The 109,158-nt window shown below is 52.2% G+C and overlaps 3 protein-coding genes across 9 annotated transcripts in view; 2 read left to right on the top strand and 1 right to left on the bottom strand.

Annotated features, from left to right (window-relative positions):
• GGT7 (gamma-glutamyltransferase 7) overlaps positions 1–8,077 on the top strand; it is a 21,627-nt gene extending 13,550 nt beyond the window's left edge. For 2 of the 3 annotated variants that reach the window (XM_082065824.1, XM_082065825.1), the window contains 6 exons: positions 259–347; positions 1,108–1,260; positions 1,764–1,881; positions 2,604–2,741; positions 3,704–3,803; positions 5,274–8,077. In XM_082065824.1, coding sequence (XP_081921950.1) covers positions 259–347; positions 1,108–1,260; positions 1,764–1,881; positions 2,604–2,741; positions 3,704–3,803; positions 5,274–5,437 — 762 coding nt within the window. In that variant the 3' untranslated portion in view covers positions 5,438–8,077. The remainder of the gene's footprint in view (positions 1–258; positions 348–1,107; positions 1,261–1,763; positions 1,882–2,603; positions 2,742–3,703; positions 3,804–5,273) is intronic. The other variant, XR_014185434.1, reaches the window with a different exon arrangement.
• Positions 8,078–13,723: 5,646 nt separating this feature from the next.
• NCOA6 (nuclear receptor coactivator 6) lies at positions 13,724–61,716 on the top strand. Of its 4 annotated transcripts, XM_082065606.1 has the most exons (17): positions 13,724–13,806; positions 20,773–20,875; positions 22,063–22,159; positions 25,567–25,719; positions 25,824–26,098; positions 30,466–30,621; positions 31,200–31,322; positions 32,726–32,854; positions 34,684–35,499; positions 38,819–38,965; positions 39,870–40,989; positions 47,986–48,107; positions 48,990–51,992; positions 53,567–53,635; positions 55,330–55,366; positions 57,837–57,985; positions 61,116–61,716. In XM_082065606.1, the coding sequence occupies exons 5-17, from the start codon at positions 25,864–25,866 to the stop codon at positions 61,160–61,162; spliced, it is 6,153 nt and encodes a 2,050-aa protein (XP_081921732.1). In that variant the 5' UTR covers positions 13,724–13,806; positions 20,773–20,875; positions 22,063–22,159; positions 25,567–25,719; positions 25,824–25,863; the 3' UTR covers positions 61,163–61,716. The 4 variants fall into 4 exon arrangements, with proteins under 4 accessions (XP_081921732.1, XP_081921731.1, XP_081921734.1 ...); XM_082065605.1 differs by lacking the exon at positions 22,063–22,159; XM_082065608.1 differs by lacking the exons at positions 22,063–22,159; positions 34,684–35,499.
• A 4,227-nt stretch (positions 61,717–65,943) lies between these two features.
• TP53INP2 (tumor protein p53 inducible nuclear protein 2) lies at positions 65,944–87,429 on the bottom strand. Of its 2 annotated transcripts, none has more exons than XM_082065822.1 (4): positions 87,300–87,429; positions 78,108–78,446; positions 74,388–74,697; positions 65,944–72,975 (listed from the first exon to the last, which is right to left on the bottom strand). In XM_082065822.1, exons 2-4 carry the CDS (start codon positions 78,229–78,231, stop codon positions 72,723–72,725), a joined length of 687 nt encoding a protein of 228 aa, XP_081921948.1. In that variant the 5' UTR covers positions 78,232–78,446; positions 87,300–87,429; the 3' UTR covers positions 65,944–72,722. The 2 variants fall into 2 exon arrangements, with proteins under 2 accessions (XP_081921948.1, XP_081921949.1); XM_082065823.1 differs by having other exon boundaries at positions 74,388–74,517.
• Between the last annotated feature and the right edge of the window lie 21,729 nt (positions 87,430–109,158).

The following is a 109,158-nucleotide window of genomic DNA, read 5'->3' as shown; positions in this document are numbered from 1 at the left end:
TTTCTCTCTCTCTTTCTCTCTCTCTTTCTCTCTCTCTTTCTCTCTCTCTTTCTCTCTCTCTTTCTCTCTCTCTTTCTCTCTCTCTTTCTCTCTCTCTTTTTCTCTCTCTTTTTCTCTCTCTCTTTCTCTCTTTCTCTCTTTCTCTCTTTTCTCCCTTTCTCCCTTTCTCCCTTTCTGTCTTTCTCTTTCTGTCTTTCTGTCTTTCTCTTTCTGTCTTTCTGTCTTTCTCTTTCTTTTTTTCTTTTGTGTTCAATGTAGACATTAAAAATAGCCCTGAGTCTGGCTAGCAACCTGGGAGACCCATCTGGTGACGTGTCCATCACTCACGCTGCAGAAGACATGGTGAGGTAGGTCTGAGGCTGACGGGTAAGGTGACAGTTGCAAGGTGTGTGGTTTGGATGTCATTCCTGGATTTGCTCTTTTCAGTGCCCAGGGAAACCTGAGGTTTTCCTGTCTCTGTCCTACTGAGGACACTTCAGTGTCCTCCCAGGGCTCACTTGTCCACAGGGATCACAGCTGATTCCAGGGGGCTCTGGGTGGGGGTCGTGGGATGTCCTCACGTGGAGGCTTCCTGGAACCAGCTTCATCTTCAGGATTCCTCCTGCTTTTTCACCCTTCTAAATGCTCCTCCTCAGCAGGTCATATAAGCAGCCATCCACATGGTCATGACCGTTCATGCACATTTCTGGCTCTCCCTTCCCCACCCTGGGGCTCAGTGCCCCTGCAGGACACCCAGCCGTGCGGGAGAGGCCAGGCGGGGGTTTCAGCCCAGCCAGGTTCATCTGTGGCTGGTGGCCCCAGGCTGCCCCTGACTTGCCCTCCTGCCGGAGGACGGGCCCTCAGCCGGGGGTGCCAGCCCTTCCCCATGCGGCTGAGATCGCCACAGCACACAGAGCCCAGAGCTCGGCGGCATTGCCACTCCGCACGGGCTGAGCCAGCTTGTCTCCTTCCATCGGGAACCGGAGCAGCTCCCTGTCCTCAGCTCCAGCCCCATTTCAGGGGCATGCCGCCAGTAGCCAGTAGCTGTGCTCCCAACAAGAGACCAAGAGCTGTTTGGCTTCCTAGGCTCATGGCTTGCTTTCCTCTTTCCCTCCCTCATTGCTGAAGCAAATCAGAAGCTAATTCCCTGCGCCAGCTGATTAATGACTCCCAGTCCTTCTCGTCTGATCTCCATGTGCCTCACTTCTCGGTGGAGAGCGGCCCCGCTGCTAGCCAGGTCCTTGTCATGGGACCCGATGACTTCATTGTGGCGGCTGTAAGGTAAAGGATTCGCTTTGTCCCTCCGTGATGGACTCGGAGGGTGGGAGCAGGAGAGAAGGTGGGTTCACCAGGACGGGATGGGGACCAGAGCTGGAGCAGCTGGGCTGCTCTGTCTCAGTCCCGCAAGAGGAGGGGTGGGGGAATGGAGGAATGCTCTGCTCTGTGCGATCCTACACCTCTCACAGCGAAACATGTCTGGACTGGCCTGAACCTGCTCCCTGGAGAAGAGGTCATGGCCAAATTTGAGGACTGATGGGGGCATGGAGACAGATCTGTCATGTAGAGGGGAATCCTTAAACACAGGGAGGGACAGAGCTGCTGTCGCCCATGTGGTTGCTGCTCCTAAGTACATGGAGGCTTTCCTCACATCTAACCAGCCCTGAAGAGCTACTGAGGAGTCTCTATCAAGCCAAGATGGGACAAAAAATTGGAGCTGTGAAAGCCTCAAGGTGTACAAGAACCTCTGGGAGGATTTTAATGAGATTTCTTTGTGCTTCTTTCAGTTCTTTGAACCGTCCGTTTGGCAGTGGAATAATGACACCCTCCGGAGTGCTCCTGAACAGCCAGATGTTGGACTTCTCCTGGCAAAACAAAACAACGAACCACTCCATTCCCAGACCGGTAATGAATGACATGAGATGACATTGAGCTGTCTGCACCATATTTTTTCAATTTTATTCTCATCTCCACAACAGGGAGGCTGTTTAATACCTTATTAATTACTGAGATGCAACAGTCTGTAGAAAGCTCCTATTTTTTTATTATATGAGCCACTGAAACAGAGTGAACAGAAGGCTTCATGTGTATCAGTTATTATTATAATGCAGTTTTATCAAACAATACTGCACATTTTAGCTGGCTATTTTCCCTGCAGTCCAGATGCACTTTAGAGCAACCATCCTTTTCTCTCGACTTGAATTAAGGACTCTCTTTATTAATTGATGCTCTGCAGGTTTAAAATTAAAAGATAGCATGAAAAAAATCTCCAGGTTTTTGGATGAAACAATTACAGACCAGTACTGGTGGCTTCCAGTGCTGCTGTGTTGCTGCTTCTTGCCTGGTGTTGTAAAACCATCCACTCTGCTGGGCTCATACTTTAGCAGTGGGCAAATGGCTCTATATACCTTCTCTATATATAAGAGAGCCACGGTGTGAAATGGGACAATCCTGTTAACATCAGAGCGCGTTATCGCGGCAGTGAGGGTGTCAGCCTTGTAAAACTACACGAATGCCATTGCTGGCTGAAGCATAAAGAGTAAGAAGTTAACCTGCACAACCTGAGCACCAGCAAAGCTTTAGGCACCTTGTTGAAATTCTTTGGTGTGTCTGTTCTTCAACTGCAGCAAAACCTCATCCAGCCTCGGAAACGGCCCCTGTCTTTCCTGTTGCCCACCATCGTGAGACCGTCCAAGGGGATGTGCGGGACGTACCTTTGTCTGGGAGCAAACAACGGGGACAAAGCCTTGAGCAGCATCGTTCAGGTGGGTGCTGCCCTCGGAGCCGCGCTGGGCTCCGCGCTGAGCAGGGTCCCCCCGTAGCACAGACTTTGCCCTCCCGGCATCCCCGGCTGCGCTGGAACCGGTGGCCGCAGGATCACTAGTTCAGTCTTTTATGTCACCAGCTCCACACATTTGGGTTTTCAAATTTCTCAGAGCTACCGATTTACTTCTCTTGTACCTTTCCTGGTTGCACCACTCACAATTATAGAGGAAAAGCACATTGGCAAAATGTGTGATGGTTTTGTGTCATTCTAATACCTGTTCAAAGCTCTTCATAAGGATCATCAGGGAAACAGGAGCATTTTGTGTTCAGAGACTGGCAGCCCTTTAGTGCTTTTCCCTATGAAATGCTCCTTTTAGCACATTCCCAAATGAACTCCTCCCTCCTCAGCATGTGCTAGAAATTGGGCAGCTCCTCCTAATTTATGATTTATGATAATGAGAAGTACTTGCATATAGCGTGATTATACGCTCAACATCAATGGACTGCTAAAAAGAAAGGCACAAGCGAAGCTGGCTCCCATTTTCCTTACCTTTTGGAAGGCATTATTCAGAGCAAAACTAAAGCCAACCATTGCTTCCTAATGCTTTGTTTGGAGAAGTCTTGTCCTGAGCTTTTGGCTGTAACAAACACGTATTTAGAGATCACATCACGTTCCGACACACCAATCTCCTAAGTTAGCGGGAGCTATGTGAGAAGCAGTCCAGGCAGCCCTGAGAAGGCACCGCTTTTCCAGCAGCAGCGTACAGGCTGTATTTCAGGGGTCTCTGTGTGTGTGTGAAACCCTGCGTTAGTTCATGCTGTTTGGTGAACGGTTCAGAATCTTCTTCGCCTGCCGCGTCTGCAAATGTTGAAGCCGCCAACAAGAGGGATGCCCGAGAAGCTGGCTTCCCCTATTCTCTTTACTTCTTAAAATTACTGAAGATCTTTTATTCTCTTGCAGGTTTTGGTAAATGTGTTAACATTTAACAAGAATCTGAGTGAAAGTTTGTCACTTGGTCGACTTCACCCACAGCTTCAGTCTGACACCCTGCAGGTCGACAGTGAGTATGGACACTGGGAGTTGTGCAGCCAACAACTCCAGGGTGTTTAGAAAAGGAGCCGGGTGTCCTGGCGCGCTGCTGGGGGGACACCGTGGTCTGGGGTCCCCAGGGGGCGCGGGGGGTTTTGGGGAAGACACGAAGCAGCAGCCTGGTGTCCGCAGAGCTTGCAGCCCTCGCCGAGCCCTCTCCCTCGTGTCTTGGGAACATTCCCTGACCCCTCCAACACTGCCTGTCCAAACTCCGTAGGGCGCTTCTCCCCATCCCTCCCTCTGTCCCCGCTCACCTCCTGGCAGCACTCCGGCTGTCCTTAAAACCTTTTGGCAATCTGATATGACACCATTGAGGACATCCAAATAAACAAGAGTGCAACCACAGCTTCACCCAGACAGTTCCTGAAAGCTGCCAGCTCTGCATACACTTTATTACCACTGCCGTGAATGATATTCTTTCACCTTCCAGTCCATGTCCCTCAACGCCACCAGCCGGGGAGAAGACAAGGCTTGCAGCAAGGCTTGTAGCTTGACAGTGCTGGAAATGCAGCATCCGTGCTGACCCTCTGGAGACGGCACTGCCGGCTCTTGTCCTTGTTCTTGCAAGTCTTGGTCTGGCTGGTGTTTTTACAAAGCCCCATACCTTACCAGAGTGAACCATAAGTGAAATTCGGTTTAAATTTGACACAAAATAGCCAAAGTTTCTAGGATTTCACATTTTGGAGGAAAATCTAAGAATGCCTGTGGAGTGTGACCCACAGGCTTGGAAACTAGAATGTAATTCAAACAAATCTGAAACTTCAAAAGGTCATAATTTTGGGGGTTGGACATTTGGCTTCAACAAGATCTATGCAATATATCTGCACTGTATAGAGCTTAAATAACTGTGGGATTTCTGTGTGCCTGCTGGGTTTGTCCAGCTGCATCCCCAGCTCGTGTCCTCAGGCACTTCATACAGAAATGACAAACCACCAAATACACAAAATGAAGGCAGAGGAGCAAACAGCCTCAGGTGGATGGCTGGGAGATTGAGAAATGCATGAAGGGGAAGCTGGAAGGCTTATCACGAAGTTTGTCATTTGACAACTTGTTTTACTACTGTTACTTCTGAGTTGCCTTGCATCTTATTCTCCCTCGTAACTGTTAATACTGTCATTTGTCCCTAAGCTCCTAAGAGCAGCAACAGCCTGGTGTTCTGTAAGCCGAATGACTACAATAGGTGCCAACAAATTATTTTCCCCATTTTTGCAAAGAGGAGGATCTTCTCCATCTGTAAATGGTCTCCTGGATCCCCTTGTTTCCCTCTGCCCGGCTCTGAGCGGCGGCAGCGCTGGTCCTGGCGCTGGGCTCGGCCCAGCTGGGACCCCGGGGGCCGCAGGCGCTTCCATGGCACCGTCCACCCCAGCAGGGCTAGCACAGAGCTTGGCGTGAGCGGCAGCAGTGGTTTCAGTTACAAACTCCTCTTTTAAAACCCCTACAGGTGAGTTTTCTGAAGAAGACATTGAATTTCTTGTAGCCAGGGGCCACCAAGTGGACAAAGTCGAAGTGCTCTCCCTGGTTCACGGGGCCAGGAGAACCAACAGTTTCATCATTGGCCTGAAGGACCCCAGGAGCGCGGATGCTGCCGGAGCCACCGTGTCGTAGCAGCTCGGCGGCGGCGTGTGCGCTGAGCGGGGCTGGGGCGCCGGCGGGGCCCGTGCGTGCTGTGACACGGCCCTCCCGCCGGGGCCCTGCACACCCGCCCATGGACCTTCCGCCCTCCCCACCAGGACGACACCAGAGGGGTTCGCAGCCCAACACGGCACTCTGATCTTTTTTATCTTTTAATGATTCGAATGGCGAGCAGCCCGGTCCTTGTTAGAGGAGCGCGGGGAGCACACTTGTTTCTTTCGGCAGAGTCTTGCTAATATTTTTAGTCTTTTCAAAAGCCCAGTTCTAGCCAGCAGGAACATTAGCAAAGGAAAAAGCTGCTGCTGCTGCTACCATCATCTTCATCTCCTTGTCTGTCCCAAGTTCATTCTTTGCCTCCTGTGCAAGCCAATAATTAATACAGCCTAATGTAGTGTGTGTAGCTGCCTGTATCTGGAGTATCGGGGGGTCCTTTCATGCGCCGTATGGACCAGCTGATTTTAAGCAGCGTGCAGCCTCCTGCGTTCGTTCCTTTTCTCACATCACCACACACCTGACCGGCTGTCAGCCTGACTTTGTAACCAGAGCAGTGGGTTTCAACCTCTAACTACTTGTGGACCCCCCGATAGTTTTCTTACAGAGGTTCAGCCTCCTCCATGGTAAGTTTAAGCTTCATTTTCTGAGATACTTTTTGGAGATATCATAGCAGTACTCTCCAGATTTATAAAAACCCACAGACTGAAAATCAATGGTTTGGGTGGGTTCAGGTTTCCTTACACTGCCGTGTCTCTGCCCGCTCTGAAAGCCCAAATCGCCTGATCCCCACAGAGAGGTTTGGGATTGGCTGCCTGCTAAATCCACACCTGTGCTTTCGCTCCCTGTTTTGATACTGGTGGCTCTGTTGGAAAAGCTGAAGAGAGTGAGAGAAAAGGTACAAACCAAACCGAACACTACTGCGATAATTTTCTGTCCAGAGCACATAGTGCAAAATAGAAGCATACTTCTGCATTTCTTGTCTGAAACAGAGTGAAGAAATAATACCACATCTGACAGCTGCATCACTTCACTCAGCCCACATTTGAACATTTCCTTCTCTTTTTACCGGCAAGTTTTACAGACACCTGGCACTAAAAAACTCTGGAATCTGATAATTTTCTGCAGCTTAAACTGTTATTATTTCCTTCATAGAGCAAATGCATCTATGGCCACTGTACATATCATGTATGTATGTCTGCTGATGGTTGTCTTGGTCTTTCATCTGATGATCACACCTGTCACCCCAACCTTCCTGCCGAGGGCCCCGCTGACACCCCCGGTTTGTACCGCGCCCTCGAGCGCCGCTGCCGTGTGACACGGGGAGCGCACGGACGTTTTGCGGCAGCCGGGGCGCTACGGCGGATCATCGGGCTGATCGTTCCTGCCAGCTGAGGATCTCAAAGCACCTGATGCGAGGCCTTGCAGGTTGTGCCCAGGAAGGACAGAGACAGAGCCCGGCAGACGGGAGCATGGACGGTATTTCTGTTGCAATGTGTCAGTGGCCTCAGCTGAGAGCGGGGGGAAGTACGACGTTGTCTTTGGGACGTTGTCTTCTGTGCCACCGTGCTGCCTGCAGGGCAAGAAGAGACTTTATTCACCCTAGGAACATCAAGTTATTGACTTTCCTGTCATCAGCACTAGTTAGTCACTGCGTCCCTAAATCTTGTCGTGTCTTGGAGCAGAGCCCCAGGTTTCCCAGGGAGGGGAGGCTGTGGTTCTGTGTGTTCAATCCCACCGCTGGAAACTTGGGGTTTTCGGGTGCAGTTCAGCAGGGATCCGTCCCTCAGGCACGGGGGTTTACTGAGCACAGCCGCAAAATAAGGGGCCAAGTCGTTGTTCCTTCAGTACTCTGCATGGAATGTCACAGAACACTCTGAAAGGTAAAATTCCTCCTTATTAAATGAGTTTGCCAACTTACTTCTGATGCTGGGAACTGTGTATTCATTTGGGAGTCCAGGACTCTGGTCCTGATTCATAAGGGCACTTGCACACCTCAAGGTGCAATTTCACAGCAGTTATTCAGAATTTTAAGATAAAGCGTGTTCCTGACGGCTCTGCTGGAAAACGGCCCGTGTCACCAAAAAATAAAATAAAATAAAATAAAATAAAATAAAATAAAATAAAATAAAATAAAAATAAAATAAAATAGGAAGATGTGACTGAGGCCCCTAAGGTCATGGCTGAAAGAAGTAAAACCAATTTGAATTATTTCCCTTTTTTTCTGTTTAAAAGCGGCATCAAGTACAGCACAGATGTATTCGATATGGGAACCATTAATCTGCCAATTGGCCCAGTGTCTCCGATACTTTGAGTCCATCTGTTGTGATGAGATCTGGTTAATTTAATGTGCAGTACCAGGAAATACCCGATGTTTCCTTCTGTGCAGGTGAGACGGACATTGTGAAATACAGGGCTGTATCCTGGAGACGTGTGTGTGCAGAGTAACTGCATTGATTCCAACCCGGCTATTGCAGACGTCTAACAGCTCTGAAGCGAATTTGTCCTGAAACTTGCACATGACAGTATTGGTGAGGAGCTCAGAACACGGAGTGCAAAATATAAAGTGACTGATAAAACAATAAGGAAATTTTAAAGGCACAAACAAAAACATAAATAAATAAATAAGCGACGCCTTTGTCAAATGTGACTGTTATGATCTAGAACGTGATCGGCGTGTCTCTGCCCGTGTTTCCGCGCTGGGTTTTGCGTGGGGATGAGCTGGAGACGGGCTCTGCGGCTCAGTGTTGGCTCAGCTGGTCGACGTCTCTCACAAAGGCTGTTGCCGTTCATGACGCAGTTAACAAGCCGTGCTCGGTAGCTGTAGATACCGCTGTGTGCACCGAGCACCGATCAGTGTGTCAAACCCTGCAGGAGAGATGAGGCAGAATTGAGCACCGCTGCCCCCCATCCGGGGACGAGGACGCTCCATCGCAGTCCTGATCAGTGCCCGGACAGCGAGAGGGGCTGGAGCCGGCGCTGCTCCCGCTGCTGCGTCTGGGGCAGCTGCTGCGGGGTTGTGGTCCCACTGCCGGTGTGGGGTGTGCGGTGTGGGGCACAGCGCCCGACACGGGCACGGGAAGCGCCGCGATCCCCGCTGCCCCCGGCACAGGTGTGAGTGTGGCAACCGCAGGACATGCGGTTCCACCTAAAGGGCCTTGGACAGATCGTACACAAGTACGTTTTTTATGAGTGTAAGGAGTGGTAGCCCAGGCCAGTGAGAACAGTATCTCAGGTCAGAAAACTGGCCCTGTATGTATAATGTGTGAATGTTGGGCCCGGTTGTGGGAATGAGTGGGTCAGAACACCACCCACAAGATATGCACGGGAACGTGACTGAAAACAGACACAACACGAGAGTGGTGTGTTTGGAATAACATTTTCGAAAAAACATCCTGTCTAACCTCTTGGTCCAGCCCCGTATCTGTAAACCTATACATTGAGAACTGTTATTAAAACTCAGCTCAGCTCCGCCTGGTCCTGCTCTCGCTGCTGCTGAGAACTCTGTGCGTCTCTGTCTGTGTCTGTATGAATCGTTCCCCGTCGCCACACGTGAGAGCAGCCCGGGAGCAGCCCTGGGCACCGGGTGTCCCTGCGCTCCGGTCAGCAGCTCCTGCAGCTCCAGCACCAGCCCCGTTCTGTGCCTGGGGCAGAGCAGCCGCTGCCGCCAGCGCCGGGGCTGCAGGGTCACCCCCGCTCTGCTGGGATGGTGACCCGTGTCCTGCAGCTCTGCTGCAGCTCTGCCAGGGTCAGTCTGAGGGGTCCCTCGGCTGGTGTGGCAAATCCCAAAGGGCCTGTTCAGCATCGGGTGGCTGCCGTGGGGGAGCTGGACCCTCCGGGTGTCTGGCTGGACCATCTCAGAGCCTCCTTCCACCCGCTCACACGCTCAGCCGGCTCCCACGGCCTGATCGGGACACTGATTTGTTGGAGAGAAAGGGGAGTCAGGCCTTGGTAAACACCGTGAGCTGGAACCTGCATCTCTGTCACGAACACACCAAAACCACTGAATATTTTGTAAGGTTTCATAAAGAATCGCGTGGCATGGGAATTGCTCCTGTAGCACCCAGGTGCCTTCATCACAGTGGGTTTGGAAAGATCTGCTGCACTTTGGTGGTGGGTATCTGCACGCTGGGCAGGGCGAGGAGCGCTCCGAGAGCAGAGCTGGTTTTCGGAGCAGCACCTGAAACACTGTGTGGGGGGCAGGAGGGTGGGTGGACGAGGAGCAGATGATGGAGCAGGAGCAGATGGAGCAGGAGCACTGGAGCAGCGAAACGCTGCCCAGGACACGCCCTCCAGTGACCACAGCACTTTCAGCTGCACATCGTCCTGGCAGAGCTGACGCTGCTGCCGGGGGGAAAATCCTGTTTGCCAACAGCCCCTTGGCAGCCGGGACCTTCAGCCACCAGAACCGTCCCCAGCGTGGCCGGGCTGCCCCCCGGCGGCTCTCAGCTCCGCGCCTGCTCGGAGCCCAGAACGGGAGGATGACTCCTGCGTGCTGCCGCCCCATCTATCACGCTGGAGCCAATTGCCCACCCGTCCCACCACGCTCCCAGATCAAAAACTGGTTGTGACTGCAATGCTTTGTTCTCTCTAAGTGAGCATCGTACCAGTTATTAGAGGAGAAATTACTTTGTTCTGGTCATTGTATAGTATCTAAGTTTGGAAAATGTGAAGCTGCTCATGAGTTCACTTACTTTTTCTGTATCAGATATTTCCTTTGAAAATACTGTTGTATGAAAATGTGTGCAAATATAACCACAATCTTGATTGTCGTGATCTCAAACACATTTCCCTGATCTATTTGTGGACACTGAAGCAGCTCAATCATTGAAGCCGTCTCTGTGCTGTATGTAGCTCTCCTTCCTCACAGTGGTGGCTGCTCTGCAGGTGATATTGTATTAGTTTGTGTCTTATTTTGCAGCAAAGCTTTGGAATACAAACCAAAATGAGGATCTGCTCATGGAGGGGCTCCACAAACACAGAATGATGGGCCAGATCTAGCTCAAAACAATCTGCTGTCTTGGTTACGGTGTGCAGAGGCCAGGGAGGTCTGGGAATGCTTCAGTTACACAGCGCGGCTCCGTGCTGTGCAACACCCTCCCCCTGCAGCACCGTCCCCACGGTACGCGCAGCGGCGGGAGCACCGGGCTGTCCCGTGTTTCCCCACGTCACGTTATTCCCGTCTCCGCGCCGCCAGCCGCCGGTCGGTCTCCTGCCACGTGCGGCGGCCAGCGAGCCGCCTGCCTTCCACCAGCTGCAATACGCAGGATGGCAAACCCCCGTCGGGCTCCTCCAGCTGCCGCTCCTGTCACCCTGGTGTCCCTTCAGCTCCACATTCCCTTCACATCCTTACGCTGGTGGCAAAGCTATTTTGAGAGAATGAGGATTAGTTTTAATCAAGTGGCATTTGTGCCAGCTCTGGTCTTTCCCACCGGTGAGCAGAAGCCTGTGGAAGAGCACGGGAAGCAGCGCGTTAGAGGTGCTGAGCGCACGTACGGGGCACCGAGCTGCTGATGAAGGAAGTTTGCAACCTCCAGGTGTGATTAGACACAGGAAGGTTATCCCTGTGGTACCTCTCAAGACTAGATCAGAAAGTCGCAGCCTTTGGATGGCCCGAGCAGATCTTAGTGAGACACCTCGATATTGCACTTCCAGAAAACTCATGTATTGAAAATAGTGTTCTGCTCGTTCTGGTTTGCTATGGTATATGAGATGTGCCCAGTTTTAATGTAGATCATACACACAAAAACAAGCACACAAAAAACCTGAAGGGCAGAAGACAAGGACAGCAGCACCACGGGGATTTTCTGGAAGCGGCACTGATCTGACTGCACCGCAGTGGGACGGGCATGAGCCTTTGGGGGAAGATCAGCCTGGAGGAGGAAGAAGTTAAATGCAGCCGTGTTAAGAAGTGTCTCCTAAAATAGACCATGATGTTCGCTTGGGTTGGGTTTGTATTTTTGTTGTTTTTTGTTTGGTTTTGATGGATTTATGTCAATTTAATTTTATTTTTCTGTGTTCTGAGGTGTAGTAACAAATGAGATGTGAGGTTATTGTATTTAAAGGGTTTTGCAAAATAAAAAAGCAAACCGAAACATTTTCCTCTTTTCATGGCATTTATCCTGCAGTGATGTGCGTGAAGGCGCTGTCAGGCTGTGCAGCACCCCGGGCGCGCTGCGCCCTCCTGCAGCCAGCGCAACCTGCTCGAGTTAGGAACGTTAGTAACGTTAACCACACGTATTTCTGCAGGACCAAAGTCTTTCACGCAGTAGATGCGGGAAAGGCTGTGGGTGTTGTTTACTTAGACTTCAGTAAAGCCTTTGACACCGTATCCCACAGCATCTCCTGGAGAAGCTGCAGCTCGTGGTCTGGATGGTGTGTCTGCGATGGATAAAGAACTGGCTGGAGGGCCAACCAAGGAGTTGTGTGAACGGAGCCAGATCCAGTTGGTGGCCGGTCACGAGTGGTGTCCCCAGGGCTCAGTATTGGGGCCAGTTCTGTTTAATCTCTTTATCAATGATCTGGAGGAGGGGATCGAGTGCACCCTCAGTAAGTTTGCAGATGACACCCAGTTGGGTGCAGTGTTGATGTGCTGGAGGGTGGGAAGGCTCTGCAGAGGGACCTGAACCGGCTGGATTGATGGGCTGAGGCCAATTGCCTGAGGTTCAACAAGGGCAAGTGCCGGGTCCTGCACTTGGGTCACAACAACCCCATGAACGCTGCAGGCTGGGGAGGAGCAGCTGGAAAAGGACCTGGGGGTGTTGGTGACAGCGGCTGAGCATGAGCCAGCGTGTGCCCAGGTGGCCAAAAAGGCCACCAGCATCCTGGCTTGTATCAGGAATAGTGTGGCCAGCAGGTCCAGGGCAGTGACCATCCCTGTGCTGGGACCTGGGGAGGCCAAACCTTGAATCCTGGGGGCAGTTTTAGGCCCTTCACCATAAGAAGGACATTGAGGTGCTGGAGCGAGTTGAGAGAAGGGAACGGAGCTGGTGAGGGGCTGGAGCACAAGTGTGATGGAGCGGCTGAGGGACCTGGGGGGTTCAGCTGGAGAACAGGAGCTGAGGGGAGACCTTCTGATCTCTGAACTGCCTGAAAGGAGCTTGGAGCCAGGGGGGTCGGGCTCTGCTCCCCAGGAACAAGCGCCAGGAGCAGAGGAAACGGCCTCAAGTTGCGCCAGGGGAGGTTGAGGTTGGATGTGGGGAACAATTTCTTCCCCAAAGGGCTGTGGGGCATTGAACAGGCTGCCCAGGGCAGTGCTGGAGTCACCGTCCCTGGAGGGGTTTAAGAGGCATTTGGATGGTGTTCTTAGGGACGTGGTTTAGTGCTAGAGGTTGGTTGTGGTTGGACTCGATGATCCTGAATCTCTTCCAACTGAAATGATTCTGTGATTTTTCTAATACTTTTTATTTTTTTACTAGCTTGAAATAGTAATTGCCACATTTTGTTTCTTTACCACTGCCAGATAACAGCTTCCTGCTTAAAGCAATGACTGGCAGGAAGAATATCGGCACCCCTGTGCTGCGGTGCTGTTCAGGGGCAGCATCGCCGGGGGCTGCGGGGCTGGTCAGGACCCAGATAACCGGGCTGTCAATGGCAGCCCAGCAGCGCGGCCCCGCTGGGTGCGTGCGGGCTCACCCTCCGCTGCCTCCCCGCCCCCCAGCGCTCAGACTGAACAAAGTGTAACTCATCGGTATTATAAAGCCCGAAAGCTTCAGACAAGAAGTTCCTCTAAATTTAAACTCCTTCGAACCAGAAACCTTGTTTCCCGCTTTTCTTCTATAAAGGCCTTAATTATGTTTTTTTCTCACACTCCATTCAGGAAATACTTTTCACTCGGTGTCGGCAGCGGGTGCGGCCCCGCAGCTCCGCGCAGGCCGTGCCTGGGCTCCCCCTGCCCGGGCTCCCCCTGCCCGGGCTCCCCGTGCCCGGGCTCCCCCTGCCCGGGCTCCCCCTGCCCGACCCCCCGGCCGCCCCCGGACCCGCCGGTCCCTCCCGCGGGTTCCCCGGAGGAGCCGGGATGACTCCTCGGGGCGGGGCTGGTCCCGGTCCCCCGGCCGCGCGCTCTGACCGGCTCCGCTCCCGCTCCGCCCCCCGCCCAGCCGCACGCGCGGGGACGCCGCTCCCCCCGCCCCGGCTCCGCGCGCTCGGACGCAGGCGCGCGCGGGGCGGGCGGTCACGTGGCGCGGCGGGAGGCGGAGCGCGCGGCCTGCGCTGCCGTCCCGGGCGTCCCCGCGCCGCGCGCGACCCCCGCCCCGCGCCCCGGCCCCGCGCGCGCCCCGGCCCGCCGAGCCGGACCCGCCCTCCTGCGCGCGCTCGCGGCGCGGGCGCGGCGGCGGCGGCGGCGGCGGCAGGTGAGGGCGGGGCGGGCCCGGCGGGGCCTCTCCGCGGGGACCGGGCGGCGGGCGTGACAGAGGCGGCGGGGCGGAAGCGCGGCCGCGGCGGTGTCAGGGCCGGGAGCAGGCCGGGGGCGCGGGCGGCGCGGCGGGAGGGGGCAGCGGGGCCTGGCGGGGCGCGAAGCGGTGCCTGGGCCCGGGCCGCCGCTAGCGGAGAGCCCCGCGGGGCCGGGCCGGGGTGCGCGGGTTGGGGGTGCCGGGCGATGCCGAATCCCGCGGGGCTCCGCGGCGGGAGCCTGTCAGCGGGCTGCGGCGCCGCGGCCTGGGCTCCCGGCAGCGGGAGAGCCCGCTCGGCGCGGCCTGCAGCGTGTCCCGCCGGGCCCGAGCTGCCCTGCCCGGGGTGGCAGCTGCACCGGCCCCGTTTCTCCCGCAGCTCAAATCGGAGCCCTGAAACCAGCCCCCGGTCCCGGCCGAGCCTCCCGCGGGGCAGGCGGCCGCTCGGCCCCCGGGGCCCCCGGGGCGCGGGTCCGGGCGCTCGGTGCTGTCAGCCCGGGAGCTTCTCTGACTTGGGACGTTGTTTCTCGTTCTAGTTTCTCAGCCCTGACCTCATGCGGGCGCTGACATCTTTGTAAGATGTCAGCAAGGACGCGTTGACGTTTCTTTGAACCCAAGCTTTTGTTTGAATTGCTTGGTAACTGTTTAAAATAGTCAGAGAAAGGCTTCTTAACTTATTCCCTCGGTTTGATTTCTGTGGTTCCCTAAATTTCATCTACCTTTAGAATGTCTCAGGAAACTCAGGGTTTCTGATCCCCTCACAGTTCTTTGGTGAATGGGAAGCAGCTTTTCCGTCGCTCACCTCGCAGGGTTCTGAAATCTGCCTGCGAATCGCAGCTTTATGAGCTTTGTCTCTTCATAGCCCCTCGGCTTCCAGACGCACGCTTGTGTTTGTTCCCCTGACGCTATAGTGAAACCTTTCTCATTTCAGTTTTACTAGAGGACAGACTCACTGATATTTATAATTATTGTGCATTGTAGTCTTTCTGGCTGGTTCTTCAGCTAAAGCATCTTTCAGTATTTCCCATATGAGAAAACAACCACAGAGAGCTAATTTGGCTTTTTCAAAAAAGATCCCCAGGTGCAATAACCACAACGTTTGGATTTAGCAGCTCTTTTCCAGTTATAGCAAGCGTTCCCAGCTTTTCTGTGCATCTTGTGGAGAGAGAAACAAAGGACTCGAGGCACACATCCAAAAATGCCAGGTCTGTGAGCCTCTGGACTAAAGGCACTACCTACAGTGAGACGTTGGATAGAAATTCGTCTGAGCCACGTGGCTTCGTTTGAGCATTAACCAGCTTTACCAGGAGTTTTTTCACAGTCATACTGTATCCTGACTGTCCTGTGTGAAAAAATAGAATCAAAATGGGGGGAGGCTGCACACAGACCTGATCTTCTCTTGAGAAATGACATTTCTTGATATTTGAAACCTTTGAAGTGTATTCTGTTAGGCTTTGGATTTGGGCTGGACAGACCCCCAGCAGCGCTCCCTGGAAAGCCTGTTCTTCTATGGCACTTGGAGGGAGGAGTTGTTCGCAACAAGCTTCCAACTGATACAGTTATTTTACGCTATTCTAGTAAAAACATAGGTGCTTCCTTAAAATGAAAAACAACTGTGTGTGGGGAAACCTGAGAAATCCAGCCCATCGTGCATCTCTAAACTAAGTGTTTTCATTTTGCAGTGGCTTAAATACTTGAAAATGTGAGGATGTAAAGGTAGATTCTGCTGAAGAATCGTAATGTCTCTCTTGGTTGTTTAAGTATGATACTGATACAGATTGCATGCCTTTGTAGTAGATGATAAATATTTCTAACTGATAACCGTTGAACAGATTTCTATTATATTCTTATTTTCTAATACCATATTCATTGCTTTTGGGTGGAAGCTGGAGTTATACAACTGAGTTAGGCAGACATGCCAGATTTAGGGGTTTGCAGCAGCACGGTGTTTGCTGCTGAAGCTGTCAAGGAGTTAACGTGGCTCTAACCCGTTGATGGCGTTGGGAATAGGGAAATTGTATCGCTCACTCACGTACCTCGGCAGGGCAGAAGGCGCGATGGCGGGGTCTGTTTCAAAATCGTGTGCTCTGTCTTGAGAAATACAGATGCTGTGGCATGGAGGGGAGTGAGCAGGACGCCTGTTGGTGTGTGTGCCATCGAGCGGCAAGACTTAACCCTCTGTATTACAAAAACTGTCTTCAAGCATAAGCTTGTTGCTTAATGCTGGGCTGGAGCAGAAGCAGTGGGAGAGAATGCGGAGGGCTGGGAAAGGTTAAGGGGCAGAAGGGGAAGGAGAACTAATCCTAGGAGACACAGACCTGAGGCAGGGAAGATGCAGCATCGAACTCCAGGTGAGATATTTTCCATCTGTTAACAAGTGACCAACTCACCCGTGCCTTACTGAGGCTGTGGATATTTTGTGTTTTGTCTTACACTGTTAGGAGCTCTGCTGTCCCCTCTAGAGCGGATCACTGGTGTTTCTCAGCAGATAACTGTGTGTTTCAGCCACGTAGTCAGCCTGTTCCTCAGTGTGTACGACTGGAGAGCTGGAGGTTTGGCTCAAGATGGTGCATGAAACTCAGCTTGTCTAGTGTCCTGGCTAATTAAAAGGAAGGAAAAAGTCTTTTCAGTGGTGCTGCTGGAGCTGAAAGCTCATCTAAGCTTTGGATTACACAGAAGGATAGGAGTGGAAGTTTTCCAGAGGTTCAGGAACCTGGGATTTTTCTCAGCCCGTGGGGCATCAGGGGTCATTTTTCATCCAGCATGTCCTCTGCCATTAGTTGATGCTGTTACCAGCATCCCGCCTGCGCTCTGAATGCACACCAAAACCTGCTCTCGTTGCAGTTAAAAAGTAGAAGTGAATTCTGTCACGTATATATTGCGACCTTGAGGTTGTGTCACAGTAAATAACCCTTCTTTATGTATTTGGGAGCAAAGAAGGGCGAGCAGTGCGTGTGGCAGCGTCGCTGTGTGGGAGCGGGGCGAGGGGGAGGCTCCTGAGAGCCACCGGCTGCTGGAACCAAGGACAGTTGCCCACTTCTCCGGCTTGTGTGAGTAGTCTTGACACACAGCCCCACGCAGGGGTTTGGATCACATTTGTGTGGAAATTGAGAAGTACAGGAGATGAACAATGCCTTGTCTAAATTCATTTGTCTTCATGTAAACTGATTATTTGGGACAGGGAGTTGTGGACGCTGCTTTGCGTACGTAGGAGCCTGAGCAGGAGATGTGATGTGTGAAAGGGAGTGACCTAGGTATTCCCACTAAAAGATGCATACTGTTAAATTCTCCAAGTCCTATGCATATAATTTTAATTTTGTAATTTTTATTCTTTTAAAAATCAAATGACCTAGCAAGACTGCGCTGCTGGTATGAGATTGTGTTTCCTGTCGTGGTTTCTGGGTAGTACTTGCAGAGACTGAATTTAGATGTGAGCCCCTGTGTTCTGCATACATGTGCACACGTAGACTCTGATGAGGCTGCTGCCTCTCTGGATGGTACAAAAGCAATGTGAGGAGTTGTTTCTGCCTTGCTTCCTGATAAACTGGAAGTTTTGGTGTCTGTAATAACATCGCTTTTCCCAGCAGTGAGAGGAGAGCCTGTGACAGGTGAGATACAGGGCTCATATTGGCAGTTCTGGTGCATCTTTTTCCCAGAACAGTCTTGGGGCCACGGCTGCAGGAGCTGAACCTCCCAAGGAAAAGCCACAATGAGCTTTTTTTGAGTGAGTCTCAATTAAGGATAATACTGGAGAAGAGCTAGTGCCTCCTCTCTTGGTTGCAGCGCAGGAAGGCTCCTGCTCATGGGCGTCTTCCCGTCCCAAGGCCGCTTTGTTCCCCAGTTCTGCTGCACCCTCATTTTCCCGGAAGGTGCGGGGGTGAGCAGTGATGGTGTGGGTCTTAATAGCAGTGGTGACAATAAATGACACTAGTGAAATTTGATTATTCCAAGAGTCCAGAACAGCACAAAAGAAGCTGCAAGTTCTTATGCAATCAGGAAACTCTCAGAATGGCTGTACTTACCTGGATTAAGATTTTTTTCTCTTTATTGCTCAGGGACAATGGTTGCCTGATTGAGCGCCTCATATCAAAGGAATTACTTTTAAGCTGTTTGTTTTATCTTAAATCTTTTCTTCGTACTTTATAACATTTCAGTCTTTTAAAAACTTTAATGGAATTTCCTAGACTTACGTATAAGAAGGAAGGATATTGCAATAAGCAGGAGATGCAGTTTTCAGTCAAACCTCAGTTCAGGACTGGTGATCACAAGAATACCTGGACTGGCTGTGTCCGCGTTGATGGAGCCTAGTGGGAATTTGGTGATAACGGCGAACCTGTGGAGCATGTCAGCCCAGAAGGGCTTGGTAGTGGTTAAATCCAACTTTAAATAAAAAGCTTGTTGCAACACAAACAATGAATAGGTTGCTACTTGAAAAGGAGTTTTCTCATAGCCTTTGGAAGGTAAAATTAAGTATAGATTCTTGTTAAGGTGCATCTTATTTTAAAGAGCATCTCATTGTACTTGTTTGCTGATGCACTTGTGGATCTTTGTAAGTTGTATTTCTTTCAAATGGAAATATCCTTAACCTGTGAAATTAATAATTCAGCTAATGAGAATTGATTGATCAAATGTTACATTGTGTAGACTACAGCTTCCAACAGAATTGCCAATCCTGAGTTACCCTGTGACTCGGGAGGAGGCCTGGCAGCCTCCTTGTGTGGTATCTCAGCTGCCAAAAGTGGGAATTTCTTCGTTATTTGCCATTGAAACTTGTTCTGGAGTTATCAACTTACTTTTTAAAGTAACCCTGATGATCTCATCAGTCAAATTCTGTTGAAATAAATATTAACGGCTCAGTTGAGATATGTCCATTGCAGCTTGGCATGAGCTGTGGCGTTTCAACAAACTTGATGAAACTTAAACAAACCAGTGTCCCACTAAACCTTCTGTCAAAATGCATCAAGGTATCACTGCAAAGGGTCATATGCGTATAACAAACTGTAGTTCCGTCCTTGCTAGAAACACTTGGCTTTGGGTGTTTTGTGCTTGAGGGCTACAGGAGTGCAGCAGAACAGCGTGGAGAGCGGTCTGGGTCAGGATGGTGCATCAATCCTGCCCGGGGCATGTTTGTGTTCCTGCTGTTTGGGAAAGCATAAGCTCTTTCTGTAGATGGAACACTTTGTAGGGCTGATTCTGTGGTGTCTGCTAAGGCATACATTCTGTCTCTAGGGATTTCCACAGTCTCTGTCAGGTAACTTACTGTAATGAAGGTTGGAATTAATGAACCGATGTTGATTAGTTATTTTCCTTAACCAATTTTGGTATTGTCTCATGTACAGCAGGAATGGAGACAGCAGCAGTTAATGATCCTTCTTCCCATAGGCGGGCTGGCCATGTTCACTGTGGTGCGGGGTCCATCCATCCCAGCCGGGTGTCCCAGCCACCCCCCAGGGACGGTCACTCTGCCCCTCGGGAGGGACAGTGGGGGAACTAAAAGCCCCTCGCTTCCTTGTATTGATTTTCCCTCCAGTTCATCATCCTTCAGCCAAATGTCACCGCTGAGCCCTGCCAGGGCATGGACAGTGTGAACAGGGCTGGGAGGCCTTAAAACCAGCTTTTACTGGGCAAGTAAGGCCTGTTCTTTCATCAGAACTCTTAGCACGGAGAACCAGCCTGGTTGTTACCTGACTCAATTTTAGTCCATCTAAAACAGTCAGTGAAACATCCTTTTATAAAAAGCATGAAAAAACACAACTAATGCAGTATGTGCTATAGAACGTGGAAAGCTATCTTAGTTTTGGCTTACACTTAATAATAATTTTAAAATATCATATTTCAGATTTTGCTTTGGCCTTGGTGTCCAGTCATGGTATTTATAAGGTTTGCCTATAGCTGGAAACAGCAAAGTTACTGCTTATGATTTAGCTACTGAGACCTTCTACTTGGTACTATATTGCTCACTGAATTACAGTACTTATGTAGAAAAAGAGAAGATACCAGAGTTGAAAAGCGTTAGATGACTATTTAATGTGCTACAAAGCATGTAGGGTCTGATTTAATGTGAATAATCTTTCCTTCCTTTCCAGCTGCGGGGCTGGCAGAAGTGCAAAGGCTGGCACAACACTAAGGTGTTAAAGCGATTTGACTTTGTTGTCTGGATGGAAGACAGCAGATTTCTGCTTTGTCTCTCTGAGTCTTCTTCCCCCTTCTGCTTCCCCAGCTTGTTTTTGGGTAGTCCCCTTCCCCACTGAGAAGCAGGCTGGCATGTAAGGAGAAGATCTGCTTGAAAGGTAGCACTGGGATGTTATTATAATATAAATCATCTTGATTTGAGGGGCGGTGTTTTATTCTCGCTGAAGCCATTAGCGTTACTGCCGTGTTTTCATTACCCGGAGAGGTTTGAATGCAACTTGCTGAGAGTGTGAACAGGCGCAGGTTGTGGGGCCGGATCCACCCGGCCTGGTTGGGCACCTGCAACAAGAGCGGCCACCTGAGGCCTCGTGGGGCTTGTAAACGTGCTTCTGGACCAGGCTTAACTTGAGCCGGGTTAGACACCTGCTTACCATGAGCCAAGAGCATCCTACTTGTGCCAGTCTCTCTTTTCAGAGGATGAATTTCATCTAGAAGAGTTTATCTTAAGACTTAGATACATTATTCTAAATTAAACTTGCTCCTGTTTAGTAAAATATGTTATATCCAGCCAAAGGGAGTATTCAGGTTTTTCACCTGTAATGGAAGGTTGATTTTTCCAGATACTCAGTTTTTGCTGTTAATATTTGAATATAGTAACACGTGCTTTTTACATTACTAAGGGGAGACTTGAATTTGGTGTGAAACTGCACATCAAAAAAATCAAGGTATTCACTGTTATATTCAGTATTTTTGTTATTTTGCATTCTTGCCTTTTGAAACGTTATGGTTTTCTTTCAGGATTGCATTTCTGGGAGTTGCTGTTTAACCATGTTTGCCAGTCTGGAGTTACCTGAAGACCTGTTGCATGCCACAAAATACTGACGTTGTGGACTTTGTTTTGGTAGGTGAAATAAGCCTGTGATGCATTTGAATGTCTCCTGCTGGTGCACATCCTGCTCCGCGGTGCCCAGCTCGCGGGTCCGTGCCGCTGGCGCTGGTGTGTGTGAGGGGCTGACTCTCCGCTCTGCACAGGGGCTTTCGGGCACCCTCCCCCCCAGAGCAGCTGAGACGTTACCCCCCTTCAGTTTGAAATTCCAGATTACTCCAACTACCTCTAGCTAAGTTGTTTCAGAGGAAATTTTACTGCATGTTTAAGTATTATTTCGTATTGTGACAGTGATTCTCAGCCTTATTTAATCTCCTTGTGTAACAATATGACACTTGTCTAGGATTTTTTCAAATGTTTTTTTTGCCAAAACCCATTATGCCATTTTAGTCTTTGTATCATAGAATGGTTGTGTGCTTATAAATGTATTCATTGGTCAGATTTCACAAGCTCCAAGATCACCACATTAGGCAACAAAATGGTTGAAACAGTTGTAGGAGGAGAACACACTGTTAACAAATGAGCAGTAGAAGCAGTGTGAGGATCAGAGTGGTTCTGGGTTTCATAGGTGGTGCACTTTAGAAGTTTGCCTGTGTGGGTGCACCTGTGTATATGTTGTACATTAAATGAAAGCCATCTTCTCAAAGCTGAACCTCCTTTGCCCTCATCCTCAAAAACTTAATAAATACCTTAACATATTTTAGTGCTTTTTATTTAATTGGGCTCCATGCATATTTGTTTTTAGAGGGTGCATGCTCTGGTGTGACATCTGTTGTGAAAGTGTTTATTCTGAGTTGGCCAAAGAAACAGCTTGTAAGTTGGTAGACCCTGTGACAGAAAACCCGGGAGAGGTTATTAGACAAAGCCTTGGCTTGGTTTACTCGCTCTGTGTAGCGCAGGGGTTAGAGGAAAGGAATACAGAGGGTTTCAAGTTCTGTTTAAGAAACAAATTGACATACCCTCAAGTTGGGATCAGTTAAGCGGATCTTGGGATGAGGATACCGGTTGGTTGTTTTTTTGGGTTTCTGTTTGTGTGTGTTTCTGGCCCCAGAGCCCAGCAGTCCCATCTGCGGTGCTGTCCCCCCACCCTGCCGGCTTCCCCGTGTTCAGCTGCTCCAGGTTGTGCTCTAATCCTGCCCCTCCAGGGACCAGACGGGATTTTCTGGCTCTTGGCCCATACACGGTGCTGCTTTGTCACGCAGGTTTCCTTTGGCCATCGGGGCTGTTGGTTGGTACGATCCGTGGTGTGACCCAGCTGTCCATCAGCCCAGATCTAGACTGCAGCATCATTTATCCGACGTGAGTTTTTCCTCTGGATAGTGTCTGTCTGGCCCATTTGACTCGGTTGGTTGTTTGACCCGCGTGCCCAGGACCTCCAGCGCCTTGCTGTGGACACTCGGGTCCTGTCCCCTGCCACCCCCGCCCTCAGTCGATACTGCAGGTGCATTTTGGTTATCAGTGTGTTATCTGGCTGTTGATCCCCACCTCACTTCAGTTACATATTTTTAATAATTAGACTATACTGAATAAACCCAGCTTTCTAATAAGCAGGCTTTTCGTGCTGCTGTGGCGTGTCCCAGGCCAGGTTCATGGGGAGCTGGTTGCCATGTGGTAGCACCGGACTTGCTCTGAGTTTGTAGAAACAATTGTGTAATGGGAAATATGAAATTATAAACTCTAAAAGACGGGGCAGGGGCGGGAAGGAGGCCCTGAGTGTTCTTTGGATGATATGCGGAGACCTGTTAGTGCTGCCATGTGAGCAGGAACGCTCAGGTGCGTGAAATGCGCTGTGGTGCCGCAGGTTCAGGTGTGGTGATGCAGGTTCAGGTGTGGTGATGCAGGTTCAGGTGTGGTGATGCAGGTTCAGGTGTGGTGATGCAGGTTCAGGTGTGGTGCTTGCTCACCAGAGATGCTCGAGTCTGCTGGGACTTCATCTAGTTTACGGGAATTATTGAATGACCAGAGTTTTACCTGTGCGTAAAGGCTCTTTGTGCTTATGTGGAAGAGTGTTGAGCGAAGGTACAGGCTCATTGTGGTCAAGTGCTGGCTCGTGATTTATGGACGTCAAACCTCTAACCAGGAGATTACAGAATTTGTTAGGACGAGGGGTGCAGCTGGGATTCATTTGGTTGAGATGGATGGCGTGCTGTGCTCTGCCCAAAGAGGAAGGTTTTGCAGATCATTGCTTCCTCCTGTCAGACTTAAGATAAATTATACGTGAATGTAGGAACGGACTGAGCTCTGTGTGTGTGAGAGGGAGAGAGGGAAGGTGGATGTAACAGAGATGCTTGAGGAGCAGAATGTGGAAAATAAAATGCAAAGGGAGCTGTAGCCACGTGTTCTTATCAAGAGAGTAAAATTAAAAGTTCGGTCCTATTTTGGTTTTGTTTTCCTTAACTCAAGCTTTCCCTGCTGTCCTATGATTTTCAGAGTCAGATGAAACAAAGCCTGTGGTCCTTCAGGGTTTAGCAAACTGTATTTTAATAGTGTTCACGAAGGGCCATCATTTCAAGAAGCGTCAGATGTTGGCACGTTGAGGCAAGGCTGGTGGAATCTGGTCGAAGCTGAAGTCTTTAACCCCCGTTGAAGCAGCCTGGAGCTCTGCTGTTTCACAGGGAGAACAGAGGCTTCAGAAAAAGATTTGAAATATTGGTGTTCTTATAAAAACCCTTTTATTTCTTTGGTGTCAGGGATTGTCAGAAATACTCATGTTTCGTGCTGCAGGTGTGACACCCCATCCCCTCTAAGTAATTGTGCTTTTTCAACACATAAGATCCTGTATGTTGAGCTGAGATCTTTCTCCCTGAAAAACTTACTCAAGATTTTCAGATAAATAATATGCTGTGCAATTTTCTTCAAAATATAGTGCTTCCATTTTGCAGGTTACTTGCCTCATTCAGTGCTCAGAATGACTGCTCGGTTGGTAAATGATGGTTTGTGTTGGACGCCCAGCTCCGTCCTGCCCGCGCCGGGTCTGTGGTGAACAGTGTAGGGGGCAGGAGGAGCAGTTCTCCCCGGGTTCGGTAGAGCCAGCTCTGGGGAGGAAGTTCCCTGTCCAAGAAATTGTGTGCGAAAATCAATTAAAACAGCTTTTCACAGAAGGTTATTAATTGTCATTCTCGTTTTCTCGGCACCTGATCTGAAACTGAGTAGTTTGACTTAATGGATGTGCTGAGCACTCAGGCCTGTAATTCAGATACAGAGCTGAGCAGCCAGGAGCCTGGGGAGAAAACAATTTAATTGTCTCTGTGTTCACCTGGTAATGAATTAAAAAAAATAATCTCTAATCCCAGTCTTCAGAATTTCCATGGTAATAATAAGTAACTTATGAAAGCACTACGGAAATAGATGTGTGAGACACTTTTCCTTACTTTCTGTTGCAAGACTGCAGAAGAGCTTGTGCGACAAAACTGGTTTGAATCTGCTGCTTGAGCCACGTTTGCCAAGGGAGGGCTGGTCCTGCAGGGCGAGGGAGCCGTGTGTCAAATAGGTGCTTACTCGTTAATGCCATTGAGCTGCCCAGTGTGGGTAGGGTTGCCAGGGAGACAAAAACCAATATAATATTTTGTAAGATCACAGTGAGTGTGTTTGTAGAGACCTGATCAAAAGCGGTGGGTATTTTGTGACTTCTGAGTCCTCGTTTTTTCACTTGTAATATTGTCCCTTCAGCAACGTTATGCAAGTGTGCAAACAGTGTGAAGCTGAATCTCAGCTTGTCTAACATAATTATCCTTTCCTTAAAAAGGGCTGTTTCCTGGCCAGTATTTGCACCTCACTGTTAATCTCAGAGTTGTGGTTTTAATTTGTGTTGGGAGCTTGAACCTCTGCCAGCAGCATGGTCTGTATCCTATTCGAGGTATGTTGTCCCAAAAGAAATGTTTTTGGGGGGTTGTGCTGAGCACCGACAGCTTTGGAGTTGTGAGGTCCTGAGGAGCATGTCCCTCCTTGGGTTTTGCCATCAGCTTTGGCTGGTGTAGATGGTTTTAATCTTTTTAGTGATACTTGCAAAATGTTGAGTGTGATCCCAGGGGCCTCCCTGGAGGAGTTAGTGCTGGGACCCGTGTAATGGCTCGTGTTGGAGTGGAAAAATGTGTGTGTTAACATGAGTATTGTTCATAGATGTAGGGATAACTTTCATAGTAGATCGTACTTCTGTACAGATAACATCTTAGATTACCAGCAGAATGTCAAGGAGAATTTATTGCAAAGTCTAGCCATTTTACAAAGTAAAAAACACCAGGTGTGTGACTTGATTTACTGGATTCGTTCTTGTTCAAGCTCAACAGGGCCATGGGGGGAGTTGTGGGCCAGCAAGAGGGAGTGAATTTCAGGTGGTGATGTGCACAAGCAGCTGAAAACACCTAAACCTTTAGAAAGCAGGCATAGTATGCTTGAGGTTTCTCTGGGTGGGAGTGAAATATTTGTCAAATGCTACATTTCTCCTGGTAACAATGTGCTCTGGCTGCTTTGTTTCCTGCGGCTTTGCTGGCCGGAGGAGTTGCCTGTTGCATCTGCAGTGCCCCCAGCTGCATCTGCTGGCTGTTCTGTCTCTCTGGTGAAGTGTTGCTGTCAGTGGCTCTGTTTCCCGGCAGTCGGGTGCTGCAGGATTGGTGCTGGGTGCTTGTCTGCTCTACAATATGGAGATGAATGTAACTGATTTATTTTTTTTTCCCCACTACCTTCCTTTGTACCTGACTGTCATTTAGGTCAACTGGAATACTTCTCAAGTCACGTGCAGCAGGGTCCTGTCAGGAAACCACTTCTGTTTGTTCCAGTGGACGAACAGCTCGGGTGCTGCCATGGCCACGGTTTTCCAAGTCACACAGTTTGTCTTGCAGACACTAGCACTGGGTCACCCGGTAGGTTTTCCTGTCAATGATCTTATATGCCATTGAAAGTAGCTGTTAATGTCTTTACACACTTATTATTATACGTATTATAATTACTTTTTTTCCCTCCCAAGCATCATCGTAACGTCTGACAGGCCCCCATTGTTGGAAACAATGGTTTTGGATGATCTACCTAACTTAAAAGATACATATGCCTCCTTGTACTCCTCAGCTATGGAAGACTTAGAGGTGGATTTTGATTCAGGACTGGAGGAGGATGAGCTGAAGGAAGATGCTGCTCCTGAGGATTCCACGATCTTTGTAGCTTTTAAAGGAAATATAGGTGACAGAGACTTTGAGCAGAAACTAGATATCATATTGGAGAATGTGCCCGGCCTTTTACACATGGGTAATGTACCTTCTTGTCATTTCTCAGCTGTCCTTTAAGTATTCATTTACTTAGGGTGCTTGTGTAGACAAATAGATTATGTTGTTTTCGAGTTCCTTAGTTTGTAATAAGATTTGTCTGGGTTATTTGTGGTGGATTTGGGAACTGTTCTTGGAGACACAGAGTGCAAGTTTCTGCAGTTGTTTTATTTTTCAAAACTGATTTCATTAGTGAATTCATTTATTCCTCTTCAGTTTCCATGTTTTACTTGTTTTTTTTTCTTCTTTCATTTCCCTCCATTACACGTCTCTCTGTTATATGAAAGTGGGACCAGTCTTGTCCACAGAGGTGTTGTTTACTGCCCAAACCATCCAATTTAAACTGCTGCAGTGTGTCTGAGAATAGGTTCACTGTCAAGTAACTGTGTTACTCCAGGATGTTACTGCCCCTTTGCTGCTACATTGGCCTACCCTACCTGATTCTTTTTGTTTGGTTGGTTTGGTTTTTGGTTTTCTGGTGGAGGACGTGGAGTGTTCTCATGTACCCCCACACACCCACTGAGGTTTGGGAACACCTGTGTATCTAGTGAATGATAACAGCCTTTTGGAAGAATCTTTTACCAGCACATCTAGATCTGGAAAAAGACATCTGTCCACTGAGCATCTTTGCAAAAGGTCTTATGGTCATAGAATGCTGAGTTGGAAGAGACCCACAAGGATCATCCAGTCCAACTCCTGACTCGGCACTGGACAACCTGAAAGTTAAACCCTGTATATGAGAGCATTGTCCAAATGCTTCTTGAGCACCAGCCGGCCCGGGGCCCTGACCTGTTCCCTGGGGAGCGTGGTGGTTGTTGACAGCTGGTTACGTGGTTGTGCTTGTACAAGTACAACCTTCCTGACTCGACAGCCCCTCGGCGAGGTTGTGCTCAGCGTGCTCGGGTCAGTGACGCGCTCCGTCCCCACCGCCAGCTCCCCAGCACTGCCCCTCGGCTGGTACCCCTTGGACATCAGGTTAACGGCTTCATCCCTTGCCATTGGCCTGGTTTGCAATAGAAAGAGCTAAAGCTGGGCAGTGCGATGGCAGGAACACGTAACCAGAGAGTGTTGGAGAGTAGGAGCACGGCAGCGCTGCTCTGAGCTGGCACAGTGTCACCAGCTCCAGTGCCAGAGCCACAGAACAGCTCAGACTCCTGTCCCTGTCCTGCTGTTGTGGCCCAAGCTTTGCCCCCGAGCTCCGCGTCACCATCCCAGCGTGCTGCTCCTCTCTTGGGTGCTCTGAAATCACACTGGACAGCGCAGAATTCACCTTTCTTCAGGCAGGCAGTCTTGGTGTTTAAACAAAACAAAGTTTCTGGATTAGGTTTCAAAATGTTCATTGCAGTCCTTGTTTTTTCAGTAATTGTCGTGGTTTAGCCTGAGGTAACAATACAACCACAATAGCTGCTCGCTCACCTCCTCTCCCACCCCCCCAACAGGGGAGAGAGTCAAAAGGGAAGGGAGAAACTTGGATTGAGATAAACACAGTTTAATAAAATAACTAAATACTAATGCACTGCTAGAAAATATATATATAAAATAGAAATAGAAGATACTCAAGGCAATTCCCCACGAGCTCTGTCCACAACTGAGCAGACGGTCCCAGCAAACCATGCCTGGTCCTGAAGTCAATCCCAGAGAGAGAAACGAGAGGAAAAAGGCAGAAAACCCCAGAGCAAAATGGCAAAAGGCCAGGCTGAATGTCCCGACTGAACTCCCACAGCTTGACAGCAAGAGCAAGACAGAGAAGGGAAGCAACCTGGAAGAGCAGCTCTCCTAAAATCTGAAGCCTGATGCTAATGGGCTGGAACACTCTGATTGCTCAGTATGGCTGTCAGTCCAGCTCTGTCCATCCATCCATCCCCTCCCTCGCTGCCTCACACCTGTGGGCAGAGCTCAGAGTGTCCTTGGCTCTCACACCAGAGCAATTAAAAGCATTAACTCTGTGCTGGGCGTTATCTGCTTGTTCTCAAACTTAGTGCATATAATGAGTGCGCAAGCTATGGAAAAGAAAGGTTCTAACTGCATGAAGAAAATTAACCCATTTTCAGTCAAAGCAGCATAGTAACGTAAAGTACCTTTCAGAGAAATAACCTATGACTTCTGAATAACCAAACTGAACCTCTTTGTCCCTTTGTTCTTTCCAGTTTGTCCAGTTGTGGTCAGTTGGGCCTGGTGTCAGTTCTTGGGCTGTAATCTTACTGTAATCTCCTTAGGTACCACTTCACATAATCCATCCATCGTGGCTGCCCTGCCGCTTTGATACTTCCCGCCTGCTACTTTTCAAACAACTGATCCGCATAGAAATACTCATATGTAGAATATGTTTTCAGAAAAAAGCTGGCTGAGGTCATTGCTGGACCGCTCTCCATCATCTTTGCCAAGTCTTGGGAAACGGGAGAGGTGCCTGAGGACTGGAGGAAAGCAAATGTCACTCCAGTCTTCCAAAAGGACAAGAAGGAGGACCCGGGTAACTATAGACCAGTCAGCCTCACCTCCATCCCTGGGAAAGTAATGGAACGACTTATCCTTGGTGCCATCTCAAGGCATATGAGGGATAAGAGGCTTATTAGGGGCAGTCAACGTGGCTTCACCAAGGGGAAGTCTTGCTTGACCAACCTCATTGACTTTTATGAGGACATAACGACATGGATAGATGATGGCAGAGAGGTGGACGTGATCTACCTTGACTTGAGTGAGGCATTTGACACAGTCTCCCACAGCACCCTCACAGCTGAACTGAGGGAGTGCGGGCTGGATGAGCGGGTAGTGAGGTGACTGTGAACTGGCTGAAGGGAAGAAGCCAGAGAGTCGTGGTCAATGGAGCAAAGTCCAGTTGAGGCCTGGATCTAGTGCAGTGCCTCAGGGGGCAGTGCTGGGGCTGGTATTATTCAATAGATTCATCAACGATTTGGATGAGGGAATAGAGTGACTGTCAGCCAGTTTGCTGGTGACACCAAGCTGGGAGGAGTGGCTGACACTGGAAGCTGTGCTGCCATCAGAGACCTGGACAGGCTGGAGAGCTGGGTGGGGAAAAATTTAATGAAATATAACAAGGGCAAGTGTAGAGTCTTGAATCTGGGCAGGAACAACCCCAGGCTCCAGTATAAGTTGAGGAATGACCTATTAGAGAGCAGCGTAGGGGAAAGGGAGCTGGGGGTCCTGGGGACAGCAGGGTGACCATGAGCCAGCACTGGGCCCTTGTGGCCAGGAAGCCAATGGTACCTGGGGTGGGTTAGAAGGGGGTGGTCAGTAGGTCAGAGAGGTTCTCCTGCCCCTCTGCTCTGCTCTGGGGAGACCACATCTGGAATCTTGTGTCCAGTTGTGGCCCCTCAGTTCCAGCAGGACAGGGAACTGCTGGAGAGAGTCCAGCGCAGCCACCAAGATGCTGGAGGGAGTGGAGCATCTCCCGTGTGAGGAAAGGCTGAGGGAGCTGGGGCTCTGGAGCTGGACAAGAGGACACTGAGGGGTGACTCATTCATGGGGATCAATATGGAAAGGGGGAGTGTCAGGAGGATGGAGCCAGGCTCTTCTTGGTGACAACCAATGATAGAACAAGGGGCAGTGGATTCAAACTGGAACACAGGAGGTTCCACTTAAATATGAGCAGAAACTTGTTCCTGGTGAGGGTGTCAGAGCCTGGCCCAGGCTGCCCAGGGAGGTTGTGGAGTCTCCTCTGCAGACATTCCAACCCGCCTGGACACCTTCCTGTGTAACCTCATCTGGGTGTTCCTGCTCCATGGGGGGATTGCACTGGATGAGCTTTCCAGGGCCCTTCAACCCCTGACACTCTGGGATTCTGTGAAAATCTGCAACTAAATATTTTGCATAACATTAACATGCTTTTTGCAGTGGATTGAACATACCTATTCAGAAAAACTAAATAATATGGTAGAAATTACTGAACCACTGCTAGGACTGTTGGCACTGGTCTTCTGAAAAAAATAAAGATGGTTTCAAAAGCACTTGTAGAGCAAGTATTTCAAGAATGAGGATTTAATTCTTGTAGTGAGTTTTTTCACACATCCCTCTGGTTCTCTAAGCAGATTTACTGTATCTTTTACTAGATATTTTAATCTTTCCCAAGTATTTTGTCCACAGACTATTTCACTTTTTGACTAATAGTATGAAGTGATTGTGTTGGCTGTTGCATTGATTATCAGTTGGGCAGTTTTTATATCACAAATTTTTGGAAAATACCCAGAGCGTTTTGGCAGCATCGGGCACTGGGGAAATCTCCCGTACTGAGACCAACCGCTCATCATTTTCAAAGCCAAATAATTCTTACCAAGTTATTTGCTCGTGCTTGTTTGAAAACTGCCTTTGCACTGAGTCTGTTTTCCTTTGAAGAATCCAACAAGCTAAAGCTGCAGAAGATAGAGCCGTGGAACAGCGTGCGCGTCACCTTCAACATTCCCCGGGAAGCCGCCGAGCGGCTGCGCATTCTGGCTCAGAACAACAACCAACAGCTTCGGGACCTGGGGATTCTCTCAGTTCAGATTGAAGGTACCTCATGCCTAATTTGTTTCCAAAGGCATTCAGCTAAATTTCAAGTATTCTCAACAGGCGGTTTTGTGTGTACCTGGTTAATGTTGCAGTTTAGTAATCTGGAGAATGACTTCAGTGGAAAGGTAGCTTGAGATTTTTATCCTTTCAAGAGTAGGTTTGAAAATAAATATAGTAGCCAAAAACCCTCTGAACATCAGGAAACCTCCTCATAGGCGTTTTTTGACTGTTAGCTGGCAAAATGTGCCCTCAGGTTTATTTCCCTAGTTATTTCACATGAGATTTTTCCAAGAACAAGTTTTAAGTGGATTTCACGATTAAGATGTCCATTCTGGACAATTGTTCAAGAGCACACTCAAGGTGAAACCAAGGGCTTTTCATGCTTGTCATGGTGCTTGTTTTTCTTAAAATTGAAATCCAGGAGATAGAGGCAGTGTGATGCATAGCTGTCCTTCTAGAGTTCGCGCTACAGGTAAAGTTTGTCCCTCTTTCCGTGACATCTTTTAGATGTTGCTTGGAAATTGTCTGTGTCTGCTCTGTGTGTGTGACCCAGCTCAGCCCATGTCCGTCTCTTGCAGGGGAAGGTGCCATCAACTTGGCGTTGGCTCAGAACCGCAGCCAGGACGTGCGGATCAACGGGCCCCTGGGGGCCGGCAGCGCCGTGCGCGTGGAAACGGCGTTTCCCATGCAAGGGGGACAAGGTAAAGTCCTTCGAGGCTTTAAACACTTGGAAATCCGTTGCTAAGCTAATAGTAAAATTCCACTGATGACAGCAGTGATTGTTTGCCATTTCCATCAGTGTGTGGTGGTGTTCCTGTGCTGTCAAGCCGTGTCCCACATTATGTAAAACAAACAGCCGGCTGCATTTTTTCCCCCAGACGTTGAAATGATGCAGGTGGGGCAGATTGGGTTGTTTAGGGGGTTTTTTGAGGGTTTGGTGGTTCAAGTTTTTGTTTCAGCTTTGGTGGTTTGGTTTGGCTTTCGCTACAGAAATACTGTAAAAGCAGATGAGTCTAGTGTGATGAGTTCACAAATTACCCGTTTTATGTGTGGCACCTCGATGGAAGCGAGCGAAAGCCTTTGTTCAATGTACAGTAACAAACAGGTTTAGATTAAATGCATTACAATTGTGGGAAGGACAGGACACTGTCATTGTTAGTCTCTCTTTTTATTTCCTGGTAAACTTTTGAGATCTGATGATCTGATCGTGGAGTATTCATTTTCCCAGAGAGGTGTAGTTTCATTAAACTCTACATTTTAGAGCATTATATATACACGATAAGTAATTTTTAACTAAAAAGTCTGATTTCTATGAAGAGTTAAAAAAAAGTTACCGTGTTATTTTTTAATAGCTGAATCATAAGCAAAATAAACTGATTAGTATCTTAGTAAATAGGATCTAAAGCAATTTAAAAAAACTTGGAATGTTTTTAGTCAGAGTTAATATAAGTTGCACGTGTGGCTGTCAATGAACATTTCACTTCTGTAGAAACCGGATTAAACGGTAGTTAAATAACTGTGCTTAACAAGGAACCTAAAACATTTAAGGAAGTGTGATTGAAAGTATCTGCTTGATCTTCAGTGTGAGCGTCAGGAGCTTCATTTCTTGCCTGCAGGTCAACAAAACAAATGTAACCAGTATAAATACAACAACAATGTAACCAGCAGGTCAGCTATATAAACCATTTCATAAAATAGCACCCTGTGGGAGCGAAACATTGAAATCCTGCTCTTACAGTGCCTCAGTTACTTTTTAGTATCAGCTTTTGCAAAAACCTTGATAGACGTGTAACTGATACAACCTCATCACTCGGTGACTGTGGTGGCAAGTGGGGCTCAAACAGTGGCTCCGGGTGGTTCCTTCTGTGGCCTTTTAAAAGGTTTTGTGCTAAAGGAAAAAATTCAGCATGACCTTAATTTGTTTGTTTCATACCAGGGAGTCTTTGAGAGACACGTGTCCTCAGGTTATATTGGACAAACAATTCTTAAAGTCGAAATAAATGTTTTCTTAATGAATATAATTTTTTCATGTAAAGAAACAATCTAAAATGTTTCTGTATGTTAAAACCACAAGACTTGATCATTTCTATTGTTATTTTTGAAGGTTTAATAAGAATGAGCAACGCTGCAGCTGTGATGATGTCCCAGGGTGGGAACGTGCCCTCCTCCATGGTGGCCGCTGGTGCTGGTGCTGAGCTGCAGACAAGAACTCCTCGGCCTTCCTCACAGCCAGGTGCTAACACGTAGTCACAGTACTGACCTGAAAATGGTCTTGGATTTTTATTCTTGCGAGGGTACTCACAAGAGTACTCCAGAATTCTCCTGGAGTATTTGCCCTGTCCTCTCTGGAGTTACTCTTTCTGTGGAACCCTCCCTGTCCCCAGGGATAATGTGGGTGCCTGATAAGCTCAGTGTTCTGGTCAAATGCGTTGAGCAGCAGCAGAGGTATTTTTGCAGTAGAACTGCTGTGACTGCGCTTTATGCTTAGAGAAAGGTAAGAGGGTTGGTCAGTGAGGCAGATGTCTCTGGTAGGAAGCAAATGCACCAGACTGAGCAAAGTGCTTTTCAGGAGGCGCAGGCAGAGCGGGAGGTTGAGGGCTGGGAATCTGAGGGGTGCAAACGGTCGGAGTTTATTCTTCGCAGTTCTGCCAGTACAAGTTACCTGCACTTGTAGGACTACAGAAAAAGAGAGGGGGTTTTCATTGTCTCTCCATGTGTGGTGGCAGTACTTGCCAGCTTCTGTAGATCTGTACATCTCTGCAGTTTTTATTCTAACCGACAGCATTTTTCATAAATGTTTTAAACGTTCTGGGAATATTAGTTTATGATACTACCTTAATTCCTTGCTATGCTACTTTTGTAAACTGGTAGGGATAAATGCCCCAACAAGTGGGTTGTACATACAGACTGGAGGATGAGAGGCTGGAGAGCAGCTCCATGGAGAGATCTGGGGTTTGGGTTGATGGCAAGTTGAACAGGAGTCACCCCTGTGCCCTGGCAGCCCAAAGGGCCAGGCGTGTCCTGGGCTGCGGCCAGCACAGTGTCCCCTCTGCACTGCCCTGCTGCGGCCTCACCCCGAGCACTGGGGACAGGTCTGGGGCCTCAGGAGCAGGAGGACATCAAACAACTGGCGTGTGTCCAGAGGAGGGTGACCAAGATGGTGAAAGGTCTTGAGGGCAAGACTAACGAGGAACAGCTGAGATCACTTGGTCTGTTCAGCTTGGAGAAGGCTGAGGGGTGACCTCAACACTGAGGGGTGACCTCAACACTGAGGGGTGACCCCACCACTGAGGGGTGACCCCACCACTGAGGGGTGACCCCACCACTGAGGGGTGACCTCAACACTGAGGGGTGACCTTATCACTGAGAGGTGACCTCAACACTGAGGGGTGACCTCAACACTGAGAGGTGCTCTCATCGCAGTCTACACCTTCCCTGGGGGGGCAGTGGAGGGGAGGTGCTGATCTCTTCTCTCTGGGCTCCAGCGACAGGACACGAGGGAATGGAATGAAGCTGCATCAGGGGAAGTTCAGAGTGGACATTAGGAACAGGTTCTTCACAGGGAGGGTGGTCGGTCCCTGGAACAAGGTCCCTGGGGAAGTGGTCACAGCACCAAGCCTGTCCTGGTTCAAGGAGCTTCTGGTTGATGCTCTTAGTCATTTAGTTTATTTTTGAGTAGTCCCGCGGGCAGCAGGGAGTTGGCTTAATGATCCTTGTGGGTACTTTCCAACTTGGGATATTCTGTTGTTCTACGATTCTAAGTGTGTTGAGGGTTTACATTAGTTTGTAGCAACAAGCACTGTGGAGCTGTTGTGCTTCACTGTAGAGGTTATAAATTGGTAAGACCTGGCTTCTCAGGATTCCCGAACAACTTACAGATTTTTAGAGCATTGCCTGCTCTGTCTGTTGGAGAAATTAGAACGTGAATTTTTGTGCAGAGTAAGCAAATGCAAGCAACCAATTTATCCTTTCTTGGTTTTGTCTTTGTGTGGGTTTTGTCTTCGTGTGGGTTTTGTCTTCAGTAGGTTATTTTTTTTTTACTTTTCTTTGCTATTTTAATAGATGCAATGGACCCACTCTTATCTGGGCTAAATATCCAGCAGCAAAGTCATCCATCTGGATCTTTAGCTCCCCAGCTCCATTCAATGCAGTCAGTTCCTCTAAACAGGCAGATGAACTCAGCCAACTTCCAGCAACTACAGCAGCAGACGCAGCTGCAGACACGTCCTCCCCAGCCACATCAGCAGCCACAGCAGGGTATTCGACCTTCCTTTACTTCACCAGCACAGGTTCCAGTTCCCCCTGGCTGGAACCAGCTTCCTTCTGGAGCACTTCAGCCTCCTCCGACCCAGGGAGCATTGGGTACATTGACAGTAAACCAGGGCTGGAAAAAGGCCCCATTGCCTGGACAAATGCAGCAGCAACTTCAAGCAAGACCATCTCTAGCAACAGTACAAACTCCTACTCATCCTCCACCTCCATATCCTTTTGGAAGCCAGCAAGCTTCCCAGGCTCACTCAAACTTTCCCCAGATGAGCAATGCTGGCCAGTTTACTGCTCCTCAAATGAAAAGCCTTCAGGGAGGGCCCTCGCGGGTTCCTACGCCACTACAACAGCCCCACCTGACCAACAAGTCTCCTGCTTCCTCTCCCTCCTCCTTCCAGCAGGGATCTCCTGCATCATCTCCAACAGTTAACCAGCCGCAGCAGCAGATGGGACCAAGGCCTCCCCAGAGTAGCACGCTGCCCCAGGGATTCCAGCAGCCTGTCAGTTCTCCCAGTCGTAATCCTATGGTGCAACAGGGGAATGTACCCCCCAACTTCATGGTGATGCAGCAGCAGAACCAAGGTGCGCAAGGTTTACACCCTGGTTTAGGAGGTAAGAAGTGCTGAGACCTTCTTTTATTTTAAAAAGAAAAGAAACGTAAAATGACTAGAACTAATATGGCTGTGAGTTTTGACAAGATCCTTTGAAAGACGGAATAGAGGTATAGATGGAGTATAAAGGGGGTGGGAGTGAATTAGCATCAGCATCACTTGGTTTCTCCGTCTCTGCGCTGCAGTGTCAGCGGTGATGAGCGCAGACCCTGCGCGGCTGCAGGAGGAAATCGCTGGGTGCAGGTGCTGCTTGTGGCTGCCACTCGTCCTCTTGGCAGTTCTTCTGTTGTCTTTAAGCAAGTTCAGCATATTCAGAGGTGCTGTGGGGTTTTTCGTTTTGGTTTGGGGTTGCTCTTGGGGAGAGGGGGCATTTTTGTTTGAGCAAGAGTGTAATAAGATCAAGTGAACATTTTCTTTCTCTCTTCAATTTCCTTTGTCACCATTTACATTTTCAGCTAGAGAAGTAAGGCATTATTTTGCATCTTCCTTTCCAAGTTGTGGATGTCTCTTCGTGAACCTGTCTTTGTTTGTCGTTAGTTTCTTCCCACACAGAAGAGGAAAGAGCTATTATTGCCATGCTGTTGTACTCCCTATTCTGAACTTAAGAGGTCAATGGATGTTTTAACTTCAGTTGCAGCTGTATTGTCTTCACTTTTCTCGTCAGACCTCCACACTCAAATCTGTTACTTACTACTCCTTGGATTCTTCTCTAACAGTGAAGGAATTTCATTTGTCAATCCCAAGATCCCGTTTGTGTCCTTGGTGTTTTTTCCATTTGAGCATTTTGTGGTTCGGTGCCAGACTTGCAGCACTTCTCTCTGCTCACTCATTTCTTCATCGTTCCCTTGAACGGCCGCTCTCAGACACCCATACACAAGCTCTTGCTTAAGCCTTTGAAATATTTTATTTCTGTACTTATCAAGCGTGAGCCATATTCTTTGTCCACCTACACACACACATATACATCCTAGTTTCTTGCATGCTCGCGCTGTATGTCTGAAATCTGCCCAGGAGGCTGTAAGGAATCCCCATTGCTTGGTCTGCTGATCTGGACAAGCTTCTTGTTTTCAGTCTTTGTACCAGGGGGCTCATTTGAGTTCAGATTAATTTGATTCAGATGATTTGTCTCATTTTCAAGGTTTTCCTCTTGTAGACCATTCTTAGCATCTGCCAGTGCCCTGTACTTAGTACATCTTATCATGTCTCCGTCTAGAAGCAGTTATTATTATTTATTATAGTCACATTTCCCTACAGTTTTGCCTCACCAGCTGCACGTCCCCATCAGGAATCGTTTCCTCTAGGCAGCACAGCGTGACCTCTAGGTAGTAAAACCTCTGTATTTTCCCTCCTTTCTACTAAACTACCCGGTATGTAATTTGGTTTCCCCACGGGCTGTGCTGCTACAACGAGCTGTGCTGCTACAACGAGCAGTCCTGCTGTGCAGGGTTCCGCTGCTTCCAGCACAGCTCTATTGCTTCCACTTGCTGAGATTTTTGCCGGCCTTCTGAGCGTGCCAATTCCTTGATGCAATTCGTCTGTTAATTAAGTTGTAATTACAGATTGTTCAGTTTTCAAGCCATCTTGCTTTGAAAGGTTTGGTGTAAATGAATACATTAAAACACTTTCCATTCACCTAGTTAATTTGGCAAATCAAGGTTTACATTAGATTTGGAATCGGCCAAGTTAACGCTTGTTCTTTCTCAGTTCAAGCATTCCCACGTGCAAAACTTTCCTAAAGGTTTAGCAGAACTGAAACTATCGTCTGGTGATGTGATGTTTCAAGTAGTATGTGTTCCATATTTGCAGATGTGTCTTGTTGTTTGACCTGTAAACTTGATTATCTTGAAATAATAATTACAAACCTAACACAAGATTAATTAACACAAGCAATACAATTAAGTGTGCCAGAAAGCTGTAACTGTAGAAGGAACCAAAGTCAAATTCTGCCTGCATATTGTGGGTCAGAAAAATAAGGAAGGACAGGGTTGCTTCTAGGTCTGTGGCAACATTTCTTTGACAGCAAAGTAAAGAAGTAGGTTCTGTTAAACCCATTTATGCTGTGCTCACATTGGTAGGTAGAAGGAGAGTTTTTCTCTCTGTCCAGCAGCGGTGATGTTTTGGTGTGTCACAGCGTGGGGGTTGCGCCAGACAGGGACCTGCACAGCTGCTTGCTCTGGCGGCAGGACCTGCAGAGCATCGTTAACCTGCAGGAGCATTGTTACCTGCAGGAGCATTGTTACCTGCAGGAGCATTGTTACCTGCAGGAGCATCGTTACCTGCAGAGTATCGTATCGTTTACCTGCAGGAGCACCGTTAACCTGCAGGAGCACCGTTAACCTGCAGGAGCACCGTTAACCTGCAGAGCATCGTTACCTGCAGGAGCATTGTTACCTGCAGGAGCATTGTTACCTGCAGAAGTATCGTTACCTGCAGAGAATCATTAACCTGCAGAGCATCGTTACCTGCAGAGTATCGTATAGTTTACCTGCAGGAGCATCGTTAACCTGCAGAAGCATTGTTACCTGCAGGAGCATTGTTACCTGCAGGAGCATTGTTAACCTGCAGGAGCATTGTTAACCTGCAGAGCATTGTTAACCTGCAGAGTATCGTATCGTTAACCTGCAGAGCATCGTTAACCTGCAGAGTATCATTATCTGCAGGAGCATTGTTAACCTGCAGAGCATTGTTAACCTGCAGAGTATCATTACCTGCAGAGCATCGTTAACCTGCAGAGTATCATTATCTGCAGAGCATCGTTACCTGCAGAGCATCGTTGTGCGCTCTGGCGGTGCCACTCACGCGGTTCCCAGCCCAGCCGGGTTGTTTGGGGTGCACACACGCAGCAGCCGTGCAGGAGCGCTCAGGGGTGCGCACCTGGTGTGTTACAGGGAGAGCTGCTGAGAGGAGCACATCGCTGTGACAGAAATGCAGGATACCAGTGTTTGCGTACGTGGAGTAAGTTAAAGGCCTGATTAGAGTCAAGGTGCAGTAGAGAGGAAAACAGCAATGCATCTTACTTTAATTCCTAGTTTCTAAAAAGTCAGACATGGACTTTTCACCTTTTATGTGGGATAAGTTTTGTGCTTAAATTACAATTTGAACCGAGTCACGGCAACTTGTTAGGCAGAATTATTGCACAGATAAGAGCTATAAATGTCCTCAGTGGGTTTCTTATATTGGCGAAAACCACTTTCTGCCTGAATGTGTAATGTGACAGTACGGATTCACAGGTGTTCTTCCTCTCATACTCCGACTATAGATGTTATCTTTTTCCTTCTCCCCGTTTTCCACGTTACTAACCAGACGATTCCTGTTCTCAGGAATGCCCAAGCGCCTCCCGCCGGCGTTCCCCGCGGGCCAGCCCGGCCAGAGCTTCCTGCAGGGCCAGGTCCCCTCCACGGCCCCCGGGACGCCGGTGAACAGCGTGGCCCCGCAGCTGCAAACCAGCCAAAACGTGCCGCACACAGGTCTCTTCTTGTAGAAAATTGTGCCTTTACTTGTGTAACGCAGACACCAAAGCAGTAAACTCTTGTCGTTAATGGGGAGTCAGCTCGCTGGGGCTGCACAGGCCTTCACTGGGTGTTGCTAAATGAGGAAGGGAAAGCAGGAGGCTGCTCGTGTTTTTCAAACCACCCAACTATTATTGATTAGGACTGTGGTACTCACATCCAGAAGAATCTGTTAAGGAATTGAATGGAAGTAACATTTAAATTTGGAGGCTGGGGTAATACAGAACACAAAGGTAACTTCTTGTCCAGGAGAAAAAAAAACCAAGAGTGTCATTATCCTGGAAGCAGAACAACAAAATAATCTTGTTTTGCTTTGAAAATACGATTTATTAGTTCCTTTGAAAGCTTTGGAACTGTACTACAGTCTTGTAAAATTAAATCTTTAGTTCACAAATGTCTCCATTTAACAATCCGATTATTAGTCTTTTAGATTATGAATACCCTGATAATGACATTTCAGCAGTACTCCATGTGTATTTCTTTTTTAACTCATTATAAAATAACATTAAGACTTGAAGCTTATTTTATTTTGGAATTATTCTGTTGAGTTAGGTGATATTATGGAAGATTTTCAAACTTACATACCAATAACAAGTGAAATTAAATTTCTGTCATGTGCTCTGTAGCGGGGTACAAGGGAAGTACCAGTCTAAGGGTTTATTCTGAGAAGCATGAGGTTTTGTTCTAACAACTCACATGTACCTGTGGCATCAAGTGTTGCATCACAGGGCTGCAAATACGCCAGATATTCCAGTTTATTGGGAAAAGGAAGAAAACCGTTTTGGAGTACTTAACATCAAAAGGTGTGAAAACTTTTTTACTAGTCCAATCAGTTTCTTACTGGCTTTTTTGTTTTTTTAAGGTGGCCAAGGATCTGGACCTCCTCAAAATCAGCTGCAAGCAGCACATGGCCCACCCAATATGATGCAGACCAATCTAATGGGACTTCATGGCAATATGAACAACCAGCAGGCTGGTGCCGGCGGGGTGTCCCAGGTGAACATGGGCAACATCCAGGGCCAGCCGCAGCAAGGACCACAGTCTCAGCTCATGGGCATGCACCAGCAAATTGTGTCTTCTCAAGGACAGATGGTGAACATTCAGGCTCAGGGATCGCTGAACCCTCAAAACCAGATGATACTTTCTCGAACTCAGCTCATGCCACAAGGCCAAATGATGGTGACGCCACAAAACCAAAATCTTGGCCCTTCTCCCCAAAGGATGACCCCACCCAAACAGATGATTCCCCAGCAGGGACAACAGATGATGTCTACACACAATCAGATGATGGGACCTCAGGGCCAGGTCTTGTTACAGCAAAACTCGATGATGGAACAGATGATGACCACTCAGATGCAAGGAAACAAACAGCCTTTTAGCACGCAAAACCAGTCCAATGTTATGACGGGGCCAGCTCAACTGATGAGAGGACCAACCCCAAACATGCAAGGAAACATGGTGCAGTTCACTGGGCAGATGATGGCGCAGCAAGGCCCCGTGAATGGTAATCCTTCTCAGGTTATGGGAATCCAAGGGCAGGTTTTAAGACCCACCGGACCTGGTCCTCACATATCTCAGCAACTTGGGGACACTACGACTACGACAAATAACGACGTGAACTTGGCACAGATGTTACCTGACGTTCCTGTGCAGCAGCCAAACATGGTGCCTTCTCATATGCAAGCAATGCAAGGAAACAACAATGCTTCAGGGAGTCATTTCTCTGGCCATGGGCTGCCTTTCAATACCGGGTTTAGTGGAACGCCAAATGGGAATCAGATTTCCTGTGGGCAGAATCCTGTTTTTCCTGTCAATAAAGATGTTACGCTCACCAGCCCGCTCTTGGTTAACCTTCTACAAAGCGATATATCGGCGGGACACTTTGGTGTGAACAACAAGCAAAATAATCAGAATGCCAACAAGCCGAAGAAGAAGAAGCCTCCAAGGAAGAAGAAAAATAATCAACAACTAGAACAAACAACGTAGGTTTAATATTACATCGTTTTTATAAGGGGCATGGGGAAGCTCCACAGGGAACTTGTCAATATTTTTCAGCAAGTATGGGGTGAGAAAGGACCTGTATTATTTCATATTCTAACAATTTCTCTCCAGAGTTAAATGATAACCCACTGGCAAGTCTGCCGCTGCAAGCTTCATTCAAGATTAAAAAAATCCCATTCAGACATCCGAGCTTGGTTATAAACCCAATTATAACATCACCATTCCTTACATTTACAGGGTAGAGGAAGTGCAGAAGTTGTTTCTATATCAGTGGCACGTGGTGCCGCAGCCCTTGGGAGAGGAGTCGCCTCTTCTGAGCAGTCACTCAGCCCCAAAGGCTGGGAGGTACTTTCGGAAGAATTAGAAGCCTCCGTATAATATGTGCAGTAGAGATTTTGGGGGACTTGTTTCCTGAATGATATGTATATCATGCCATGGTTCTGGCATTGAGCGAGACTTCCCTCTTAGTTGGATCTGCTGCTAGGATTTGGAGGGAGGAATCTGGTACTTTCTGTATCTAATTCTTCTGAAGCTGCAAGTGAGCCCCAGGAACATTGACAGGAATCCACCTGGTAGAACTTCTGGGCATCGTTCCCAGTTTGCTTTAGAAAACAATGGAAAAACTGCACAGAAAAGTATAAACCAGGAATATCCAAATTTCAAAGTTAAATTCTTAAACAAACATAAGTGCAGCAGTGGCATGTTGAGTACTGGTGTGGCTCCGCTTCCGCCAGTCCCTGTCCTTTGAATAATTATTATTAGTCTTAACATGAGGTTCATGCCACCGTTTCCAGAGACAGATGCAAAGAGTGGATGGTGTTTGAGTACTAAGTGACTTCTCAGTATTTAGTTTTTTCCTTTGGTTATTCAGTGTGTAGCCCCAACCTTCATTTTCTGCACAACGGCAAGATTCCTTTGTGAAAATTGAATTTTCTCAGGGGCGTTTTGGTTCTGCACTGAAATGACTCGCATCGTCTATAGCAAGTGATCTTTTGTGGCAGTCGTTAGTTGGCTTTACTAGTACTAAAGTAAAATACAGGAGCTGTTACGTGCATTTTACAGGTGCAAAAATGCTGCATAGCGAAGGTGAAGCAAAGCATGCTAATCTAATTGGCCTTGAAAAAAGTCTTTCAGATACGTGCTATATAATTGCGTATGGGGGTGGTATGGCCTGTCAGCTCAATGCTGCTGAAAACAGGCCGTGTGATTTCAGGTGAAACCAGGAGACACAACCTGTGGCCGCTGTGAGAACCTGCTCAGAGTGACGGTGCGGGAGCCGAGCGCCCCGCGTGTGGGTGGGCTCCGCGTGGCGGGGACTTGGAAACCGCGACCGGCATCCCAGCTCAGCCCTTGCCCAACTCGTTCTGGCTCGTCAGCGTCTGCCGCGCGTTGCCCGTGGCTGCCCCAGGCTGGCGGGCGGTGGGACGGCCACGGTGGGACGGCCACGGTCCGTCTGTCCTGCAGGGAGCGGCCAGGCCCGCGGGGGAGGCCACAGGGGAGCTCTCCAGCTTTGGTTGTGTTTGGCTGTGTCAAAGGGAGGTGTGTGAGGGGTGTAGGTGTCTTTAGTTTGCCATTCCAGCAATTTTAAGTCCAAGTGCTGGTGAGACCGCATCTGGAATATTGTGTCCAGTTGTGGCCCCTCAGTTCCAGCAGGACAGGGAACTGCTGCAGAGAGTCCAGCGCAGCCACCAAGATGCTGGAGGGAGTGGAGCATCTCCCGTGTGAGGAAAGGCTGAGGGAGCTGGGGCTCTGGAGCTGGACAAGAGGACACTGAGGGGGGACTCATTCATGGGGATCCATATGGAAAGGGGGAGTGTCAGGAGGATGGAGCCAGGCTCTTCTGGTGACAACCAGTGATAGGACAAGGGGCAATGGGTGCAAACTGGAACACAGGAGGTTCCACTTAAATTTGAGAAGAAACTTCTTCCTGGTGAGGGTGGCAGAGCCTGGCCCAGGCTGCCCAGGGGGGTTGTGGAGTCTCCTTCTGTGCAGACATTCCAACCCGCCTGGACACCTTCCTGTGTAACCTCATCTGGGTGTTCCTGCTCCATGGGGGGATTGCACTGGATGAGCTTTCCAGGGCCCTTCCAACCCCTGACACTGTGATTCCGTGAGGCCGTTTGGCAGCTGGGGCCTGTCCCGCTGTGCTGCCCAGGGCTGTGTGCGCGGTTGGGCAGAGCAGCAGCACCACGGCAGGACCTGCATCTTCCTGCCTGTGGTACATCGTGTGCTGCAGAGGGTCTCAAATAAATAACAAGCAGATATTTACTGTTTCTTCACCTGACATTCAAAGCTATCTAGTTGTCTTTCCAACAATAATGACGTCGTCTTCTCTTTGTATCAAAAACATTCGTGTTGCAGAGCCGCTATCCAGCAGCAATCTGTACAGTACCAGTAGACACTGCCCATAGTCTGCAACAAAGTAAAATATGCAAACAATTAACTATCTACATCTTTCCTGGAAAGCTGTTGTTTATTTGTTTGATGGCCCAAAATCAAAGACAAAAAATGGCCTTGTATTTCTAGGTAGAAAAGATTCGGTGCTATGTGTTTAGAAAAAAAAACTTCAATTCCAAATAGATTCTAAGAAAATCATCATAACCACAAGTGCAGTGAGCTGTCCTGCCGTGGAAATGAGAAAGGGTTCAGAGGGGCAGGCAGGTCGACACTCTCTTCTGAAAAGTAAATCTGTTAATCATTAAAGAAAAGCCTCGTTAGCATCTTTGTTTTCATTCATGTTACTGATGATCACCCAGCTTGTCTGTGGCCGGGGATTACTGATACACACATGTATAAAGCTCTTCTCTGAGCTCACAGAGCCCCACAAGACTACCTGTTGTTAACAAGTTTGCACAATGAAGTCAGCCTAAATTTTAGCTTTTCTATTGAGCTGTGACAATACAATACAATTCCTAGCTCTTCAATAAGGCTTTTAATCAGATTTTGGTGCATTCACAAAGGAAATACCACTTTATAATAATTCTATCACTTTTCAGTGAATGTTTCTCCTCATTGCTGCCTGCAGAACGCTGGTTTGGCACCGGCTGTGGATTAGCAGTTTGTATCGTAATAGGCTATGTATTAATCACTTTATCCTTGCAGGGGCATTAAGAAGGGAGCTGTCCTTACCAGTGTGGGTGAGGTTGTTCTCCAGCAGAAGGAAGGCGACTGCAGAGCCCAGCACCCTTAGGCGAGCTCAGTGCTTTCCTGACTTGGAATTGCTGACACTTCAAAATCCGATTTGGATCCCCTTCCTTTGCATCAGAAGCAAACAGGATGCTTTTCATCTTGGCTTCTTCTCCGTCATTCTTTCTCAGAAATTTTAGGGTTCAGAGCAGCGAACCTTGTGTGGAAACGCAGTTAATTTGATAAACGTGCTTTTTGTTCCTTAGAAATAATCTCGGAAGATGTAATAATATAGTAACAAAAGTACCGTTAGTAGTACGGTTTGTAGACTGAGCCATATTGGAGGGTAAATAGGATAAGTGAGCTGTTGACAAGAGGTCATTCCGCTGAGTTTAAAACAGTTTTAAGGGTTTGCTTAATTGAGCAACTCAGCATTGGAATGAAAACCAAGACATTTTGGAAAAGCAGGTTGTTTAAAAGAGATTGTGTCTTTTTTCTGAACCTGAAGACTGTAGGTAATGGGATATAAAAGATGCAGTGCGGTTGCAGGTAAAACGTCTTAGTTAATTCTGTTAAACACGTGCACAAACGCGCGGTTGTTCAGCGCTCTCCCGCACACAGACCGTGCCGTGGTGTGCGCTGGGTGCAGTCCCTGCGTGTCCAGGCTGGGGGTGACGCGCGGGTGACACGCGGCAGCACAGGGACGTTCTTCTCAGATTCAGAGCATTCGAGCGCAGGCCTGGAGGTGACAGTCCTGCGCACGTGGGAGGTGAAACTCATTCAGCATCAGGGGACAAGGGCCTTTCTATAAAAGCAAAAGTAGTTACAGAACATCATACCATGTCACAGGGCTGGTTCTGCTTGCACTTGTACTGTAATGTTATTTTTGCACGCCTTACTTCGCCATCTGCAGCACTTTTTGGTGTAGGTTTGTTAGTTGGGTGGTTTTGTTTGGTTGGTTGGTTTAGTCTCCTGGAGTTCTTTCCACTCCAACGAGGGATTTTGTATCGGAAGGTTGTGCTTGAGAATGCAGCTGGTGGAGCAAAGGGTCCCCTTATGACGATCGTACTGTACCTCACGTGCTTTTATTACATCCAAAGCAATAGGAAAGAAGAACAAATACAGTTTCTCCACCCAGAGGTGCTGGACACTGAACAGGCTCCCCAGGGAGGTGTCACGGCCCCAGCCTGACAGTGTTCAAGAGACTGGACAGCGTCCTCAGACACACGGGGTGACCTGTGGGGTGTCCTGTGCAGGGACAGGAGTTGGACTCCATGAGCCTTGGGGGTCCCTTCCCGCTCAGGACACTCTGTGATTTTAATATTTGTCCCTCTCACACCAGTTTCTCATCTTGCTTGTTATTTATATTCAGAATTTGTTGTTTGTTTGTTTGATGACTGATGGTTGTTAAATATGCCCAGTGAATTTCAGCTACGTTCAAAATTCCAGTTACGTTTGAATTTTCCAGCAATTCCAGTAGCAGTCTGCTGCAGTGACTGCTCCTCTTTGCTGGCAAACAAAGCTCGTGCCTGTTTTGCAAGGTGTGTGGAGCTTGCTCGGTCAGACCCATCTGGCAGGAGATGTTTTCCAAGAATCGATTTTGCGTGATTGTTTTCTAGGTTAAACCTGTTTGCGCAGTGATGCTCTAAACTGGCGTTTTATCTGATCTTTAACTGTAGCATTTTGAATCTCCCACCATTATAAATGAATCACAAAGGGCAAAATTACAAACTCAAGATTGTATTTGCAGTTTTAGGCAGTTGTTCCATGTTGTTGGCACCTACATCAAAGGCTGCAGCTCCTCTGGGTGATTTTCCTGCCAGGATTTTTGTTCATTTGTGGCTGCTAATATGTATTTTGCCAGTTTTCATCAACTTTATCGGTGGAGGTGTGTGAGTGTACAACAAGTGCATCACAAAAGTCGGTGATGTGCTGCATTAGACAGAAGGTTTAACTCAAATACTTTCCTTGGTGAGCGGTTCTGTGTTTGCCCCATGTCTTGCCTTTCTTCTCTCTTGGTTTATGTTCTTCCCAGTGTTGACCTGTGATAGTTCAGGGATTCTGAAGGCACACGCTGCTTTTTGACCATTGGTTAAGTAGTTAATAGGACGTTAGGACACGTCTGCGTCTCCTTGTCAGCTGTACAGGTGCCAGAAGCTGTTACTCTCAAGCAAAAAGAAATAAGATCGATCTCTCTGCCTTTATATACTTCACATTCTTTTGCTGAAAATGTCTTTTGCTCTTGGCATTTCTGCATGATTCCGCCTCACTTTGGTGGCAGTGGTCTTATTTTGATGTCTGTAATTTTAACTCAGGACTTATATTCTGTAGATCTCCCTACACCCTTCATATATTCATGAAGCTGATAAGCGGTTACTCTTCATCCCTCTATATCCTACATCCTCTGACCATATATATTGATAACTATAGAAACTTGTTTTTATCTAAGTCTGCAAAAGCTGTCTTGGTTCAGTGGAAGTTTTGGGCATTGAAACCAAACAATTTAAGAGTCTTAAGAGAGTCTCCTGGAGCATCAGGTGACCCTGGAGAAGGGCTTGGGGACACCGGTGGGTGAAAATCTGGACATGAGCTGGCAATGTGTGTTTGCAGCCCAGAAATGCAACTGTATCCTGGGCAGCATCCCCAGCCCCATGGGCAGCAGGTTTGGGGGGATCCTGCCCCTCTGCCCCGCTCTGTGAGACCCCCCTGCAGTGCTGGTCCAGCTCTGGGTCCTCAGCACAGGACACACATGGACCTGCTGCAGAGGGGCCAGAGGAGCCACAGGAATGATCCGAGGCTGGAACAGCTCTGCTAGGGACAGGCTGGGAGAGCTGGGGGGTTCAGCTGGAGAAGAGAAGCTCCGGGGGACCTTAGTGTGGACCTTCTGTACCTGAAGGGGACCTGCAGTAATGCTGGGGGGGCGCTTACCAGGGAGTCCAGTATCGGGTGGTATCTTGAGGCGCATGAGGGCTCTCTGTTGTCCTCAGGAGTGCCAGTCGCAGCCGGTACAGAAATTGCAGGATTCTGATGAGGGGTAACAGTTCTAAACCAAAAGAGGGTAGATTTAGACTAGATGATAGGAAGAAACTCACCCTGTGAGGTGTGAGCCCTGGCACAGGCTGCCCAGAGCGGCTCTGGATCCCCAGCCCTGAGTATCTGAGCAACCTGTGCTGCTGGAAGGTGGCCCTGCACGTGGAGGACGGTGGAACTAGATGAGCTTTAAGGTCCTTTCCAACCTAAACCATTCGGTGATTCTGTGGTCACATCCGCAGCTGTGCTGTCCCCCAAGGGTCTGTGCTCTGGCAAGTGACTGTACATGTCTGATACATCAGTGCTGTGGTGTTACCAGCCGTCTCTGATCCCCTGGGCTGGTCACCTCTGGGTACGATACTGGAAGAAATGGTGCTGCCATTAAAATAAATTTTTGTGTATCTACCCATGGTACTTACTTACCTATACAGATGTCACAGCGCTATGAGAGGGAAAGCTATTTAATTTTTTAAAAATACATACATATATATATATATATATAATTTGAAATATCCATTGGCATTCTTTTAGTTATAAAACTCACATTCAAGGCAGAAACAGAAGAAATGTTTACAATCAGTAGAACACCAGGCAACTCGTTTCCTTTTCAGTAATGTTTAAGGCACAGGGGTGGGTGTCAGCAGACCGGGCTCTGTGTTCGAGTGTGTCCTGTTACACCAGAAGCAGCGGTTTGTGTCAGTGAGTTACGTGCAGGTCTGTGAAAAGTGCTAACGATGATCTACTTGAGTCCTCAGTTACGGAAGCAGAAGTCAAATGCTGATGTGAGGGCTGGATCTTAACTGCAATTCTTTTTCTTTCAGCTCTTCAGAACTGCGTCCAGCTGGGCTGGAGGAGAGTGATCAGTCGTCCATGTCTGGAGAGCAAGGAATGAACTTAGATAATTCAGGCCCTAAACTTCCAGATTTTGCAAGTAGGCCACCAGGTATTAGGACTTTTTGTGTGGTTTATATGAGTGTAATAACTATAGGAGAGCTTTTACTGGGCGTTCTGACAGTTCAATTTAATTTGTGCTATCGTATGTTCAAGTTGAAAATGTTTTTTTTCCTGCTAATAACTAATAGGTACCATTGTTTAAGTGTTTTGTTTGAATTAGTTTGAATATGGTCACGTTCTCCTGTATCATCCTGCAGGTGTCGTATTGAATAGTGTAGAGTTATTCAGCAATAACATAATTGATAAAAAAATCTGTATTTCTAACTGCAGCATGGACTGATGCCATAAAAATTCAGCATTAACCACTAGATGATTTTTCAGAGTTATAACAAGAGGGTTGCAGCTGGAATTATCCTTTGCATGTAGTTAGGATTAAATCCAAAGTCCGTGAAGTAATTTATATTAAAAGCCACACAGGTGGTTCTTAGCACTGTGTTTGGCCAAGGAATACATGACAGATTCTGTTTTGTACACTAGGAGAATGCTGGATGTGTAGCAGGTATGTCTGTGTCCCGCTGTCAAAGTCTTGTTTGCATTAAACAGTATTAGTTAGCGAAAGTCCAAGTCTCTGTTTGCAAGTGAAAACAAGCCCACGGACAGTTGCAGAGGCTTTTCAGGTACAGTGAATCTGGAATAATAGCTGGTAGATGACAGGATACACTCAGCGGTCTTCTCCAATTAAATGTCACGCAAGTCATTTGTATATTAAGTAAAAATATTTTTAAGAATTAACTAAAATCTTCGTCCTTATTTGTGAAGCCTCGCGTAAGATAAATGGGCCATACTTTCCATCTGGTCCTGTTTGTTACAGAAATCTTGCTTTCTCTGATTTTTCTTTGGTTTCAATGGACGTGTCCTCTCGTCGTTGTAGGTTATCCATCGCAGCCAGTGGAGCAAAGGCCACTTCAGCAGATGCCACCTCAACTCTTGCCACACACGCAGCAGCCGCAGCAGCCGCAGCCACAGCAGGGCCAGGCCCCGCCACAGACACCGCAGCAGCAGCAGCAGATGATGATGATGCTCATGATGCAGCAGGATCCCAAGTCAGTCAGGCTGCCCGTTCCGCAGGGAGTTCACCCCCCCAGAGGGCCCGTGAACACAGACGCTCAGCGAATGCCGATGCAGCAGAGCGGCAGCATGCCGGTCATGGTGAACCTCCAAGGTCCGGGGTCGGTGCCTCCGTCTCCTGATAAGCAACGAATTTCCTTGCCGGGCAATCCTCCTCTGGGAAATAATGCAAGGAAAATGGTTTATCAAGATAATGTACAGAATCCTTCCAGCTCACCCCTTGGAGAGGTGTCATCGGTATCCTCCCTTCCAGAAGGAGGTGGAGCCGAAGGCCCCCCAGCATCAGGAGCTCAGAATAATTTGACGTCTCATTTAGTAGTTTCACAGAACCAATTAATGATGACAGGACCCAAACCGGGACCATCCTCCCTTGCAGCTGCCCAAGGTGCAAGTCCCCAGCAGCAGTCCAGTTCTCTGCCTACTGCTCTTACACACCATTTTCCAAATGTTGCCGCCCCATCACAAACTTCAAGGCCTAAAACGCCAAACAGAGCAAGCCCAAGGCCATACTATCCTCAGACTCCTAATAACCGTCCACCTAGCACAGAACCATCAGAAATCAGTTTGTCTCCAGAGAGACTCAATGCTTCTATAGCTGGTCTGTTCCCTCCCCAGATTAATATTCCTTTACCTCCCAGGCCTAATCTCAATAGAGGATTTGATCAGCAGGGTCTTAATCCCACTACTTTGAAGGCCATTGGACAAGCCCCATCAAACCTCACAATTAACAATCAGTCTAGTTTTGCTGCTCCGCAGTCACACAAATTGGAAGGTGTTGTCATCAATTCAGGCAAACAAACCAACAGTGGAGGAACAAAGAGAGCGAGTCCAAGCAATAGTCGAAGGTCCAGTCCTGGATCCAGTAGGAAAACTACACCCAGCCCTGGCAGACAAAATTCAAAAGCAGCTAAATTATCATTGACACCTCAGCAGAATCCATCTCTCTTGCAGAACATGGAATTACAAAGAAACATGATGGCTGGTCCCTCTTCTTTGCCAACACCTGTGACTACAAGTTTTCAAAATAATAACATGCTAAGTAACCAGAATCCTGCAGTTTCTGTACCTGCTGTCACAGGGGTTCCTGAAGACAATAAGGAGAGCCTTAGTGTGCCGCAAGATAATGAGTGTCCAAGCGCACAAGGTGTCCAAGGTAACAAAGACCAGCCCAGTATTGAACTAAAAGGTGTCCCTGCTCCAGAAATGAAAATGTTGGTTCCAGAAGAACAGTCAAAAAAAGACGGGCAGACCGTAGACACCAGTAAACTTCCAGTCTTGGAGGAAAGTAAAACCATGGTATCTCCAGCCCTGAGGGAGGCACCAACTTCTTTAAGTCAACTTCTTGATAATTCTGGAGCTCCTAATGTAACCATTAAGCCCCCTGGGCTGACTGGTCTTGAAATGGCACCGATAGTCACCACTGGTGAGGAGCTAAAGAAGATAGCTGTCATTCCTCCGCTGCAAGATGCATCCTCGAGCAAAGAGGCATCTAGTTCACTTAGCTTGCCTCAAAACAATGAGGCCTCTTCAAATTCAGGGCAGCAGGAACTGGGAGAAATAAACTCAAACGTTGCTCAGAGTGTTCCTCCAGTAATGCAAAGACCTGTCAGCTCTTCTTCTATATCAGGTCCTTTACCCCCCAACCAGATAACAGTTTTTGTAACTTCAAACGCTATTACATCTTCTGCTAATACATCAGCACCATTGCCGTCTCACTTGCAACCTGCATTAGTGTCGACTGTTGTCACAATGCCCAACGTAGGGAACAAAGTGATGGTTTCTGAGGGACAGTCGGCAGTTCAGTCGAACGCCCGGCCACAGTTTATTACACCCGTTTTTATAAACTCATCGTCAATAATTCAGGTTATGAAGGGCTCTCAATCCAGTACGATTCCAGCAGCCCCGATGACTTCTAGCTCCAGTCTAATGCCTCAGTCAGTGGCGGTTGTTGGTCCTTTGCATATACCGCAGAATATCAAGTTCTCCTCCGGGCCCGCTGCTCCCAGCACGTCGTCCAGCAGCCCTGCTCCCAGCGTTCCCACCAGCAGGCCGCTGGTTCTTAACCCCTTGGCACCTCCTGTCCAGCTGCCTTCTCCCACTACGACTTCTGCCAATGTTCCCTCACATCTCCCTGCTCAGCAAGGCAAAGACTTCAGCCCAGAGGAGGCTCCTCAGGCGGGCGGGCCGAGCGAGCCGTGCTCTGCCGCACCAGCGCAGCCGGGGCCCGGAGTTCCGCCTCTGCTGACCAGCAGTCCGGGCTCTGGGAACAGGCGCAGTCCTGTTTCATCGAGCAAGGGAAAGGGAAAAGTAGACAAGATTGGCCAACTCTTGCTGACTAAAGCGTGCAAGAAAGTCACCGGCTCCCTTGAGAAAGGGGATGAGCAGTGTGCTTTGGATGGAGAAACAGAAGGTCAGGGACTAGAAGCGTCAGTCCCGAGTAGTTTGGGAACAGAGCAATCACCAGCAGAACTGGATAATAAAACTGTGACACCTGCATCACCCAGTCTTACAAAACAGAGCACTTCTGGGCCTGGCAACGCGAGTGTCGGCGTCAGCCCTGCGGCTGCTGCTCCTGCCGCGTCCCCCGGTGTCTCCACAAGCACTCCTCCTCCTGCTCCTGCTCCTGCTCCTGCTCCCGCTCCCGCTCCCAGCGCCCCGGCCGTTCCCGCTCCCACAGCTCCCGACCCGGCGCCCGCGGCCCCCAGCGCTAACGGCAGCGACCACGGCGGCGTCCCGGCCGAGCAAACCAGCGCTGGCACGGCCGAGGAAAAAGCAGGAGCGCATCAGGAGCTGCTGCAGAGCGCAGGTAAGTCCAGCGCTACCCCACGGACGTGGAACAACTAAGATTGCTTTTGTAAACTTCCCATGGATTTTTATTCACGAATGTAATAACATTTTGACGCTGTAGCCAAGGCTGACAGCTGCTTTTGTTTCTAATGTCTGAGTGACGCACAGGGTTTTATTTCACCAAGATTCATGTTTCAGATGTTTTATTTCAGTTTCTGTTTACTGCTTAAGTGGGGCATTTGTCAAGAACATATGATGCAATAACAGAAGTGATTTCACTTAACTGTTAGAAACTGGGAGAAAAAGTGAGTGTATCAGTAATCACAAAAGCAACACTTAAGGTGCTTTTTATACCAGTAGATGTACTGGTGTTCTGCTTCAGCCTCGGCAGAGACTTTTTATTTTTGTTACTGATTTCAGTTTGTTGACTTAACTACAATATTTTGAATTAATCCTAATTATATTGGTTCCATCTCTGAACAACCTGGACCCCGTAGGGAAATAGCTGAATAACCTCCGGAAGAAAAGGAAAACTGGAAGCCCTTATGTCCAGGGAAAAATTAAAATGCTCATTTCAGAGAAATACCTGAAAAAGTGATTATAAGTTAATTATACCCAATTCAAAACCATGAAATACCTTCACATCTGAACTGGTTTATCCTTTACTATTTTAATTTGAGCATCTGACAGACTTTATTTATGGCATTGCTGCTATTTCTTGATGCCATTTTTAATCTGTTGAAAATAGTGTGGAAATAAACCATGACCCTCGAGGGAAGGTGTCTGAAAACCCACCGCGTTTACATCATTAGTTTAGACACAAGATAAAGCCCACAGAAGTCAGTGGGACTGAGAACTTCACCTTGAATGTGACGGTCCCTGTGGCCACTGACGTGTTGTGGCCACTGACGTGTTGTGGCCATTGACGTGTCGTGGCCACGTGCCATCAGAAGATGGGCATGTTTACTGCGAGCTTCGCAGAAGGAATTCTGCGTGTTTGGGAAAAATGGAAGTGGATATTCTTTATTTAAACATGAATGTTTAACTTCTTACCTTCGTGTTATTTTTAAGTTCATTCTCACATATAAAAGAAGACTACTTAAGCGTTAGCCCAGCAGAATTGGGTTTCCATCTTGGTAACATTAAGAAATGTTAAGTCACGTCATCTTATTGCCAGAGGACTTCAAGGGAGCACATTTTGCTCTCTTGCAATTTAATTGGAAGAGTGAGGGCATTGATTCATTAATAAAGATGCTATTTTCCCCCAGAACTTCTGTTGAAATTAGCATTGGACTAAACTCTTTCATTTCTAGGACTTTAATTTCTCAGTCGGGTAAAAACCTGTTACTTTTAAAAATGTGGTTTACGATACTTAATTTCATCACTTATTCTAGTTGGAGAAAACTTGTTTGGGATAGTTTTCCCAAGGTTTAAACTTGGGGTGGGGGTGGATAGAGGGGTGGGTTTCAACATTGCATCTGTAAATGGACAATTGCAGTGAGCTGGAAGAGTCGGCGTTTGTGCCTGACCGCACAGCAGGAAATCCTGGGGCTGCTTTGACAATAATGCTGTTTCCCTGCGCTTCTGTTCCAGCGTCCTCTCAACAGTTAACACAGAAAAAAAGTTCAGTTGCAACACCAGAAAGTACTGTTCAAAGAACAGGTAAATCTCCTTTGGAAAACAGAATACAGGCGAACTAAACTTTCTCTGTTTGTAGCTGAAGATGCATTTATTTTAATTTTTATTTATTTATTTATTTATTTAATGGTCACTAATATGTTTGGTAGTTTGGGGGTTGTTTTTTTATTTTAATTATTTGTGCTTTTGGGATGGTTTTCGTTTGTTAGATACATTGTGCTTTAGAAGCCTTGTTGGAGATTCACTATGGGATCAACAAATGAAAAAACAAATGAGAAATCCCCGAGGCAGTTTGCGGATGCTCAGTCAGGAGCCGCAGGGCCTGGAGCCGCAGTGACGCGCTGTGTCTGCCTTCTCACGTTTTACCAAGAGCAAATGGGGGTTTTTCTTTTATATGAGACACTTCTGGAAATACTTTCCAAAGCCGAGCTGGGCAGGTCAGTTTGAGAGCTGTAATCTCGTCTTTTCTGTTCAGTTTCTAATGACCCCTCCGCAGGGTCCCGAGGGGCAGCCCTGGCAGATGGCTCCTGGTTGTTGCCATCTGTTCTCATGGTGTTTCACCATCAATTCTGCGGGGTTTTAAAAGGCGGCGTTTCTGAGATGAGTAGGGAAGATGGATAGACGTGGACCTGCACATGGGAGTGCCGCTCTCCATCCATTTGCCATCTCTAATATGAGTGGCAGTAGAGCTGTCAGAAAGGAGAAATTGTGCCAGCTTATTCTTTAAGCTCCCACCAGAAGGTGTTCGTGCCACCTGTGACGTTACATCCCACCCGCGGCCCCGGTGCCGACGTGCCCATACTGGGGATAACTCACATTATCAACTTCCACGGTTGAACATTCTCCCTGTTCAAATTTTAGGTAGGAAGGAAAGTAATTCTTATTTAGCTTAGTCTGTTTTTCCTTTGTTACACTGAAGAGTCTGATGTTCCAATACAAATTTTAAGGGCTATTTACCAGAAGGGGACAAATATTATCTATTTTCTTCCTTTTTTTTTACACCTTTATTCCTTGCGCACACTGACAAACTTTGGCTCCTAATTGATCTGGAAGGCAAAGCCGCGGTGCTGAGCGCTGTCCCGGGGCTGAGCTGGGGCGCGCGGTGGGAGGTGCAGACAGGCCCTCTCAGCACAGCCCCGGCGTTCTGGGGACAGTTCAAAGATGGGCAGCAAAAAGATGAGAGGTGTTACCTGGTGAAAAGGAGAGCTGCTTATTGTCGTGAAGACTCACAGGGAAACCTGCTCTGCATGTGCAAAATCACTGTGAGAGAGGGAGAGGAAGGAGGCAGGTCAGACTTTGTATCAACTCCTGAGAGGCTTTTGCAATTCAGTAGAAGTATAATTTAGCTTCAGAAAATTGTCTTCCTTTGCATTAGAAGATATCGCTGTGAGTTGGGTTGGGTTAAAGCAAAATTTTACATAGATAATAGATACAGATGAGTATTTTTAAGGTTTAAAATTAGTAAAACCAAGAAGTTTTAGAAGTAATAAACAGCCTAAAATGCAAGTGTAAAAAGGGAACAGACTCGTTTTCTCTCGTCCCTGCGCCCGTGGGCAGGAGCAGCGCATCCTGCAGCAGTTCAGGGTTTAAATGTCCCCTTGCTTTGCCTTGATAGAAACGATCGATAAGTTTATTCTTCGAACGTAATACATAATGACAAAAATGTGAGATGGCCGTGCCTTGTCAGCAGACTTAAAAATTATCTCTTTCTCTTGTAGAACTTGAAACAAATGCTCCAGTAGTTGCTGGTCAAAGGTAAGGAGATGGTTTGTGTAGACTCGGAGTAGATGTAGCTTCCCTGGGAGGAAATCCCTTTCTCTTTGCTTCATTTGCACAACTTCTGCTACTGCTTTTCATTTTCTCTCTGTCCTGCTGAGGATTCGGGCTGAATGCTTCAGAACACTGCTCAAGTGCAGAACGTGGGGTAACCTTTTCCCCAATCTGTCCTCATGCTTTGGACACTGTTTCCTCTTATCCGTTCAGGCCTGAGTGTTTCACATCAGGGTCTTGATGTTTCCACTGTTCTGAACACAAATCAAAACTAAATCTTCTGTGTTTGCTTGTTGACACTTTGCAGAAACCTGATAGGAAAGCCAGGCAGAAACTTCATCTTGTCCCAGTTAAGACATTAAGTAATTAAGAGATCAGTTTCAAATGGTTGGGTTCTGTCAGAAGAAAATATGGTTTCCAAGATCCTTTTCTGTTAGATTCTAACCCCCCCAGGCATTAAGCTCAGTCTAGGCAGCTGTAGGGACAGACCTTGGCAGGGTTTTTGGTAAGTGTGCTGGCGCGACGGGCCGGTTTTTGATGCCGCCCTCGTCAGTGGGTGATGGGGGTGCAATTAGTCCAGCTGGTTCATCAGGAAACGAGGCAGCGTCGTCTTTTGTAAGGGAAGCAACGCAACACACTTTATCAGATCAGGAGCAGCTCTGAATTGAATCTTTAGCTACATTTACCTTCACACAGATTGGGATCTTTCTGGTTAATATCAAAGATGAACTGAAATGTCCCAAGCTTTTTTTAGGGTAGAATTTTTCTAAAAAGCTGAAGGTTTGACACGTGGCAGACGAGCAGATTCTGCAAATGCAGAGTCCTTGCATGACCCATCTCCAGACGCCTTCAGCACATCAAATTACCATTTCTGTTAGGATTTTTCTGCCCTGATGCGTTTCAGACAAGACTGGAAAGGGTGTGGTGGTGGCTGATACTCGCAGTGTCGGCCCGGAGCTCCCGGAGTTAACGCCACACGCTGCAAACTGGAGAGCAGCCTCGTAACTGCAGAGCACTGCAAGTGTTTGCACTTGGGCCAACTTGATTTCCTCCTGTGGAAGGAGAGAAGTGATGCGTTGGTTCCTTTGAGACAATCCAAACGATGGATTAGTCATTACAATCTGTAAAAATTCCCGGTAAGAACTGAACTTGAGGTGATGGTGCCTGTTTGTTGCCTCCGGTCTCTCTGGTGGCTGCTCCAGCTGCACAGGTGACCAGTTTGTGACCATTTTGGGGGATCTGGTTTGTAGGATCTGGTTTGTAGATCCCCCATGGTGCTGACTTCTGGGGAAACACATTTCAATATTTATTTTATATCTAAGACAATCCGTGTGCTTCAAAATTCTCCTCTACTGTGTGTTTCCTTGCTTGGCAATGTGTGTCTCTCCTGTAGTTGACAAATTGTGTTTGATTACACGTATCTGTTACTTAAATCTACAACCATTGGTCGTGGTTGTTCCTCAGAGCAGGACTCTGCGGTTGCGTCTGTCACGCACAGTCTGCTCTGGCTGTTCTCGCTCAGTTCTGCTTGAGGAGCCTTTCCTGACCTCTTGCAAGTATCACCCAAAGGCCTTCAAATGAGTTTCCTTTCTCCTTTTCCATTGTCAGCAGAACAATTTATTTGATTAGGTACTTAGCTTTGAATGCACAGGAGATAAGTTTAGCTTAATCTTCAGAAACCACATAGTGATTGGAAATTATCTGGCATTAATGCGTTAAGGAGAAAACACCCAAACCCCAGGATGAGTTTGCAGGGTTAAGAGTGATAAAACAAAAGAGGAGTTTAATTACAAAACGCAGCGCAGCGCTCCATTCCTTATCTCAGTGACAAGAAACACGGATTTCCACACTACCTACAATTATTTTTTATAGCAGAAAAAGCTTTCTGTTATTATAAAAAATAAAACATATTTTAACTTCAAGTTTTAAAGCTTGGGGAGTTTTAAATAAGCATTAAGCTTTTTAATATGTGAAGGAATCACTTGGGTCGGTGGAGTGAGCCTTGGCAGTAAATCCAGCAGTGGCGCACTCACCGAATGGTCGCGAATGCCCTTGTGTTCATGTGCAATTTCAGCTCTGTGTTCGTACTGTAGCAGTCTCTAATGTAACTTGTTTGCTTTTCCTAGACTTCAGTAATGGTGGCACCTGTGGAAAGCAGAGCAAACAATTTATAATGCATCTAATTTGTTGGTCTTCTCATTTTGAAAATATTCTCTTTGAGGACTTCTCAGTTCTGTATCCTCTGATAATTTTTCATAGAAACGGACTGTACTCTGGCTTACTCAGGTCATTCTTCATCTGATAAACCTTCTGGTATCTCTAGCATTTCATATCTTCAGTGCTAATAGTCCGGAACTGGTACCTGTGTCGGTCCATCCTCCAGCTTGTCTGAGTTGCATAGAAAAACCTAATTCTTCTTACACTTCATCAGAAATATTTTGTCCCACTTTATTAGTAATGAGACAAAAGAGAATTGTGAAAAGTCTAAAACTCCAAATAGAAGAAATTCAAGAACAGAGGATTCTGCCGCTTCACAGGAAACTGTAGAGAACGGGCAGCGCAAGAGATCGTCCCGACCAGCGTCCGCGTCCGGCACCGCAAAAGGTAAAACGCGCACCCGCCGCGTCCTGGAGAGGGCAGGAGGTACCGACCCTCCCCGGGCCGTAGCCCTAACGCTGCTGCACAGCTCCTGCGCGCTGGGTGCTGCTCGCTCTAGTTCCAATGCTTTAGACACAGGTCGGTGTGGAAGTGTTTACTGACATCAGTAAATCTTGTGTGAATTTCCCACTGTTCGATTTGTGGAACTCGTTGTCTGCAGGACTCATCACCGTAGTGTTCTGCAAGCTTGCCTAGGTGAATTCTCTTGCCAGATATGTTGCCATTAAAAGGACTGTACTCCACTAAAAGGGACTTTTTTTGTGTTTCCCGAAGCCTGAAAGACACGAGACAAACGCTAAAGTCTTCCCCAGTGCACGGTCGGCTCTCGCAAAGCCGAACGCTGAGGTTCAGGTGCGCTCAGACACACAGCCCCGGCTGTTCTTGCCAAGAACACGTGAAATCCAAAAATCACACATATTAACCGTGGCATTAGCAGTTGCTGACGTGCCTTATTTCTACACAGGTTGCAGTCTTTAACAGAGGATGCAGCATTTGTGTGATAAATGCGGTGATGACCGGGGCGCACGGTGCGCAGGGTCGTTCTGCGCTCCCGAAGCTGTGTCCGCTCCTTGTGTTTAAGGGTCATTTAATTCAGGTGGACAAAAGTTGTGCGAGAGGGTAGAGACTGTCAAGAGGCAACATTCCACCAATATTTTAAAAATAACATACAGAACAAAGAGGTATTAATATAAAATTATTATAAAAGGAAGTCAAGTTGAATTCAGCAACCATTTTCCATACTGAAGATACTAGAGTTTGCTGTCAAGAATATTTGCATTTTAAGAGTTCCAGAGAAGACTTCCAGCTATACGTAATTGTGCAATGACTCTTGAAGATTACACGGAGGGACCTAAATGTTCTGCACTTCTGTGGCTGCTGAATTTAGTTAAATTTAACTTCTTGTGGCAGGATTGTGCAGAGGAATCTAAGTCTGTGTTGTAAAAATAACTTTCATGGTTGTGAAGAAAAGTTTGAACAATGTGAAGCCAATGTAAAACCGATTTGGTGATACCTCCCTGAGCTTGAGGGGATCTGAACCCATGACCTGCCCACACACTGTCATGGATAAACCTAAAGATGACAACCAGTGGCACGTCAGATTCTGAAAATGTGGGAACGCAAAATTACATCAAATTTGAATAATACCAGAACTCACTTAGAGGTTTTGCACTGACTGTGTTATTCGTTTACCTCTGTAAGTAGAATCGCTGTTTTTAAAACGTGCATCCGAAACTGCGGCAGAATCGCAGGGTTTTGTGTGCAAACGAAGGTCCCACAGCGCGGCGCCCGGGGCCAGGAGACGAGAGCAGGACAGGACTGCGGTGGAGGGGCTGGGGAGCGGCGAGTGAGGGAGCGAACAGGCTTCGCCACTTGTGCCTGCTCTGGTTTACGTGTTTATTAGTGACTTGTAGCTCAAGAAAGCACATCTGGTTTGTGTGCTCCTGGCCTGGAGGCTGATTAAAGTCATTATAAAAATGGCAATTAGGAAAAACAGGAGAGGGAGCTGCTGGTACTGCTCCTGACGGACTGGGACTGGGACTGGGACTGGGACTGGGACTAGGACTGGGACTGGGACTAGGACTGGGACTGGACTGGGACAGGGGCAGGGGCTGAGACTGGGCCAGGGGCTGGGACTGGGACTGGGACTAGGACAGGGCCCGGGCCTGGGCCTGGGACTGGGCCTGGGCGTGGGACTGGGCCTGGGACTGGGCCTGGGCCTGGGACAGGGACAGGGACTGGGATTGAGACAGGGACTGGGTCTGGGACTGGGCCTGGGACAGGGGCTGGGAACTGGGCCTGGGACTGGGCCTGGGACAGGGACAGGGACTGGGACTGAGACAGGGGCTGGGACTGGGCCTGGGACTGGGACTGGGCCTGGGACAGGGACTGGGCCTGGGACAGGGACTGGGCCTGGGACTGGGACTGGGCCTGGGACTGCGACTGCGACTGGGCCTGAGCGTGGGACTGGGCCTGGGACAGGGCCTGGGACTGGGCCTGGGACAGGGACAGGGATTGAGACAGGGGCTGGGCCTGGGCCTGGGCCAGTGCCGGCTCAGCTCTCGCCGCTGCCCCAGGACGAGTCGCAGCGTTTGCTGCCCAGAGGCGGCTCCGGTGACTGGAAGTCGTGTCTGTTGAGCCGTTTCTCTCCCGAGAACCGGTGCTGTGTTGGTGTTTTCATTTTTTGGAGTACCTTTCCAGCAAGGGCTGTTTCAGCATTTCCTATAGCTTCGAGTTTGTTGAATTTTGAAACGTCGATTATTTTTTTAACACGACGTTTAGCAGCTTGTACCGTTGCTTTTCTACTTTTAGATGTCTTGGAAATTTTTTCCCTTTTGACTCTTAAAATACACACGGCTAGAATAGCTTTTGGAAAATACTGCAAAGAGCCAAAGATCCATTGCCAACATTTAAAATCACATTTAAAAAATAATCTAAAGATGCAAATACCCTTGGTCCTTACTCTTTGTTGTTGTTTTGGAACGGAAACTTAGTGCCTTGGTAAGTGCACTGACAATGGCATCTGCTTTCGCTGCAGCTTCTGCGCGTGCTCTGGTTGTTCTGCTCCAGCGCTGTGTATTTTGTATCTTTCTGCATTTTTCTGTGAATCATAATGTCCGCTGGAGAGACTCGTTTTCTTGTTTCTGACTCTCCACGGACTCAAACTGCTCGGTGCTGAACTCGTGTGCCAGGCTCCAAAACACCTTCCTGGGGGGGTTTACAACCATCTCCCCGTTCGGGTCTGGCGGGGGCGGTTTGTGCCGCAGCGGCTCCCTCCGGGAGAACAGGTTAAACACACCTTTTGGGGTCAGGTCGGTTCTGTTAGAGCTCGGTGGAGTGGGGGCGGCTGCGCGGCGTGGGCGCTGCTGCGGCGGGGCCTGTCGCCCGGTGGCTCCGGCGCGGGCGCTGCTGCGGCGGGGCCCGTCGCCCGGTGGCTCCGGCGCGGGCGCTGCTGCGGCGGGGCCCGTCGCCTGGTGGCTCCGGCGCGGTCCGCGCGGGACGCAGGGGCAGCGCGGGCGCTGTGCGCCACGGCGTTACCGACCCCCTATCCACGCTTGTTCTCTTCTCTTGATTTCAGAAACGAGTGCCAGTGCAATGCAGTCAAAAAGAAGAAAATCCAAGTAAATTACTGCATGGAAACATGAGACTTGTAAATGAGTGTGAATTTACCGATAGCAATTTTGAGCTGTGATTTTTCTTTTTTTTAAATAAAATTCTGTACAGTAAGTCATTTTAATATTATACTGTTCTCAATAAATGATTTTTTTTCTAAAAAACTGATAAATAGATATAAAAACCGAGTTCTTCTAAACCCCCCTGGATTTACGCAGTGAAGTCCAGGGTTAGCACATTAGGTTAATGTGTTTGTACGAAATGGAAGGGGAGGGGATGACAATTGTAAATTTGTTTGTTTCCACTTTTCATAAAGGAATTAGAGTACAGGGTTGTCATTTTTAGGTATTAAATAACGTATTGTGCTGTTGTTTAAGTACTGTATGTGAATAGCAGTAAGAGGGTTTATAAACAGACCCGATCTTGTTTGGAAATGTAAATAATTCTATTATATAGTAGATTTGATGTATTTGTTGTAGAAATGGACCAGTGAAACAAGAAATAAATTTAAGGGTTTGTATAATGTGGAATCCCTCGTGCTCTAAATAAATGCTATTGTCCCGTAATTTGGGTTGTATTATTATTAGCAGCAACAACAGCGTTATTCCAAACAGGAAGACTGGAGGGATTATTTAGAGCTCTAGGCCTGCAAGCTCCTTATATGGAGCTTTAGAAAGGAATTTGTTTAACCACAAACGAATTAACCGATGCAGCTGTTCTTGCTTTGCAAGACAAACAGGGCCCAGGCCGCCCTGCCCCCGGCTGCGCGCGGTGGAGCCGCGAGCGCCCGCTGGCCGCACGCACCACGGCCGGGAATGGCGGCGGGAGCGGGGCCGGGGGGCTGTGACACCCTGGGAGACGCGGTGGCTGTGGCGAGTTGCTCTGATAACCGCGCTGCTGTCGGAAGGGACGGGCTGGGTGTGCTGGATCACTGCATCACTGAATCCCAGGATCTCAGGGCTTGGAAGGGCCCTGGAAAGCTCATCCAGTGCAATCCCCCATGGAGCAGGAACACCCAGATGAGGTTACACAGGAAGGTGTCCAGGCGGGTTGGAATGTCTGCACAGAAGGAGACTCCACAACCTCCCTGGGCAGCCTGGGCCAGGCTCTGCCACCCTCACCGGGAACAAGTTTCTTCTCAAATTCAAGTGGAACCTCCTGTGTTCCAGTTTGCACCCATTGCCCCTTGTCCTGTCACTGGTTGTCACCAGAAGAGCCTGGCTCCATCCTCCTGACACTCACCCTTTCCATCTTGATCCCCATGAATGAGTCCCCCCTCAGTGTCCTCTTGTCCAGCTCCAGAGCCCCAGCTCCCTCAGCCTTTCCTCACACGGGAGATGCTCCACTCCCTTCAGCATCTTGGTGGCTGCGCTGGACTCTCTCCAGCAGTTCCCTGTCCTGCTGGAACTGAGGGGCCACAACTGGACACAAGATTCCAGGTGTGGTCTCCCCAGGGCAGAGCAGAGGGGCAGGAGAACCTCTCTGACCTACTGACCACCCCCTTCTAACCCACCCCAGGTACCATTGGCTTCCTGGTCACAAGGGCCCAGTGCTGCCCGGCAAAGGGGTCACGTCTGCTCCGGGAAACTTGCACAGGGAGAAACGGAGGAGCCAGGAGCTTCTGATTTCTTGCTGCTTTCTGCACAAATAGACACTTTCACCTTTTTTTTTTTTTCTTATGGTTTATTTTTAAAATGTATTTACATCTGTAGCAAAAGGCTGGTTGAACCGTCACCTTTTATAATGCATGAATGACCTATTTGTGCATGAGGTGACAAACCCTGAGCAAGGCTGACGTGTGTCCTCCCTGCCGGGTTCGGGTGCTCGGTGCGGGTGTTGGGCCGGGGCCGCTGCCCCCGTTCTCCAAACACCTGCCCTCTGGCTGCTCACACTCCCCATACATCGGGGGGTAGTGTATGAAGGTGGTTTCCACAAAAACTATCTACTCCTTTAGGATTATAGATCCATACATACACATTGATACATGCTTATATGTATGTCTGTATGTGCTCCCACACTAAGTACAGTCACTAGGAAGCAGTCTCTGGAGTGACCCTTTTTACTGCTTCCATTCTCCACGTTGCATTTCTTAACCCTCATCTTGTCCAGCTCACAAAAACGGTTTCATCCCACGTGTCTGTCTGTGCTCAGGACAGGGCGGGATCGTCCCACGCGGGCAGAGGCTGCGCTGGGGCCGGAGCCGCCCCACGCGGGGCTGTGTCCACGTCCTGCCCGCTCAGCGCCCAGGGCCCAGCCGCACCCCGACATCGCCCTGCCCAGCGGACTCGCTGCTGCTGTTGCTGCTCAGGCCAGCTGGGAAGTTTTGGAGAATAAGGAGCTGGACGAAGTCCACAAAACTAGAAGGTTGTCGTCACGGGTGAGGGCTGCGTACCAATAAACTCAAGGACGAGAGAGAGTGCACTCGGGTTTGCCAAAAACACACTATGGGAAGCAGATGAGCTTGAGACTCAGTGTCTACAGGGACCTGGACCTTGGGAAAGGACAGATGCAAGATCCTACACCTGGGCAGGAGCCCCGGAGGGAGCGGAGGACCCAGGGACTGGTGCCCAAGTGGTGCACTGGGCAGCGGCCGGCTGGGGAGCTGCGCGGCAGTCAGAGCAAGCTAAGCCTGGCTTAAGGCAGCGAGGAGGGTGGCTGTGCCAGGCTGGGCCAGCGCGAGTGTAGCCAGTGGGTGAGGGAAGAGATTGTTCCCCTTCTTTTGGCACTTGTGAGACCACATCTGGAATATTATCCCCTGGTTTCCACACCCCCCCACACACAAGGGAGATGTTGATGAGGTAGAGGGGACACGGCAAAGGGCCACCAAGATGGCCAGGGGCTGGGAACACCTGGCCAAAGGGGAGAGGTTGAGGGAGATGGGCTTCATCACCCTTTCAGGTACTGGAGGAGATGGAGCCGGGCTCTGCGGAGGTGGGTGCTGGGACGGGGGAACAGCCCCAGGATAAGTGGGAAGAGGAGGCTCCCCCAGGGGCAGCCGGACACCGGACCGGGGCGTGGAGGGGTCTCTGGAGATTTTCACGAACTGGCTGTACAACACGGTCAGAACTCGGTATTTACCCTGCGGCGAGCAGGAGCTTGGACCAAAGATCTCCTGAGGTCCCTCCCAGCCCCAGTCACCCTGTGCTTTGTCTCCTGCTGCGACTTCAGTTTTCCCATGAGCTTTATCTAAGCTCATTCTCGCCTATTTTTTCCTCCCCGATATCTAACCTGACGATTCCTTGGCGTGCTTCTCCCAGCAGCTGCGGCACCACGGCAGCAACCCGGCGCCCCCTTGCTCTGACCTGACCTGGGCCAGCCCCATCCCGCCCTGCCCAGAGCAGGTTGCTCATGGCTGTGTCCACTCATCATCTCCAAGGATGGAAACTCCGCAGCCTCACTGGGCAACCTGCTCCTGTGGTCAACCACCCTCCCAGCAAAAAGGCATTTTCTTACGTGTAAGTAGAATTTCATCTCTTTTTCAGCTCGGTTTGTGCCTCTCCTCCCGCCCCGGGCTGAGAGCAGCCCGGCTGTGTCCTGCGCTCCCCCAGGTGTGCGCACCCATGGACGGGATCCCCGGAGCGTCCCACTCGCGGCCTCTCCTCATGTCAGATGCTCCGAGCCCCGAATCGCCCCGGGGCAGCAGCGGCCTCAGCCAGGGACGGTAGGAACGTACCGGGCTGTTGTGTGCTCGGAGAAACAGCTGCTGCTGTGGATTCGGGCTGATGCGAACGCCCCTTTCTCAGGGCAATCGGCATCTGCTTTGGCCCTTGATCAGCTACTGAGTTTCAGGGTTTGGTAATGGGGAGAGAAAAAAAAATCCCCTCAAAGGACCCAGCCCGCACCATCCCCTCTCCTGTGCACCCTTGTCTTCAAGGGCGACTTTTCCCTATTGACTTGACTCTGTTACTTAGCATTGACTTGTAAAAGCTTATTTAAAAAACCAAAGCTTTTTGCAACCTGGTTTACTCACAGACTTTAGAGGAATACACATAAAATAGCATTTAAATATTTTTTTTTTATTTCTTGTGTTCTTTCTTTATATTAGATTTTTTTTCAGTCAAAAGACAGCTTTACAACCTAACGACCAAAACCAGGTTACACACGCACAGGCACACTACGAACATACTCCAGGCAGTCGTGTCCTTCAGCCTGTTGACACACGGCAAATGTTCCAACAGTGTCCTACAAGAAGCAGACGCCCTTCCTTGACTGACCTTGCTCACACCAAGTTAACACGTAACACACAAAAGGACATTTTTTGTCAGCTTTGAGTTTCAGACGAGCTGTCGGTCCTACAGCACAGGTGATGGAGGAAAACTGGGGGCTTGTCTTTCCTCTTCTCCAAAGCGCGGTGCGGAGGGGGCGACCGAGCGGCTGCGTGGGCAGCGGGGCCTCCCCAGCGCCCCGGCTGCTCTGCCGGGCGCATGGTGATGTTCTCCGGTGCACCTTAGTGCAGGCTTAAGGCAACCTCTTCAACCAACAGCACTTCCTTGGCCTTTCTCTTGCAAGCAAACAGCAGCTATGAACGCGCCGTCCTGGAGAAGTGCTGGTGCTCGTGCTGCGCTGCTGCTGGCTCTCCACACACAAACTGGTGGGGAACTGGGGTTTAGGCTGAGCTTCTCGAAGCTGCTTAGGAGATTGAGCATCTGAAATGCTAAATGCTTTTTAACTAAAATGTTTAAAAATGCTTTTTAGGGCATTGTTTCTGTGAGGCTTCTCTGAAAATCCCAGCGTCTGCTTTTCGAACAACATAGAAACACAGACATACTGAAAACTGACTCCCCAGTCGTCTCTTGCATAGAACTTTTAACTATAGTTCACCGATTTATTCAAGTTCTGCAGTTGTGTTAAGAAAAGATGACAAACCATGAGAAAGGGTGAAAGGCACATGTACAGTCAGCCCCAATGGAGATGGACAAAGTGTGTGCATGAGTTTTACAAGCAGAATACCTGGGGTTGATACATACAAATAAAATATTGCAGTGCTCAGTGGCTCTGTACAGATATATTTGTGATACAGGAGAAAACATTACTATTTAATGTTACGCCTTGTGCTGTTCCCTCATCCCTGGGTTTCCCAAAGCATAACTGTGTCAATACAAAGCTGAGGATAAGGGGTCGGTGCGTCTGGGCAGAGCTGCTCCCTGACATGGACGCGCGAGGTGAACGTGGACAAGTGCTGGAACTTTGGGCTCCGTGTCCCTTTTTAGGCTGCACTTATAATTGACTGTGCGGGTTTCCCCTCCATTTGCAAGGAGCACCCTCCTCCTCCTCGCACGCTGAGCGGAAGGCAGAGGGGTTGGGTGCTCGCGGTAACGCAGCCAAGGCTCCGGCACGCGGTGCCATCTCGAACCGAGCTTTGGGCTTGCTCTGGGAAAGCGACACCTGAGCCGGCCCAGGAGGCGCCAGCTCAGAGACCCCTGTGCCACCCCTCCATGAAAGAGAATTTAAGAGAGGACTACATGCTAGAGCCATCTTTGTTATTCAATGTAGCTGCTCATCTTTGTCAAAGAAAGAGTTGAGGGGTTAGGTAGTGACACGGATCTCTTTTAAGAAGCCAAAGGAAAGGCCATTTGCTGAGGCATGGCTGATGATGATGATGATGACACGGAACAGGGGGTGGTGGGGAGAGCTCTGCCTGGGGTCCCTCCATGGGCAGCCGTTGGAGGAGGCAGCGTCTCTGTGTCCAGTGGGCCTGGGGACGCCTCTCGCCACACCAGGGACTCCCCCCCACCGCATCCAGCTCCTGCGGCCGCGTTCGTGTGACCCGTGACAGCGCTCTGGCCGTGGCGGCGGGACAAGGACCGATCCCTTGAGGACACCGGGAAATTATTCACCACTTTGACATCGTATTGAGCAGATCTGAGAGAAGCAGGTGGAGATGGAAAACTCTGTCTTGAAGAAGACAAGCCCTGAGGTGATCGGCCCCATTTAAGGCCCTTTAATGTCCCCAGCTGGTGTGACGGTGGGAGTCCCGTGGGACGGAAGGGCTGTAGCGTGGGGTGTCCACCCCCGGGCTGTGGCCGCTGTGAGCAGCGGTGCCAGGGACGTCACCAGACAAGTCCTGTGCTGGGAAGGACTTGGGGGATCGCAGAGGACCGGGGGGTGCTGGGCGTCCCTCCCGCCTCCAGCAGCTGTTTCTGAGCGCAGACCCCGAGGCAGGCGCAGCGAACCGGGGGCACATCCACCACCTGTGGAAATGGTGGCTGTTGACAACCCCCGGTGGCTACAGAGTCACCGTGGACACACGCGGCCTCTTGTTCTAAACCCGGACGCGCAGGGAGGACTCAGGGACGGCAGGAGGGAGCTGGTGCTGCCGTCTGCCAGGCAGCAACAGGCGAGGCTGAGAACCGTTTCTTTTGAGTTGTCCTACCACTTCTTACTGGCTGTTTTCTAATTATTATATGGGTTAATCTTTGGGAACTCACTTGTTTTTCAATAAATTCACCTGAAAAATAATTTCTACTTTACGCGGGGCACTGGAACTGAGCGCTTGCAAAGCTGTGTGATTCGAGTCTAAAACCTCACTGGAGTATTTTTTAATCTTTTGGGGTTTTTTTCATTTTGACCGGTATGGCAAAACATCTAGTGGGATGTTTTTTATCTCTGCAGTGAGGCTGGATGGAAGAGGGAAACGCTATCAGTAAGATGTAAATGTGAAATGATCTAAGAAGGAAGATTGGCGCAGCGGTGATCTTTGGGGTGAGCCCTGTGTTCATGTTATCCATGATGAAAAAGAAACGCTGACTCCCATGGAAAGAATCATTTTCCTTCCAGATCAAGGTTTACAGCAGAGCTGTTTGGAAAGCACATTTGTGAGCGCAAGTTTCAGAGCATCAGGTGACAAGGACATTCCCCCATCTCCCCCGGCAGGTCCCGCCAGCCCGGCAGCGCAGGCGAGAGCTGAAATTGGGCCACAGGACTTCGCTGTGGCTGACGGGTCGTCCTGCGTGTGCTGCGGGCACCGAGCTGCCCTGGCGCCGTGCGGCGAGGGGCCCGCGGGAGCGACGGGGTGCGTGTGTTCAGCTGTGACCTGGTGCTCGTCACAGGAGGTGACACTGTGACGGCTGGGCAGCCTCGCCACCCGCTTTGGGGCTCACCCACCGCGCTGGTGTGAGCTGAGCTGCCCTGGCCCGAGCCGAAGGGAGGCAGCTGAGATGCACATCTCTGGTGCCCTGCGTAGAGAAGATGCCCCGTGCCGCGGGTCGTGAGCGGTGGAAAGGCCCGGCCCCAGTGTCCCCGCATCCCCGTCTGTGCCCGTCCCCTCTGCCGCACCAGCGGGGGCTGCGAAGCTGCTGTGGGGCCAGGGCCAGCTCGTCCATCCCAGCCCGGCCGGCACGGCTGCGGCACCAGCCGGCAAAGCTGGTGCTGCTGAACCGGGATGTGCCCAGCTCTCTCCAACATGGAACTTTTCCTGCCTGTCACCTGCATCAGCATTTCTCCGCGTTATTGCTCGTACAGCTCCCCCCGTCCCGGCTGCTCCTGACCCCTGGGATGTGGTGGGTGCCAGAGCAGCCGCAGCACAATCACAGCTCCACTCCACTTCCCAAATCCCCGGGGGCTCATTGCGTAAAATCCGTACCTGGCTGTTCACAATGCAGCCCCAGGAGGGGCAGCCACATCCTAGCAGCAGTAAAGTGAATTTCTGGGACCTGGGCAAACAAAGAGGGGCTGCTGCTCAGGGATGGCATCACCACAAGTGGCCGCAGCTCCTTTTCACAGAATCACAGAATGTCAGGGATTGGAAGAGACCCCAAAAGATCATCCAGTCCAACCGCCCGCCGGAGCTGTGCGGGTGCTGTGTCGGAGCAGCAAACATGGGACCTGCAGCTCTCCCAGCGCGCAGCCGCCTGCGCAGCCTCTCGCTGACACGCGGCCAAAGGCTCGGGACACGTCCTGCAGCACCACAGACAGGAACAAACCCCACAGCCAAGCGGAGAAGCCCGGAAAAAACCCACATTTTTAAAGATCCCAGCGTATGTTTGTCCCTGAGTCCGTGCTGTAGTTTCCCCTTACGCAAGTAAAGAAAAGCAAGCAAGCCTCCTCCTGGCCACTCATGCAGGACAGCAGCCCGAGGGCCCCCGGCCAGCAGCGCCGTGTTTGCTTCACCTTCCCGTCGGCAGCTTCACACAGCTGCTCACAAATTAAAAATACTAGATGCAAGCAAAAAAACAACAAACCCCTAAAAAACTAAAACCCGCACCCCGAAACAGCCTACCGAACACCCACACCGTGTCGTGGAATATCTACACATGCACACGTGTGCACACACAGGAACAGTTCTCAGTTTTTAAGCACCTTTCGTTTGTTTTAAGATTCGAGGAGACTCGTAACCTCAGTGTAAAGGCGTTTTCTTGCTCTGGCAACACTGGGTGGGAGATTTGGTATCAGGCCGGGTCTTGTGCTCACCATTGGCAGGAGAGGAGCATTGCAGGGCTTCTGCAAAGCGCAGTCTGAACGCGCCTTCGCCGCAGCATAAGAAGGGTTGGTCGCACTGGTGGATCACAGTCACTTTGCAGGGGGTTAATAGGTGGTTATTAGATGTTAATACAGGAGCAAGTGTGTAAACAACAGAGGCGGGGATCGCAGGAGCCCATCTATGCTGCGATAAGTGGGCTCCGTTGACCTGTGGGATGCTAGGACTCTGGATTAACCTCTTCATGAAAACATTATTAATAATTTATTAATCCTTTATAAACATACTCTTGATATAGTGTAAGAACAGTTCCGCTTCATGCCCGTGGTGGCTGTCTCAGACTGGCACGGAAAGGAGAAAGGAAAACCATTTGCATTAGCTTCTGAAACCCAGGACGGAACAACAGGATCAGCCGTTTGAAACGGTGCTGGGAGCCGGTGATCAGTGACCATGGCTGCGGATGCGCAGGAGGAGAATTTGCAATGGAGAGCGGGTTGGGCGGCAGGACGTTTCTTGGCTTGTCCACTTCTTGACATGTATTTGGGATAGCGAGAAAACGCTTCCTCTGATGCTGTTGCCTGGTGGCCACAGAGCACGTCACCCAGCGACACGGGAGCAGTGGGACGGGGGAGGCGTCGCACGGCCATTGCGCCCCCGGGAGCTCAGGCTCACCCCGCTCGTCCTCACAAGAACCTGTGCCAGCACCCCTGCAGACGCCACGCTCCCAGTTCGTACCGGGCATCTCTTCGGCGTAAAAAAAGGCATTTAATGGGAAGCCAAGGAAGCCAAAGGATGTAAACCTTCCCCTCGAGCCAAGGAGCTGGCAGTCTCTTCACTGAGAGGACACCAGAGATGAATCAGGGTGATCTGCAGCGTGGCCGTCGGTTCAGCAGCGAGGGACGGTGACCACGGTGAGGCCCAAGGAGCAGCGGGGGATGCCAAGGGCTGGGGTGACACCGGGTTCCTCAACCCGCTCTTTCTCAGCTGATAAATCACTGCTGTGAAAAATCCGCTCCAGGGCCACTGTGCTGAGCAGGAAGGCTGAAAGAGCAGCTGAGCGAACCAATGTGGTGGGTGCAGAATAGGGCCCAGCACAGCAGCCGGCACAACAACCGGCACAGCAGCCCGAACAGCAACCGGCACAGCAGCCGGCACAGCAGCCGGCACAACAACCGGCACAGCAGCCCAAACAGCAACCAGCAGCCGGCACCGCGCTCGCCCCGGCGGCACCGGCTGCTGCAGCTGGAGGGGCAGGAGGCACCACATCACTGATGTGATGAGGGCACTGGGTCTCAGGGGGACCTGAAACACAAAAACTGGCCTGGAGGAGTTGAAAGGGAAAGGCTGAAATATTTGAAATGGGCTTTTCGTTCTTTCTGTATTTTTGGGAATGTTGTGTCATCAGAGCAAAAGGTAAATGCTGCAGGTGAGCATCATCAGCCAGCTCCTCCCAGGCAGAGCTGGGACCTGGTGGTGCTCGTAAGAGGGTTCATTTTGGTTTTAATCTCATTTAAAAAATAATAAATATCAGCTGTCTGCGGTTGAGCTTACCGCAACTCCTCCGACCCAGGTCCCAAGCTGATGTGAAGGGATGTAACGTGGTGAACAGAAGAAACTTCTGTGAAATCAGCATTTTTTGGGAGGGTGTGTGTGGGATCATTGTCTCGGAGGGTGGGAATCCAGGCTGAGCGCACAACTCGATGGTCAGAACTTGCCCAGGGCACGGGGTGCAAAGCCAGTCCCTGAAGGGAAAAACGCTGGAGGGGGAACCAGCAAATTCCTGCTGGGTTTGGAGCCATCTCAGCTGGTGCTAGAGGCAGTGAAAAGTCTGGACCGTGTCCTTCGGAAGGCAGAACGAGTCTGTCATGGGGAAGAGAAGGGTTTGCATTAAAAATCAGTGTTGCCAACAACAGAATTTGGCCCTTCATGGGAAATGACGCAATTTTTAGTGGAGGAAGAAGGCATTCCCATTGCAGCGACCCTCTCATCCGGCCCTGCTGGGCCTGCCCCATCCTGTCCCTTCGCAGCCACTCCCAGCTCCATCTTTGCATTTACTTCAGCCTCTCCCCCGGCCTCCTCTTCGTCATCCTTTCACCACCAGCTTCAACGTGCTTTTGCCACCTCGGGAAAGCTGCACAGGTCCCTTCCTCTGCTCCCCCAGGGGTTAATGCCAGGCAGCCAATGCTCCTTGGCTTCAACGGTGCCTCTTCCAAATAAATGGACACATATATACGCACACATACATATGTATATATACATGTATATAGGTGCGGCTCGTGGGCAGACGAGTGGCTCCAGGAGGAGGGGCAGCCAGCAGCTGGTGGGACCAGCAGCCGCGGTGACGTGATGGCGATGGTGACGGTGACGTGATGGCGATGGTGACGGTGACGTGATGGTGACGGTGCCGCTGGCCCGGGCTGGGCAGCCCCTCCAGGGGCTCTGGCGAGGTGCTGGGACGGTGCTTTGTTTCCTGAGATTGCTTTTAAGGTTGTCTTTAAAAAAAACACCACGAGGCGCCACGAGCCGCCTGGCCGACCGTGCCACAAGGGTTTCCACCAGCTTTTCCCCACGACAAGCCCTTTTGGGACCAGCAGTTGGGTTTTTGTCTTATCAGGGTAAAAATGTAACTAAGAAATCAAGAAGGGAGGGGGATATTTGCTGGCTTTGGGGGGAGGAAGCATTATTTAGTGTCATTGATGAGATTTTTTTCCTAAAAATCTCAAATCTTCTTGCTTTGTTGCTCTTTTCGCTTGACTCGGTGTCTCTGCCTGTGACATCCCAGTCTGGCCACACCAGGAGTCCTGACGCCATGAAGAAAGGCACTGATGTCCCGGGCTCGTCAGGACAAACAGGCTTCGCCGTGGATTTTGGAAACGGGTGGAGGGGGTGGCGCAGCCCCCATGCCAGCGGCTCCGGGGGCTGCAGGCCCGGCGGCGTCGGGGGCGAGGGGAGCGGCGAGGGCGGGGGGAGGAAGATGAGGAGCAGGGGCCAGCACGCAGGTGTGGGGGTGTGGAGTGAAACTGCAGCCGGCGCCAGCGGTGGGTGTGGGGCCGGTGCCCCCGGGGTGGCTGGTGTCGGGGTGGGGGGTGAAGTCTCCCTCGCCGGGGTGGCGGGGAGCGGTGGCGCCGGGGCAGCGGTGGCGCAGGTCCGGCGAGGTCAGTAGCTGCAGTGGCGCTGGCAGGGCTGGTGGATGAAGGTGCCGGCGTGTGGCCTGTCCCGGCGCAGCGGGCGCTGGCGGGCCCGGTTCTGCCGCTGCAGGGCCTTTTGGCTGAGCCAGGGCCTCTCTGCCCGCTGCCGGGCCCGCTGCACCCGCCGCGCCTGCCCCACCTTCTCCAGGATGGCAGCCTGCACCGCCAGGGACCCGCTGCGGTGCGGGACGTGCTGCTCCAGCCGCGGCTCCGGCTCCTCCCTGCGGAGAAAGGGGCATCAGTGGCCGCTGGCACCCAGCCCTGACCCTCCCCGGCAAGAAGGGGACCAGGGTCTCCACCCTGCACCGTGACACCGTGTCCCCAGGATGGACGCGGTCCCCTCCTGCCCCAGCCGCCTGCTGAGGGTGGGGAGGCTCCAGCACAGGCGGCTCTAGGGCAGCAGGATAAATTCAGGCACCACTAGGAATGTGGTTGTCCCCACGGTACCCAGGTCCCTTGAGCCCAGTGGAGGGAAGCCAAGCCTTGACCCATTTCCATCCTGTTTGTGACCCATCTGGTCCCCTGGCCCGGTTCTGGCTCCCTTTGGTCCCTTTCAGCACCCTTCAGTGCTGAGGTTCCTCTGAAGCTCTTGAGATCAAGCTGTGTCCCTCAGGAAGACTTTACTAAGACAGAAGCCCTGGAGAAAAGTCGTCCGCCAGCCTGGGTGGATGTTCACCCCAAATTCTCGTGCTGTGGGTGAATCACCACGTGGCATGGGGGATGCGCTTCCTCCTCCCTCGCCCTGGTGAGGGGCTCGCGTGGGCCGTGCTGGAGGGCTGGGACTGGGGGCAGCAGGGACCCAGGGCATGGTGGGGACTGGGGCTGCCCGTGAGCACGGTCAATGATGTCCTGTTGCCACAGGGCACCCATGGGGAGGGGGCAGAGCTCCCCAGGGGCTGCAGCGAGGCTCTGGCCCCGGGGAAGGAGGATGGGGAGCTCCAGCCCACACCTCCTGGGGGAGGAGAGGATGGTGGGGCCATTTCTCTTTAACCTTTCTCACCCCACTAAGCTGGACTTTGGGGCAGGAAGAAACACCTGCATCCATGGCCAGGGGTGTCCTGGTCCCCTGCAGCTGTGGGAAACCCATGTGCTGGGCCAGTACGGAGCCAGGAGGGGATCAGGGGCTGCAGCACCTCCTGCCTGGGGGAGCTGGGGGGAAACCACTGTGTCTAAAGGCCACCTTGTCCCACTGCGTTTGCTCTGCTTGGGCCATACCTGTGCAAGACCCCGTGTTTAAGCCCAGCCTGGCAAACCCTCCTGGCCTGGTGGCAGGGTGACAGATGACACTGCTCGGGGTAGGGAGGGGGACACAGCCCACCCCCACTGCAGGCGAGTGGCAAGATCACGGTCCTGCACCCATGGCTTTCAACATGGTTTTGAGATCACCTTAGCAGAATATTTTGGGACATAGAGGCTGCCAGCCGGGGCACCTGCCAGGTGTGCAGGGTGCTCTCTGAGGTGGGACGTGGGACCATGAGGTCCCGCACAGCCCCACTCCATCCACGGGCAGCATGAGTGAAGCTCCATTGGGTGCACACAGTGATTTAGGACACCAGGGCTGACCGTCCACCCCAGTTCTCCAGCGGGCACAGGGGCCAGCAGCCCCTGGCGAGCACCCCCAGGCCACACTCACCCGGCAGCATCATCGTCGGCGCCCTCCCCTTCCACCTCGAGAGTGCTGGTGACGTAGACGGACATGCTGGGGTGCTCGATGAGCAGGTCCTCCATGGGGCTGCTCCCCATGCCGTCGGGGCCGGGCCCCTCTGCAGTAAAACAGGGGGGTGGGGTGACAAACCAACTCTCGTCCATCAAGCAGGGACCGGCCGGAGCCGGGGAAGCGGTCGGCGGCGGTGGGGGACCGGGGGGTGCTGGGCGGGATCGTGCCAAGCGCCCGGTGCCGCCAGCGCCTGCTCGCCGGGCTGCGCCAGGGCGGGCACGGCTGCCTGGGGTGGCGGGGGTGCAGAGCCATGCGGGGCACAGCGGGGACACACACATACCATGTACAGTGGGGAGGGAGGGGGGAGAGAAAGGGGCATCGTTAGTGCAAGAGACACCCCACCACCATCACCGCCGCTAGAGCCGGGCACGGCGCCGCCTCACGGGGAGGGAGACGCCAGCAGTGCCCCCACCGCACCCCAACCAGTGCCCGCTGCACCAGAGCGGCTGCTGGCACTGCAGGGTCTGGCTTTGCTAAGCCAGCAAGCCATGGAAATATTTCTGGTCAGGTAGTTTAACCAAAAAGTGGGAGAAACCACAGCAATTGTTTTTCCTTCTCAAAAATGAAGGAAGAAATTCAGCTGGCAAAAAATGCTGCTTTTGCCTGTTGTTACGGCACCTGAGCCGCGTCATCCCCCTCCGGAGGAGCGCCGGCCCGCCTGTGCTTGCACACACCGCCCGGCAATCGGCAAACGTTGAAATCAAGCACACACACAGGAAAAAAACAATTCACACCTTTTTTTTTCCTGGAAGAAACCGGGGGAATAAAGTCTTCGGCAAAGGTTTTCACCACGCCTTCAGCTTCAGTCCATTAGAGGCCGAGTTTTGGGTGGCTGATCCAGGAGCTGCACCCCACATCCCTCCAACACCCCAGCCTTCCTCGCCTTCCCAGCCTCACCTCCACCTGGCAAAAGCGCTTGGGCTGGTGCTTTTCTGGGCTGCCTGTGCTCAGAATTACTGGTTGTGTTATGGGAAGGGAGCCTGCACCCAATGTCGGGCTCAGTGGAGTGGAGTGGCTCAGTACCCAGACCCATTCCCGGTCTCACCACAGGGATTCAAAGGAACTGGTCTTGCGGGAGAATGTGGTGCAGTATCTATACAGCCATGTGTGAGCCTGCGGTTGGGTGAGGGTGCAGGGGAAATCAGAGGTGAATGTGTACTTGCGGTGGAGAAACAGAGTACATGAAACATGAGGCCGGTGTTTGCCACCCAGCACGTCCCCAGCTCCTCACGCAGACCGTGCCCCAGCCCGGGGCCCAGGGCAGGCCGCAGTAAGCCTTGTGAACAGGAGAGCGTCTTTCTTCAGGTCAGTGGATATCAAGCTATTAATAGTTGTTGACATGCCAGGCTGGAGATGATTTGGCAGCCTGGAGAGCCCCGCCGAGCGCTCCCGGCCCAGCAGCGCTCCCGCTAGAGCGGGGCTGCGGCGTGGGGACCAGGGCACCAGCGCAGCTGAGCCCCAGCCATCCATGGCTACCTGTCCCACCCTTTGCCAAGGGGGGTTTTAACATCACAAGGAATATTTTGCAGTCTCCAAATTCCAGGGTGACTTGCAGCTGTGTCGCTAAGCACCGGGAGATGCTCTTTGCTCCGTCCCTGGGTGCTGAGCAGAGCCAGGCTGGGTGGTGGGCAAGAGAGGCATCTGAAACGCTCCTGGGAGAGCTGGTTAATTTGGGTGCATTTTGCAACATGTGGGTCAAAGACCTGACTGAGAGGGAACGAATTCAGAGGCTTGTTCGGCTGCCCTGCTGTCGAAAGGAGCCAGGCTGTGAGATGGGAAAGGATGGAGGCTGGAGCCACTGGGTTTAGTTTTTAAAGTGCTTTGCATAACTCCAGCCTCACAAATGGGGCTGACATAAATCAGTCCCTCGGTGGTCAGGGAATGCTATGGGGAAAGGCAGCGGCAGGGCCGGTGGGGGTTAGCGGTGGGGTGGCAGGTCCCAGGCAGACACGCTGCTGAAAGCCAGCTCTGCACTGTGAGCTGGGCCACAGGGTTGGAAAAAATAGAGCCTTTGGTACCGAAGTCCTGCCTGGGTCCCTGTGCAGATGGCTGCAGTCTCGGATACAGGGGATGAGGGCCCAGGCCAGCGTTTCTCTGTCTGGGGGAACTCCTGGCTCCTTCTGGCACGCTTTGGGCATGCTGCAGCGCTGCCAGCTGGCCCCGACACGTGGCAGCTGTGTGCCCATTGCTCCAGGGACCTCCCTGCAACCAGCACCCTCCCATGTCACTGCTGTGACCCCTCTGGGACAGGCACCAGCGAGCCCAGGGGACAGGGAATCCTCCATGGCCGCCTGTACCCACACCACCCACCCACCTCCAGCAGGTTCCCTTAGTGCTCCCACCCGGCTCGGGGCTGTCCCTGTTCCCCATCCACGTTCTGGTCCCCTCTCCAGCTCACCGCATGGGGCAAAAACCCTAATGAACAATTCACATCATGAAAACAAGCTCTGCTCTCTGCTCAGTGCATGGAGGACAGGCAGGGAGCACCTGCTCAAACAACAAATACCTGCAAGAGGGAGGACAAAACCCTCCTGCTAAACCTGCAGGATGCCTTTGTGATCCCCTGGGTTGCGGCGCCACAACTAACCGGAGGCTGCAAAAGCAGAGCATGGCCACCGAGCAGCTCCTGCGCAGGCAGGCTTGTTTGTCTAAAAGTTCACTGCTTGATTTGCAAGCAAAAGGTCATAAAATTATCATTGCAATTGGTTGAGTCATCGACCCTACAATAGCAACGCCAAGGTCTTAATGGAGCTGGAGAAGCTCTCGGCACACAAGGAATTTGACCCCCCTGGCTGGTGTCAAACAGGGCTCTGGATGGTTGTCGCTGTCCCTGGGAATGGGAACCCTGGAGGGATCTCTAGGTACAGGGACCTTGCACCAAACATCCCTTGTCTGTGTGCTGCTGGCATGAGCACTGTGAGCACCGGGAATGACTGGGGAAGATAAGCCCTTTGGAATTGATTGCCCCCGATGGACTCAAATGACCCAAACGTGTCCAGATTGCTGGCGGCATGTCCCCAGCTGGGACAAGCAGGCACTGCCGCTGTGGGCCCTCGTGTGGGGAGCACCCCAGCCCCCCACCAGCGCCCAGGACCAGGTTTCCCCGGGGGAACAGGCTCCCCGTTTGCTTTCTGTAGGGGCATCACGAGGAGCGGCCAAGCCCAGCTCCCCTGGGAAAGCGCTACCCGCGGCACGGCTCGGCCGAGCCCACGGCACTGCCGCGGCTCGCAGGCAGACAGCCCACACGGACCGTATCCCCCACCAAGCCCCAGCACCAGCATCACCCCAAACCCTGGCTGAGCTCCCCAGGCTGGTGCTGTGCCAGAGGCACCTGGGGGCTCCCATGCAGCCCCGGCTGGGGACACCGCTCCTGCTGCTGCTCCCATGCTGGCAGAACATCGGGAACCACCGTGGGAAGAGGAAAGGGAAAGAGGAGGAGCAGGTCGGGACTGCTGTGGTGACCACAGCGCTGGGCATCATGGGCAGGGCAGGGGAACCAGGGGAGGAGGGATGAAGGGCAGAGCTGACCACACATGGTGGAAGCTCATCTGCTGTCATCTCAAGGGGTTTGCCCAGCTCCAAAGAGACAAGATACAGCAGAGGCTGTAGGAAAGCAATCTCCCCTCCTTTTCTCACCTGCAAGATCAATTATGAGCCAGCCATCCTCCTCCTCCTCCTCCTCAACCAAGGGTTTGGGCTCCTCCAGGCCCTCCGGCGTGTTACTGTCACTGAAGAAGAGGCTGGTGAGGCGCTGAAACATGGTGGGAAGCAGTCCAGGGGATAGACGGTGAGTTAGAGCTACTGCTGAGCACCGGCTTCCAGGCACAGAGATGGGAGCGACAGGCAGGGAGGGCAAAAAACAGCACTCGAGGTCTCAGTGCTGGCAGAGATTCTTTGCTGCTAGCAAAATCGTAGCTGAGTTAAACAGCGCGTAGTGCAATTCTGAGGTTCTTCACTTGGCTTCAGTGCAAAGGCCTGTAAAAGGGAAAGAAAAAGGAATATTCCATTTGGACTGGTAGGCAGCGTGGCCCTCCTGCATCCCAAGGGCTCCAACAGGCCGGAGGGGAGAGTGGAAAGGTGGCTCCAGCACTGTTTTGTGCCATGGATTGTCCCAGCTCTACCCTCTCACGGGCAGTGTGCACACTGAGAGCAGCAGCCAAGGGCTGGGTGCCAGCACCCTGTCCCCTTCCCCAGCGGTGGGGTGTCCCGGGGACCCATCCGCGGAGCTGGCAGGGCAGAGCCAAACACGGCCCCAAAGCCAGGCTGGGACCTGCCTCCCCTGGCACGGAACAGGCACCGAGCACGGCTGGTGGCAGAAACTTTGCTGGAAGAGGAGGGCAAATAGTAAGATGTTGCTGTCCTCTTTGAGAACCAATGGCACGAGCTGTCCCCAAAACCCACAGCCACACCAATGTGGCCGCCCTCCCCTCCTCAAACTGCGTCCCAAGAAATTCTGACTGGCGTTTTGCTCCAGCCGCACCTGTGCCGATACCTGCTTGAGGTTGGTTTAGTTCTGAAAGTCGTCACTGCCGCGCTGTGTGTGTATCTGCAGGGATGCTCTCCCGATGCAGCTGTCACCCACCAGCCCCCAAAAGATGACACTGTCACATGTGTCATCACTGCTCCTTTATAAGGACCTTACAAGGAGCCACCAACCAAAGCACTTGGCTACGGGTGGTGTCTCGGCCCCGAGCGCACAGGCAGCAGCGCAGGAGCAGCGGGTCACTGCCCTGCAGTGGGGCAGCGCGGGGACGGCGCCATCCCAGCCCCGGGCGAGACTCTGCTCCATCTACGCTCATCACCGGTTTACTCCTGGGGAAACATTCCCTACAGCTCAGGGAGATGTTGGGACTCACTAATTTTATTAACGACTGCAAAGCTCTCGGAGAAGCACAAACAGATGGCAGCCACAAGGTGCAGAGTGACATTTGTGCAGGGAAAAGGCGTTTTGGTCCAGAGACATCAAAGGGCGTTAAAATACCACCCGGAGCTAGATGCGGAGCTAGAGGACAGCCGTGTTATGCCTTGCTTGGCACATTGCTGTGAGTGCATTTAGAGGGCAAAGCCCCCATCCATGGCTCTGGCCAAGGTGACATAGAGCCTGCAAGGGGTTCTGGACGCTGGTGAAACCCCATCTGTTGTGGGCAACACAGACTGGGAAGGGTGGAGGGAGGCTGATGTGTCTGAGCTCTGGTCCATACATGTGCCAGTTCTCCAACGGCTCAAGTTCCAGCTCAGACCACCGCCCTGTTGAAGTGGCCTCTCCAGGCTCAGCGCTGCTGGGACGGCTGCCCAGCGCTTGCTTTGGATCTGGGGCTCGGGCACAGTGGTGTTTACCCACTGTGGGACTGTTGTGCCTTTTGCCTTCTCCTGGGTGCCTCAGGAGGTACAATATCTGCTCCACAAAGCAAAAAATGAAAAATCAAGGGGGGCCTTTCCCCACAGGTGGGATCCCCTGGGCTTCAGGGGCTCGTCTTGCAGCTCTGCCCCGGGATGCAGAAGGGAGTGCCAGAGCACGAAGCAGCCCCACGACACCCGGCTCCCCCTCGCTGGCATGGCCGGGGCAGCAGCGTGACACCACCTGTCCCCTTGAGCAGGTCTCCAGCTCCAGGGGACTCCAGTTGCCCCAGAGGTGCAGGACAGACCAGGCGGCTGCAGCCGTACCCGGCTCCAGACCCCAGTGCCCAGGGGTCCGTCCCCCCAGTGCCGCTCCCGCTGGGATGGCAGCCGCCCCAACGTGCTTCAGCCCTTCCACCCGCACCCAGATCCACCCAGCTGCAGACAAGCCAGCCGGGGCACGGCTGGGACAGCATGTTCAAAAGGGACTAGGCTGAGTCTCATGGAGCCTCTCACCATGGTGAATCGGAGCTTGGTGAGGATGCCCCACTCCATGTCCGAAGAGGGTTCTGGCTTCCCCTGGAAGCACCGAGTGGAGGGTTTTGGGGCACTGAGACACAACAGAGTTGTGTCCTCTGAGCGCAGCGAGAGCTGCAGGTTCAGCCAACACAGCCCTTACCTCCCAGCCCCCCATCAACGCCACGACCGCAGCAAAGCCACGGCATTTCCGTTATCCTCCAGTGCGCTCACAATTAAGTTAGCCAGACACCTCCCTTTCCTGGAGCATTAAAGTGTAATAATATAAGTTAGGAAATAGCATGAAGAGGGGCTGATATCCAGCTGGGCGATGAATGGAAACCAGCCCATTGGGCTCTCTCATGTGCTCTGTGCTTTGCACAGTGGAGATTTCCCACCCACAGGACCCACGTGTGCACCCGCCCTCCCTGGGCCAGGCTGGCGAGGGGCAGCCAGGGCAGCCCTGGAGGCTGCGGTGCGCAGACCCAGCTTCATTACATGCCTGTTCTCCCTGCCCACAACCTGAAATTTGGCAGCTGCCTGGAGCACTTGCCTATTTATTAAATATCTTTTAATATTACATTAATATTATTATTTATTAAATATCTAATTGTGGCAGAAACCCCACTGCTCCCAGGTACCTGCTAGTGATGCCTCAGGTCTTCCCGCTGTTTGGTCCTCCCCAGGTCCCCATGCAGGGAGAGGGGCAGGAGCACCCAGCAGCCCAGGGGGGCTCCGGTCCCCCGAGGCCACCACGGCCCTGGCCTGGAGCACGGCCAGCAGCGGGCTCACGCGCTCTCTGAGCTGGGGCAGCCCTGCCTGCAGCATTCCGGGCCAGCAGAAGTGCTGGGCCAAGGCTGACACCAGCGTCACTGTGCGGCTTCTCGGGGTGACGCAGCAGGGCTGGAGGGGGCTGGGGACAGCAGCATCCCCTGTGCTGCACCCTGAGCCTGCCGGGCTGGAGAGGACACTGGAAATGCTCTTGGTCTGCCTTGGCCAGTGGCCTATGTGCAAATTTCAGTCTTCCCCCCCGACATGCATGTCACACAAAAGCAGAGAGCTGGGGACAGGAGCTGGCACACGGGACAGGGGTCCAGTGGCCCCAGCCCGGCCACAAAGGGAAGGTCACCCAGAAGAGCACCCAAGCAGCCACCACAGGCCAAGGTCTGAGCCAGGCAGAGATGTTCCCTGTTGTCTCAGCACAGGTGGCCCAGAGCGAGCTCACCGCTGGCCCGCGCTGGCTCGGCACACACGGCCCTGCCAAAGCTCCTTGCCCGATGCCCCGGTGCGCTCCCCTCGGATCTGCGGGTTTGGCTTGGAGAGCCCCCAGCAAGGAGTTCATCCTCAAGTGTGTTTAAAGCCAAATGATAAATTACACAGTCAAAACAGTGAGCACAAAACCTCTCATTTTTATTTTGTTGAAGCCTGACAGCAGCTTTTGCTGGACAGGAGCAATGCCAGTCTCACTCTCCACCAGTGCACTGATGGGGAAGCCAGGAGCTGAAGTGTCTGGACACCACAGGGGCCCACCCTAACCTGAAGATAATTTTCCTTTCCTGAAGACACAAGACGCAGCAGTTATTATTTTCAGTTGCCTTCTCTCTCAAACTTCATTTTCCTTATGTCTCTAATTAAAGGCCCTGGGATAGCCACAGTCCCACCACACACAGCCAGCCCTGTGCTAATAGGCTGCCAGGGGCCGTCCTGCTCCAGAGCAAACCCCCCGCACGGTGGGATGGCTGGGGCAAGGGGCTGGCAGGCAGTGCCACAGCTGCAGGAGCAGCAGGAAGGAGTTAAAAGCTCCCCCAAGAGCAAAAGATGAGACGGATCACTTTAAAGGCTCATTCCCCAAAGGATTTAGATAAGGCACCAGCTGTCCCCCTGTTTGTGCAGGGAGCACGGGGTGGCCTGAGCCAGCGCTGGGGTCTGTGGTGCACGGGTGGGCTGCGCGGGGAGGGCAGAGCTCGCAGGAGCAGCGCCGTGGGTGAAGCAAACCTGCCTTGCTCCACGAGCTCCCACTGCCTGGAGGCACCACAATCCCAAACAAGAACCTGGGCAGGTTGGTTAACTGGTAAAATCGGCAAGAGCAACCGTGGGCTGGTGGCAGTGTGGATGGTGGTGACAAACACAGGTGCTGCACCGTGCTGTGATCCTCAGGAAGGGCTGCCCTGGCTGCCTGTCCTGAGCAGAGCAGGAGCTGGGCAGAGGGACAGACAGCGCGACCAGACGGGCTTTGTGGGGAGAGCAAAGGCTTCCTGAGAGCCAGAGCTGGATCTTGGCAAGCAAGAACCAAAATGAGCCTCATCCTTGCTTTATCCTCCCTGCTCTGAAATCCTCAGCACCACTGTGTTAAAGAAGCAGGATCAGGCTCTTTATCACCGAGATGCACCCTCAGCACGTTTGCAGATGACACCCAGTGAGTGGTGCAGTTGACGTGCCAGGGGGACGGGATCCAGCAAGAGACCTTGTCAGGCTGGAGGGGTGGGCCCATGGGAACCCCCACAGTGCTGGTCCAGCTCTGGGTCCTCAGCACAGGACACACATGGACCTGCTGCAGAGGGGCCAGAGGAGCCACAGGAATGATCCGAGGCTGGAACAGCTCTGCTGGGGACAGGCTGGGAGAGCTGGGCTGTTCAGCTGGAGAAGAGAAGCTCCGGGGAGACCTTAGTGCGGCCTGTCAGTGCTTAAAGGGACTTATAAAAGAGACAGAGAGAGACTTTTTACCAAGGCCTGTGGTGACTAGATCAGGGGCAATGGTTTTAAACTGAAAGAGGGTAGGGTTAGGCTGGACATAAGGAAGAAATATTTTATGATGAAGGTGCTGAGACAGTGGCCCAAGTTACCCAGAGGAGCTGTGGATGTCCCACCACTGAAAGTGTTTAAAGCCAGGTGGGATGGGGCTTTGAGCAACCTGATCTGGATGAAGATGTCCCTGCCCATAAGGGTTGGATTAGATGGGCTTTGAAGGCCCCTTCCAACCCAAGCTGTTCTGTGAGCCTACAATCTCCCATCCGCCCCAGAAGGCAGCAGCTCCTGGCCAATGTGATCAGTGCATCATCCTTGAGTCACTCCAGATCCTCCCCACAAGCCACCAGGAACATCAGCTCCTCAGTGTCACCACCACAGAGAGTTGGGGGTGACTCTCTTGGCCCTTCACATAGCAAGAGGCTCCTTGGCCGGCTGCTACCAACCACCCCCAGATGGCCACATGCCACCTCAGTCCCTGCAGTTGCCACCAAGCCCCTTTACAGTCTGGGACAGCCCACAGCCATCAGCAGATCAAGCTCCAAAGTTTCTCCAGGTTTTTGGAAAGCCGGCACTTTCCCTGAAGCAAACATTTGCCCCATTTACACCAGGGGAACCAGAGCTGGCAACCTCAGGGGAACTGCAGTGCAGGAGGGACCTGGAGTTGTCCCTGCAAGGGGATTTAATTCACTGCTGCCCAAGCAGTGCCCTGTCACCAGCCAGAGACGGTGCCCGCAGAAGCAGTTTGGACCAGGAGGTGGCTTCTGTGTCCCTCCAGTGGCCAGGGCTGCTCAGAGCTCTGGTACCTTCTTTGAGGCCACCTGTCCCTGGCATGGCCAGCGCTGGGGCACAGTGGAACTGCCCGTGTGCCGCATCCTTGGGGCTGAGCCGCCCCCACAGCCACCCACCCACCCACACTGCTGTGACTGTCCCCTGCCAGAGCCAGTGTCACCACTGCAGGACAGCTGCCACCCTTCCCAGGCTTCCACACACCCCCTCGCTCAGCGTGTCAACCCCAGGCCACTGCCAGCACAAGGGGACAGCCCACGGGTGACACTCACCTGGGGACAGATGAATTTCCTAACCACTGAAGTTTATCAGAGTCCTTCCAGAAAGCCTTTTAAAACTAGCCCGAGGGTATTAAATATTAAAAGTTAAAGTAGGAGTAAGGAAGCCATAATGCATAGAGTTGTTTTTTTCCTCCTTTAGAAACCTTGACACAATAATTAGTTTTCTGAGTCACTGTCACTGCAAATAACCCCGGAAGCCAAGAATAGGCAACAGGATGGGCAGCAAAGCCCTGGGGTGCGCCAGGAGCTCGCCAGGGCGGGAGCCGCAGCTTCGCAGGACCGGCAGCTCCCAAAGTCACAGGCTGCAAGAACAAGCAGCTCCGCTTGGAAGTGGCAACAGGCTCCTCGAAACTTTCCATAAATACTCGGCGGCAGGAGCGATGCTGCTGACGAGCGGCAGAAGCGGTCCTTCCTCGGCACAGCTAATAATACCCCACGCAGTCATCGCAGCAGGCGTTGGAGGTATAAATCAGGTGCCTTCCTCCAACCCACTTGGGAAATGTTATTTTCAACTCATTTTACCTAAATTAGACAAGTGTTTCACAGGCTGCTCTCACCTCGCTGTATGTACCCAAATCCTAAACCTGGCATGGAAACACAAAGTGAAGGAGAAGGGGGTCTGGCAGCTGGGCAGGGGGCTGCACATCACAACAAATGAGGCGCATCCCTGCGCTGTCCTCTGTCCCTCCCCATCGAGGACGGGACCAGAGCTGGCAGGGGCCAGGACGGTTTGGCAGGGCTGGATTAATGCATTTGGTCACTTGGCAACTGCTCCTGCTGCTCCCTCCACTTCACCAGCTGCCTCGTTATGGGGTTCCCCTGGGGAGCACTGGCAGAGCTGGACCCTGAGGCTGCTGCCGGCACAGACTCCAGCAAACCAGAGGCTGATCCACAGCCAGAGCCTCTTCCACTGCAGAGCAGGGAAGGGGTGGGGGGTGAAGGCAGAGAGTAGTTAGAAAAATTCTCCAAAACACTCTTAAAGAGATTCTTGTTAACGGCAGCTGAAGCCAGCACCTGGACGTGCTTTCTCAGCCAGCCCAGGAGCTCAGCATGGACAATGTCCCCATGTGCTCCTCCAGATCCCACCTGAAGGAGGGGGTCTTGGGCTCGCAGCAAGGGGGTGTTTTCCTGGAGCTGTTCTCCTCACCAGCACCGTCTCCCTTGCGTGAACTGCTGCAGGGAAGGTCCTTGTCCCAAGGACAAACCCGACCTGCTGCTATTTGATGGCACCGTACACAGCCCTGGAAAATCTGTCGGTGGCTGGCGGGGTCTGAGCAAGCAAGACGCTTTTAGATTTGCTGTGAGCCATCCTATGAAATTTCAGCAGATTCCTCTCTGGGGGGCACTAGGTGAAGCGTCCCTGGGAGCAGCCCCAACACCACACCCTCCGTAAACCGCAGGAGGCTGAATACTAGAACCGACCAGTTGGCCTTTGACAGCGCAGGAGCCCCGAGCCCCCCAGCTCCGTCCCGCACCTGCCCAGGGCCGCACCTGCCTGTGCAGGGCCCGCTGTGCAATTAGCACTAAACAGCTCTTAGATAAGAGTTCACATCTCAAGTTTTTCCAGTCCTGCTATGAGCCGGCGATATCGGTTTATTCTCAAGGGGAAACGCTTCCTTTATGTTTTTCCTTTTCAGTTCAGCCAGATAAGCACCAATTTAACACAACGGGTTCCTGATGGTGACAATGAGCTACAGTAGAAAACTATAAAAACTATACAATATAAAAACTATAACATACAAAAAGAGGGGAAAGATTTATTTTAAAGAAAAAGAAAACGTTCCTGGCACTTTTTCGACTAAGCCCAGTGGGAGAGAAGGTACAGTGCAGCCCTGTACCAGAGCCCAGCACCTGTTTCTGGGATGGTTTCCTACCCCAGCAAAGCCTCGGCCAAGTGATCGACAGCGCTCGGCACCCGCCCAGCTCAGCCCTGGCTGGTGCCCTTGCTCAGGCTCCCTCAGCAGGGCTGTAGCTCTCCTGCATACAAGAGATATAAATGTATAGATATAGTATTAAAAAATTACAAATGCCCCTTTGAACATGTTTCTACAGTCACTCTCCACAGAGTCCAAGTTTTCCAGCGGCTCAGCCCCTCAGATGGGAGCAGGTTTAGTGCCCAGGTTCAGCCAAGCTGCTGAGGCCCCTTGTTGACCTTTTAGCACTTAATGATATTTTTGAGCTGTCCCGAAGTAGGTGCATTTTAGGGCAGTAATTAGACAAGCAGCCACTACACATGACACCTGACATAACCAGGGCACGGTGGTGCTGCCAGCGTCCTTCACCCGCTACGGCTCCTTCCCAGGCACCACAGTTCATAAAAATATGTAAGCACACACCCAAATCTCATTAAAATCACTTGGATTTACAAAATAAATCAATATCTAAAGACGGAGGCATTCAAAAGCACCAAGTATTTGCTGGAAAGCAGGTAGTTGAATAGAAAGTACAGATGTAGCTGTTTCAATATTACATATATTTCTATATTATATATTTATATTCTCTTTCCAAAAAGCCCCGTTTTTCACCCAAAACAGCCTCTCATGAAAACTGAGAGACACGTCCACGTTTGCGATATGCCCGGGGAAAAACGCAGCAGAGACCGGCGGGCGCTGCCGGCCGCAGAGCTGCGGGACACAGGCGGGACGGGGACACCGCGGGGGGACCGGGACACGGGGGGGACGGGGACACCGCGGGGGGACCGGGACACGGGGTGGGGAGATGGGGACACCGGGGGAAAGGGGACGGGGACACAAGGCCGGGGGGGGCGGGGACGCCCAGGCGGCACCGCTGCCGCGACCCCCCGCAGCAGCGGAAGCCCCGGGCAGGCGGGGGGGCCGCGCTCCGCCGGGTCACCGCGGGACAACGCGCCCGGAACGCGGGGCGGGGGGGAACAGCCGTATGACGTCTCAATGTCATATGCAAATGAGGCATACGTCACTACCGCGGAGCCAATAGGAGCGGAGACCAACCTCGAATCTTAATCCGCTGGTGAAGAAACAAACAACAGGCGCGGGGGGGCCCCTCTGCCCCCCCCTCCGCCGACCCCCCTCGCCGACCCCCCCCCGCCCCGCAGGGGGCACCGGAGCCCGCGCAGCCCCGGCCATCCCGCCGCCCCGGCCGCCCCGCAGCGCACAGCCCCCGGGTCACTGCCCACACTGACCTTGCCCGCGGCGCGCAGGGAGCGGCGGAGGAGCGGCGGGAGCGCTGAGGTAGTGCCGGTGGCGGGGCCGATCGCGCGGTTCTGCCGAGCGCCCGCCGCTCCCCCGCACAAATCGGGACCTTCCGACAGCTGATCGTGACGTCACAAAGCGGCCCGCCCGCCGGCGGCCACAGCGGCCAATAGGAGGCGGCGCCGGGAAGGCGGGGACCAGGGGGGAGGGCACCGCCCACGTGAGCGCGGGGTCCCGCGTGGGGGGGTCCGGGTCCGGGAGGGCTCAGTCCGGGGGGCTCAGCCCGGGGGGTTCGGCCCCGCTCAGCCCCGAGCCGGGCGGTGGCACCGGGCACGGGAGCGGCTCCGCGCAGGGCGTCCCGCTCCGTGTGGGGCCGGTCCCGAGGGGACACGGTCGCCCGAAGCCGGGTCAGCCCGGGCCCCTTCCTTGCCCTGAGGACGCGGCAGAAGCCCCGCGGGGAAGGGAGGGGCTGCAGCGAAGGGAGGGCAGCGGGAATGGGGAGGAAATGCATGAAAAATAAAAGAAGAGCTGGAGGAACAAAGCTGCGGTCGGGCGCGGGGGACGGGGAGGGAGCGGGCGAGAAGATGCGCTGGTCCCGCCGGCTGGAGGGACCGGGACCGGCCGGGCCGCGGGTGGGGACGGGCAGGGGCTGAGGCTGCCGGGGGAGCGGCCGCGGCCCGGCCGGACACCCGCTGCCTCCTCCCTGTAGCGCTGCCCAGGCCTCATTCAAAGAGAAACCGTAATGGGACACAGATGAGGAGGCTGGAGGTGAGTGCGCAGCTGAAAGTCCCGGCCGTGGCGCCCGGACACCCACCTTCCAAACCAGCGGGTGCGGGAGGGGGGGCTGGTACCTGCGGGCTGGTACCGGGAACAGCCCATGGGCGCTACAGCCCCCAGGATGCTCAACAGCACCGGGTTCACCTTCGTCCTCAGCATGGGCTGACCATGGGACCAAAGTTTGGTTTGACATCGTGCCAAGCTTGTCACACGGCAGGAAATTGTCCCTATAAAGATAGAACACTTATTAAAACTGTCATTAGTAGAGCAGTTTGTGTGTCTGTGTCATGCATGGTACAGTTAGGACTCATTTGGCACCACAGGTGAGAATTCCCCATCACAAATTCACAAGGGGCAAAATTTAATTGAGTCTTATTCAACCTACAGTCACAAATTAAATAACATTTAGTCTTCTGTAATTGAAGGATCTTGCAGGAGGGCGTAAACCACCTCAGGACGGGAGCCGCCACCTGGCAGAGCTCTCACCCTGCGCTGCCGGGCAGGGAGCAGAAGCCCATTAACATTGAAACATTTCTAAGCAAAAAATGCACTCGTTTGGGATGTCCCATGGAGGGCATTGCCAGCTGGCAATGGCAGTTTCAGCTGATGCCACGAACAGCTGGAGCTGCTCAGCACCGCGGGTCAGAGCAGTGCAGGCGTCTGCAGGAGACACAGAAATTACAGCATAATGCAAGCCTGACCCTCAGTCTGGTCCCTGCTTGAAGACAACGGTTCATGCAGCCAGTGGGGTTCCATTTTGCTGCTTTTATTAGTACTTGTTTCACACAGAGTGATTACAACATGGCTCTTATTTGCTGCAGCAGGAGTGCAGAGCTTAACCTTTAATCCTGCTGCCATATAGGAGCAGATATAAATAAATGCATCAGAACAACTCTTGCTAGGGTTAAACTTCTCTCAGGGTAAATTGTCCCATTTGCACTGGCATGTCCCCTAAAGGGCTGATTTTATGCAATGACTCTCCCCATTGAGATGGGAGCTGCTTCAGTCTCTGCTGCACCATTCCCTGGTCTCTTACTGCAAGAAAAGGGAGGCAGCCCCCTTCTCATGATGGTTATTGCTGGAGAGAAGCTGTTGCAAATGCGATAAAGCAGAGGTGTGAGCTGCACACCAGCCTGGGGCAGTCGGCAGAGGCTGCTGGGCCTGGTCGTGGGTGCTGCGGTCCGCGGGCTCAAGCGCTGGTGGCAGCGGGAAATGGTGTCTTTAATCTTGCCAGCGCAGGGAACAGCGTTCAGGAAGCCGCGGTCACCCAGCCCTCGCGTGCATCCCAGCCTGCAGTGACAGAGCTGCCACCCTGCACTGGAGCCGGTGTCACTCTGCTGGCTGGCTGTGCTGCAGGGCTGGCAGCGAGAGCCTGCGGGTGTTGGAGTGGCTTTGCCTTTGGTCCCCGGGCTAAGCAGTGTCTGCTGATACTGAATATGGGAAAGAAAAACAGAGTTACTTCAGTAACTTCTCTGTGGCATGCTAGCGTGGGCTTCAGGGACACCCACCCAGCCAAGGGGATGACCTGAGCCGGGCTCCAGGCCATGGGGTCACTGGGCGATGTCACGCTGCGGTGAGTCAGCCTGCAAGGCCCGAGCTGGCTGTGCCTGGAGAGGGGAGCAGGCAGCTGCCTGCACATCACCTGCCTGCAGGTAATGGAGAGTGAGCTGTAGCCTTGGCATGTCACCGTGTCAGTCTGCGCCAGCAGGCGCCCGGGGCTCTGCTGCACAGATTCAGCACTCTGAGTATTTGGGTGACTGTTGGAAATGGGACAGTGATCATATTGGCTTCTGCTTCACCCGAGAAGTTTTGGGAAGCAGCACTGAGAGCTCCTGGCAAAGTGCAGCAATGGCATGGAATGCACGTGATTTGTTTCACCTAACAAATGGCATGCAAATCAGTCAGGGCTCTCATCATTTACCTGTCCTTGACTAAAAAAACCTATATATATATACTCCGTCCAGCTACTTAAAAAAAAAAAGAGATCAGGAAATACAGTAGTATGACTGGATCTTTACAAAGCCCTCCAAGAACAGCATCCAGCATTCAGGAGGAATGGGTGTCCCAGGGTGTCCCTCCAGCCCCAGCTGCCTGCGCTGGTTTCCCTGTGGGTCCCTGGGGTCACCTCGCTGCATCCCCAGCAGATGCTGGTCCTGGCATGAGTTTCCCCAAGCCCAGGGAGCGCTGCCCCAGTCACTTCTCCTGGTGATGCCGGGTCACACAGGTGACTGCTGAGCACCCTGAAGAGGCATTTCGCAGTCTGCGTGTCCTGGGGGTGCGGGGCAGCAGCAGCTGAGGTTCTCACAGTTCCCAGGTGCCTGCAGGCCACAGTCCCTTTGAGCCACGTGGCTTGCTGCCATTCTGCGAGCTGTGTGCTCATCAGCCAGGGCTGGGAAGAGCAGTTAATGAAGACACACATGTGTGGTGCACAGAGACAGTCCTTAAATACACACCCTGCATGAAACAATAGAGAACAGAAAAATCAGATGAGCAGAGGCTGCTCTTTCTCCTTCCCCAGAAGAACACGCTGTGCAGCCACCCCTCTCCCCTGCGAGCCCTTGGGACACCGACTGCAGGGGCCTGGGATGTGCCCAGAAACCCTGACACCCCCCCCAGCCCCACTGAGGTGGCCTGGGAGCTGCCATCAATAACCCACTTCTCTGGCATCCCCGTGTCTGCCAGGCTTCAGCTCCTCAGGCTGCTGTTTCCATGCTGCCTGTCCCTTGGGATGGGTTTGCCTGGGAGCTCCTGCCTGAAGTTGGTTTTCTGTGTCCTAGATCAAGAAAAGGCAACATACACTGGTTTACATCATTAAAAAGCCTCCTTGCTCTCTTTGCGAGCAGCTCTGTCTCCTTGAGCAGTGGCACCGGGGACAGGAGGTGTCGGTGTCTGTTGGTGTCTCCTCTCCTCTCCTCTCCTCTCCTCTCCTCTCCTCTCCTCTCCTCTCCTCTCCTCTCCTCTCCTCTCCTCTCCTCTCCTCTCCTCTCCTCTCCTCTCCTCTCCTCTCCTCTCCTCTCCTCCTCTTCTCCTCCTCTCCTCTTCTCCTCCTCTCCTCCTCTCCTCCTCTCCTCTTCTCCTCCTCTCCTCCTCTCCTCCTCTCCTCCTCTCCTCCTCTCCTCCTCTCCTCCTCTCCTCTTCTCCTCTGCAGCCTCATCCTGTCCTTGCTCCACTGCTGACATCAGCTTCCAGCCTAAACCAACCCTAAACCCTAACCCTAACCCTAACCCCTAACCCTATCCCTAACCCTAACCCTAACCCTAACCCTAACCCTAACCCTAATCCTAACCCTAACCCTAACCCTAACCCACCTGGTGGGTGCAGAGACCTCTGGGTGCCCACCCACCCAGCCTGTGCTGGAGAAGAGCTGTGAGGCTTCTTGGGCTCTGCGAGGAGCTGAGCATTCAGGGAACCCGTGATTAATTCAAGGCTGGGGGCAGATTCTCCCTTGGGGACACTGCATATGTCTATGGGACAGGGACAGCGATGTGTTCTGCAGTGGGCAGCAGCTGCTCTGTGCTGCTGGAGCTGGATGAGAGACGCCAGCCTGAGTGAGGTGTGGAGGAGATTGAAGCTGATCATGCCTATGGGGCAACCACAGCCCTCCAGCCCCAAGAAACCTCCTTGTGCCACCAACAGATGCCCACAGCCCGCGTGGCACCCAAAGGTGCAGGGCAGAGGTGGGGACCAGGCTTCCAGCCGTCGCCAGCTGCTCTGCCCACACAGCAGGCAGCGGGCAGGCTGCACACCGCACCTCCATCCCGAGGAACTGCCCATCGCGTGGGGACGGCCCATCACATGAAGAGCTGCAGCCACAGGCCTGGGATTTGCTGGAGGCTCTGAGTGTGCCTCTCCAGCAGTGAAGGAGCTTGGAGGAGTTTACCTGGAGCAAGTAACTGTGAGAGCACTCTGAGAATGACCACTGCCAGGAGATGACCTCACCTGAAAGAAATCTGGGTGTTACGTTTACATTTCTCTGACAAAAAGACTTGTTTCCCAAAGATGAACGTGGTACAGATATTTTGCTTTTGTTACGAAAAATGGATTTGCTTCTATGTTTAGAATTTGGGTCACCAGCAGCTTTCTGCCAGGAGACACCAAAACATCTTTTGAAATCAGGGATGCAAACTGGCTTTTGGCCAGGCAGCGGTGTCCCGTTGGGAAGGCTGCCCAGGGAGGCAGATACTTTGGGGGAGTCATCAGGGAGAAGTTGGCCGCCTTCCACCTGCCAGGGGGGTTGTCCCTCCCAGCTGGGGACACTGCAGAGAGCCCATTGCCACAAGCAGCCCTGCGTGTCCCCAGCCCAGGAGCTCTCTGACTCAGTGCACCCTTTGACTGACACGTTCTTGTTTTCTACACGCTTCTCGCTTGGCTTTGGGACAGAAGGAAATAGCAGCTGGTGAGATGAGCCCAGTAATCTGACCCAGGGCGATTTTGGGGTGTGTGTCTCAGTGTGGACTAACCTTCCTGGCCTGGGTGCAGGCAGCCAGGGTCACTGCCCGTGTGGCAAGGGGCTGGTGTGGGACCGGGCACAGCAGAGCCCCGTCACCCCCTGCCACTGCCACCTCCCCATCACCCCCTGCCACTGCCACCTCCCCATCACCCCCTGCCACTGCCACTTGCCCATCACCCCCTGCCACTGCCACCTCCTTGTCTCACCCCCTGCCACTGCCACCTCCCTGTCACCCCCTGCCACTGCCACCTGCCCATCACCCCCTGCCACTGCCACCTCCCTGTCACCCCCTGCCACTGCCACCTCCCCGTCACCCCCTGCCATTGCCACCTGCCCATCACCCCCTGCCACTGCCACCTCCTTGTCTCACCCCCTGCCACTGCCACGTGCCCATCACGCCCTGCCACTGCCACCTCCTTGTCACCCCCTGCCACTGCCACCTGCCCATCACCTCCTGCCACTGCCACCTGCCCATCACCCCCTGCCACTGCCACCTCCCTGTCACCCCCTGCCACTGCCACCTGCCCATCACCTCCTGCCACTGCCACCTGCCCATCACCCCCTGCCACCTCCCTGTCACCCCCTGGCAGAGGGAGCAGGCAGCTGTCATGGGCAAGGAGAGCAGGGGAGGGTCTGCCTGTTCTCTGCCTGCACTGTGGACAAAGGGAAGGGGAACCCAGCTGCTGCCCCATTAACAGCCACTGACCATGGGTCGCGTCACCCTTAGTGGTGTGTCGGTGATGTGTCCCCTCAGATGTGGCTGATACGCAGCCTGCCCACCCTGCCGCCTCCGCCCCTCCGCTGCCGGGGGATGGCTGGTCCTGTCTCCCCGTTATCAGTTCATCCTTGGCATCCCTGGGGCTCCCCTTCCCTGCCCTGGCTCTATGTGTGGTTTCCAGCAGCAGCAGTCACCCCTCAGGCCCCCACCCTCATCCCTATAAGGGCTTGTACTGCAAACTGTAGGGGTGCTGTGTCCTCCATAGGAGTGGACTGGTCTCCAGAGGGTTGTTCTCCATAGGGGTGGGGTGTTCTCCATAGGGGTGGGGTGTTCTCCAAAGAGGGGAGTGTGCGCTCCACAGCGTGAGTGTGCACCCGGGCTGGTGTCCCAGAGGGCACATCACGGTGCGGAGGTGAGGAAGGGACCCTGGCTCAAGGCTTGCTCTGCGTATGGCCCTGCTGACTGCAACCAGTCTGGACAAGGACCCTGGAGGCCCTTGGGTACCTCAGGACTGTAGGGTCCCCCCAGACCTCTGACACCCCCTGAGTGGCTTCAGCAATGACACAGGCTTGTAGCTTTTATAAATCAGGGCAGCCTTTGCTCTTTCACCTGCTCCAGGGTTGGAAGTGACCCCCTCCAGACAGGTGTCATGATGTGGCCAGTGCTCTGCCCAGTGAAACTGTACCGGAGGGTGCTCCAGGGTTGCCCTCAAGTCCTCGAGCTCAGCCATGTGTTCCTAAAGAAGGATGAGTATTTGAATCAGAATCTAGGGCCTCTGTAAGGTCAGGGTTAAATCCTGCCTAAGCTGACCCTAGGCCAGTGGAAGTTCAAGCCTCAGTCGCTGGAGATGCTGCAGCCAGCTGGGTCAGATGCCAGAATGCCGCTGGCACCGATGAGAGTGAACCAAGCAACTGAACCAAGCAACCTGCAAGCTGTCAGCTCTCACACGAGAGGCTTTGTGGCTCTTTTGACTCCTGCACGATGTCTTGTGCACGATGAGGTCCTGGCTGTCAGTCCTGCTGGAGAATGGTGCTGAGCCCCAGGGATCCATCCAGGCAGGGAAGCCTCAGCCCTCCTGTGGCAAGGGTGAAAAATGATGCTGGGTTGCAGCTGGATAAAACAACAACCCCTTGCTCACCCAGCCAGGCTGCCGTGCTGGTGTGGATCTGTGTATCGCTCGCCTGCCGGAGCTGGAGCCCCCGGAGCACACGCCTCCCCGTGAAGCCCAGCTGGGCCCAGGCACAGTGGCGGTGATCGTGGTGAACGTGGCACGGCAGCCGCACCCTCACAGGCCTACAGCCTATGGTGGGCACGGCAGCATGCTGGCCTTCACCCTGGATCAGCTTCATCTGCTCACTGTCCCATTTATTTGTATTCATTTATTTTAAATCTCTCCCTAGAACAAGAGGTAGGAACTTTCGACACTCAAATTCAAGCCAGGACAATTATAAGCAAATAAATGAAACCTGGGTCTTCTATTTCAGGGGACAGGAAGATTAGAGGGGAGAAAATCCCTCTTCCGTGGATGCCCAGCCTTCTTGCCTAGCCAAGGCTTTTTGGAGGGTGGCCAGGATGGTAGCTCCCAGACGGACCAGTTCTCCTGCACTTCGTTGGTGCCACCCAGACATGTCCCTTCCCTTTGGTCCCTGTACCTCACAAAACAGGGTCACACCGCACCTTCCCTAGTAGCTGGTGTTCGCAGGGGACATTGCTACTGGCTACCACCATGGTGACACAGTGACATGGTGAACATGGTCTGGTACCGGCATGGAGGCAGAGCTGCTCCCTTGGGCTTTCCTCCAGATGCCTGTGCTCCCATCCAAACTCCACGGTCAAAGCCTCATCCCGAGCATCCTCAACCCAGAAGGTCCAAGTAAAGTGAGGGGCAGTGAAGCCATCAGCCCCTCCAGAGGTGCTTTCTGTCCTGCAGTTTGGTTTTGTTCTGATGTTGAGAGAAAGGGCTCCCCAGAGCACCCCAGGAAGGGGCCAGGGATCTTGTTCCAGCAGCAGCTGGTGGGAGCAGCTTTGGGATCCACGCTGCACTCAGCCACCCCGGCCAGGGCACCAGCACCAACTCTGCTCTACTTTCTCTTTCCTCATTAGTGAGTTTTCCGCAATGTAAGGAGTTCGTGCTGGAGTCAGTTCCCTGGGACAAGGATGGGTTTATCACTCATTGTGACCCTCAGCCTTAAATAACAGTCTTGGAGGATCAGCTCCAGGCAGTGTCGGCTGTGTTGGTGCCTGTCCTTGCGGTGAGTCACCTCGGCTCTTTTTATGGAGCCTTCAGAGTATGACATACCAGCCAGGGAACAGGGCAGCCCCCACCACGGTGTCTCAGCCCAAGACTCTTTGTCCCCGGGGGGTTAGGGGGCAGTCGGGGGGACCAGCTGCAGCTGCCCCGGGTGAGAAGGGACCTCACTGCAGCTGGAGCCCTGAGCCCTGGCCTGGCTCTTTCTGGGGGACAGGGACTGGCTGCCTGCAGCTTTTCCCTAGTGCTGCCCACGAACTGGTCCATGATGCCCATTTGGCTCAGAGTTTCTCCCTTGCTGTCGGGATCCTGTTGGGCAGCTCTTTATCTCCTTCTTGAAGCAAGATTGTAAAGCCAAGTGTGAAAAGTGGAGAGGGGGGACCCAGGGAGCTGATGGAGAGCCTGGGGAAAGTTCACCAATGTACACATGGCACCTCTCCAAAGGAGGGACTTTCCTCCTTGTCAAGCTCCTGTGGCTGCAGTAAACGCTACGGTAGCACTGAGCAAAGTCTTTGGAATCTTTTGACACAGGTACCAAGAGATGCAGCGTGACACCAGGCCAAGAGACCTCTCCCATCTGCTGCTCAGAGAGAAATGCGGTGGCCCCGAGGAGCACCGATGGTGCTGCAGGTGTCCAGCACCATGGCTACCACTCCTAATTTGCACAACGGTGGCTCCCAGACCGCAGGGACACGGGGGCTGTGCAGCACATGCAGGGCAGGCAGACTCTGCAGCCTCCTCCCTGCAGCAGCACCAGAGCACAGCCCGGGTGTCACCCTGCAGTGAAACCCCAGAGAGCTCCTCATAAGGGAGGGCAGCTATAAATGTCCTGCCCTGTGCAGACTTCACTATATGGAGGGAAGGGAACACTAAAGTCTTCTCTTAATCCACAGTCTGGTTTTGTGCTGAGATGACAGGAACAGATCCCCTGTTATCATACCTGGGGTGCCTCTCCCGAGTATCAGTGTTTGTGCAGGCACCCATGTGCGCACAGCCCTGCACGCACCGTGCCCGTACATGCCCCTGCCCCGTCCTCCCCACCACCCAGGGCATGACCTGAAAAAATATAACACTGCCAAGGTTAAAATTAGCTTTAGGCTATTTTCAGCCAGGCCAGCAACACTGCTTAGCGGCAACACCAGCGGCACGGCCCCAGCCCAGAGACGGAGCACAGCTCCCACACAGGAGGGGTGCAACTTTTGGGACCATGGCTCCAGACACCCAGCCATGGGACAGGCATCTGGAGAGAGGGGCTGTGAGTGCCCATGCTCCATCTCCTGTGCTCCTGGGGATGTTCAGTGTCTCTGGTTACTCCCTTGGGCTGAGTTACAGCCACGTGCACAGGACTGGGGGAGGCAGCACCGCGGTGCACAGCCACACCAGAGTCATCGGGGAGAAACTTCCCACTCCACTGCTGTGCATCTGGTGCCCGATGCGAGATGAGCTGACAGGCATCGGGCTGCGGTGCCCAGAGGTCCCAGATGGACTGGGACAAGTGAAGGACATTCAGGGCCAGCAGAATGGCTGAGTCCTGCTCTCACCCTAGTCGTGGTTCTGGTTCTTCTCCTCCTGCACCTCTCCCATGGTCAGGCTGTGCCCAAGCACCAAACCACCAGCCATGCTGCCTGAGCACATGGTCAGGTTGTGCCCAAGCACCAAACCACCAGCCAGAGGCTGGCCAGGAGTGAGCCCCCCATAGGGTTGGGCTGCAGAAGCAGTAGACTCCTCAAAGCCTGAGGACAAGCCACCTCCACTTGCCTGCAGTCATGTATGGGCAGTGCTAATGGCCACGTTTGCTCCAGGTGTTGCCAAGCATCTAGTCGTGCTGGCAGGGCACCCTCCGGCATCCCAGCACGGGGGCCAGAACGGGGGTTCTGCCGCGGTTGGGTGCTGGGTGAGCTGGGCTGTGCCAGCACTGGCTGGGTGCTGCAGGCTGGGACCCAGGTCCCCCCGAGCAGGCGAGACACAGCAGCTCTGCCCGCCCGTGGGTCCAGGCTGACCCTGGGTGCGTGCAGCCGGTCTCACCACACACAGGCTGGAGTGCATATAAACACCGCAGAGCTCGGTGACAGGGGACTGGAAGCCTCCAAGGACTCTGTGGCATTTCAAAAGTCCTCTTCAGACGACTGACGCATGGCAGAGTCTCACTGTGTGTACCTTGGCTCCCCACTGAAGGGCTGTGCCACCCACCCCGGGAGCTGGGAGAGGAGGTCAGATCGCAGTGTCATTGGAGATGGGACTCCAGATCTGAGGAGAGGAGAGGAAAGGACAAGGGGAAAGTTCTTCCTTTGCTCTTCGGGCACTATCCCAAGACCTCTGGCACTCATGAGGAGTTTTAAAATACATACAAACCTCGTGCCTCGGGGTCGCACTGTCTGCTCCTGGTTGCATATCAAGCACAGAGCATGGTAGGAGACACAGCAATACGTGTCTCTGCAGCGTTCGCCCCTGCTGGATGAGGCATGGTGGTGGGACTGGTCTGGTTTGCCTTGCAGGAGCACTGAGCTGGCTGTGCCCAAGCCCACATCAGTGTGGTGGCTCCGTGCCCCATGACCTCAGGAGCAGTAGCTGCTTTGGGAAACCTTAGAGACCTAACGGGGAGAGCACAGCAAACCCTTGAGGGGGTGAAGCTCCCGCAGCACTCGGGTTGATGCGTTGCTCTGGCTCATCACAGGCACGGGCAAGGGGCTGCTGGGGACACAAGAGCCAGGCAGCCTGCTCCTCGGACAGTGACCTGCCCAAGCACAGCGCTTTTCAGGGAGTTGACCTTAAAAAGAGCAAAACACAGGCTGCTTGGAAGGTTTCTGCTCTCAGGTGTTTCTGTTGGGTGCTGGCAGGTGCCCTGGTCCTGCTGGCCAAGCTGTCCCGCTGAGCCTGGCCGCAGCGGCCTCAGGAGGACCGAAACCACCCTCGGGCCCCTCTGCTCTCTCCAGGATGCACATGGAGGTGAAAACTTCAAAACCCACTCAAGGCAGAAGATGCTCCCAGCACCCTCTCCACTTTTCTCACACATTAAGCCCAGCTTTCTGTTCCTCTGAAGGCCTTCTTGGGAGGAAGGAGAGATGGCAAATGGCCTTTCACGGTTTCTAGTATTCCATCAAAATGCCCTAAAAAAATAATTTTCTTACCTTTTTTTTGAATATTAATAAAGAAGCCAAAATGTCCATTTGCTTGCCTTCTCCTCAAATCCCTTCCAAACATGTAGGTATGTGAGGATCCCGAAAATTGCAAGGATTTGAACCTGTGATACAGCCAAGCACAAGAGCAAAAAGGGGCCCTCAGTCAGCACATGGCCCAAAAATAGAATGAGAGGGTTATCTGGAAAACCCTCTAAATATAGGCAAAAATGTTTCAGCCCTCAGTGGCAGCACTGGCCAGCCCGGCACACAGCTCATGGTCACTTGCAGACCTTTTGAAAGGTCCATGTCTGTCCTGGCTTATGTGCTCAGCGTGTGGTCATGTCATACCTTGGCTGGATACAACCCCACATTGCTCAGCCGCGGCTGTAAGGGCTCTCAGAAAGTGGGTGACCAAGATTATCATCCCTGCAGACGAGAGGCAGAGAACGTGGGGTCTGTACATCCCCGCTCACGGGGAACACGTGCCCTGTGTGAGAGATTCCACAGCGGATCTGCACGGGCTTTCTGAGGGCAGAGGTGTCGGGGATCCTGCTGGGAGCGACATCAGCTGGGTGCTGCTGCTGCCACCGCCGTGTGACAGCAGCTTGCACACAAACCATGTCCCCTGGACGCCAGATTGCCCAAATCAACCCAAACTTCAGAAATGGCTTTGCTCTTGGTTTATCCCGGGGGGGAAGGTGCAGGCAGGGCTCCTGTCATTGGGGGCTGGTCATTCTGCTCTGTTTGCAGCACAGAGTGGGAAACCTTCCAGTTTTCTGGCACTTTGCAGCACTGTAAAGGCCTCACCCTGCCCCTCGCCCTGCGTGGCGTGAACCGGCGACCTGCTGCAGGAGCTTTCAGGGCAGGAGGGTCCCCGCAGGCCTAAGCCCGCAGTGTCCATCGGTCCGAGCAGTCACTGCTGCCTGTGGCACTTTGTGGTTGAGCCGTTCCCAGCGGGTCCTCGCTTGCCCAGGCTGGGGCTGTAACACCAGGTCTGGGAGATGCTTTTCCCTCCTGCAGCCTTCCAGAGCCCACCGACATCTCCACCTGACAAATACACCGCTTCTCAGTGAGGGTAACAGAACACTGGCCCAGGCTGCCCGGGCGGGTTGTGGAGTCTCCTTCTGTGCAGACATTCCAACCCGCCTGGACACCTTCCTGTGTAACCTCATCTGGGTGTTCCTGCTCCATGGGGGGATTGCACTGGATGAGCTTTCCAGGTCCCTTCTAATCCCTGACATTCTGGGATTCTGTGATTCCCCATCCCCTGGCGCACTGAGGTGCAGGGGTGACCGAGCCATGTGGGCACACAGGCTGCCAGAGGGGACGAGCACAGCCGGGGGAAGCAGAGGTGACCGGTGGTAGGCGGGAGGGGAGGAAGGGAATCTCACCCATGCAGGTGATTCCCAGACACCAGAGCACTGCTCCCCTGGGAGAAGATCTCCAGAGCTCTGGGCGGGCACCAAAGATCCAGCAGCTCTGTGTGTTTCTGAGATTCAGTGATTTTTGGTCACCAGCTTCTGGGATTACAAGAAACCTCCCCTGAGCATGAGGAGTGAGGCAAAGGCAGAAGGAAGTTCATAAAATGTGCCTGATAGGGCCAAGACTTGCTATCTTTTTGAAATGAGATAGGAAAGTCTCCTTGAAAAAGGTCCGAGACTGCTGAAGTCCTTATGGCTCATCAACCGCAGCCTGAGTGAGCTGTCGCAGCCCGGCGCCTTCTCCCATCAGTGCCAGCGGCACATCCAAGCTGCCAAGAACCAGCCACACCTGCAGCAGCTTTGGGAACAAAGTCCCGCCTGGAGCACGAGGCTGGCTCCATCAGCTGATGCTTGCAGATGCACTTTATTCATGGATTTTTAGGTAAACACATACTTTGCCAGGCACATCTGATGTAGCCAACTCCACGCAGGGGCAGGGAAAGGGGTGCTGCTCCCCACGTGTTGCCCTCAGGAACTCAGGTGCTTCCCCAGCATTTCTGTTCCCAACTCACACCGGCCCTTCCCGAGCTCCAGCCACAGCAGCCTGGTTTCGGTCACTGAGGAAGCTGGTTTTGCAACAGCAAAAACACAAACACACCTCCAGAATCTGTGACCAGGCCTTCCCCAATGCCCCAGACCTTCATAATCACTTCTTTCACAAAAACCGCCATGGCGTGGTACAGATAAGCTCTCATAAACAGTGTCAGGCGTTCCCATCCACACCTGTCCCTCATGGGACCATGACACCCCATCATTACAGCTGAGACCAGGAAGGGGCTGGAGGGGCGAGGTCAGCTTGGGGAATCGCCCGTGGGTGTGCGGGGCAGGGTGCTGGCTGGTGGCTGAGGAGAACCCACCACAGGAGGAGGAACAGGACGGGGAGCTGCTGCAGCCACACCAGCCGGTGGCCCCGGGGCTCGTGACCCTGCGAGCCTTCCTCTTTGCTCTCCCGGGTGCGGGGTTGCTGCTGCTGGAAGTGCTGCTGGAGATGGACCAAGGAGAAAGGACGCTTTTCGGGATTCAGGGGCAGAGTGGCAGTTCCTCAGTGCCCACCCTGCCTGCCAGCTGTCACCTGGGCAGGCACAGGGACCAGAACCCAGAGCTCTGCCTCCCGCTCCTTGAGCCACCTGCTTCTCAAAGGTGTGGGGCTCAGTTCTGCCTTCCTGAGGGCTCTGTGAGCCCCATCCAGTAAAGCACACACATAGGCTGGTGTGCGGAGCCCGCTGGGTTGGAGCCGGGCAGCACTGGGAATAACTTCCCGTGACGGCGCTTCCCTCCTGCTCTGCCACCCGGGCAGCAGCACCAGTGCGGGGTGGTGCCCGTGTGCCCAGGGCAGGTGAACCTCAGGCAAACACTCCCCTGAGTGAGGAGAGACACCAGTGAGGTTGTTAGGAGCTGAGCCACAACAAGGGAGGCCAAAGCATGGGTCCAGTGGGAAAAATCACCTTCATATCCTTCACCGCAGCTCCTGTCCCTGAATCAACAACCCCAAGTCCCTCCAGCAGTCCCCTACAGCTCTGCAGCATCCCTTCCCTTCCCTTCCCTTCCCTTCCCTTCCCTTCCCTTCCCTTCCCTTCCCTTCCCTTCCCTTCCCTTCCCTTCCCTTCCCTTCCCTTCCCTTCCCTTCCCTTCCCTTCCCTTCCCTTCCCTTCCCTTCCCTTCCCAGGAGAGCCATAGACAGGGATTTTATTTCATAAGCTCTTTCCCTGGTCTCATCCAAATGACAGCGATGACACCAGTGCAGCAGCAGAAAGAGCATGTTTAGGGGTGCTACCGCTTTTCTGGCTACAAACCTCTTCACCTCTAAACCATCGCACACTTAGGTGCTCCTTCAGAACTGCTCCTCCTGCAAACCCCATTTTGCCCCAGTTGGATAATTAAAACCCTTTCACTTCCTGCTCTGCAGCTGAAGGCTGCCGGTGAGGTGATGCAAGAGCCGGCTGCGATTGCAGCCCGGGCAGGCACAGGCTCCAGCGCCAGCTCCGCTCTCCTGCCCCGGGACACGGGGTGTTGTGCAAGGGGGGATTTACCAAACTGGTGTGAAATTAAGCTGGAGACAGAGACACCTGCCAGGCCCGGCCTCCCCTCTGGTGGGGGGAGGAAGTGGAAAAGCAACTGAGAGGACAGAAACCATGCTTTTGGCTGCGATGAAGTATTTTAGATGTGGCTGGTTCATCATCCCAAACTCTACAATTGAGATGGAGCCAGAATACTGTGATTCCACCATTGGGGCTGGCATCAGCGCGGCTGGTTCAAGAGGTTCTCATTACAGAGGAGCACTCATGGATGTGCTCCTCTTCCGAAGGTGATGGGACTCCACCTGCCTATGGAGCTCCAACCTATAACCAGGAAGCTAAAGGTGGGCGTTTCATCGCCTTCTCTTTCCATCAGTGATCTGAAGAAAAAAAGCTGGAGGGGAACGAAGACAAATTATTTGACTGACACCCCAAGGAGGGCGATGCAGCCCTGGCCCTGCTTCCCTGCGGTCCAGCGGCAGCGGACATGAGTGAGCAGGTCAGCACCCAAGTCCGGATCCCCTCCGCACCCCCCACTATGAGCAGGGCCGGCTGACACCGGCACTGCATGGCTGGGCTGTGCCAGGGACAGTGAGGACCATGTCCAGCCAGCCTTCCGCTGCCTCCTGCCACCCTGAGAGCAGGCAGCTGGGTCAAAACATCAGCAGTCACCCTGGGGACAAAACCTGGGGAGAGCCAGTCTAAGCAATCCTGCCGGGCGAGTAGAACTGGGGGTGGTGAGAGCCAGAGAGACAGGTTTGGGAGAGAGACGGCACCTCCTCAGAGCTTCCTCCAAGCACCACGTGCAGCCTGGGCCGGTCCCTCTGCAGCCACATCACCTGGACCTGTGTCCACACTGTGGGCATCAAACCCACTGGTGCCCTGCAGCTGCCCGGGGGGAGCAGCAAAGCAAGAGGTGCAGTGAGTGGGGAGCAGAGCAGGGGACGCCCAGGGTCTGTCCTGTCCTGCTGTTTGCAGCAGGTGGGTAGAGTCCATCGGTGTGCGAGCGGGAGGATACACATTTCCTCCATGCAGTGAGTAACAACCACCCTTGCCATGGAGCACTGTTAAGTCACACTTGAAGTGATCTAAACACGGCTCCGCAGCAAGCAGGACCCTAAATCACTCTTCCGTGATACCTCCCCATGAGGACAGGAACAGCCATCACAGGTAGGGGTGGACAGTGGGTCCACCCCAGAGGGACACGGTGCACCCCGGTGCTCTCATCCTTCACCAAACAGGACACAGGGTGGGGAGTTTGGTTGGGACAGGGCTGGGACACGGCAGCATCTGGTGATGAGGACACTTTTTTCCAAATGTTGGCCAGAAACTCCCCGTTGCTTCCCCAGAGCTCACAACCCAGGGAAGGGGAGTCCCCAGTGTGGTCAGAGACCCCCATCACTCCCTTCACCCCGTGCACAATGGCAGGGCCCTGTCCTCAGGGGCACCACCCTCCTCTGAAGAGGCAGCAGCAAACCCTCCTGCCTTGCTGAGCACCTTGCCCTGCGCCCCCCGCCCGGCGTGCGGTGGGAGAGCACGGGGCTGCGGTCAGCAGCTCAGCCAACGCGTGATGGGCACGAGGGAACCGACCTGGGGCGGCCAGCAGCCGAGTCACACACCACAGGACAGGCTGGGTGTGGACTTCAAAGAGCCAGAGCCCACAGCACTAAACAGACGGGAGGTGACTCCTCTCAGAGAGCCGGTCACAAGGCTGAGCACCCAGCAGCCACGCTGAGCATCCAGAGCATTGACAGAGTCATGGCCAGGCAAGTTACGCACCACATTGGCTTCATGCATGACTGTGAATGGCCCCAGGTCCAGGCCTGGGGAGGCAGGAGGAGCAGAGGTCACCGGTGAGTCACCCGCAGGCCTAGCACCGCGTTTCTCCGCACCTGCCGTGGGCTCCCCTCCAGCCCTGCTCCCCAAAGCATCGCCCAGTGCCTCCTGCAGCACCAGCACACCTTGACTGCTCAACTTCTGTTCCCCTCCCTGGGAATGCCTGTCTTTTCATCCTGACACCCCAGTTTGTGACAGAGGCTCCATCCCCACCATGCTGGTGCCACGGCGAGACCAGGAGCACTGAGGTTGGAGTGGCCCAACCCAGGCAGGCCCCCCTCTGCCCTGCAAGGAGCCGCCCTGAGCCCTCCACAGCACCAGGAGCTGGGAGTCCCCTGCTCAGAGACCCCCTCACCCAGGCTGCTGCCCCCGTCCCAGCCGGCACACGCAGCCGTGGCAGGGCTGCCCCCTCCTGCCCCTGCCCAGCCAGCCGTACGGGCTATGCTGGGCAAAACAGTCCCAACTTGGTTCCCTGAGCTGCTTTGTTCGTGGCCACCAACCCGCACCAGGGCCAGAGGAGGGCAGAGATCTTTAATTTTAACCCTAAAAGCCTGGGAGCATCTGGATGAGGCCTTGGCGTGAGGGGGGGAATGCCCTGTGCTGCATCTGCTGCTGGGGAAGAAAACATGAGCAGGTGTCTCTGGTGCTGCCCACAGGGTCTGGTGGGGTTTGTCATGCGAGATGGACGTTTCCCACCCCGGAGGTTGTGTGGTCACCCGGGCAGCCCAGGAGCACTGCACAGACCATGGTCCCAACGTCCCCAGGATCTCCTGTCACCTGGAGGAGCTGGAGCCATGGGGGTCTCTGACATGTCAGGGTGGTGCGGGCAGAGGGAGGGACCGTCCCAGCCATACCTTGACCTTTACAATATTCAGTATATTTTCAAGCCAGCGGCAGCCCTTTCTCCGTGTAGGAGAAGGAGGCAGCGTGGGCTAGGGCAATGTCTCCAGTGAAGGACCATTCATGTGGGAATGTGGTTTTGAGGAGACCCCTTTGCTCCTCATCCCGAGGAGAGAGAAACAGGGCAGAGGGTGGGGGCAGCTCCGGGCAGCAGCGCTTCCGTGCGGGTTCACAGCAGGACGGCCATGCCTGGGGGGCCTTCAAGAGCCAGGGCAGCTCAGGGGTCTTTGTGTCCATCTGGTGCCCCAGCTGACAGTCCCAGTAAGATGCTGGACATCCTGCACCCACCTGGCGTCACAGCAGAGTGTCCCCACTGCGGGTCAGGCTGCTGCACCCCCACCATGGGGCAGTTCACAGCCCCCGCTCAACTCCCTGCAAACTCCGGCTTTAGCAGCAAGAGGAACAAATTAACTTAAATGTAAAGCAAACATTCAGCCTGCACCTGGCAGAGGCAAAGCGGCTCATGTAAGAAGGTGTCACTGCAGGGGTGTGAGTTCCAGCCCCAGCCAGGGTGGGGATGAGCCTGTCCCCGTCCCCTCCTCAGCACCCTGGGCAGCACAGGGCATCCCACAGCACCCCACTGCTGTGCTTGAGGTCACAAGAGCAAACCTCTATTTTAACCCAGCTTTTGTCCCCCAAACCCAGCAGTCACAAAAAGCAGAAAGTGGAGTACCAACCAGACTCGGGCTCCCAAATCCCTCACACATGGTTTTCTATAGCAGGCTTTTCACAGTAATAGGTATGCAAATACAAACCAATTAGTGGTTTATAAGGTCTGACCTTAAGTGTTTGCTAGTAGGATACAGGTGTACTTGGGCTTCAGAATAAATATATAGAATGAATATATAGCATTAATAGCTTCAATATGTGGGAGAGATGTAAAGTCCATCTTAGCCTACAAAATAAGATGCGTTAAGTGTTGTGACAGGCATGTAACCAGTGGAAATTTCAGCAAATCCAAGTGAAAGCAGGAGCGGTGGGGCTTGTAGAGGGACTTTGTGAAAGTGGAAAAACACACACTTTGGGCACTCTGAGTCTTCCTCACGTCTCAAAAACAGAGGCATGCATCTTTAAAGCTAAACAGATCTATAAATCAAAAGGTTTAATGCTGAAAACCAGCTGTTGGATGGTTAGGCAGAGATGTAACTTTGTGAGAGCTCTCTGACGTCTCTCCTTGATCTGGTTTCTACTACAGCAGAGCAACATCTGCCAGGATGGAAAACTGCCATGGATTTGGGTTTCCTATAAACCTCGCCTGACGTGAGGAGGTAGGTGGAAACAGCATGTTTTCTTCTGGGCAAATGCCGGGGTTTCCCCAGGGTAACGTCAGCAGCTTTCCTGTGGCTGCTCAGGCGAACTCGACCACAAAGAAGGCGCTGGAGCAGACAGTCGCTACTCAACAGTGTCTGTCCTCACCGCCCACCTGCTGCTGGACCGAAACTGAGGTTCTGTGACCCTGTTAGGGTTTTGGCAGCTGTGCCGAGGGCAGCCTGCCCTGCGGCCACCGCGGCACACAGAGCTGCGCAGGGTCGGACCGCGGAGCTGGGCAGCCGCCGGGATGGGGCTGTGCCGGCTGCCTGGCCCTGGGCGCACAGCAGAGCTCTTCCTCTGTCTCACGGTGGGTACGCTCGCGGTCCATACCAGCGTGGCTCTGGGCACGTCCTCCTGCTTCACACCAGGAGGGAAAGCTGTGCTGCAAGGAGCCACCATGGTACCGAGGGGATGGGACCATGTAGGGATGACATGTACTGTCCCTGTGGTCCCCCCAGTTTTCTTCTATCTCCCACTCAGGCTCCCCTGCAAAGCACGGGCTGAGTGCTGGGTGCACCAAGAGCTGCTGGTAGGTCTCAGGGCTCTCATTTTCCAGTAACAGGCATGACTCAGTCACCCTGGTTTGGCTTGGTGGCCTTTCTTCTTCTACAACAATCTTCCACTCATCTCTCCAGTCTCCATAAAATGACACTCGTTTTTAATTACCAGGTCCCAAGCAAAGGGAACCAGGGATTAAGACAGTGGAGCTGGGCACAGGGTGTGACTATTCACTCCCAGCTGATTTGGGGCAAGCGGTTCCACCTCTCTCTGGTTTGCTATTTGGGAAAGAAAAACAGACCCTTCCTCTTGCCTGTTTCAACAGGTAGTGTGTTAGTGCATTCCCTAACAGTGCTAAAAATTATTGTATTCATAAGGTAACAAAACTGCACAAAATTCTGGCTCAGACCCTGTAGTGCCCACTGAGGGGGAATGATGTCAGCAAGACATTTGGATTCACTGCAGTTGCAAGATTTGGCTAGGAAGGGTATGTCATTCCCCACCAGCTCCTTACAGAGAAAATCATAGAATCACAGAATGTTTGGAGTGGAAAGGACCTTAGAGATCACCTTGTCCGACCCTCCTGTCATGGGCAGGGACACCTTCCACGAGACCAGGTTCCTCAAAGGCCCGTCCAACCTGACCTTGAACATATCCAGGGATGGGGCATCCACAGCTTCTCTGGACAACCTGTTCCAGTCCCCCACAACTCTCTAGACACCAAAATACTTTTTGCAACAAGAGAAGTCCCTTCCCTGCAGGCTTCTCTTTGCATGCATGAAGTGTCCTCCCCTCTGCGGAGCTGACAGAGGAGCAGGTGGATGTTACAGCCCTCGCTCCCCTCCGCAGAGCAGGTGAGAGCAGCACAGAGGCATGTGGGGCTGTCCCGTCGTGGCCGTGCCTGTCCCACCTCCAGCTCACGGCCCAGCAGCACAAGTGCCGTGCCACACACATCCTTGTATCCCTCCAACAGCTCAGCCCATGGACATGGAAATACAACTGCAGAGTAAGCTGTGCTTTAATTTTCCTTTAATTTGGTTTTACACATTGTCTCTTCATTCCTCATGCTGGACTATCAGCAAGTTTGCTGCTGACACCAAGCTGGGAGGACTGGCTGACACTGGAAGCTGTGCTGCCATCCAGAGACCTGGACAGGCTGGAGAGTCGGGCAGGGAAAAATTCAATGAAATAGAACAAGGGCAAGTGTAGAGTCTTGAATCTGGGCAGGAACAACCCCAGGTTCCAATATAAGTTGGGGAATGACCTGTTGGAGAGCAGTGTAGGGGAAAGGGACCTGGGGCTCCTGGGGACAGCAGGGTGACCATGAGCCAGCACTGGGCCCTTGTGGCCAGGAAGCCAATGGTACCTGGGGTGGGTTAGAAGGGGGTGGTCAGTAGGTCAGAGAGGTTCTCCTGCCCCTCTACTCTGCCCTGGGGAGACCACACCTGGAATATTGTGTCCAGTTGTGGCCCCTCAGTTCCAGCAGGACAGGGAACTGCTGCAGAGAGTCCAGCGCAGCCACCAAGATGCTGCAGGGAGTGGAGCATCTCCCGTGTGAGGAAAGGCTGAGGGAGCTGGGGCTCTGGAGCTGGACAAGAGGAGACTGAGGGGGGACTCATTCATGGGGATCAATATGGAAAGGGGGAGCATCAGGAGGATGGAGCCAGGCTCTTCTGGTGACAACCAGTGACAGGACAAGGGGCAATGGGTGCAAACTGGAACACAGGAGGTTCCACTTAAATATGAGAAGAAACTTGTTCCTGGTGAGGGTGGCAGAGCCTGGCCCAGGCTGCCCAGGGGGGATTGTGGAGTCTCCTTCTGTGCAGACATTCCAACCCGCCTGGACACCTTCCTGTGTAACCTCATCTGGGTGTTCCTGCTCCATGGGGGGATTGCACTGGATGAGCTTTCCAGGTCCCTTCAACCCCTGACACTCTGGGATTCTGTGATTCTGTGACTTAAGCCCTGTGAGTGCAGCTGGAGCCCCAGGTAGCAACGTGACACTTTCCAGCAATCGTCCCTGAAATTGTCTTTCTGAGGGGAACTCCCAGGAACAAACAGTGTTTCTTCAAGACAAATGAATATCCACAGAATCAATGGAGCAGGAAGAGGAGAACTTTGAGGTGTCATCCAGAGTCACCAAATGATGGCAGAGACAATCCCGCGCTTCCCAGGGCTGGTGTTGGCTTTGCCGCATCGGTTTGGACCAGGATCTAGCTGCCCAAAAGTCTGGTAGATGTTTTGTGGAGGGGGCTGCAACTCCCCTGACTTTAAATCTTTCATGCTGTCACTTAGCCTGTTGCCTCTTGTCCCCTGTGAGAATCAGCTGGAAAAATACTGATCCAGACTCTTACCCGGTTTCAGCTTAGCGCTGGCTTTCCAGGTGAGGGCTGCTCCCTGCAGCAAGGACAGCACCGCTGTCTTCTGCTACACAGCAGGGACGGCCAGAAAACTTGATACAGGATGAATTTGGAATTCCATGACTTCAAGCCAAGA

This window comes from Streptopelia decaocto (genome assembly GCF_964273445.1).
Source record: "Streptopelia decaocto genome assembly, chromosome: 14".
Taxonomy (NCBI): Eukaryota; Metazoa; Chordata; class Aves; order Columbiformes; family Columbidae; genus Streptopelia; species Streptopelia decaocto.
This window is presented reverse-complemented; position numbering and strand designations above follow the sequence as displayed.

Bases quoted from the DNA above. Each gene is read 5' to 3' on its own strand.
- TP53INP2 (XM_082065822.1), bottom strand. From the start codon at position 78,231: ATGTTTCAGCGCCTCACCAGCCTCTTCTTCAGTGACAGTAACACGCCG. The intron at 74,698-78,107 runs GTGAGAAAAGGA...CCGCCACCCCAG, and splicing joins GCTCATAATTGATCTTGCAG to GCAGCCGTGCCCGCCCTGGC. The intron at 72,976-74,387 runs GTGAGTGTGGCC...CTTTCTCCGCAG, and splicing joins GCCGACGATGATGCTGCCGG to GGAGGAGCCGGAGCCGCGGC.
- NCOA6 (XM_082065605.1), top strand. From the start codon at position 25,864: ATGGTTTTGGATGATCTACCTAACTTAAAAGATACATATGCCTCCTTG. The intron at 38,966-39,869 runs GTCTCTTCTTGT...TGTTTTTTTAAG, and splicing joins CCAAAACGTGCCGCACACAG to GTGGCCAAGGATCTGGACCT. The intron at 55,367-57,836 runs GTAAGGAGATGG...CCACTTTATTAG, and splicing joins CCAGTAGTTGCTGGTCAAAG to TAATGAGACAAAAGAGAATT.